Raw genomic sequence first — 140,604 nt, 5'->3', positions numbered from 1 at the left:
GACTGGTGCAAAAGTAATTGAGGTTTTTGCCATTACTTTTGATGGCAAAAACCACAATAGCTTTTGCATCAACCTAATAACAAGCTCCCAGGTGATGCTGGCGCAGCTGGTCTGCGGACCGCACTTTGAATGGCCAAGTTCTGTGGCCTCTTGTCCTTCCCTGCTAGCTGGAAATTCACCTTATAACAAATTCTAACCCACTTTGGTCCTTTGGGCTAAAACTGATCCAAACTTTAAGATGTTCAAATTGGAGTGGTTAACTGATCCCATTACATGTTCTGCCATGCAAGTTAGAATGCAGACTTAAATGAAAAATTAAACTATAGTCAAGTATAGATTTAAAAAAAAAATTGAGGCTGGGCATAATGGCTCACGCTTATAATCCCAGCACTTTGGGAAGCGAAGGCGAGTGGATCACCTGAGGTCAGGAGTTCAAGACCAGCCTGGCCAACATGGTGAAACCCGTCTCTACTAAAAATACAAAAATTAGCCGGGCATGGTGGCAGGCGCCTGTAATCCCAGCTACTTGGGAGGCTGAGGCAGGAGAATTGCTTGAATATGGGAGGTAGAGGTTGCAGTGAGCTGAGATCACGCCACTGCACTCTAGCCTAGGAGACAAGAGCGAAACTCTGTCTCAAAAAAAAAAAAAAAAATTGAAAATGTGACCCACACTCTCCATATTCATTCAAACTCTCTATGTCCTTTGATTTAAGCAGTATTCTTGTCATACCTTAATCTCTTCTTAATGAATAAGATTTAAAAAGATATATTGATGGAAATGACGTGTTAAACAACTTATCTGTTGACATAGCAAATAAGTAGAATTCTTTTAGAAAGCTATATAGTAATCTGTATCAAGACATTGTTTTTTACACCAGAATTGTTTTAATGTTTGTTTTACCCCATATTCTCATTGTTGTAATGTTTGCTTTACCCCATATTCTCATTCTCATTCTTATGTTTTAATGTTTGTTTTACCTCATATTCTCATTATTATACAAGATTATAATATTTGCTGAGCATTGCCATATGCTCTTCACTGTAATGGATTGTAGATCAACTTGCAGTAAGGAGAAAAGCACTTTCCAGAAAGATATTTATTTCAGTATGAGCTAAAATGAAAAACATAGGAAACTAAATCTTCAACAATTGGGTAAATTGTTGTATAACAACTCAAAGGAATAATTCAAGACATTAAAAATGTGTAAATTATAAAACTGTGTGTTAAATGAACACGAATAAAAAACTGTAGAAGCAAAAAAATGAAATAAAAGTTAAAGAGGTAGAATTTTAAATAAAATATTGCCTTAAAAGTTATTTGAGGCTGGGCACAGTGCTCACACCTGTAATCCCAACACTTTGGGAGGCTGAGGCGGGTGGATCACGAGGTCAGGAGTTTGAGACCAGCCTGGCTAACACGGTGAAACCCTGTCTCTACTAAAAATACAAAAATTAGCCGTGCGTGGTGGTAGGCGGCTGTAATCCCAGCTACTCAGAGTTTGAGGCAGGAGAATAGCTTGAAACTGGAAGGCAGAGGTTGCAGTGAGCTGCGATCACACCATTGCACTCCAGCCTGGGCGACAAGAGAGAGATTCCATCTCAAAACAAAAAAACAAAAAAACAAAAAAAAAAGTTACTTGAAACACTATACACACACACACGTGTAGAAGGATCAGATAATGCAAGACTTCATCTCATTTCTTTGGCTATTGAGGCAACTTTAAAAAAGCCTTCTCTTCCACCAACAAAAATATTCTTGCCCTTTCCTGCTTTCATAACCTACCTCTTCCCGTCTGTGAATACAGGTAGGAGATGTTGGAGTGGCAATCTGGGGCTCTCCTGTGGTTTACAGTGAAGAAAATAACTCAGTTTCATAAAGAGGCTGGCAAGCGTTTTGCAGATATTTTACAATTGCATCAACCATAACAATGCCATAGATTCTACAACGCTAAAAATCAGGCAGCAAGGCATTTGTGTTTCAGCTATTTTTGCTTAGAAGTTATTGGTGTTTGGTCTTATTTTTCTTATATTGTAAACTTTTTGGATATTGGATATTTAGTTATAAATGTCAGGTTGTTTATATTTGAGCTTACTCAACATTGGAATCCCTAAGGAATTCTTGAAGTTTGGTAAATTCCCAGATACAAAGGCACAATTTAGGGAGAGGGGTTTAGTACTCTTAAAAATTGGGGGGCAGGGGGAAGCACAGTGGCTCACACCTGTAATCCCAGCACTTTGGGAGGCCAAGGCAGGTGGATCACGAGGTCAGGAGATCGAGACCGTCCTGGCTAATATGGTGAAACCCCATCTCTACTAAAAACACAAAAAAATTAGCCAGGTGTGGTGGCAGGCGCCTGTAGTCCCACTACTTGGGAGGCTGAGGCAGGAGAATGGTGTGAATCTGGGAGGCAGAGCTTGCAGTGAGTTAAGATTGTGCCACTGCACTCCAGCCTGGGCAACACAGCGAGACTCTGTCTCAAAAAAAAAAAAAAAAGTTGTCGGGGGGACAGGAGACTACAGTAGCTGATGGGTGGCAAATGGTCTCAGGGTGGGAGTGGAGAATGGAGAAGGAGAAGAGGAGGCTCTGGGGCATAAAATGATGGGCCCTATATAGCACCTCATTTTTGCTTTTAGAGGGGAGCGAAAGACTTTTCCTCTACACTCTTAGGTTTAAAATTTGAGTCTGTGAAACAAACTGACAATACGCAGATTAACAGGAGAAAAGGTATACAAACTTACTGCATGGATGGGGCATCACAAGAAAAAAAAATGAATACCCAAAAAAGTGGTGAGATTTGGGAGCTTATGCCGTCTTCCTAGGGGAAAGAAGAAGAGGGATATGGATGACTTAGGGGAGAGTAAATAATTTGGGGGAAAGAATGAGCCCTTAGGGAGATGGAATCGTCTGTAGCAAACTATTACATTCTGTTACAGATGTAATAGAAGTGGTATCCCTTTCTAGTCTTCGGTCCTGTTGTAATAGTCAATCTTCCCTGGCTGATTAACCTACTAGGGAGGGGAATTTACGACAACTGAGTTCCTTTTGGAGGATCTGTCTTTAGGCAGGTAAGAGAGAGTTCAGAGAAAGCCTCTCCCTGCATTTGCTGTCTTTCAAGTGTCTTCAGCTTAAAATAATTAGTATACCAAAGTAGCATATTTTGGGGTGGCATGTCCTAAATGCCTTTGCTTTCGTTTTTGCGGAAATCCGGAACAAGGCTCAGGAATGCTGTCCTGAAAATGATCAGTTTTTATTCTCCTGAAATCCTTTCACCTGCTTAAGTCTTGCTAGGGGCGTGGAGAATACATAAAGATACACAGAACTAGAAGGATGGAGGAAATAATGAGCCTGTCATGGGAGATTTCCTAAAGGTTACTATGAATTAGCTAATTTGTGATACCTTGTTGCTAATTGCTGAAGAGAGGCTGCTCTTGTATTCAGAGTTATGGCTATGCCAGTTCCTTCTGGGCACCATTCATATGGATGAATTTGCCTCTTGTTCTACGTCAGTACCTCCTGGTTTGCCCTCCTCTTTACACTCTTGATACGCAGAGGTGAATGCAAGTGGGGTTGTGCTTTCGTTAATTTTGTATGGGAGGAAGTGGTTGTTCAGTGACCTTGGAAAAGCCCAATGCTGATGTTTTACAGCAGGTGGCAGCCTTTCCCTGGGAGAGAAGACAGAGCTAGTCTGATCTAATGCAAAATTGTTTAGGGTTTTATTGCTTTTCCTTGATAGACGTTTCAAATGATTATCTGACCCCGAAGTTGAAATTGGCTTTATCACAGAGGGAAGAGAAGCAGAGACCCTAAACCCTGGAAAAGGGGGTGTAAACTCACTTCTGGGGCTCAATCCCACAGCTGCTCTCTCTGAGGAAACTGGTGGCTGCCCTCAGGGCGTCTGGTCAAGTTCAGACACCACATGGCACCTCTGAGCAAGGGCCCATAGGAAGACACGGGTTGGAGCAGATCAAGAATTACCCTGCTGTATTTTGTGAAGGACGGCATTTGATAGCAGAAGTACCCCCTTTCCATTCCAGATGTGTAAAGCAGCCTTTTAAACTAATCTGCCAAATGGTTTTCTTAAGGTTATTAAGTTATTTGCATTCAAATTTGCAAAGTGCTTAATAGAAGGAAAGGCAGACTTGGTAGAGAAGCTTGATGCTGGAAATATATCGTTTGTTTCTGAATTCTTTTTTGTCTTTATTTACTTTAAAAAAAATTTTTTGAGACAAGATCTCACTCTGTCACCCAGGCTGGAGTGAAGTGGCATGATCTCGGTTCATTGAAACCTCCACCTCCCAGGTTCAAGCAATTCTCATGCCTCAGCCTCCCAAGTAACTGGTACTACAGGGGCTCACCACCACATCCATGGGAGTTTTTTGTATTTTTATTAGAGATGGGGTTTCACCATGTTGGTCAGGCTGGTCTTGAACTCCTAACCTCAAGTGATCTACCTGCCTCGGCCTCCCAAAGTGCTGGGATTACAGGTATGAGTCACTGCACCAGGTCTGTTTTGGATTTCTTAATGGTAGGATTGTATGTATCATTTATCAACAAAGTGCTGTGTAGAAAACATTATTCAAAACTTAGTGTAAAAAAAAAAAAAAAACTTAGTGTAAATGAGTAGAGACTGACCAAAGTCCCTATAGATGAATCTACTTTATGCCAAGAGGAAATAGGGGTGTTTAGACAAGGATAGGAGCAGACAGAAATCAAGGAACTAAGTGGACTATTGAAATTAATTAAAATTGAAACTAAAAATTAAGTTCCTAAGTTGCGCTAGCCACATTTCAAGAGCTCAATAGCTACATGTGACTCGTGGCTACCATAGTGAACAGCACAGATAATTGACCATTTTTATCACAGAAACTTCTACCAGATAGCAGTGGACTAGAAGAAAAAAACAGGGAGTATGGCCAAGTGAAAAGGTGAGTAGTTAAGAACAAGCCCTCCCTGTAATGCTAATTATCGAAATACTAATTCCTAAGTGTAGCAGGAGTTTCAAATACAGTATCTCATATAATCCTTATACTAATCCACAATCACAATAACGCTGCTGACATTTGTTGAAACCTTTTTACTACTGCAGGCCAGGCACTAAAAACTCTTTTGTAATAACGTTGGGGCTCAGAAAACAATACCCTAAAACAAAGGCCTCAGAAAGCAACCTCAGAAACAGAAGTTTTTCTTTGACCTTCTCCTGCCTTCCTGTCTTTCAATCCATTCTCCACTGAGGCCAGCCGCAGAAATTAGAATCCCTCTTCCCCAAGGTAGGTCATAGAATCTAGTCATAAAATCTACAAAGCTAGTCATAAAATCTACAATTTTACTCTAACTTTCCCTCCACCTTTCTGTATTAAAAACTGGCCATGAAGAAATGATCTGACCTCCCTTATTTGACTGCAGGACATAAGGCCCTGGTTCCAGAGAGGGTCCTGTCCCACACCCAGAAGGAAGGAATGCACACTTAGAGAAGCCAAGAAGAATCTAGACAGACAGGCCTTGCTGGGTTTCCCCACTCAGGCCATTAGCATTAGATCTTACCCTTTTTGTCCAGTCATATTCCTACACAGCTGGCCATACTTTGTTGAACCTAAGCATAAACATGACAATTTCCCCTGTGTGTTTGGGTCTTCATTCTGAAGGCTCCTGTGTATTCCCATTAAATAAATTTGAATATCTTTTCTCCAATTAATCCACCTTTTTTGAGTTGATTTTTCAGCAAACCTTCTGAGGGCCATGGGGAAAGCTCTCCCTTGGCCCCTGCGTAACTTGCTTGTCTTTTCAAGAACTCAGTCAGGTCGGGACTCTTATTGTTCCTATTTAACAAATGAGGAAACTGTAACAGAGAGGGAGTTTAGTAATGTATCTAAGGTTACCTGGCTTGTAAGGAATAACTGGGACTCAAACCCATGTCTTTCTGGGTTGTAATAGAGAGAAGGCAAGCAAGGAAAATACCTAGCACTCTCTATATGTGAGTCAAATTTGCTTTTAAACCACTTTGCCCTAAGGCAGGCCCACCTCTTAGATTTTCTGTCACATAATTGTCTTTCTGGCTGAAGAAGAAGAAGGCATTATGCCAATTCTGAGAGAGTAACAATGACCCCCTGTTAGTCAGGATGTGAGCCACTTCCTTCCCCCCTAGAGCAGTCTGCTGCTGCACAAGGGAAATTGGTTTCTCAGAAGCTCACCTTTGTAGACACAAGTGTGTTTGGGTGACATTTTTGAAGTAAAATATTCTTGTTTAAGATGAAAATGAAGACTAGAAGTGTACATGGGAGATGCTGTTTTCTCTAGGTGGTGAGATTAAGAAAAACTGTTTTTCTGTTCATCTGTATTCTGTAACTTTTCTACACGAATACATCTAAAAAATTAAAAAAAAAAAAAATCAAAGCCAGAGACTGCATGGGAAAAATTGTGCCTTGGCTTTTGTTAATAGGCTTTTGATAAGATAGTAACTACTTTAGTACTAGTAGCCAATAAAAATACATTTGGTTGAGTGCTAAATACTTTAAACAATAGCTGGGGGATTGTGGAATTTAATTATAAGGTTAAAAAGGACACTAAACAATGTCCAGGTACTCAGTGCTTCTCTGCAGATGGGGACACAGTTGTTTTGTGTTCATGGCCCTTTTAATTTTTTTTTTATTTTTATTTTTTTTTTTGAGATGGAGTCTCGCTCTGTTGCCCAGGCTGGCGTGCAATGGCTCAATCTCGGCTCACTGCAACCTCCGCTTCCTGGGTTCAAGCGATTCTCCTGCCTCAGCCTCCTGAGTAGATGGAATTACAGGTGCCCACCACCACGCCTGGCTGATTTTGTATTTTTAGTAGAGATGGGGTTTCTCCATGTTGGTCAGGTTGGTCTTGAACTCCCTACCTCAGGTGATCTGCCTGCCTTGGCCTCCCGAAGTGCTGGGATTATAGGCGTGAGCCACCGTGCCCAGCCATGGTCCTGTCTTATGTCACAAAGTTCAAAGTGAGGCACAGGCTGGTAGATAAAAAACAGGGTAAGTCTGTGAATCACAATATTACTTTTATCATCAATTAGCAACAAATGGTCTCTGAAAACTAATAAACTTGGCATGGGGAGAGAGGTGATCTTTCCAAGCTACAGTACATGTTTGTTCTTCCCAGGTGAGACTCATTAAGTAGAAGCCATGTTACTGAGAATTTGCAAATGTAAACAGTATGGAGGCAGAGAAAAAAAAAAAGAGGCTGAGAACTGGTCAGTGCTTGCTAAGGTTCTTTTCTCCTACAAAATTCTAAGATTTTGTGATTGTTTTAGTTTAGTAGTATGTCTTTATATACTTTTAAAGTTATGTACTCTTAAGTTTCTATACATTTTAAAGCTGGCTTTCCCTAAACTGATGTGCTGCTAAAGGGTATCTTAGACATTTAGTTAAAGCTGTAGGTGAGTCCCATATAAAATGCTAGCCAAATGAAATGGTAGCCAAAATAATTTTCAAATACCTAAGTATCCAGAGAGAGTACAGTTTATAGGTTCATTTACTTTAATGGCCAAATAAAGGAATTTTAAGTACAAAAGATAACTCAGAGGAAGAATCAGTGATAATACAGCACCAAGGAATCAAGAAGTCACCCCCCACCTTCCTCACTTCCCCATCTCTCAGGGTTCCATTTAAAACCAATTCCTGCTTATCTTGGAGTGTAATTTAAGTGGGGTGGCTATAATATTGAAGCTAAGGAGAACGAAAAACATGTGAATTCCCGGCAGTCATCTGTCTAGGCAGACAGTTGGAGACAAGAAAGAACAAACTGCAAAAGGGCAACAGACTCATGCCACAGGTGGTGCATGCAGCTGCAAGGACTTGGGTCAGACAAGCCCTTCTCAGAAACACAGAGAAATATTCAGCCTTGTTCACTCTCATTCCCTGCAAAAGGACAGACCTAGCAGCCTTAAAAAGGAGTTCTGGAATCAAACCAGGCTCTTTTGTGTTTCCTGTTTGGCTGAAACCAATGTGAAGCGAACAAAATCCTAAGATCAACTCACTTTAAAAATTGTATATATACATGCACATATATACATTTTATATTGCCTGATTATGCCAAATAATCTGCCTTTACCACCTACATTGTCTTTACAGATGACGCGGAGCTACCTGTTTGTTTTCTCTTTTCTGTGCTTCATTGTTAGATAACTCCCTGCTTCGTTTGATGGAAATAACCACGCTAGGGTCACTGATCTGACACCGCAATCTCTTTATTCTTGGTCTTACACTGCACTTCTAGTTTCATAAATAAGGCCGTGTTTAGTCTTTGGTTTATGGAATTGAGTTTACAAGGGTATCCTTCACTCTGTTTTATTTCTACCCTCTGGCTTCTCATGGATGTGTGCTTTGCTCAAGTGTCCCCAGAGACCGGGAAGAACCAGCTAGATGGATGGTCCTTGAGTTGCTAGTTGCACAGATGTTTACATGAATTATCTCAAAAATCAGATGTCGCATCCATTTATGGGATGAAAAAGCTTCAAGAAAGGAAGATGGGATTTAGATCTTTCCTTTTTTCTTCTTTTGGACTTAAAGCACAAAGATCTGCGTTAATTGCCCTCCTCAGATCACTGTATGTGATCATCCATGAGAGGCCTTTTCTTGTTTTATTTTACTTCATTGTTTTCCTCCTTGATTGCCAGCATTGGCGGTCACTCTGATGTATTTAATAAGTGTTTGGATATGAGTGTATCCCCAGGTTGTTTTTTCTATAATGCTGCTTTATGAATATATGTGTTAAATCTGTAATGTTCAATGGCTCTCATTCTGTTTCTTTCTTTTTGATGCAATACTGTTTTACAGCTCTATTCATGTTGCTTTATGCACAGCTAGTGCATTTCTTCTAACTGCTGCATAAGGTTCCATATTATGTGTCATGATCATGTCATGATCATCTGATCCTCTTAAAATACCCGTGGCGCTAGTGATGGACTCCCAGACTGCCCCGAACTCTCTTGTACCACAAACAATCCTGTGACAGACATCTTTGTGTGTATTTCTTCATGAACCTGTGTGGAGAGGGATTCCTGGATCGTAGGTTGTCAATGAGCATGCATGTGTGTGCATGCACGCGTGTGAACACACACACACACACACACATACAATGAGATACTGCCACAGTGCACTCTAGGATACCTACATCTGTGTACACTCCCGGCAGCAGCACATGAGGGTTTCTGTTTCCCACACCTTTGCCAAGATTACCAAGATTTCCCAACTTTCTAATTTTTATAAATCTATCGGGTGTAATGTAAGGTGGTATCTCAAATAGTTTTAACTTCCATTCTTCTGTTAACTAGTGACACTGAACTTCTCTTCAATCCTTCTTAGGCATTTGGGTTTCCACTTCTGAGAGTTGGCTATTCATACTTTTTGTCAATGTCTCTCTTGGGTACTTTATCTGATTTATAGGAGTTCTTTATACAGTCGTCCCCACTTATCTGAGGTTTTGCTTTCTGAGTGTTGTTACCCACCGTCTTTAGTCCAAAAATATTAAGTGGAAAATTCCAGAAATAAACAATTCATAAGTTTTAAACTGCATGCCATTTTGACTAGTGTGATAAAAACTTGTGTCATCTCGCTCCATCCTGCCCAAGGCCTGTATCATTCCTTTGTGCAGCACGTATCCACCCGCTGCCCACCCCTTAGTCACTTAGTAGACCTCCTGGTTCTCAGAATAATTGTGGTATCTCCATGCTGTGTTCAAGTCACTCTTATTTTATTTAATAATGACCACAAACTGCAAGAGCAGTAATGCTATTATATTATTATAATTGTTGTAATATATTATTAGTTATTGTTGTTAATCTCTTACTGTGCTTAATTTATAAATTAAACTTTATCATAGGTATGTATGTAAAAGAAAGAAACATGGTATATATAAGGTTTGGTGCTATCCAGTTTCAGGCATATACTTGGCGAGGTTTGGAATGTATCCCCTGCAGATAAGGAGGACTATTGTATATTCTGGGTTTGAATTCCTTGTTGGTGTGAAATATCTTCCAAATGTTTTCTGTCTGTATATCCTCTGTCTGTGTAAGTTTGTTTATGATGGGCTTCACTGAACAGAAATCTGTAATTTTAGTGCAGTCAAAATTTCATGTCTTGTGCTTTTTGTGTCTGATTTACAAAATCCTTTCCCATTCCAAAGTCTCAGATATATTCTATATATTCTTCTATTAGCTTTATCATTTTATAGCTGTATAACAGGTCATAAGGTACTCATAAATATATGATTATTGTTGGCTACCCCTAACATTGTGTAACACAGTACTGGCCATATTGTAGGAACTTAACAAATAAATTATGTTTCTTTCTCTAGCCCTGTTTCTCTGGTAAGTGGATTGAATGACCCCTCTGCTGCGGACTGTTTTGTAGCTAAAGAGGGTGGAGAGCTCTTTCTGCTCTGGGCCTTACTAAGCCAACAGCATGCTATCTCCGTGCTATCACCCTAGTCCAAGCCACTGTCATCTCATGCCTGGACTTTTATAGCAACCTAGCAACCTCCTAACTGGCTTCCTGGCTTATATTTTCAGCTTTTTCCTATTCATTTGCAGCCCTGTTACCAGAGTGATAGAGCTTAGATTAGTGCTGGCACATAGTAAGTGCCCAATAAATGTTAGTTATGTGATGATGATGATAATTATTATTATTGTTATTATGCAGCTTGGCATTTATAAGCACTTAATAAAATAGTTATAAATGAAAAATGTGTTCCGTATCTATATAGAATGCATTGTACTAGTGAAAAGCTAGTACAGACTAGCAACCTATCTTTGGCCATCCATCATCTGTCATGGTCCCAGTGTCATCATTCCAAACATATACTCCCACTGTGCAAGATGTAAGTAGCTGGGGATGTAAGTAGCTGGGGATTCAGCTCTACAGGTTATAGAAAATGTCCTAGAGGGCTAGGCACGGTGGCTCACACCTGTAATCCTAGCACTTTGGGAGGCTGAGGTGGGCAGATCACGAGGTCAAGAGATCGAGACCATCCTGGTCAACATGGTGAAACCCTGTCTCTACTATAAAAATACAAAAATAGCTGGGTGTGGTGGCAAGTCCCTGTAGTCCCAGCTACTCGGGAGGCTGAGGCAGGAGAATTGCTTGAACCCAGGAGGCGGAGGTTGCAGTGAGCCGAGATCACGCCACTGCACTCCAGCCTGGGCAGCAGAGCGAGACTCCATCTCAAAAAAGAAAAAAAAAGACAATGTCCTAGAATTTTAAAAACTCAAGCCTTTGATTTTAGCATATTTTCAATTATTATTTGCCTTTTTTCCATAAAAGTCAAGTGCACTGTATCAGTCAAGGTCCAGCCAGAAGACAATCACACAATAAGTCCAATAGAGGAAATTTAAAGTATATTAACTAGAAATGGGATTAACTACTAAGGGGTAAACATAACTCTTAAGAATGCAAGAGGCCGGGCGCAGTGGCTCACGTCTGAAATCCCAGCACTTTGGGAGGCCGAGGCGGGTGGATCACGAGTCAGGAGATCGAGACCATCCTGGCTAACATGGTGAAACCCCGTCTCTACTAAAAATACAAAAAGTTAGCCGGGCATGGTGGTGGGCGCCTGTAGTCCCAGCTACTCGGGAGGCTGAGGCAGGAGAATGGCGTGAACCTGGGAGGCAGAGCTTGCAGTGAGCTGAGATCGCATCACTGCACTCCAGCCTGGGCGACAGAGCGAGACTCCGTCTCAAAAAAAAAAAAAAAAGAATGCAAGAATGGTGGATATAAAGAGCCGCTGCTACTTTCTAGACCAGAGTTTCTCAACTTATATAAAAAAAATTTGTCCCTGTAAGGAGACATTTTTAGATTTTTTTTGCCCCTTATCACCACCTGTCCACCCATCCCCATGAAACCTTAATTCTATAGGTATACTGTATATCTGTGTGTATACTGTGGCTCTTTGGAGGAATAACCTAAGATTATTTCACATATACTCCCCACCCCCACAAAGAACCAATTTTCACCCCCACCGAGAATGCTTGCCCCAGGGCTAATGCTGAGTACCCAAGGAAGGAACAAATTTGGAACAGTCCTCTCTCCAAGGCTGACTTCACTGGAGTCACTTCACTCGGATGTAGCTATCACCTCCTGGATGGTAAAGAAGTTCACCAAGGTTCTGCAAGTCAGCGTCAGGAAGCAAGAAACCACCTTCTGGGTTGCCTGTGAGACTCCCTGGGCAATTGAGCACTTTTGGGATTCCTACATCCACTGGCTGTCAAGTTACCCCAAGAGAAGGAAAATCACATGGGAACAAAGAAGAGAGAAGCACTTTCCTCCTGCAGTGGCCCTCCAGCCCTGCAGACACAGCTTAACATTCTGCCAGCTGCAAAGGAGAAATGTTTACAGGGTCTAGCTCCAGCATCACAGAGCAGAGCAGTGCAGGGTAGATTTGGAGCTGAGAGGAAAGAAGTTGATGCATCAGAAAAAATTCTTTTAAATAAAATGTTCTAATTAATTTCTGTCTAACCAAAGTTTTATGATGCTAAGGTTTTACCACACTATGGAGGATGCACATCAAAATACCAAGGAATTTGTAAAAATGCAGGGCATAGCTGGGCGCTGTGGCTCACGCCTGTAATCCCAGAACTTTGGGAGGCTGAGGCAGGCAGATCACCTGAGGTCGGGAGCTCAAAACAAGCCTGACTAACATGGAGAAGCCCCGTCTCTACTAAAAACACAAAATTAGCTGGGCATGGTGGCACATGCCTGCAGTCCCAGCTACTAAGGAGGCTGAGGCAGGAGAATCACTTGAACCTGGGAGGCTGAGAGAGGTGGATCATGAGGTCAGGAGAGCAAGACCATCCTGGCTAACACAGTGAAACCCCGTCTCTACTAAAAATACAAAAAAAATTAGCCGGGTGCGGTGGCAGGCGCCTGTAGTTCCAGCTACTCGGGAGGCTGAGGCAGGAGAATGGCGTGAACCCAGGAGGCGGAGCTTGCAGTGAGCCGAGATTGTGCCACTGCACTCCAGTCTGGGCGACAGAGCGAGACTCCGTCTCAAAAAAAAAAAAAACAAAAACAAAAACAAAAAAACCCGGACATATGCTTAGTAAATTGTTATTATATGTTGTCATTTATGTGTGAAGTTTATGCCTTTGACCCACTGACAGTGGGATTTACACTTGGAGTTATTTTCTTGAGAATGAAAATGAATGTCTGATTTATCTATATTCTCCCTCCAAACAATTCAGCCAGAGAATATGCTGACTAGCTGATACCAGTCTTATTTCTTTGACAGTAACATTTCTCAGCATAATTGAATGCACATTTTTATTTACCAGTAACTCTGTTTGTGAGGTTGACAAGTACATCAATTCATCGGAACCTGATTATTCTTGGGTGAAAAAATGAAATTGAATTTTTGAATCACAGAACTAAGGTCTAAACCTCAGAGGAGAGGTATAAGTCACTGTAACAAGCCTAGCTTGGCCATTGAGACTTCTCCAACTACCTGATACCACACCACCTAAGGGTAATATCTGCTGCCAAGCGATACATCAAAGATAGCTCAAAGACCTTGTTTAAAATTTTGCCTTAGACCTTGTTTGAAATTTGCAACAGTGCTAACTTCTTTTGTAAGCCCACAGGGGCATGTCCTGTAAATGCCTCAATTTATGCTTCTGGTTTGGATTTTGGTGTGAAGTGGCTTGCTGAGATGGGGTATGTGAATCAAGCTCTCTCGGATTCAGTTTCATTGTCTGTAAAGTGAGAAATTGGAAAACATTATGTTGAATAAGCACAATTCTCTGATGCAATAAAAAAGCAACTTTAGGCTGGGCACAGTGGTTCACACCTGTAATTGTAGCACTTCGGGAGGCCAAAGCGGGTGGATCACTTGAGCCTAGGAGTTTGAGACAGGCCTGGGTAACATGGTGAAACCTTGTCTCTATAAAAAAAATGCAAAACTTAGCAGGTGTGGTGGCATATGCCCATAGTCCCATCTACTCGGGAGGCGGAGGTGGGAGGATCACTTGAGCCCAGAGGTCAAGGCTGTGAGTCAAGTGAGCTGAGATCATGCCACTGTACTCCAGCCTGGGTGACAGAGCAAAACCCTGTCTCAATTTAAAAAGAAAAAAAAGCAACTTTATTTTTGTCCCTATTGTCCCTTTACATATATAAAGTCTATCCATCTATCTATCTAGATGTCTACATATCTATTTATCTATAGATATGTTCTAGTATGAAAATTCTGGCAAGTCCTTAAATTTTCTGGCTTATAATGATCGCTATCACTATAGATTATCACTTTCAGTTACAAACACAGTCTTGATGCAGAGATTAGGATGTCCAGTGTAAGATATTAATCAGGCCGGGTGTGGTGGCTCATGCGTGTAATCCCATCACTTTGGGAGGCCAAGGTGGGTGGATCACAAGGTCAGGAGTTTGAGACCAACCTGACCAACATGGTGAAACCCCGTCTCTACTAAAAATACAAGAATTAGCCGGGCGTGGAGGCACATGCCTGTAATCCCAGCTACTCAGGAGGCTGAGGCAGGAGAATTGCTTGAACCTAGGAGGTGGAGGTTGCAGTAAGCCAAGATCACACCACTGCACCCCAGCCTGGGCAACAGAGTAAGACTCCAACTCAAAAAAAAAAAATCTATATCTATATCTATATCTATATCTATATATATCTACACACACAAACACTCCAAATCTGGTAAGATATTAATCAACACTCCAAATCTGATTTTAAGGACACATCCTCTCCACTCTTCCAGCCCAAGACTGCTTTACTCTGAAAGCTTGAAAGCTTGCAGTGGGAAAGGAAGAGATGTGGATGGCTCTTCCTCAGTGCTTCTTGTGGAGTGAATGGGGGTGTCATTATGCTCCTCCAGATTCCTCTCCACCCTATTCTACCTCCCCCTCTGCCTGACCCATGTGTATATGCTCCATTTCCCTTTGGCTTCCAGGTGGTTTTGGCTAATGGGGAGCTCTGGCAGAAAAGGAAGAAGTGCAAGATCAAAGTTTTTATTCCCTTGGCTTTTTCCTAGAGAGGTTGACTCTGGCTGTATGTGTCCCTTGAGTAAAGGTCACTGCTCCTCTCAAGGTGGTCTCCTCCAAATGCTACTCCTTTTCCAGGTTCTGATCATCACTCCTTTAGGGCCTAAGGGCATAAGCCATTCTGAGGCTTCTAACCACTGGTTTCTAGACTAGCCTTATGTTTCCATTACACCCCACCAGCTCTCCTGTAAATAGTCCCTTTAAATATAAACTCTCCCCCACTGCACTCCAGCCTGGGTGACCGGGCAAGACTCTGTCTCGAAAAAAAATTAAAAATAATAATAATAATAAACTCTCCTCAAATTATCCTAATTCAAGTGTGTCATCTGTTGCCTGTTGGGACCTTCACTAGAAAAAAATCCATCCAAATTTATATTGCATAGCAACATTTGAACTTGAAAAAATCCATTTTCTTTTTTTTTTTTAGACAGAGTCGTGTTCTTTTAGCCAGGCTGGAGTGCAGTGTTGTGATCGCGGCTCACTGCAACCTCAGCCTCCTGAGTAGCTGGGACTACAGGCGTGTGCCACCACACCCGGCTAATATATATATATAGTATTTTTAGTAGAGACAAGATTTCACCATGTTAGCCAGGCTGGTCTTGAACTCCTGACCTCGTAATCCACCCGCCTTGGCCTCCCAAAGTGCTGGGATTACAGGCATGAGCCACTGCACCCAGCCAAAAAATCTATTTTCTTAGATTAAGTAACTTACATCGCAAAACTTATAATTTGCTTCACAATATCCTTATTCAAAGGCTCAACAACTACTGTACTATACTGTACTGTACTGGATCCATTCTAGGTTCAGCAAAGTCAGAGTTGGTACATCTACCCTCCCTTGATGCATCTCTTTCTTCCTCTTTCAGGGCTCATAGGGAGGAACATGGATCTAAGTGGTTTCAGTGTCTTCATGAATTGGTCTAACATATTGCCAGGAATAGACGCATTTTAAAAAAGGACTCTAGGATAAAAATATAGAGCTCTAACGGTAGAAATTATGGACACTATGAACCAGGGATGGAGAAGGATGTTTGATCTTGTTTATTCTGATCAAGATGAGGCTTAATTTTTCTGCACCTTTATTCAAAACATGTAACTCAGAGCAGATTTTTTTTTTTTTTTTTTTTGAGACAGGGCCTCACTCTGTCACCTAGGCTGGAATACAGTGATGCTATGATCACAGTTCACTGCAGCCTCAACTTCCTGGGCTCAAGCAATCCTCCCACCTCAGCCTCCCAGAGAGCTGGGACTACAAATGTGCGCCACCACACCTAGCTAATTTTTTTGTAGAGATGGGGTTTTGCCATGTTGCTCAGGTTGGTCTTGAACTCCTGGGCTTAAGCAATCTTCCTGTCTTGCCTTCCAAAAGTGCTGGGATTACAGGTGTAAGCCACCACGCCCAGTACCCAGGGCAGAATGTTAAAGTCCTTGCTTCAGTGTTTATACACCTGTTCAGGACTTTCCAGAGTATCAGTCATTCAAAATTTTAAAGCACCTATCAAAGAGAGCTTAGTTTTCAGTCTTGAAAGTCCAAGAAATACTTAAAGATTGTTGGTGGTTATTTTATAGCACACCCAAAAAGATCTTTCACATTGTTTCTCTTTCTACCACTTGCCTCTGATCAGGGCTGCCTCCTCAGCCACACTTCAAATGAAAGAAATCAAGTAAACAACTTTTAGCAATCAGGAACCCTAAAATAGCAGGCGATCTGCCGCGGGTTAAGCACACACCAACACACGTGCAAACCAGTCAAATTTTGTACCCGGCAAATAAGGCTAACAATTGATATTTTGACCGACTTGATTATTTGAAAAAACTGCTTTTCTGTGACATAAATATAGATGTTAGTTCTGTTTTGCAGCTAAGTATCTCACGAGAAAGCCACATTAATCTGAATGATTTCCTGACCTAGAAATTAATATTCCCTAGCAAAGAAATAAAATGGTATCCACTGGTGCTTGTGGAGTTAAAAAAAATACTGTCTTCCTCCTTCCCTCCCTTGGTTGACATTAGTTGGTTTCAGTCCACAAATATTTACTGAGTGTTTACGATGTGCCAGGCAACTGTTTAATGCTAGAAACACAGTGCTGAAAAAGACAAAGCAAGTCCCTGTTTAAGGCAGTTGCATTCTAAGGGAAGGGGGATATGCAATAAACATGTAAACAAACAAATAAATAATACAATTTCAGGAACTAAGGACTATGAAGAAAATAAAGCGGAGTACTATGGTAGATGGTACCTGGGGTGTGGTGTGGCTGCTCCGTGACATCTGAGTTGAGACCTGAAGGCTGGGAAGGGGGCAGCAGTGTGAGAATCTGGGGAAGAACTCTGCTAGCAAAGAAACAGTAGGTGCAAAGGACCTGGGGTAGAAACGAGCCTTGTGTACTCTGTGCTTGAGGGCAACAAGATGGGCAGTGTGGCTAGAGGCAAGTAGTTAGAGGGAAAGCTTGGAAGGAGATAAGGCTGAACAAGAGCCAGGATGAAAGAAGCAGAGCCGGATCAGAGTGATGACAAGCTGGAGGAGGATTTAAAGCAAGGAAGCTGGGAAGGGGTGTGATCTCATTTGTATTTAATCTGGCTGCTTTGTGGAGAATGGATTATAGGAGGTCAAACACAGAAGTGGGGAGACCTGGGAGGAGCCTATGGCAGAAGTCCGGGTGACAGACACTGGCAGCTTGGCCTAGGGTTTCAGCAACAGATCACTACCGGCTCATACGGTGCCTTTGTGGAAATCAGAAAAAGGCTCCTCTTTCCCATTAGATGCCCTGATTGCAGATGGATTAAACATGAAGTGTGAAGAAAAGAGAGGAATCCAGAATGACTCAAGTTTGCACCTCAATAATTGGCTGGAGAGTTATGGAATCAATAGTTCAATTTTGATCAGGTTCACTTTCAGGACCGTGAAATTTTCCCCATGCAGCAGGTGCACCCCTGTTACAATGTGAAAACTCAGTAGCATTTGCCACACTGACGCTGGTTTCCTTTCAGCTGGCTCTGGGAAGCTTATGCTGATGTAATGGAGATAACCTTTGTGAGACGTTAAATCAGTGTATTTGCCTGCCCAGTAAGTCTTTGTCTCCGTGGCTTCCCCTGCCCTTAGTCAATGGCATGCATTGAGTCACAGGGAGAAAAAAAACCCAGCCGAGATCCGATAAGTCATCCCTTAGCTTAGAATTTCAAAATAGGATTAATTCATAGGAAGACAATAGTTTGAAATCAAGTGCTTTTGAGTGGCAAAACCCAGACTTTGTTGGAAGAAAAAAATGTATTTGTATACACTAGTGAGGCAGAACTTGGAAAAGTGCCCCTGAACAGATCATAGATACAGCCGAGAAGAACACAGGATATGATGTCAGAGCCACTTTCTCATGACTGGAAGGGAAGATAAAAGCAGCAGGCAGAGGCTGGGCGCAGTGGGTGGCTCATGCCTGTAATCCCAGCACTTGGGGAGGCCGAGGCAGGCGGATCATGAGGTCAGGAGATCGAGACCATCCTGGCTAACATGGTGAAACCCCATCTGTACTAAAAATACAAAAAATTAGCTGGGCGTGGTAGCGGGCACCTGTAATCACAGCTACTCGGGAGGCTGAGGCAGGAGAATCGCTTGAATCTGGGTGGCAGAGGTTGTAGTGAGCCGAAATCGCATCACTGCACTCCAGCCTGGACAACAAGCGAGACTCTGTCTCAAAAAAAAAAGAAAAAAAAAAACAGCAAGCAGGAAGTTGGAACATCCAGAGAGTATGAGCACAGGGTTGCCCCACGTGAGTGGAGGGTGCACTAAAGCAGAGGAGGCATGTACCCTGCTTTCTGTTTGGAACCAGGGTAACTACAGAGAAGTGGAAATGCTATGATTAGGCACAACAGGCTTGAGATAGTGATTTCTGTTCTTTGGGGTCGTGCATGATCTTTAGGAGATCCAGTGGCAGAACGACAAAGGCTAAAACGGGATGAATGGGCTGGAAGAGGCCTGGCCCTTGGGCCAAGAAGGTGTGAGGCTTATGGTCCTTGCCACTGGGAGCCATGGCTGGGGCCATGGTTGTCAGCAGTGGAAATGGTTCTAGGCCCAAAAGCCGGAGATAATTTCCTCATCAAGGGAGGCCAGGAGAGCCTGGAGGATGGCCGATAGACTTGCTCCGCCAGTTTTTCAAGACCCGAATGACATCTTAAGAAACAGAAGTGGGAGAGGAGAACTGTTGGATCAGGGAGAAACCTTGAAAGATTGAGTGATTTTCCAAGGGAAACTGTTTTAAACCTAAAGAGACTGCGTTACCTTTAATTGGCAAGACCAAGTGTTCCCACCTACGCCAGGAATGGGGGGTTTCCAGCAAGAAATCGTTATTGACAATGAAGTTACTTTTTTTTGTAAATCTGTTTTTTAGTGAGTACATTTAAACCCTGCTGCATTAGGAAGGTCTGTATTGTTATCAAATAAAGAGAACTCAGCTTGACATACCCCTGCCTCTAATGGAGAGAGGGGGAGGAAGGAGAGGGAGGGGGAAGATGGAGTCAGTGAACAGTGGTTACCTCCAGGGAAGATAACCGAGGGATAGAGAAGGAAGAAACACCTATTTCCCATGGAACGTTTTCTGTACCTTTTGCATTTTTTCCATATGTGTGCATTAACTATTCAAAAATAAATTAAAATGGGAAAAATAATTTTCTGAAATGAGAAAAATGCAGATGCACAGAATGTGATATTCAGTGTTTGGCAATTAACCTTAAATAGTTTTCATCTCACCAGAATCTCTGAGCCACTTCTCCTCATTGGACCTTGTGGTTATTCTCTTCGTTTGTGTAGGTGCTGGGTAAGCTGTCTGTCTTGCCTCTCCAGCGAGCCCATGGCCCATTTGCGATTGGTACTCCAAACACTGCACCACCGACCCTACTGGTGGCCCGCCCCATTCACAGGGGAAAACAATCCCGCTGACCCATTTGGTCTTGCCTTTCATCCTGGATTGAGGTGTGGGAAGGATAAATAAGGGTTTTTTGTTCTCACTCTGGTTATTTCCACCCCATTGGCATCGCATAGCAATGGGGAAGCAGTGGAAAGAACTTAGGTGCTGGAATCAAATTTGCTAGGGATTACCTCTGCCAGCTACTAGCTTTAGGTACCTGGGTGGGTCTCAAGTTTCTTCTTCTATACATTGGAGTAATACAAACCTCACTGGGTTAGCACGACACAATGCTAGAACTGTTCTGATTACCCCAACCCCCAGTCTAAGAGACCAGACTAATTTTTGTAAAATCTTGCATCCGGCCAAACTCAGCATACCTATTGTCCCTGTATTCCTCAGTTTCTACCCAAGACATAAGCCTCTTCATTCATCTGTTGTATCTCTTACTGTCATTTATATCATTCCCTGTATTTCACTCCCTTGACTCAACCTCCCTCTGCTTCCCTCTTTTAAGTAGTATGTTTTCATTTGCAGGCTACAGGAAACTCAAGTCTAACTGGTTTAAACATTAACGGGATTTACTGACTCAAGTAACTGAAAATTCAGCAGAGGCAAAGGCCTTGGGTTAGCTGCCAGACAGACACACCAAGGGCCTTGTTTCTTCTCTTTCTCCACTCTACTACCCTCAACGTGAGCTTCATTCTGGGAGTGGCTCCCCTCATGGTTATAGAGGCTGAGGTCAGTAGCCGCTGAGCCTGCATGCTTCTGCATTAAGTCCAGACAAACTGAGGAGTGAGTCTTTAACCATCAAATAAAAATCCTGGCCTTTCATTAATTACAACGACCTGAACCAATCATGGTGACTAGGGGAATGCCATGTGCTGATTTGCTTAGCTCTGAACTAAGTTATCCATTTTTGAGCCAATTACAGTGACAAGGGAGTTGATATCATGATGATTAATTTAGATCAGAGGTTCTTGACTGGGAGCAGCACTGCCTCCTTCAGAGTATTTGGAAATGTTGCTATGACTGGCAGTGCCACTGGCATTTACTGGAGGAGGGATGGGGGAGGGGGAGACTAGGAGCCTCAAAGTTCCTGGAATGCACAGGACAGTTATGTGCAATGAAAAACTAGCCTGCCCAAAATGCCAGTAGTGCCCCTATGAAGAAACACTGACTTAAACCATCAGGGCACACTTCTGAAACAGGAGGTTGTTTTCTGTTAGGTACATAAGCCATACTGGGGCATGAGGGACACCTAAACAAAAATGACTAGACTACTCAGGCTCCTTCCTAATCTTTGTTGACTCCCTTCTATCTTTACTTAGATTCCTACTCAGGCTATTATGTATTACTTTTAACTAACCTCTTGACAATGTCATTTATTTCCTAGCCCCATTCTGTTTTACCTACCCAGATAAATCCTATAGTGGCACTGACTTAAGAAAGAAGACACTTTTAAACCTTTTAAAAATCAAAGCGATAGGCCAGGCGTGGTGGCTTATGACTATAATCCCAATACTTTGGGAGGCTGAGGAGGGTGGGGGCAGATCACCTGAGGTCAGGAGTTCGAGACCAGCCTGGTCAACATTGTGAAACCTTGTCTCTACTAAAAGTACAAAAATAAGCTGGGTGTCATGTTGTGTGCCTATAATCCCAGCTACTCAGGAGGCAGAGGCAGGAGAATTGCTTGAACTCGGGAAGTGGAGGTTGCAGTGAGCCAAGATCGCGCCACTGCACTCCAGCCTAGGCGACAAGAGCAAGATTCCATCTCAAAAAAAAAAAAAAGTCTGGGTGCAGTGGCTCACGCCTGTAATTTCAGCACTTTGGGAGGCCGAGGTGGGCGGATCATAAGGTCAGGAGATCGAGAGCATCCTGGCCAACGTGGTGAAACCCCATCTCTACTAAAAATACAAAAATTAGCCAGGTTTTGTGGCGCACGCCTGTAGTCCCAGCTACTCGGGAGGCTGAGGCAGGAGAATTGCTTGAACCTGGGAGGCAGAGCTTGCAGTGAGCTGAGATCTCACCACTGCACTCCAGCCTGGTGACAGAGCGAGACTCCATTAAAAAAAAAAAAAAAAATCAAATATATATAAAGTTTTTTTAACTTTTTTGTTTTGTTTTTTGAGATAGAGTCTCGCTCTGTTGCCCAGGCTGGAGTACAGTGGAGCAATCTCGGCTCACTGCAAGCTCCGCCTCCCGGGTTCACACCATTCTCTCCTGCCTCAGCCTCCCAAGTAGCTGGGACTACAGGTGCCTGCTACCACGCCTGGCTAATTTTTTGTGTTTTTAGTAGAGACGGGGTTTCACCGTGTCAGCCAGTATGGTCTTGATCTCCTGATCTCGTGATCCACCCGCCTTGGCCTCCCAAAGTGCTGGGATTACAGGCGTGAGCCACCACGCCTGACCTTTTTAAATTTTTTATACAGAGTCCTTCTCTGTCACCCAGGCTAAAGTGCAGTGGTGAGATCTCAGCTCACTGTAACCTTCATCTCCTGGGCTCAAGTGGTCCTCCCACCTTGGCCTCCCAAAGTTCTGGGACTGGAGATGTGAGCCACTGCATCTGGCCCTTTGTCTGTATTTCATGTATACCTGTGCACATCCATGTGTTTGTATATTGTCTCCATGATACCAAATGCACTTATACATAAATGGGCACTCATAAATTAGCCCAAATAAATGCTTTCCAAAGTTCACATTGACTTGTGAATATTGACTTTTGGTAAATAAGGTTAGTTTAACAGTGTTGGTTTAATAAAAACAACTATGTCTTCTGAGTTATCAACAAAATAGATGCGTATTTAACTTTAAGATTCTTGCCCAATCATAAAAATGGTGAATAGAAAATTTAACTTGAGATGATGGATAGATTCGTCCAGTGTCTTGTAAAAATTTTCCAAACATTATTGTTAAAAATAAATAAATAAAATAGATGTAAATGAGGTAGAAATTTATAAATGAACTTTTAATAATTATTATGTTTTATAAAATGTTTACTTAAAGGGGTTTTCAAATCTTTTTGGGCTATAGCCTTAGAATTTTTCTAAACTAGGCCAGGCGTGGTGGCTCATGCCTGTAATCCCAGCACTTCGGGAGGCTGTGGTGGGCAGACCACGAGGTCAGGGGTTCGAGACCAGCATGGCCAACATGGTGAAACCCCATCTCTACTAAAAATACAAAAATTAGCTGGGTGTGGTGGTGTGCACCTGTAATCTCAGCTACTCAGGAGGCTGAGGCAGGAGAATTGCTTGGACTGGGGAGGCAGAGGTTGCAGTGAGCTGAGGCTGCTCCATTGCACTCCAGCCTGGGCAAGAGAGTGAGACTCCATCTTAAAAAAAAAAAAAAAGATTTTGCTAAACTAAATGATAGATATTAATTGCAGATGATAATCTAAATCATCTGCAAATAAGATATAATGCTAAGATTTTAATTACTAATCATGAGTTTAAGCTTACATGCTTTTAACTTACTTCAGAAAACAAAAGGTATTTAGATATACTAAAAATGTTCTGTTCCACATTAAAAAATTGTTCGATTAGAAAGCCTATGTTTCAGGCTTGGCGGGATGGCTCACGCCTGTAATCCTAGCACTTTGTGAGGCTGAGGCAGGTGGATTGCCTGAGCTCAGGAGTTTGAGACCACCCTTGGCAACACAGTGAAACCCCGTCTCTACTAAAATACAAAAAATTAGCCAGGCATGGTGGCAGGCACCTGCAGTCCCAGCTACTCGGGAGGCTGAGGCAGGAGAATTGCTTGAACCCGGCAGGCAGAGGTTGCAGTGAGCTGAAATTGCACCCCTGCACTCCAGCCTGGGCGACACAGCCAAATATTCATAAATTCAAGTTGGTGCTTGACTGACAGTTAAAAATTGCTTACTTTTTAGATTTTCACCATAAATACAAAGAGTTAAAATGTTGACTAACATATGGTAACTAAAACTAAAGGAAAACAATTCTACGTACAGAATATAGCAGAAAAGTAAGAGGTGTTTTTAATAAGGAAGATTATAAGAAAGACATGAGACTGGGAGCGGTGGCTCACACCTGTAATCCCAGCACTTTGGGAGGCTGAGGCAGGCAGATCACCTGAGGTCAGGAGTTCGAGACCAGCCTGGCCAACATGGTGAAACCCCATCTCTACTAAAAATACAAAAATTAGCTGGGTGTGATGGTAGGGACCTGTAATCCCAGCTACTCAGGAGACTGAGGCAGGAGAATTGCTTGAACCTGGGAGGCTAAGGTTGCAGTGAGCTGAGATAGTGCCATCGCACTCCAGCCTGGGGGGCAAGAGTGAGACTTTGTCTCAAAAAAAAAAAAAAAAAAGAAAAAGAAAAACACATGAGGATATAGTTTTTGTTAAGGAAAAGTGATTTTGCCTAGTTAAGAGGTTACTTATATGTTGTATTAAATTGGAGGAATAAAAGAAGGAAAGAATGAGATAGATAAACTGAATAGATATAGAAAATTGCGAAAAGAAAGAGAATGGAAAAGTTGAAGGGGTTGTAAAAGTTTTATGGGGATATTATTATCTTGTATGATCAAAGCTGATTGAGATTGGATGGATCTGTTTACAACGTTGGTTTGTTTGTTTTGGAGACAGGGTCTCTGTTGCCTGCTGGAGTGCAGTGGTGCGACCATGGCTCACTACAGCCTCAACCTCAATGGGCTCAGGTAATCCTATCACCTCAGCCTCTTGAGTAGCTGGGATCCCAGGTGTGCACCACCACACCCAGTTAATTTTTCCATATTTTGCAGAGATGGGGTTTCACCATGTTTCCCAGGCTGGTCTCAAACACCTGGGCTCAAGTGATCCACCCACCTCAGCCTCCTAAAATGTGAGCATTAGGTGGGGCTGGGTAGGGGGCAGGCACCGTCTCCAGCTTGTTTACAAGATTTTATTAAAATTAGCTTCAACTTTAATACGTTGATGCAAAGGTAGAATTTAGTTTTCTCTTTTAAACTAGATTTTACATAGTATTAATAACAGATGGTAAAAGATTTTTTGTTTGCCTTTTAAGTAAACTACAAAAAAAAAAAGGAGTTGGAAAGAGGGAGAGAGACAAATTCTGTTTGTCTCATGCTGTCTTTAGTAGGTCTTTTGATCATTTGAAAAACTAAGTCTCCTTTTCTATCAAAGAATAGAGGTCGTTGTTTTTTGAAATCTTTGAATTATCACTTTGGCTAAATGAATGACTTGTACAGTGACCTGTGATCCTATTTTGATCAAGTATTTTAAACCTTTCTTATTTTCATAACTGTTTTAAACCTTTGATATTTGACATACTTCCCAAAATCAAAGTTCAAATTCTAAATTAAGTATTTTTGGCTTCCAACTAACTTTTGGACACTGAACAAAGGACCCTTGGAAGTCCAAGAGAAACATACTAAGCTTATTTGGTATGTTAAAATCATATGGGAAGCACTGTCAAACAAGAAATAGTATTTTTTTTTCTTTGAGATGGAGTTTCACTCTTGTTGCCCAGGCTGGAGTACAGTGGGGCGATCTCAGCTCACTGCAATCTCCGCCTTCTGGTTTCAAGTGATTCTCCTGCCTCAGCCTCCCGAGTAGCTGGGATTACAGGCACCCACCACCATGCCTGGCTAATTTTTGTATTTTTAGTAGAGATGGAGTTTCACCATGTTGGCCAGGCTGGTCTCGAACTTCTGACCTCATGATTTGCCTTCCTTGGCCTCCCACAGTGCTTGGATTACAGGCATGAGCCACTGTGCCCAGCCAATAGAATTTAATTTTCTTTGAATTATATTTATGTAAATGTATTATTAATAAGTGTTCCAAAATTGTATGAAATTTCCCCCCCAAAAAAATGTATTGGTATATTTTATCAGTCATAATTCTGAATATTATGTTAATTGTATGCCACAGAAATAACCAAATTTCTTGTCAACTTTGGCTTTAACTGTGGTTATTTTAAGTCTTGCCATTCACGGGCAGTTATTGGTTTACTTTAATTCTTCTCAAAAGCATTTTACAAGCAGCAACAGTCAAAAATTTGCTGCTTCCTTAAGGAAATTCATGGAAAGGACCATGACAAGTACTCTTAAATACAGGTATCTGATAATTTTGGAAGTCATACCATTGGACTAAGTAAAAACTTCCAGAACTCACCGGATGCGGTGGCTCACGCCTGTTATCCAACACTTTAGGAGGCCGAGGAGGGTGGATCACCGGAGGTCAGGAGTTCCAGACCAGCCTGGCCAATATGGTGAAACCCCCGTCTCTACTAAAAATACAAAAACTAGCTGGGCGTGGTGGCAGGCACCTGTAATCTCAGCTACTTGGTAAGCTGAGGCAGGAGAATCGCTTGAACCCGGGAGGCGGAGGTTGCAGTGAGCCGAGATCATGCCATTGCACTCCAGCCTGGGCGACAATAGCGAGACTCCATCTCAAAAAAAAAAAAAAAAAAACTTCCAGAACTCTAAACCTGACAGGTTCATGAAGATTGCTAGCCTAACGTTAAGCAGAACAAGACTTAATTTCATGGGACTGAATTGATGGAGTAGTGAAATTATTTTCATGTCTTTTTGTGTAAAACATTGCCGATTATGTCTGGACACGGTGGCTATTGCCTGTAATCCCAGCACTTTGGGAGGCCGAGGCAGGGGGATCACCTGAGGTCAGTAGTTTGAAACTAGCCTGGCCAACATGGTAAAACTCTGTCTCTATGAAAAATACAAAAATTATCTGAGCATGGCGGCAGGCGCCTGAAATCCCAGCTACTGGGGAGGCTGAGGCAAGGAGAATCGCCTGAAACTGGGAGGCAGAGGTTGCAGTGAGCCGAGATCGAGCCACTGCACTCCATCCTGGACGACAAGAATAAAACTCCGTCTCAAAAAAAAAAAAAAAAAAAAAAAAAGGCCAGGCGAGGTGGGAGGTTGAGGCGGGTGGATCACAAGGCCAGGAGATTTAGACCATCCTGGCTAACATGGTGAAACTCTGTCTCTACTAAAAATACAAAAAATTAAACGGGCGTGGTGGCACGCTCCAGTAATCTCAGCTACTCGGGAGGCTGAGACAGGAGAATCGCTTGAACTCAGGAGGCGGAGTTTGCAGTGAGCCAAGATCATGCCACTGCACTCCAGCCTGGGAGAAACAGCGAGACTCCATGTCAAAAAAAAATTGCTGATTCTTTTTATGTTTTGTTTTCCAGAGTCAAGATATAACAGCTTTTGAGTTATTTATGGCCAACAGCAATTGGGTAAAGTATACTTTTTTTTTTTTTTGAGATGGGGTCTTGCCGTATCACCCAGGCTGGAGTGCAGTGGCACAATCTTGGCTCACTGAAACCTCTGCCTTCCAGGTTCAAGCAAATTCTCCTGCCTCAGCCTCCCGAGTAGCTGGCATTGGCTCACCACAAAGCCTGGCTAATATTTGTATTTTTAGTAGAAATGGGGTTTCAGCATGTGTTCCGGCTGGTCTCGAACTCCTGACCTCAGGTGGTCCGCTGGCTTTGGCCTCCCAAAGTGCTGGGATTACAGGTGTGAGTCGCCATGCCCAGCCAGGTAAAGTATACTTTTATGAACAAATTGAGACATTTACCTTTCTCTCTACCTGTCTTCTCCAGAATTCAGAAACTATTCATGAGTAATGAGTATCCTTGTTTTCTAGCAATATAGTAATTTGCATAAGTTCAATAAGAATTTGTAACAGGACACAGTTGGAGACACTGGTAATTTTACCAAGGCGTTGGCCGGAATAATGTATTTTAGATTATTACCAGTCTTTGAGGGATTGAAATTGATGTTAGAAAGCCAACAGACTTAGAAAAAGACTGACTTGGTACCATGTCTATGCAGTTTTCTTACAAGATTCCTGACCTTGTGATGAGTAAAGAATGTCAGTTTCTGACAGGCCCAGAAACTTCAAGATATTTGGAGACCTTGAGAAGAGAGGAACTCACCTGATTTCTTGGCTTGGCTTCGTAGCCTCAAGAGGCTTTTAAAAGTGTAATCTGAAATTCTTTATGAAAATGTTCCAGCAAAACTAATTTAAAAGGAGACTATATGGCCAATCAGTATTCTTGTTGCACTTTATGTAAATAATCAGGCAAAGTATAGTAAGACTAAAACTTATTTTACAAGTAAATTGGTCTTACTATGATTTATCTTTGATACAATGGGGGAAGTGGAGAGAGAAAAATGGTATTTTAGTAGTATGCCTACTGTCAGATTTTAGCCCTGACCACTGTTTTTGACTTTTTATTGTTTACCTAATATTTGGATTGAATTTGGAATTATTTTCTGGCTACAACAAGACTTTTTTTTTTTTAAAAAAACACCTGGATTTAATTTTCTTCTTGATGTTTTTAGTTGGCTCCCTAATGGAATAGTTTATTTTTGTTATTGTTCTGTCATCCAAATTCTGTTTTTGATTATAATCCTTCTGTGCATTATATTTCTAGTATTCAAATTATTAATACTATATATCTCTCATTGTTTTACTTCTGAGAAAATTAAAATCATGGCATTCCAAAGACTAAAGATCATCCGACAAGTGATAACAGCTATATAAATCAGTGATTTGACTGAGGTCTCTTGCCAGTCTGTGATTCCATCATAATTCAGCTTTTGGGTGCTCTTAAGATTTCTTCCCTGAGATGTGTCCTCCTTACCTCTGATTAAGACAGGACTATATGGGAATGAGTCTTCCCAGTGATGAGGAACACTTTGACACTCAGACTTTGATCATCAATGCTTTCAAGAAGAAAGATTTTTGATCAAAAGGGGGAAATGATAAAGAAAAGAAACTTAATCTGAGGAATGCAAGTCTCCTTTAAATGATCAGGACCAGAGAGGCACTGAAATATGATGACAGTCACATCCCATCTCCCCCCTCCACTGTGCCCTTGAGTTTAGTAATCATTTCAGAGTTGCCTGCTGTATGGGCTCTAGATGGAGTGTTTCCAGCAATAGCTATAAATTAATCTTGTAATGCCATATACTGGACACCATAACTCATACCCTGTTGTACAACAGTGTATAGCCAATCACATATCAGTGTTATTTCTGTAAACCAATGAGAATTCCTGACCAAAAACTTTTGTAATTGCCCCCTCTCCTGATTCATCCTTTTTTCTTTAAGTCCTTGAGCCTCTCCTTTTCCTCTGGAACACTTCCTAGTGTTTCCCAGGCTGCAGTCCTCAACTTTGGGCCAAACAAACTCTCAGCCTATATTAATTTTGCCTCAGTTTCTTTCTTTAGGTTGACAGACTCTTAGTGTCTCCCAGGGGCTCTCCTTCTCTTGCCCTTGAAAAATAGGACCTCATAAATTTAACTGGGCACATGGTCATTCATGATAAAGACTATATTTATCAGCTTCCCTTGTGGCTAGATGTGCCATGGGACTAAGCTATAGTCAATGGATTTAAGTAGAAGTGGCATATGTAACCACCTGATAGATTCATCTTGCACACTGCCCAGATAGAGCCAATTATAAGACAGGGGAATTGCAATAGAGAAAGAGTTTAATTCACAGTGGTGGCTGAACAGGAGACCAGAGTTTTATTATTATTCAAATCAGCCTCCCTGAAAATTCCAAGGCTAGAATTTTTCAAGGATACTTTGGAGGGCCAGAGAATGGGTGCTGCTGATTAGATGGGGGTGCAATCATAGGGATGTGGAAAATAGTTTGCTTTCAGGTGAGATCACAAGACTGCTTGATGGGTCTGCATGGAGCCATTGTGGTCAGAAATGCAAACCTGAAAAGACATCTCAAAAGGCCAATCTTAGGTTCTACAATAATGATGTTTTCTGCAGGAATAATTGAGGAAGTTGTAAATCTTGTGACCTCCGGAATAATGGCTGGAAATTGTTTACATAGACAGCTTAGCAGAATTGATGCTCCTCTTATCCTCCTAACCTGGTGGTCTTTTATTAGCTCACAGTTTAGATTTGGGGAGGGGCTATTATCATTTAAGCTATAAACTAAATGTCTCCCAAAATTAGGTTGGCCCAAACCCAGGAATGATTAAGAGCAGTTTGCAGATTAAAGGAAAAATGGGGATTGGTTAGATTAGATCTCTTTTACTGTCGTTAATTTTTTCACTGTTATAATTTTTGCAAAGATGGTTTCATTATCTTTATTTCAAAGTTAAACTATAAACTAAATTTCTCCCAAAGTTAGTTTGGCCTGTGCCCAGGAATGAACAAGGGCAGCTTGGAGGTTAAAGGCAAGATGGAGTTGGGTTAAGTCAGATCTCTCTCACTGTCATATTTTCTCACTGTTATAATTTTTGCAAAGGCAGTTTCAGATATGCCCCTCTTCTGATACTTCCTCCTGTTGGCTGAATGCAAACAAAATGAATAGAGCTGGAGAAATTGTATTGAACCACGACATGGAAGCCAAACACCAAGGATGGCAAAGAAAGGAGCTAGAAAGAATCTGGATTCCTGACATCATAGACCTCCATTCTAGCCTTATTCATCTACCTGGAAGTTTATATAAGAGAGCAACTAACCTCTTTCCTGTTCAAGCAATTCTTTTTTTTTTTTTTTTTTTTTTTTTTTTTTTTTGAGACGGAGTCTCGCTCTGTCGCCCGGGCTGGAGTGCAGTGGCGGGATCTCAGCTCACTGCAAGCTCCGCCTCCCGGGTTTACGCCATTCTCCTGCCTCAGCCTCCCGAGTAGCTGGGACTACAGGCGCCCGCCATCTCGCCCGGCTAGTTTTTTGTATTTTTTAGTAGAGACGGGGTTTCACTGTGTTCGCCAGGATGGTCTCGATCTCCTGACCTCGTGATCCGCCCGTCTCGGCCTCCCAAAGTGCTGGGATTACAGGCTTGAGCCACCGCGCCCGGCCTCAAGCAATTCTTACTTGGACTTTTCTGTCATTTGTAGCCAAACACAACTAATATGATAATATTGGGCCAATCTAACTGTCTCACACCCCAATATAGGGAGTTCTAAACGCTGATGATCAAATCATATGACTAAGCAGATCAATTCCAATATCAGGTATGTTCACCAACCTCAACTGGGCCTTCAGTGCTGCATAGCAGTCTCTCCAATTCTCTCTGGTAGCCACTTCAGGCATTTATGTTCCTCAAACTTTTCACTCCTCCTTCTCCCACTTCTCAGCAGTTGACCTCTGCTTATTTCAGAGGGAAGATATAAGAAGCCATTAGATAAGAACTTACCCTTTCAGGCCGGGTGCAGTGGCTCACGGCTGTAATCCCAGCTTTTTGGGACGCTGAGGCAGGCGGATCACGAGGTCAGGAGATCAAGACCATCCTGGCTAACATGGTGAAAACCCGTCTCTACTAAAAAATACAAAAAATTAGCTGGGCGTGGTAGCACCCGCCTGTAGTCCCAGCTACTTGGGGGAAAATCATTTGAACCCAGGAAGTGGGAGCTGCACTGAGCCCTCTGTCTCTCCTTTTCTTCCGACCATAGTCAAACTACTTGACTTTTCTGGGTCCACTTCTTCATCCTTAAGGATCTTCTCAAAACCTCTGAAGTATGGCTTCAGCTTCCGCCACTCCATGAAAATGCTGTCAAAGTTGCCAACTTCCCTTGTAGCTAAATCTACTGTACATTTTTCAGTCCTCAGTTTACTTTGCTCCTCAGTAATGTGACATTGCAAACCATCTCTCCTTAAATGATTCTTGTCTCTTGGCTTCTGCGTCATTGATCTCTTCTGGTTTTCTATCTCTTTTTTTTCTGACAGCTCTTACCCTTGGTCTTTGTTATGGGTTTCTTTTCTTTCATCCTACCCCTTAAATGTTAATCTCAGTCTAATCCTAATCACCCCACCCTAATCCTCTTATTATGCAAACGAATTTTCTACTTGGCTGGCGCCATGTTGTCTGCTCCTTACTGTACATGTGGTCGGCAGGGAAAAGGGAAGATGGAGCCACCATGTTGAACATGCCAACCCACAGGTAGCCTTTCCCTACTGGCACAGGTGCCGGCATTCACCCGTGCAAGCTTCCAGTTTGTCTTTGTATGTCTGCAGCTTTATTTCACAGGCTGCACTCTGTTAGAAAAGAAAACAATGTGGGGGCTGCTTTTCATTAAAAGGAAAACCTTATCAAGGACTTTCTTACCCTCACTATCTGCCTAAATAATTTCTTTTTAACTTCTATATCAAAACTACCATCCATCTAAATGCCCAAGCCACTCATGGCTCCACTTTCATCTAATCAATCATAAAGCCCTGCCAAGTTTATTTTTACATATGTTATATACGTTTCAGACCCATTCATCTCTCTCCATTCCTACTGCTACTTCCCTTATTCCAGTTCCCCATCATCTCTCACTTGGGCTATTCTGTAACTTTCTCTCTCTCTGCCTCCAGTCTTCCATACCCAGTCTCCACAGTACAGCCACAGTGATCTTTCAAATGTGGAAATTTATTTATTTGAGACAGCTTCGCTTTTGTCACCCAGGCTGGAGTGCAGTGTCATGATCTCCGCTCACTGCAACCTCCATCTCCCAGGTTCAAGTGATTCTCCTACCTCAGACTCCTGAGTAGCTGGGATTACAGGTGCCCACCACCACGCCTGGATAATTTTTGTATTTTTAGTGGAGACAGGGTTTCACCATCTTGGCCAGACTGGTCTTGAACTCCTGACCTTAGGTGATCCACCCACCTTGGCTTCCCAAAGTGCTGGGATTACAGATGTGAGCCATTGCGCCTGCCTGAAGCACTGAGATTTAATCACACCATTCTCTGATTCCTTATGGCCCATAGGATAAAGCTCAACATCTAGACTTGGCTTACAAAGGCCTGTTGATGTGTCTTCTGCCTGTGTCTTTGGCCTCTTCTTGCCACTCACCTCCTTTTACTCTCCATTTACCCACATTCAATTCCATTTTCTCAAGTATGCACTACTCTCTATTGGTGCTGAGTCACTGCAAAAACTGAGCCATTCCTTCTGCTGGGAATCCTCTTCCCACTTTCCCCACCTGCTACTCTGCCCCCGTCTTTAGCTATCTCCCTTTTCCTTCAAGTCCCTGATTCCTATCATTTCCTTCTACAGCATCTTCTCTGATTTCCAGAGTCTGGTTCAGCACCCCTTCTATGTGCTCCCAAAGGTCTTCTTCCTCTTTTTTAAAATTAATTTTTAATTTTTGTGGATACACAAAAGGTGTATGGATTTATGGGGTACATGATATACTTTGATACAGGCATGTTAATACGTTATAATCGCATCAGGGTAAATGGAGTATCCATCATCTCAAGCATTTATTCTTTGTGTTACAATCCAATTTTGCTCTTTTAGTTATTTTTAAATGTACAATTATTTTTTACTATAGTCACCATGTTGTGCTAGCAAATACTAGGTCTTATTCATTCTTTCTATTTTTTGTACACATTAACCATCCTCCTCACTTCTCCCCCATATCCCCATTATCCTTCCCAGCCTCTGGTAACCATGCTTCTACTATTTCCATGAGTTCAGCTGTTTTAATTTTTAGCTCCCACAAGTAAGTGAGAACATGTAAACTTTGTCTTTCTGTGCCTGGCTTATTTCACTTAACATAATGACTCCAGTTCCATCCATGTTGTTGCAAATGAAAGGAGCTCATTCTTTTTTTGTGGCAGATTAGTAGTCCATTGTGTATGGGTACCACATTTTTATCCATTAATCTGTTGGTGGACATGTAGATTGTTTCCAGATCTTGGATATTGTGAACAGTGCTGCAATAAACATGGGAGTGCAGATATCCCTTCAATATACTGATTTCCTTTCTTTGGGTATATACCCAGCAGTGGGATTACTGGATTGTCTGGTTGTTCTATTTTTAGTTTTTTGAGGAACTTCCAAATTGTTCTCCAAAGATCTTTCCTTCTGCTATAGCACTTACACCATATTGTAATTGCTTATTTACCTTCTGCAAGACTGCAGCATTGTAAGGGTAGGGACCATGTCTATTTTATTCATCTTTGTATTTCCAGAGCCTCTCAGCTCAACGTATTTTTACTGAATAAATGAACCCAAAGTAGGTATTCAGTTTTTAATACGTGCTTCACTTTCCTAGTAGATAAACTTGTCTGTGTAGTCAGTCAATTAAGAGAGATTCTGTGTAACAACCCCTCTCATGGTGAGTTGAAAGAAAGAATTCCCCTCTAGACATCTTTAATGTTCTTTAAAAAAATCACTAATTTTGACAGAGCATTGTAAATTGTGATACTCAAGCAGAAAAAAAGATCAAATTAAAATCAGCTCTTGTTTTCCAATTTAAGTTGTCAATAGGCCTCCATGTTTGAGGTTTCCCCAGGAGTCCCACAGGACAAGGAGAGAGAAAAAGGCTTATCACAACTGCAAGTCCAGACTCTTCCTACTTTCCTTCTCCACTCAAGAGTGGAGTTCCTCTCCTATCCAGTGATCTTAAGGTTGCTAGAAAATTAAAAATAGTTCTTCAACACATGCAGGATGAAGGCTCCAGTTCTAATCTGCTCAAATATTCAATGAATATTTAACTGCAGGCTGACTGTATGCAAGACATCTTATTTTTCATAATCTCCTCAGGTCTCCTGTAAGTATTTTATTCTCTTGGAAAGACCTACATTTAAGAGAAGGAGACCCTTACTTTATTGACAAAGCCCCCCTAGCCTTTAGGAAGTAGAATAACATCTGATAGTTTAACTTCCAATCATACAAGTACCAATCACACTACTAATTTAAAATACCAAAAAAGAGATTTTGGTAACAGCTAATGGAAAGGTGTCTTGGGTCAGCATAAAATTAAATTCCAATACAAATACAAAAAAAAAAAAAAAAAAAAAAAAAAAAAAAAAATTCTGGTATCTTAAATTATCAGATAATTTTGCTCTGAGCTGTTTTTCTAATCAGATTGATTATGATGTATTGCATTATTCATACTCTTTTATCCATTCATTCCTGTATATATTAGTCCCAATATATGTTTGCAAGATTGCTGGTCATAGGATAGTTTTTCTTCAGGAGAAAATAATTGGTCAACAAAGAGGATCACATTTTAGATTTATTAACATAGTAACTACCTCAAACCCCACTTCAAAAAGAACTGATGATCTGGCATTCCATTAAAAACACAGCATTATCTTCTTGGCACCCATATTAGTTTGCTTAGACACAACACCAGAAAACAAAAAGCAAATGCTGGCATTTCAGAAATGCTGTGTTAGCTGGAAATGAACCATGCAAACAGAAGCACATAAAGAACCCCAAGAGTCAATGTGTTTTTTCCAGCCAGGAAAATAGTGTCACTACCTAAGATTCCCTTTTGTTTAATTATACCTAGTACTCTAAATAAAGCCTTTCTACCTTTCTACATAAAGGGAAACTTTAAAGAAACAAAGTAACAAAATAGATGTTTTTGAAGTATTTTCACTCAATGAGATATGAGCTTCTTGTTGCAGACCCTCGGTCCTGTGGTTACAGATGTACTTACAAATCAGGCCAAGGATATCTGGAAATCCAGGTTAATCAGTAGTCCAAAATGTCAGTCATAACAACAATAATGACAAAGTCAAATTAATGTAATATTCTCAGAGTAAAAGTATGTATTTCTCCTTGTTATGTCAATTATTTTGCTCATGTTCCTTCCATTTTGTAGGACATTTCATTGGTCAGCAGGCTTAACTCATCATAATGAAGGAATGAATTAAAAGGTGAAGATCAGCTTTCTATTTTAATTCCCATTATGACAAAACATTTTTGCAGATCAAAAAGATGTTTGAACTAGTGTCACAGATCAACACAGAATTACATTCCAATACAAGCTAATAGGAACAAATTCCTTGGAATTCGTTGTTAGAGAATTTGATATGTTGGATCATTGCTCTGTACTCTGTCCTCCAAACTATATAACCTTTCAAAAGTGTTTCAGCTACAAATAATTTGGATAATCCTTTCCATTAGCCATTGAATGATTAAAAAGCTCCTTAGACTGAAGATAACTTTAGGATTCATTTAAGATGCTCCACCTGGGTGCAATGGCTCATGTCTGTAATCCCAGTACTTTGGGAGGCCAAGGCAGGTGGATCACCTGAGGTCAGGAGTTGGAGACCAGCCTGACCAACATGGAGAATCCCTGGCTCTACTAAAAATACAAAATTAGCCGGGCATGGTGGTGCATCCCTGTAATCCCAGCTACTTGGGAGGCTGAGGCAGGAGAATTGTTTGAACCTGGGAGGTGGAGATTGTGGTGAGCTGAGATTGTGCCACTGCACTCCAGCCCAGGCAACAAGAGCAAAACTTCGTCTCAAAAAAAAAAAAAAAAAAAAAGCTCCAATTTTGTTTTATTTCAAAGAGCCTACTGAGCTCCCAAAATAAACAGGCTGTAAATTTGTTAGTCTGAGACCATCTGCTGTTACAAGTCTAATTCCATACATAGGGCCAGCACCAAAGACCCAAGGAACTAAAATAGGGTAGAAGTATTAATTCAGGATGCCAAAGGGTTGAATTACTTTGCTCCCATAGAATGGCCAGGTAATGAGATTCATGACCACAGAGCCAAGGAGTTAAAAATAAAAGTATGTTACAAAAAAATAGGAAATGCTGGCTTCAGTATAACCGAATCCTCTCCGAAGGACAAACTGCTTCTCTTGATATTTTCTAACTCCCCTCACTCAGTCCCTAGTTTATTTACAATGAATAACTGCCCATTGTTACCTACTTTGATAAAGGAACATTTAAGGACTGGTATCTGAGGCTAGACTGGATTAAGGCTTGGACCCATGCCTTATCTGAAGAATTCCTTGTATTTGTGAAATTCCACCCAGACAACATTTTCAATGGTCCTTTTGTATTTAAAGAAGAATTAAAACACTTTGGTAAATAAATATGGCTATATTTGAAGTCAGTAGCAATAATGAAACCATAAAAGCAGCTGCAAAGAAACTCTTGATTGTTAACTCTCAAACTTTAAAAATCCTATAGCATATACCAAAGCAGAAAAACATTCTTTTAATGCTTCTCTGCAAAAGGTTACATCCCAAGAGTCATATCTTTGACTTTAATTTCATCATGACAAGTATCACTTCACAGTTATATTAGCGCTGCAACAAGATACCAACTTTGCATAGTATACTTGATTCAGGGATTCCTGTCACAGTTGAGTTCTTTGAATAAAATCAATGAAAAATAGAATCAACATTTGCATTCATGCAGTATGACTAATATAGAAATGACACTAAGAAACATGTTAGAATTCACACACTCAAGTGAACACTGTTTCTTTCAATCTGGTCACCTTGAGAAGCTATACTTATTCCAAAATTTGGAGGGTTTTTTGGTGGGTGTGTTTATGAGAGAGGAGAGGGAGACAGAGAAAAAGAGGGAGATGGGGCTTGGGGAGAGAGACCAATCTCCAAAAAACTGCTTGTTCTCTCTTCCCCAACCCCTATGCAAAACAACTTTGGAAGACTCACAGTGGGGGATTCCTCCCACTACCCCTCCGCAGCTACCACCTGAGCCCATACTACTTTGGGAGCTCCTAGCTGTAGATATCAAACAGCCTGTGTGAACCTGTCATTCTCTTGTCCCTATATACCTGGTCCAATTCACCTCCTGCCCCTCACGATTCCAGATTTTGACAACTTTTTTTGTTTTTTTGTTTTGAGACGGAGTTGCTCTCTTCACCTAGGCTGGAGTGCAGTGGCGCGATCTTGGCTCACTGCAACCTCCGCCTCCCCGGTTCAAGCGACTCTCCTGCCTCAGCCTCCCAAGTAGCTGGGATTGCAGGCGCCCGCCACCATGCCTCACTAATTTTCGTATTTTTTTGAGATGGTTTCACCATGTTGGCCAGGCTGGTCTTGAACTCCTGAACTTAGGTGATCCCCCCACCCCCGTCTTGGCCTCCAAAAGTGCTGGGATTACAGGTGTGAGTCACTGCACCAGGCCCCAAATTTAGACAACTTTATGGTCACTACGGTTCAGGTTACTATTGTTCAACTACTTTGTGAATTGAGAAAGATTTTTTGAATTGCTTGATAGTATAGTAATTTTAACATTTTAATGAGACGTTACCATCTCCATTTCAAATTACTAATTTCCCAAAGGTCATTTGACAAATAAGTCAATTGAAAGTGAACAGTATCTGAATGCATTGCATTACTGCAGAGGTATGGTATGTAAAACAACTGTCCTAACTCCATAACAAATAGAAGAGTAAAGTAAGATCCTTGTCCCTGAATGAGCACTCATATATTAGCTGAATGATTTATAATGATTTATATAGCGTACCAAAGGACTGTGAGTCTACTGGACAACTCTTGATTCTCTTTCCCTGCTTTTGTCTTTCATTTCCAAACTAGGCAGCCTTTAGTTAAATGAAATCTGAAGCAGATCATTCCTTACCTTTGGGGGAATCATTGTTTACATGACAATAAGAGTTGATAGTTTTACTCTGCAGACACTTATAATTTAAAAACAAAAACTTAAAATGCAATGTTCTTACCTCTGCTTCAACAAACAAAACATGGAAATATAACTGAGTCTTGGTGACTCAAGTTTATGCTAATCAAAGTATGAGGATAGACATAGGCATGGAAGTTCTAATACCAGATCTGTCAATCAGTAATCAGTTCATCTTGGCCTTCATTTCCTCATCTGTAACTTGATATCCAATATCCTCTCTAGTTTATATTTTATAATTTTTAATAGTTATGCAGTAATACGATATAATACAACTCTAGGAAATCTTAATTTTCCCTTTAAATATTGGCTGCTTGTTGTGCCTTTCCTCATCAAAATAGGTTCTTAAAAATTTGAATTCTGGATGACATCCTTTTTGGCTATCATTGATATTTCTTTTTTTTCCAGGGTAATCCTTTTGTTCTATCCTGGCACCATCGATTTTCTTCTTGTTGCCTTGTCAACTTTCCAGTTAGTGCCACTTTTTCTAGTATCTTCGCCTTTTTCCTTCCTATTTTCCAGCCGATGAAAGCATATTTTCTGATCAAATAAAGAGCTTATACGTAACCTTTATTCTTCTATTTTTGTTAATGCTTCTACTCAGTATTAAGTAGCTTAAAGGACCAGAGTTCTCAGTTTTCTCCAATCATCCAATAAATAGTTTTTGAACATGTATCATGTGCCAGAAATCATACTTATTTACCAACTCGCAAAAGAATTCCTTCAATGTGTTCCATCATTGAAATGGGGAAGCAGCAAAATGTGGCGGTTATGTACACACAAATTGGGTGAGACTTCCAAAGTTCAAATTCCAAGTTCCCCATTTAAAAGACACGTGAATCTTGGGCAAGTTACTTTGCTATGGCTGGTTTCCATTGTAAAATGGATGTAACAGTTCCTTCCTCACAGGGATGTTTTGATTTTTAAAATATCAGTAATATTCCTAGGAGGGCACATTTAGAATAGTGCTTGACACACAGCAAACACGCACATGTTAGCTGTGAGGAATGCTTGTATGCTGTGGCTTAATATTCACACACAGAGCTGAGTTGACAATTTAATGTCAACCTAAAAAACCCAGCATTCCTATTGCATCATCTAACACAATGTATGGACATGGTATTTTATGGTGATTATTAGGAAAACTTTGGATCTTATTACTGTTTTTTTGTTGATAATTATCAAATACAGGCCTATTTCCTTCAGGGAAACTGGACACTAAAATCTGGACTTACAGGTTTAAGAATTCTGTTTTCCATAAGCACTCAAATGTTTTTTCAAAAATTTATTTATTTATTTATTTATTTATTTTGAGACGGAGTCTCGCTCTGTCGCCCAGGCTGGAGTGCAGTGGCCGGATCTCAGCTCACTGCAAGCTCCGCCTCCCGGGTTCCCGCCATTCTCCTGCCTCAGCCTCCCGAGTAACTGGGACTACAGGCGCCCGCCACCTCGCCCGGCTAGTTTTTTGTATTTTTTAGTAGACACGGGGTTTCACTGTGTTAGCCAGGATGGTCTCGATCTCCTGACCTTGTGATCCACCCGTCTCGGCCTCCCAAAGTGCTGGGATTACAGGCTTGAGCCACCGCGCCCGGCCCTTTTTTCAAAAATTTTAAAATCAAAGCACAACCTATGCTCTGCCACTGCCAAAAAGGATTTGAAGCAGCAAAATATTAAGATTCAAGAAAACTGAAATTTTTTTTTTTTTTTTAAAGGCAAGAACCAAGGAAAAAGGTATATATGGTGAGGAGGAAGAAAAACTTTATCAGAATACTTTGGCTAAATGAAAGGATTATAGTTGAAAACAAAACTTCATTTCCTTAGAAGGAAGCCAAAGCAAAGAGAGAAACATGAGAGGTGTCCCAACTCTCTTCAATGAAAGGAAATTCAGCATTAATCAGTTTCTAAGCTAGCGTGGGGTATATAGAGAACACTGATCATAATGGTTGAGAACTTTGATAGTAGTTAAAAGTGGAGATGTCCTTCCTTTGCAAATGTCTTGTCTAACAGCTGACTCAGTCTAATACTCAGGACTGAGTTCCTGATTCCTCCACCAGTGCGCCTCATCCCCTAAACGGTTCTTCCTATAATCTCTACTTCAACAAATGGCAGTTCCATCCCTCTAGTTGCTGAGGCTGATTGAGTGGAGTCATCCTTGATCCCTCTTTTGTCTTTCAAACCCTGTAGCTGATCTGCTAGCAAATGCTGTCAGGTCTGCCTTTAAAACACATTCAGAATCTGATCACTTTTCAAACCACCTCCACTGCCACCACCTTATCCAAACCATGGTTTATCTCCAGGATTACTGCAATGCTTTCCCTGATCCCACCTTCAGTGTACTTAGATCCTATTAAAATATGTCACATCAAGTCACTCACCTGCTCAAAACCCTCGTGTCCCAATCTCATTCAGAATTAAAGCCATAAATCCCAGGGGGCTCTCCAAAATCTATTGTCATCCCTATCTCTCACTTAAATTCTGTCATTTTACTTCAACCTTACCTGCTATTCTTCCTTGATTCATACCACTTGGCATCACATACTTCTTTGCTATTGTAGAAATATCCCAGACATGCTATTTCAGGGCCCTTTTAAGGGCCTTGTAGAGCTGTCTGCCTAAATGCCCCTCTAAGTGGCCACTCCCTTCTCTCTTCAGCTCTTTTAGAGTTTTATTCAAATACCACCATCCCAGTGGGGCTTTCCCTGGCCTTCCTGTTTGATATTACAAACACTACTCCTCCTGCCCCAGCATATGACATTTTGCATCTGCATCTCCTCTACTTTATTTGCCCCCTCAGCACAGTTCACTATCATATTGTACATATATACATATTTACTTTTACATATATACATATTTACTTTTTCTTGCTCATTTCTATCTTGTCCACTAAAATACAAACACGATGAAGGCAGGGATCTTTTTTTTTCCTGCTGTATCACCTAGTTTAGGACAGGGCTTCGTGCACAGTGGGTATACAAAACTCTGTTTTAAGAAAGGAGAGGCAAGGCGCAGTGGCTCACGCTTGTAATTCCAGCACTTTAGGAGGCTGAGGTGGGCGGATCACTTGAGTCCAGGAGTTCGAGACCAGCCTGACCAACATGGCAAAACCCCATCTCTACTAAAAATACAAAAATTAGCCAGGTGTGGTGGTGGTCACCTGTAATCCCAGCTACTTGGGGAGGCTGAGGCAGGAAGAACTGCTTGAACCCAGGAGGTGGAGGTTGCAGTGAGCCGAGATGACACCACTGCACTCCAGCCTGGGCGACAGAATGAAATTCCGTCTCAAAAAAAATAAAAAAAATAAAAAAGAGTAGAAAAAATTTGAGGACAAAACATTAAAGAATACTTATACAAGAGTAATTCTGAAAGTGGGGGTGACATAGAGTAACGGAGTTCAGTGATGTAGAGTTTTGCTGTTCTGATTTGCTATAGGTGCTTAGAGAAAAAAAGAGAATGGAATGGAGCATAGGTTTATTAACCAGTGGTCTCTAAAGTGCAGTAGCACAGCAGGGTGTGGTGGCTCACACCTGTAATCCCAGCACTTTGGGAGGCTGAGGCAGGAGGATTGCTTAAGAGCAGGAGTTTGAGACCAGCCTGGGAAATCTAGTGAGACTGCATCTCTACTGAAGATGAAAAAAATTAGCCAGGAATGGTGGTGTGTATCTGTAGTCCCAGCTACTCAGGAGGTAGAGGTGGAAAAATGGCTTGAGCCTGGGAGGTTGAGGCTATGGTGAGCTGTGATCACACCACTGCAGTCCAGCCTGGGCAAGAGAACAAGACCCTGTCTTAAACAACAACAAAAAAAAGTGGTAGCACAAGACGATCCACTGCAATGAAGGGCCAAAGTATTAGAATTATGTTGATCTTATAACCTTAGAGACATAACAAGTGGACTTTCACCGGTGCCCTCAGTCTGGGTCAGAAGGGAAGAGTGAAGTGGGACACTCAAATGTTAGAAGTAATCCCAGCACTTTGGGAGACCAAGGTGGGTGGATCAGAAGGTCAGGAAATTGAGAGCATCCTGGACAACATGGTGAATCCTCGTCTGTAGTAAAAATACAAAAATTAGCTGAGCATGGTGGCGCCTGTAGTCCCAGCTACTTGGGAGGCTCAGGCAGGAGAATGGCTTGAACCCGGGAGGCAGAGGTTGCAGTGAGCCGAGATGGCGCCACCACACTCCAGCCTGGCGACATAGTGAGACTCCGTCTCAAAAAAAAAAAAAAAAAAAAAAGAAGTAATTACATACTTTATTTATTCCTACCCTGCTTTACGTGTACTGGAAGACTTTTACATGAGGGAAGTGAGCGAAGAAGGCTGCAAGAGGATAAGCTAGCAAAAGAACTCCGATGTCCGAATGGCTGCCCTTCATGTCTTGCTTCATTACCCTACCATGTTAGATAAAGGGAAATTTAATTCCTTGAACAAATTAAGTAGCATTTAAATATGAAGATTACTTTGATAAAAGAGTTAAGCCATAAAGATTATCTTTCTTGAGAGTGATTTATTGGGGAGACCTAAATACAACTTTTTCTCCTCCTTGGCCAGAACACTGACATTCCCTTAATACAACTGAGTACTTACAAGTAAAAGTGTGCTATTAGGCCATGGCAAAATAACAGATCCAGTATTCAAAATGCTTAAACAGCAAACACCCAACCGATCATTTAAATTGCCTGAGTTTTCAAAACTTGAATGTGATAGAAAATGAGCCAGGTTTTTTCCTGTTAGAAGAAATTGTCTTTACCTGTTAGAAGAAAATGCAGGCAACTTTAGGAAGGGCGTGAAACTTTTACGGTTATGAAGGCACTATTTAAATAGTCTAACATGCAACTTACAGGTGCCAACTCCCTAGCAAGGCTTAACTTAGACAAGTCCTCAATTATTCAACCACTAACAAAGTTTCTTTATTAATAAGAGATGCTTTTCAAAAAGAACCAGAGACTTTAAAGTGTTACATTAAATGCAAACTCTTCATCTGTTTCAACTGAGTATTTTTGGAGTGTGGAACAGAGTTGTCCACAGTTTTCACTTCTCGTTAATCATTCTCGTTTATGCAACAATGAACTCACAGAGACAAATTCAAATATCTATTTTGAAAAGTATTTACTTAGTTTAAATAAATTAATGGCAAATAAAAATTAAGCTACAATATATAGCCTGAATAGAAATGACTAGAACAAATACAACACAAGACTTGCTTTCTTGCATTAGTCACAAAGCATGTGACAATCTAGAAAACTTCAAAATCAATTATATTTCTTTGAAAAAGGGGTAACAGCAGTTACTGATACATCACAACTAATAAACTTATAATACAAGTTCCTGACATGCATTTCCTGAGTGAACCCAAATGATCATTTTTAAAAACAAGGAAGTTTTGACAGTTGAAGTAAAATAAAATAGTTCATGGCTTCTAAGCAACAAGTTTTGTTTTTTAAAAACCAAAAGAAAATTCAGAACAGTTTTATAAGAGGATAAATTAAAGCTACGCTAACATATATAAAACTTTGCTACAGTCAATTAAGTATTATACAACTTCTCAAACTAAAGGAAAACAAATCAAAATATTAAAAAAAGATACTGTCTAATCTAAAAGTGTACTGGTTTCTACAAGTGTCAAAAACAGATTTGATGTAGTGCAACTGTCTATACTTGTGGTGCCTTTGAAAAAAGTGTGGGAAGGAGGGGAGAGAAGAAACTTGTTCTTGCTTTTGGAAGCAAAAGACATATTGGAATTAGAGAATAAACAGACCATGCAGTGCGTCACTCCACGCTGCAGTCATTGGTGCTCATCTGCCAAGCAAACATTTACTTAAGTCTCACTGTGGCAATCTCCTTAGGATTCAAACCCAGAGTTAAGGCTGGTCTGCTAGAAAGGGGGGCACTATTGTCATTCAACCCTTTAGATCTCTAGATTTCCTTATGCCTGAATAAGGCCAAATACAGAATAATTAATTAAGCATTTCTTTTTCCAAAAGCAAATCAAGTCACTCTCCTTTCTTGCTAATTTATACTTTTTCTTATGGGAATGATTTTTTTCTAGGAACAGTGAACAGATGAACCACAGTTTATATCCAAAAAAATAAACTTGCCAAATGCTGCTGATACTAAAAACAGATTAGTTATCATGGGAGAAAAATAGATAATCTAGATTAAATTGCATATTCAAAGGAGCATATAAAATGTTTCTTAGCATTAAGTTTTTGTTATAGTACTACGCTCGAGAGAAACATTAAGAAAAAATCTTTCCTGATTATCTTTAATGTGGTTAAAAACAAACACCTTTCACACAATGGTAATTAATATGAAATTGGTCTTACAAATTACAAAGTATTCTAATTTACCAAATTCCATATTTAGACTGGGGTGGGGAGAGAGGTTCTCTTGTCCTTCTTCCTAACTTTGCAAATCCTTGAGCTAGGTGTGCTCACTAAGCTACCATTCACACCAAGGGTGTGACACCATCGTTACCATGCTACTCTATCAAGAACATTCTAACGTAAAATAGAAAAAAGTTAATATACATGTTGCTATATTTTACAATGTTTGCAACAAACTGTAAACTAACATAGTTTGAACCAACAGTACCCTCAGTTATACAAAACAATTTCAGCACTGAGGATGGGTGATTCAAAAACACTAAAAGGAAGGCATCAAATTAGACTATGTCTTTTTCTCCTCAAAATATATTTTCAAAACTCAGAATTCAGAATACTGATACTTTCAGTAATTCCTTTGCTTGAGTTTCCCAGATTTTTGCTCAGAAATTGCTATTTATTATAAATGTTTTAAAAAATTCTTCATCTTAATGCAAATGACCAGAGCAGAAAAACTGTGACGTGGACAACAGGTTCGAAAACCCAACTCACTTAGCTTATAAATTTATAATGTAGTCCTGGAGGACAACGGTCTGTTAGTCTAGAGGTCCTTGAAAAATAAGTCTGATGTAGCCTTGTTCACCAGCCAACTGATGTGCACAAAAGGGACAGGCTGCATGAAAAGTATGAGTACCATGAGGAAGCGGGATCTGGGACCAATAGGCAGTTGTCTTTTCTGAACACACATGCCCACAAGGGCTAAACGCATGGGTTGGAGGGCCGGCGTCCACATAAAATCCAGCTTCACATCCAAGCCACAGAGGAACATAGGGACCGACAGACCTACACATAGGACATTCACGATCTTTTCCATCACGTTCTTCTTTGTTTCCCCAGTTATGATAGCCATGTACATGGCCGCAGTTTAGATATACCCATGGTTGTTTTTCATCTACAACATCTTTCCTCTTCATACTAGGAAATGCTAGTGTGTTGAACCCTACAGGGCACTGAGGTCGTGCTGCATTGATTTCCTGTCTTAAAGCCTCCAAATGCTTCACGGTAGGAGTGTGGGAAAGGCCTTCTGCAGTACGCCATAGCAATGTTGCACCACAGAGGTCAATTAACGAGCCATCTTGTAACTGATTGCTTTCAATTTCCACCTAGAGAAGACAAGAGTTGAAAAACATATTCACCACTCTGTTTTGGATTTTTACATAAGCCTTTTGGTTTTAAGTACTCCTTACTCAAGAAATGAGATTTCCTAGGATTTTCACTAAATATTCAAGAAACGGACAGTAGTTATCAAAAAGGTAAGTTTGAAAATCAAGGATAAAATATCAAACATTAACATATTTCTTTTTAGCCTTATGGTAAAGACAACTTATGATTAAAACACCTGGCTAATCAATAAGTCTAATATTTTTAATGAGGTAAATATGGTTAAAGATATACAGACGGCTGAAAAGATCAGAGTGCTGTTTAGTTTAAGAAAGCTTAGGTTTTAAAATATATTAACATGATATGACAGAAGAATAAACTTTCAGAGTTTACCAATTTTTTTTTTTTTTTTTTTGAGACAGAGTTTTGCTCTTATTGCCAGGCTGGAGTGCAATGGCGCGATCTCAGCTCACCACAACCTCCACCTCCCAGGTTCAAGTGATTCTCCTGCCTCAGCCTCCCGAGTAGCTGGGATTACAGGCATGCGCCACCATGCCCAGCTTATTTTGCATTTTCAGTAGAGACAGGGTTTCTCCATGTGGGTCACGCTGGTCTCAAACTCCTGACCTCAGGTGATCTGTCCGCCTCGGCCTCCCAAAGTGCTGGGATTACAGGTGTGAGCGACCGTGCCTGGCTACTAAATGAAATATTAACATACTGACCTCTAGTATAGAATCTGGTAGTCAGTGTTTGATAGCCTTAGTATTCTGTGTTGGCAATAGATTTAAGAGTTTTCTGGAATGTACGTAATGCATTCAGTTCAACTCATCCTATGTGTTTATTGTAGCTAATTAAGAAAATACCATTCAGTATTTACCATTTTTCCTCTCTGCTGCGCTGATCTGGTTTCACGCAGGCTAAATACGTTTCCACACACCGATATTTCTCTCCATATTCCAGGCTTGGAGTCTTCTGTGAATCCATTGCGTGGATGCATCACAAGAACACCATTAGTGGTCAAACCATCCATCTGCCCATCTGATGTCTTCCATTTGGCAGCCTTCTCCTAGTAGAAATAATAGAAGTGAGCTTCCAATTACTTGTAATTTGGAATGAAAGCTAGTATAAAAGAAAGCATCATTTAGAAAAAAAGCTTTTTACCCCAAGAAAGATGTTTTTTGATGAGTCAAATCCTGCGGCATAAATCCGTGCTGTAAAGGGAGGATTCCGTTCACATATGATTCTACAGGCAAATCTTGATATAGTACTTTGTACTGACTGTGTATCAGAATTACTTTGACTTCCAGGAACTGTGTCAGTTACTACAAAATCAATGGGGCTTTCAGTCGACCGGCCAATCTGAGGGAAAAAAAATATCTATAAACCCATTCAAAGAACACAGTGGAAAATCCATTCAAGAAAGGCACAATAAGGAGAAAACATTAGGCCTTTGAAATTTCTAAAGTTGAAGCTTACCATACTTAACGTTGGGGGCATCTATACTCTTGAAAACTAATCAGACTGTCTCTGATGAAGTAATCACTTAGAGCATGGAATTAAATGAGAACTTACAATAATATACGAAACCCTCAGGAAATGAAGAGTTCAGGAACGGCTGAAATTTCTAGATGGCTGCAGATTTTAATTTTAACCCTTTTGGATGGAAATATGTGTATCATGTAGATTTCTTCTCTTTAGAGATATTTAAAGAGATATTCTACCTTATTTAACAGAATATAGTGAACATATATAAGTAAATATTTTAGGATGACTGCAGAACATTACACTATAAATACCATTTACATTAAGCTGAAATGCAGTGATGTCTTCAGGTGCTATAAGAGGTATACAAGACTGCTGATCCTTATGTCAAGGGCTTACATAGCCTTGCTTTGAGGTCTTATGTATACTTCATATATTTTCCTGTTTCTTTTCTGCCAGGTTGTCAGCTATCACTCCTTGTTTTTGGTCAAGCCTGTATCCAGAAACAAGCCCCTCTTTCAACTGGCTACTCTTACTCTGTTATGGTTTGAGAAATCAAATAACCTACTTCAGAGAAAAGTATTTCAAAAGGTTCTGGTGAGAGCCTAAGGGATTCTCTAGGGAGCACAGAAAAGGAATTTCACTGCATCAACTTTGTGGCATTTATTTTATATATATACTCTTCCTGGTTCTTGGGGATATTTCAGAGAGACAAGGCTCCCAGATAAGAGTTCTGGATGGGTGAGGTGTCAGAGATTTCAAAACATCTTCAGAGGTACTAGCTAGTAAATAAGTTAATTGCATTTTGAAAGTTGAAAAGAAAAAAGGAAATCAATGGGTAGATGACAACAGTCACAAGTGTCACAGGACTTTAAAGCAAACATTTGGAAATTATCAGTTCATGAATGTATTTGTTATAAAGTAGTATCATAAAATTGAAGAATGTGGGTACTGAGAAAAAATACTGACCCTCTACAAAGATAAAGACTCTTACTCTTTACATATTTTAGCCTCAAGTTCCCTGTATCAGCACACTTTCAGATAAACTTCTTTAGTGTTTTTGTCCACTTGTCAAGTATAAAGTCTTTATATTTAGATTGGATAGTTTTAGAGGGAAACTAGTTAACAAATACAAGGTTGGATATTCCTTTTCTTTATTCTTAAAAATAAACATATCTTAAATGGCCTCAGATCTCTGAAACTAAAAATATTTCCCCAAACACAAAGGCTCTTTAAAGGCTAAAAGATACAGGCCAAGGATTGAACTAATATTCAGAATCAACAGAAGTAGCACTTATTTGGAAAGAGACTGTTCCAGAGAGCTAACATTTCAACTTGGTCTTGGAAGAGACTAGTTAAGACACTGAAGCAATATTTGTATGACAATGAGAAGGAAGAAACTTAAGTATCTATAAAGGGAAAAAAAACCACCATGAATGTGATCATATGCCAAAATCTGATTGTTACTAATTCTACCCCTTTCTAACTGCTATTATTAGCATTAAAAATACAGCTCTTTTGTTACTCTCCCTCACCCTCACGAGAAAACTCAATGGTTCCTTATAGCTTATCCAAAATTTGTAGTTTATTATTTCTAATAATAGTTAGAAACTGACTCAAGATTTGCCTCCCATCTACCAATCCAGCCAAATTTCCTGCTATTTATGTATATTAGCTACAAGTAGCTTATTCATCAATCTTTTACCACACTGTGTACTACTTCTTTGCCATCTCTTTTGCTAGAATGCTTTTCTACTGGTTGCTGGCAAAAATCCTACTTAACCTGATAAAAAGATCTACATGAAAAGACACCAGTATAAAGTCTCTTCTCCATCTTTCCTCAACACAATCAATGTGCTTAAAATTTAGAGGGTCAGTACAGCACCTAGGCATGTAATCAGCTTGTAATGTCTCCCTTACTTCGTAGTGCCAAACAATGCATAGAGTTGGAGTTGGAACATCTGATGACTTGAACAACAAATGTTCTTGTTCAGTTTACAGGGTAGACAATCCTAGAATGTTTCTAATACAATTCCTCAAAGACTGCCTAGTTTATCAAGGTAGTTTCTGATACATCACAGTCTTTTTGATGCTGAAATGTTTGGATTTTCCAAAGGTATAATACCTGTAGAAAGGACATAATCAGTTTATGATACTGGGAAAAATTCTCTACTTTATGAAAAAGACAAAACTCAAAATGTTAAAACTTATTTAAGGGCCTTCATTAGATGGTGAAGACATTGTTTCAGAATTCAGGATGCCTAGTTTAATTTCAGTTTTGCCCCCAAGTAACTCTATCATCGTTAACTCACAAGATTTCAGTTAACTTAATCTACCAAAGATAAGGGGTAAACAAATAAATATAAGGCACTTTCTGAAGCTAAAATTCTAGCCTGTGACCAAATATCTTGGAGATACACACACACACACACACACACACACACACACACACACACACACATTTATCTACATTTTATTAAAGAGATGAAGTCTCACTATGGTGCCCAGGCTGGCCTCACGCTATTCTCCCACCTCAGCCTCCTGAGTAACTGAGACTACAGGCCTAGTAGCACCTTGATTTTAAAAAAAAGCTAAGCTCATTCATTTTCACTGCTTGTCAGTGAAACAAAATGTGAAAAACCATCCTAAAGCTTTGTGTTAGGTTTTTCTTGGATCTAAACATTAATCTTCATTAAAGATGTAATTTATTTTTGGTAAAAGAGAGGAAAACACAAATGCCCACATTCTAATATTAACTAGAGAAAAGAAATTCAGTATCTCATCTCATTAAAAGGGTTGAGCAGAGGGAGTGAATTCAAAGAAATATTTCACTATTGACTGAAATTAAATATATTTCCAGGCCTTTTCACTTTTATTTGCCTTGTAAAATAAAGAAAAATGGAAAAGTCCATGTGACAATAATTATAAAAGCAACATTATCAGATAATTTATGTTCTACTTAAGTTTGTTTATAAAAGGCTAAGCTTTGGAGAGCTCAATATTAAGGGAGAAGATCAAAGATTCTATTTACATCTTTGGAATTGACTGTCCTAAAATCTACCAGTTTACAAAAATATCAGCACTGGACTGGTACAAAAAGTAAGAGAAAAATACTTTTATTGCATGAGTAGCACTGACCAAATATGTGCTGAGAAAAAGGTTTGATTTCAAATAGATAATAAAATAGTTAGCAAGTGCCTGGATTGTTTATTGCCTAGAGAGGAAGGTGGGAGGTAGTGGTAGAAAAAGTCATAAATGTGTGCAGAATATTTATTGTTTTCTTTTTTGGATAATAGCTACTATTCACTAAGTGTTTTTACTAAGTACCTGGCACAGCGCTGAGTACTCTACGTGTACTAGATCATTTAAGCCTCTTAACAGTCATAGGGGAGAGTCTATTATCTGCACTTTACAGAGAAGGAAACTGAGGCATATAATGGCTATGTAATATTTACCAGTAATTCTTATTCCGGAGCCTATCTCAACTGTGCTAGACTGACTTCTATTTATGAGGGTTAGCAATCAATCCATATTTTAATAAAATACAATATAAATATATGATAATCCTTTATCTGATCTCAGCAAAACTTACCAATAGATTTTTAACTTTTTTGTTTTTAAGAAAAAAAATTTTAGATGTTATAATACCTGAAACATATCGGTGTTGCTGTCATGAGTATATTCAACCACCACAGTCTGGGCCCGAGATAAAGTATATGATATGCTATGCTGGTCCTTGTTGCTTATTGCCTAAGAATGAAAAAGTTAATAGCAAAAATTAGTAGGCAGGTCAATCCAAACAGATAATCTTTTCATTAAAAAAAGGGAAAACTATTTATCAAATACATGACATACTTATATATTTTCCCCCTGAAATTTAGAGAGGTTAATAACTCCTGTCAGTTGTGACAGTAGTTTCTTAGGTTGAATGGGGCATCGAAGAATATTTAGAAGCAGTTACAGAGTAAAAACATAATTTTATTTTATTTTTTTCCCCCAAAGATGGAGTCTTGTTCTGTCGCCTAGGCTGGAGTGCAGTGGTGCGATCTCGGTTCACTGCAACCTCCGCCTGCCGGGTTCAAGCGATTCTCCTGCCTCAGCCTCCCAAGCAGCTGGGACTACAGGTGCATACTGCCATGCATGGCTAATATTTTTGTATTTTTAGTAGAGACAGCATTTCACCATGTTGCCCAGGCTGGTCTTGAACTCCTGAGCTAAGGCAATCGGCCCGCCTCAGCCTCCCAAAGTGCTAGGATTACAGGCGTGAACCACTGCGCCTGGCCCATAATATTCTTTTATCAAACCACTACACTCCCTTATAAAGTATTTTAAATTATAAAATAATCAAAACCAAATCCCACATAAAAACAGAAAACAGTACTCTGATAAGAAGAAAATGCAAAATCTTGCAAAATAAGAAGAATCTTATTTTTGAAGTAATTCAGAGAGCTATAAAGTTCACTCACAAGCCAAGTTAACTGGTTTTCTAACCATTTTGTGACTCTACAGATGACAAATGTTTGCCATATGCTGGGTGAGATACAGAAAAATGCATTTGGGATTTGGTCCCAGGAGATAAAAGAAAAAAATTCTTTAAAAAACAAAAGAAACATTCATAGAATGATTAAACATTACCAAAGGAAAGGGATGTAATGCTTATGACTGTATTTCTGACTTATCTCAAACTAAAAACATTGCTAAAAAGAACTTTTCAGTTTTGTTTTCAAGTGTTTTCTATGTATATGAGTTGAAGATAATATCAAAGAAGGGGAAAAATCGAGTCATCACACAAAGGAAGTAGAAATGGGCTGCATAAAAAGAAAACAGACACAAAGACAGAAGAGAATAATTATATACAGCAAAGAAGCTGAATGAAAAAATCCTTCTTAATTAGAAGTTTGGCATCATAAGCTTTAACTTGGTTTCAATTTGCAGCTAATCTGTAATAGATAAAGCCTTAAAACAACAGCTTTAAGACTGTCAAATTTCCAAATATCTACAAACAGAATACAGAAATACACTATTTCCAAAAATACAGAGACCATACTAACGACTCAGCTTTATCAAAGCTTAATACTGCCACTTTTGCTTCTGATTTTTTTTTTTTTTTTTTTTTTCTGCGACAGAGTCTCGCTCTGTTGCCTAGGCTGGAGTGCAGTGGCGCTAACTCACTGAAACCTCCGCCTCCCAGGTTCAAGTGATTCTCCTGCCTCAGCCTCCTGAGTAGCTGGGATTAAAGGTGCATGCCACCATGCCCGGCTAATTTTTGTATTTTTAGTAGAGATGGAGTTTTGCCATGTTGGCCATGCTGGTCTCAAACTCCTGACCTCATGATCCGCCCGCCTCAGCCTCCCAAAGTGCTGGGACTACAGGCATGAGCCACTGTGCCTGGCCTGCTTCTGATTTTTTTAAGGAATTAAACTACAGATACGATCGAGGCTGCCTACATGTCCCTCCCAATTCCCTTTTCTCCACAGAGGTATCCAACCTCAAGAATGCAGTGTAGATCATTTACATGCATGTTTTACATATTTCTTTCTACACATTTAGGTATTCATAAATACTATATAATTGTTTTACAGGTTTTAAACACACATACACACACACACACACACACACACACACACACACACGTTTTAAGAGACCAGGTTTTGCTATGTTGCAGAGGCTGAAGTGCAGTGGCTATTTATAGGCAGGAAAACGGCACACTACAGCTTTACCCTGTGCTCAAGTGATCTTCCTGCCTCTGCCTCCCAAGGAGCTGGGACTAACAGGCATGTGCCACTGGTTAAACAGCTGACTTTTCAATAAAATAATTACTTAGTATTTTAAAATTAATTCTTAGTGGCTAAAGAGATTTTAAAACATTGGTTTTTTTGTGCTTTGAGATTGTAATCTTTGTTTGTTAGTTATTAAACCTACTGTTAGACTGAGAATAAAAACTATGTCAAGTTAAGTTTGGTTCTCACTGGTTTAGAACGCAGGGTTTTACCTACTCATCCCAGATGACTACCAGACTAAATGCTTAATTTTCGTCATGACCTCACAAATACATTCCTCCAAAATTTAAAGAGGAAAGAGTCAATCTTTTTTCTTTTTTCTTTTTTTTAATTGAGACAGGGTCCCACTCTGTCACTCAGGCTACAGTGCAATGGCATGATCTCAGCTCACTGCAGCCTCTGCCTCCCCGGCTCAAGTGATCCTCCCACTTCAGCCTGCCAAGGAGCTGGGACTTCGGGGCATGCCACCACACTTGGCTAATTTTTTGTGTGTTTGGTGAAGATAGAGTTTCACCATGTTGCCCAGGCCGGTCTCAAACTCCTGAGCTCCAGTGATCCGCCCACCTTGGTCTCTCAAGTGCTGGGATTACAGGTGTGAGCTACCACATCCAGCCAAGGGTCAATCTGATCCCTAAGATTCTTATTGCCTAGTAAAGATGAAAGATGAAAAGGAGATAACAATGAAAACATGAGGACACGGCAGAGTAAAATAGGAAGAAAAGTACAGAATATGGTATTATAGAGGTAGGGATTAGAAATATTTTCCCTTATAGTGGTTTTCAACCAGAGGTAGTATTAGCTGTCTAAGGGGCATCTGAAAATATTTTGTGCATTTTTTGGCTGTTATGAGGATTTGCAGGCTCAAATGGCATTTTGTGGGTGAAGGACCCCTAAATGTCCTGTAGTATGTGGGAAAGTCCTGAACAATGAAAAAGTGGCACACCCAAAATATCAAGAGCACTCCTGGGGGAGATACTGTAAGAAGCTCCTCAGATTGAATCAATCTGAGGTTTACTTCCACCACCTGCTTAGCATATTCCTTCTCTCCAAAGGAGCAAAAAGAAACTGTCCCCTTTCTGCACTAACTGGTTCCCAAATAGTAACGGAGGAGTCCTAGTCAAGGCCTAAGGATTCTTTCACAAATCAAACTGGATATAAAACAAAGCTGAGAAGCCAATTACCTTCAGACACTGAAGCTGTGACCTAAAACCACATCATATGCCAATTTTTCTGTCTCTTGTTTATTTAACTTATAAAGATATGCTTCAGATGGCATAATATTAATGTACATTCTAGGGCTACTTAGCTAAAGATACAGGTACTTCCAGGACTCAAAGAACTCTTTGTAATTTTTCTTATTTGCTCATTACAATATCAAATTCTTTATAACATAAAGTCTGTGTTATAAAATTGGAAGCAGACAAATTCACAGAAAATACAAAGATGTGAAATTCCCCCTCCTTGTCTGTCGCTCTAGGAAAAGCCCAAGTATCCTGAAATGGTGGTCCAGCTTCTGGAAATTTTGTTAGAAGACGACGACAGGGCTAGAAGCATGAAATAGGCTGGGGGTTGAGAAGTTATACTGTAGATGCAGTTGGATATTGCTTTCATAACTTTGATTCAATTTAATAATTATTGAGGTCTACTTTGTGCAAGGTACTATGCTAAAATATATGAAGTTATAAACCAAAAATGAATACAACCAATACACAGAATCTTAGGTAAAGACTCTTAGTTTAAAAATTACCTCACCCAAATATGCTTCTAATACCTGAATACACATATTATACATCACATTCTTCATCCAGCCCAGGGAGGCTCCTCTAGTAACAGAGTGGGAACTTTCCACTTCTCAGGGCAGACAGCTGCATAATTCTAGGTACTAGATAAAGCCCTGTCCCCCACCCCACCTCTTTTAATAAGGAAAGAGAATATTTCCTTCTAATTTCCACCCACTGATCCTGGTTTGTCTTTTTTTTTTTTTTTTTTTTAAGTCCAATTCCCCTTCCATATGGCAGCTTTTCAAATACCATGTCTCCAAAGTCTCTTCTCCAATCCAAACAAAAGGAAATTTCTGAAATAGAAATGTGAGGGGAATGCTAGAGAATATAAACAACACATAAAAGTCTTTCAATTTCTCCAAGTTAATTTATGTAGCTTTTTTTTTTTTTTTTTTTTTTTTTTTTACCTTTGCAGCCTGAGGAGTACAAGCAATATGCACAGTGCTGGGCTTCACCCCATTTGCCTTAGGTCTTTTAAACAAAGCAAATCTACTTTTCCTCCTTCCTCTATCGCCATTTGGGAGAGACCCATTATACCTGATGGGGGGAAAAAAAGTATAGGTGATCTCTTGCAAGAACTGCACAATTATAAAACAAATGTTTGACTATGCCTTGCAGAATCAATTCCCAATTAATTATCTATTAACACATTATAATTATTTAAAATTCCTTTGAGCAACTGTTGATCTCCATACCAGGTGCCAGTGTGTGAAACAAAATGAGATTCTTTTTCTGGCTTCATTCCAAGTCACAGAGAACCTTTTGGATTATACAAAGATTCAAGTTATCTCTATTTTTCTCCTTCCCTCTTTTACTGAAGATAATTAAGAGCTGATTAATGGCATGTCTGACTCCTTATGACTCATTCTGTTTTTTTTAAGGTGAATTGTTTGCATGTGCTAATACAACCTTTAAAAAGTATAGTATGTATTTTTTTTTTTTTTTTTTTTTTTTTGAGACGGAGTCTCGCTCTGTCGCCGGGGCTGGAGCGCAGTGGCCGGATCTCAGCTCACTGCAAGCTCCGCCTCCTGGGTTTACGCCATTCTCCTGCCTCAGCCTCCTGTGTAGCTGGGACTACAGGCGCCCGCCACCTCGCCCGGCTAGTTTTTTTGTATTTTTTTAGTAGAGACGGGGTTTCACCATGTTAGCCAGGATGGTCTCGATCTCCTGACCTCGTGATCCGCCCGTCTCGGCCTCCCAAAGTGCTGGGATTACAGGCTTGAGCCACCGCGCCCGGCCAGTATGTATTGTTTAAAACACAATCTCCTTTATTTGTGAACCAAACACTTTAAACAGCTGAACTTTTGAAGTAAGGAATTTTTAGACTTGTTAAGTCTTAGCTACCTGAATGTACAAATGCACTCTCATTATATTAGCAGAACTTGTCCAACAGACATGTTTGCTAAGTAGTAAACATACTTTTGTTTTTCAGATCTTATGAACATTTCTCTATAACATGTACACATACACACACACACACACACAAACACACACACACGTACATCCTAAAGGTAAGCAAGTACTAAACCAATGGAAAAAAGTTAAAAACAAAATAAAAATATTTGGGTGTTTACTATACACCAGGCACTACTGAATGTTATCCCATGCACATTACCTCACTAAATCTACCCTTGCAAAAATTCTACCAGATTGAAATCACTGTCCCCATTTTTACACGTTAGGAAACAGACTCAGAAGAATTATATTCTGAAGTGACACAGGCAAAGCCAGAATTTGAATTTAAGTATGTTTGTCATGTGGTTATGTCATTCTTTACTGCTTCACTGAGGCATGAGCAGTAGCTTAATAATAATCTTTCCTCATTCACTGTCCACCTCCCCTGCCCCCACCCCCTGATAAATCTTTGGTTTGATGATCTACCATATGTCAATCTAGGGGGAAATGAAGCAGGGAATAGGGACAGTTTTGAGGTTGGAGGAAGAGTGATTATAAAATGGCCTGTAATTGTGGCTGGCAAGGAAGAATGTCTTAAAGCTGAGAAGCGAGTTTACTCAATGACTGCCATATATAGAAACTACACTGACCCTTTACAAAAAAATAAAACACTTTGTATTGGAGAAAGCCCTTGGTAATGTTGCTAGCCTTGCTGTAAGTCCAAAGTACAGCCCCTTAGCTAATAATTATTTTAGCTATTCTAGGCTTTGTGTTGCCACCAGCCCCACTGTCAATTCCTCACTGTCCCTTAACTACTGTCCCCTGAGTTGCATGACTCATCCCACTTCTGGATCTCACTCTTTAGCCCCACATTGCGTTCCTGTAGTTCAAAGCTCTTTTCTAAGTAGCAATAGCATGAAACCTTGTCTAGCTTCACTTCTAGAGGGTTGAGAAGAAAAAGTATTTGCATTTTAGGACACCAAGTACCAGACAGAGACAATTACTGTAGCTAATGATTAACTGAGGAACCTATAGGCTAAGACTGGCAGTTTAAAACCATAAGCTAAATTTTAAACTATTCTTCAAATGACTCTCAAATTTCCTGCTAGAAGACTTTAATCTGGAAAAGTTTTTGGTAGTTAAGAGCTGTTTGTCACTGATACCATTAAAATCTATGTGATTTGAAGTTCTAATACTGAAGTTACTATGCTAAATTTATCATCTTTTAAAGTTTTGTTTCTGAGAAAAGAATTTTAAGTCTCAAAGGGCCTTAGAAGATCTTGTCTAATTGTCATTTTTATAGAGGAGGAAACTAAAGCCCAGGATGGTTCAGTGACTTGCCCAAGGTCACACAGCTAGCAGTGCTGGAACAAGCACTGGATTCTAAGATTCCTAACATCTAGTCAAGCTCAGTAACTCCATATGATTTCCCCAGTTTCTCTAACTCTCTCATCTGAAACAACACATTCTCACTTTAACCTGACTCTCAAACATACTGCAATATCTTGAGTTGCTTTTTAGGCAAAAGCAGAGCAACAGCAGGGGGAAAATACAATTAGCAATTTTCTTTTTTCTTATTTTTTTCGAGACAGAGTCTCGCTCTGTTGCCCAGGTTGGAGTGCTCGGCTCACTGCAACCTCCTCTTCCTGGGTTCAAGTGATTTTCCTGCCTCAGCCTCCCAAGTAGCTGGGATTACAGACATGCACTACCACGCCCAGTTAATTGTTGTATTTTTAGTAAAGATGGGGCTTCACCATGTTGGCCAGGCTGGTCTCGAACTCCTGACATCAGGTGATCCACCCACCTTGGCCTCCCAAAGTGCTGGGATTACAGGTGTGAACCATTGCACGCAGCCTAAAATGAGCAATTTTCTAGTTTCTGAGATCTCTAGTTAAGAAAGGCTAATACTGTGTCTCCACTTTGATAGTTATGACAAGTTTAAGTGGAACAAATTGAAATAATTTGGAATAACAGAATCATCTATTCCTCAATCTTCAGGTTCTATTTCTGTGAGTTACATGGATGAAATTACTTTAGGAGCTAAGACATAGCTAGGTCCTGGGCTTCAGAGGCATTATGCTGTCACCATATATATATACAACTCCTTTAACCAAAATGTACAGCACAAAGCAATAACTACCTTAGATAGGCAAAAGAATAAATGAAGACTAACCTACATGAAATGACTTAAAGCAGGCAAGGGAAAGGGAATTTTTGGTAAAATCAGCTGAGACAAAACATGGGACAGGGAAGACAAATGGAATGACTATGACAGTGGACAAATACACTTTTCATTTCATTTCATTTTTATCTTTTTTTTTTTTTTCGTGAGACAGAATCTCACTCTGTTGCCCAGGCTGGAGTACAGTGTCGCAATCTCAGCTCACTGCAACCTCTGCCTCCAGGGTTCAAGCAATTCCCCTGCCTCAGCCTCCCAAGTAGCTGGGATTACAGGCACGTGCCACCACACCCGGATAATTTTTGTGTTTTGCGTAGAGACAGGGTTTCACCATGTTGGCCAGGCTGGTCTTGAATTCCTGGCCTCAGGTAATCTGCCTGCCTTGGCCTCCCAAAGTGCTGGGATTACAGGCGTGAGCCACCACGCCCGAACCTTCCATTTCATCTTTAAGAAACTTTGCCCTTTCTGCGGGTAAGGGTGAGACAAAGTTTATGTCATATTTGAGTGCTTTTAAACAATAGCATGAATATGAGAATTAAAAGAGTTTCTTGATTTGGTAACATTACCAATTCCAAAAAAAAGTACTTATAGCCTAGATGCCAAAGTTAGCATATATTATTAAACTGTGTGTCTTATCAAATGGAGAAACCTTACCCTAAGACAATGAGTTCACCATATTTTACTGGTGCTTTAGATGGATGATTTTCTTGATCAGGAGAAAACATGAGCTTGGCTGTCTTTCTCAAATCTTTGTTCACTGGTCAGGAGCCTTGGGACACCTTTTGCATTATTTCCTAGAGGGGAAAAGTTTTCATTAATAATGTGAACAATTCGTTTCAGTTTAAATAAAGATGTTATTTTCCAGCAGTCCTCTTGAACACAATATTATGCAAAGCATCACATGGTATATACATTTTATGGGACATTTTGCCCAATAATGATTATACATTTTACAAAACTGTTTAAATGAGTCAAAAAGGCAAATTTGAAGACTTCCACTTACAGAAGCATACAGCAGATAATACTTTTCCCTTTCATTTCTGCTAAGGATAACTAAAGACCCTGGACCTTATATACAGAACATGAGAAGACTGTGAAAAGTGGAGAGAAGGCAAACTAAGTAAGGGACCTCAGGACCCACGGAATGACACGGTGGTGTAAATTCTCTGGGTTTTCTTTTTGCCTAATATATCCCAGACTTGGAGCTAAAGAAGGCAGCAACCTGGAAATGCCAACTGGCACAGACAAAGCCAGAACAAAAGCTTGCTCTCCCTAGCCAAAGAAACAAGAAAGGGACAGCCTGGCAAGACGGAAAACTTTTGACAGTAACTGCTCCACTCTAGCCAAACCCAGTAAACAGTTTTGCCCCACCACCACCCACACCAACGAAAGCTAAGTGAGAAGCCTTGACTTCCAGCTCATAAACCATAGTGAGGAGCTCCAATGCCCTACTGGGGCAATGTCAAAGTCGGCCAAGTAGGGAGCCAGGATTTTCACCCTGATGGCCGGGCATGCCCCAACACCTATCCCAGTGGTGTCAGCTAGACTTCTACCCCCACTCACCAAAAACAAGAAGGATCCTCTTCCTGAGGCGTCAGTAGAGGCTGAGTAGGGACCACTGACTTCTACATCCGCCTGGAAGTAATGAGGCACCCCCTATGACCTTGCCAAAGCAATGTCAATAAAAGCCAGTGGAAACAAAAGGTTTAGATAATATCCAGAGTTTAGGAACATAATATGAAAATATCTAGTTTTAACAGAAAATCACTCATCCTAGCAAGAACAATATTTAAAACAATACAAAACATAGGCTGGGTGCAGTGGTTCACGCCTGTAATCCCAGCACTTTGGGAGGTCGAGGCAGACGGATCACTTGAGGTTGGGAGTTTGAGACCAGCCTGACCAACATGTAGAAACCCTGTCTCTACTAAAAATACAAAATTGGGGGGGCGCGCCCAAGATGGCCAAATAGGAACAGCTCCAGCCTCCAGATCCCAGCGTGAGCGACACAGAAGATGGGTGATTTCTACATTTTCAACTGAGGTACCGGGTTCATCTCACTGGGGTGTGTCGGACACTTGGCGCTGGTCCGCGGGTGCAGCCTGACCAGCAAGAGCTGAAGCAGGGCGAGGCATTGCCTCACCTGGGAAGCGCAAGGGGGAAGGGAATTCCTTTTCCTAGCCAAGGGAAATTGAGACACATAACACCTGGAAAATCGGGTAACTCCCACCCTAATACTGCGATTTACCAAGGGTCTTAGGAAACGGCACACCAGGAGATTATATCCCACACCTGGCCCACAGGGTCCCACGCCCAGGGAGCCTCCCTCATTGCTAGCACAGCAGTCTGAGATCTAACTGCAAGGCGGCAGCGAGGCTGGGGGAGGGGCGCCGCCATTGCTGAGGTTTAAGTAGGTAATCAAAGCTGCTGGGAAGTTCGAATTGGGTGGAGTCCATCACAGCTCAAGGAGGCCGGCCTGTCTCTGTAGACTCCTCCTCTGGGGACAGGGCATAGCTAAACAAAAAGCAGCAGAAACCTCGGCAGAGGTAAATGCCCCTGTCTGACAACTTTGAAGAGAGCAGTGGATCTCCCAGCATGGAGGTTGAGATCTGAGAAGGGACAGACTGCCTGCTCAAGTGGGTCCCTGACCCCTGAGTAGCCAAACTGGGAGACATCCCCCACTAGGTGCAGACCGACACCTCACACCTCACAAGGCGGGATATACCCCTAAGACAAAGCTTCCAGAGCAAGAATCAGACAGCAACACTCGCGGTTCAGCAATATTCTATCTTCTGCAGCCTCCGCTGCTGATACCCAGGCAAACAGGGTCTGGAGTGGACCTCAAGCAAACTCCAACAGACCTACAGCTGAGGGTCCTGACTGTTAGAAGGAAAACCAACAAACAGAAAGGACACCTACACCAAAACCCCATCAGTACATCACCATCATCAAAGACCAAAGGCAGATAAAACCACAAAGATGGGGAAAAAGCTGTGCAGAAAAGCTGGAAATTCAAAAAATCAGAGTACATCTCCCACTCCAAAGGAACGCAGCCCATCGCCAGCAACAGAACAAAGCTGGATGGAGAATGACTTTGACGAGTTGAGAGAAGAAGGCTTCAGTCGATCAAACTTCTCAGAGCTAAAGGAGGAACTATGTAACCAGTGCAAAGAAACTAAAAACCTTGAAAAAAGAATGGATGAATGGATAACTAGAATAATCAATGCAGAGAAGACCTTAAAAGAACTGATAGAGATGAAAACCATAACACGAGAACTACGTGACAAACGCACAAGCTTCAGTAACCGACTTGATCAACTGGAAGAAAGAGTATCAGTGATTCAAGATCAAATGAATGAAATGAAGTGAGAAGAGAAGTGTAGAGAAAAAAAGAGTAAAAAGAAATGAACAGTGCCTCCAAGAAGTATGGGATTATGTGAAAAGACCAAATCTACATCGGATTGGAGTGCCTGAAAGTGACAGGGAAAATGGAACCAAGTTGGAAAACACTCTGCAGAATATCATCCAGGAGAACTTCCCCAATCTAGTAAGGCAGGCCAACATTCAAATTCAGGAAATAAAGAGTATGTCACAAAGATACTCCTCAAGAAGAGCAACTCCAAGACACGTAATTGTCAGATTCACCAAAGTTGAAACGAAGGAAAAAATGTTAAGGGCAGCCAGAGAGAAAGGTTGGGTTACACACAAAGGGAAGCCCATCAGACTAACAGCAGATCTCTCGGCAGAAACTCTCCAAGCCAGAAGAGAGTGGGGGCCAATATTCAACATTCTTAAAGAAAAGAATTTTCTTTTTTTTTTTTTTTTTTTTTTTGAGACGGAGTCTCGCTCTGTCACCCAGGCTGGAGTGCAGTGGCCAGATCTCAGCTCACTGCAAGCTCCGCCTCCCGGGTTCACACCATTCTCCTGCCTCAGCCTCCCGAGTAGCTGGGACTACAGGCGCCTGCCACCTCGCCCGGCTAAGTTTTTGTATTTTTAGTAGAGACGGGGTTTCACTGTGTTACCCAGGATGGTCTCGATCTCCTGACCTTGTGATCCGCCCGTCTCGGCCTCCCAAAGTGCTGGGATTACAGGCTTGAGCCACCGCGCCCGGCCAAGAAAAGAATTTTCAACCCAGAATTTCATATCCAGACAAACTAAGTTTCATAAGTGAAGGAGAAATAAAATCCTTTACAGACAAGCAAATGCTGAGAGATTTTGTCACCACCAGGCCTGCCCTACAAGAGATCCTGAAGGAAGCACTAAACATGGAAAGGAACAACAGGTACCAGCCACTGCAAAAACATGTCAAAATGTAAAGTCCATCAATGCTAGGAAGAAACTGCATCAACTAGCGAGCAAAATAACCAGCTAATATCATAATGATAGGATCAAGTTCATACATAACAATATTAACCTTAAATGTAAATGGACTAAATGGTCCAATTCAAAGACATAGACTGGCAAATTGGACAGTCAAGACCCATCAGTTTGCTGTATTGAGGAGACCCATTTCACATGCAGAGACACACACAGGCTCAAAATAAAGGGATGGAGGAAGATCTACCAAGCAAATGGAAAACAAAAAAAGCAGGGGTTGCAATCCTAGTCTCTGATAAAACAGACTTTAAACTATCAAAGATCAAAAGAGACAAAGAAGGCCATTACATAATAGTAAAGGGATCAATTCATCAGGAAGAACTAACTATCCTAAACATATATGCACCCAATACAGGAGCACCCAGATTCATAAAGAAAGTCCTTAGAGACAAAGAGACTTAGACTCCCATACAATAATAATGGGAGACTTTAACACCCCACTGTCAACATTAGACAGATCAACGAGACAGAAAGTTAACAAGAATATCCAGGAATTGAACTCATCTCTGCACCAAGTGGACCTAATAGACATCTACAGAACTCTCCACCCCAAATCAACAGAATATACATTCTTCTCAGCACCACATCGCACTTATTCCAAAATTGACCACATAGTTGGAAGTAAAGCACTCCTCAGCAAATGAAAAAGAACAGAAATTATAATAAACTGTCCCTCAGACCGCAGTGCAATCAAACTAGAACTCAGGATTAAGAAACTCAATCAAAACCGCTCAACTACATGGAAACTGAACAACCTGCTCCTGAATGACTACTGGGTACGTAACGAAATGAAGGCAGAAATAAAGATGTTCTTTGAAACCAATGAGAACAAAGATACAACATACCAGAATCTCTGGGACACATTTAAAACAGTGAGTAGAGGGAAATTTATAGCACTAAAGGCCCACAAGAGAAATCAGGAAAGATCTGAAATTGACACCCTAACATCACAATTAAAAGAACTAGAGAAGCAAGAGCAAACACATTCAAAAGCTAGCAGAGGGCAAGAAATAACTAAGATCAGAGCAGAACTGAAGGAGATAGACACAAAAAACCCTCCAAAAAAAATCAATGAATCCAGGAGCTGGTTTTTGGAAAAGATCAACAAAATTGATAGACTGCTAGCAAGACTAATAAAGAAGAAAAGAGAGAATAATCAAATAGACGCAATAAAAAAAATGATAAACGGGATATCACCACAGACCCCACAGAAATACAAACTACCATCAGAGAATACTATAAACACCTCTACGCAAATAAACTAGAAAACCTAGAAGAAATGGATAATTTCCTGGACACTTACACTCTCCCAAGACTAAACCAGGAAGAAGCTGAATCCCTGAATAGACCAACAGCAGGCTCTGAAATTGAGGCAATAATTAATAGCCTACAACGAAAAAAAGTCCAGGACCAGATGGATTCACAGCCGAATCCTACCAGAGGTACCAGAAGGAGTTGTTACCATTCCTTTTGAAACTATTCCAATCAATAGAAAAAGAGAGAATCCTCTCTAACTCATTTTACAAGGCCAACATCATCCTGATACCAAAGCCTGGCAGAGACACAACAAAAAAAGAGAATTTTAGACCAATATCCCTGATGAACATCGATGCAAAAATCCTCAATAAAATACTGGCAAACCGAAGCCAGCAGCACATCAAAAAGCTTATCCACCATGATCAAGTGGGCTTCATCCCTGGGATGCAAGGCTCGTTCAACATATGCAAATCAATAAACGTAATCCACCACATAAACAGAACCAAAGACAAAAACCACATGATTATCTCAATAGATGTAGAAAAGGCCTTTGACAAAATTCAACAGCCTTTCATGCTAAAAACTCTCAATAAATTCGGTATTGATGGAATGTATCTCAAAATAATAAGAGCTATTTATGACAAACCCACAGTCAATATCATACTGAATGGGCAAAAAACTGGAAGCATTCCCTTTGAAAACTGGCACAAGACAGGGATGCCCTCTCTCACCACTCTTATTCAACATAGTGTTGGAAGTTCTGGCTAGGGCAATCAGGCAAGAGAAAGAAATAAAAAGGGTATTCAGTTAGGAAAAGAAGAAGTCAAATTGTCCCTGTTTGCAGATGACATGATTGTATATTTACAAAACCCCATCGTCTCAGCCCCAAATCTCCTTAAGCTGATAAGCAACTTCAGCAAAGTCTCAGGATACAAAATCAATGTGCAAAAATCACAAGCATTCTTATACACCAATAACAAACAGAGAGCCAAATCATGAATGAACTCCCATTCACAATAGCTTCAAAGAGAATAAAATACCTAGGAATCCAACTTACAAGGGATGTAAAGGACCTCTTCAAAGAGAACTACAAACCACTGCTCAGTGAAATAAAAGAGGACACAAACAAATGGAAGAACTTACCATGCTCATGGATAGGAAGAATCAATATCGTGAAAATGGCCATACTGCCCAAGGTAATTTATAGATTCAATGCCATCCCCATTAAGCTACCAATGACTTTCTTCACAGAATTAGAAAGAAGTGCTTTAAAGTTCATATGGAACCAAAAAAGACCCCGCATTGCCAAGACAATCCTAAGCCAAAAGAACAAAGCTGGAGGCATCACGCTACCTGACTTCAAACTATACTACAAGGCTACAGTAACCAAAACAGCATGGTACTGGGACCAAAACAGAGATATAGACCAATGGAACAGAACAGAGCCCTCAGAAATGATACTACATATCTACAGCCATCTGATCTTTGACAAACCTGACAAAAACAAGAAATGGGGAAAGGATTCCCTATTTAATAAATGGTGCTGGGAAAATTGGCTAGCCATAAGTAGAAAGCTGAAACTGGATCCTTTCCTTACTCCTTATACAAAAATTAATTCACGATGGATTAGAGACTTAAATATTAGACCTAAAACCATAAAAACCCTAGAAGAAAACCTAGGTAATACCATTCAGGACATAGGCATGGGCAAGGACTTCATGTCTAAAACACCAAAAGCAATGGCAACAAAAGCCAAAATTGACAAATGGGATCTAATTAAACTAAAGAGCTTCTGCATAGCAAAAGAATCTACCATCAGAGTGAACAGGCAACCTACAGAATGGGAGAAAATTTTTGCTATCTACTCATCTGACAAAGGGCTAATATCCAGAACCTATAAAGAATTCAATCAAATTTACAAGAAAAAAACAACCCCATCAAAAAGTGGGCAAAGGATATGAACAGACACTTCTCAAAAGAATACATGCATACAGGCAACAGACACATGAAAAAATGCTCATCATCACTGGCCAGCAGAGAAATGCAAATCAAAACCACAATGAGATACCATCTCACATCAGTTAGAATGGCAATCATTAAAAAATCAGGAAACAACAGGTGCTGGAGAGGATGTGGAGAAATAGGAACACTTTTACACTGTTGGTGGGGCTGTAAACTAGTTCAACCATTGTGGAAAACAGTGTGGCGATTCCTCAAGGATCCAGAACTAGAAATACCATTTGACCCAGTCATCCCATTACTGGGGATATACCCAAAGGATTGTAAGTCATGCTGCTATAAAGACACATGCACACGTATGTTTATTGCAGCACTATTCACAATAGCAAAGACTTGGAATCAACCCAAATGTCCATCAGTGACAGACTGGATTAAGAAAATGTGGCACATATACACCATGGAATAGTATGCAGCCATAAAAAAGGATGAGTTCGTGTCCTTTGTAGGGACATGGATGAAGCTGGAAACGATCATTCTCAGCAAACTATCGCAAGAACAGAAAACCAAATACCGCATGTTCTCACTCATAGGTGGGAACTGAACAATGAGATCACTTGGACACAGGAAGGGGATCATCACACACCGGGTCCTATTGTGGTGGTGGCGGGGGAGGGATAGCATTAGGAGATATACCTAATGTAAAGGATGAGTTAATGGGTGCAGCACACCAACATGGCACATGTATACATATGTAACAAATCTGTGTACAACAAATACATATGTTGTACACAGGTACCCTAGAACTTAAAGTATAAAAAAAAAAAGTGGACATTCTGATTTTATCAACATAGTGATTTTGTTGAAATGAAGACAATAAAAATAAATTTTATGAAACAAAAAAAAATAAAATATAAATAAAATATAAAAATACAAAATTAGCCCGGCGTGGTGGCACATGCCTGTAATCCCAGCTACTCGGGAGGCTGAGGCAGGAGAATCACTTGAACCCGGGAGGCGGAGGTTGCAGTGAACCGAGATCATGCCACTGCACTCCAGCCTGGGCAATAGAGCGAGACTCCGTTTCAAAACAAAAACAGAAACAAAAACAAAAATAATGCAAAAGATAATCAACAGGTGCCAAAACTTAGATGACAGCATTACCTGACAAAGATTTAAAAGCAACTATGATAAAACTCAACAGTGGAAATTACTTGATCTGAACAATAGAGAGAAAATAGGAAAAACAAAATGAAACAAAAAACAAAGCCTTACGGACCTGTGAGACTATAGCAAAATCTAACCTGTGTGTCACTGGACACACATGTCAAAAAGAGAGAAGAAAGAGTCAAGCTGAAAAAGCACTCAAAGAGGTTGGGCGCAGTGGCTCACGCCTGTAATTCCAGCACTCTGGGAGCCTGAGGCGGGTGGATCACTTGAGGTCAGGAGTTCGAGACCAGCCTGGGCAACATGGTGAAACCCCGTCTCTACTAAAAATACAAAAATGAGCCAGGCGTCGTGGTGTGCCTTCTAGTCCCAGCTACTTGGAAGGTTAAAGGGGGAGTAATTGCTTGAACCTGGGAGAAGGAGGTTGCAGTGAGCCAAAACTGCGCCACTGTACTCCAGCCTGGGCGACAGAGTGAGACTCCGTCTCAAGAAAAAAAAAAAAAGAAAAGAAAATATCCTGGAAGCAGAGAGAGAGAACACTGCATTTATAGGAGAAAAACAATTAGACTGACAGTGGAGTTCTCACCAGAAACCAGAGAACCCAGAAGATAGTGGCGTAATATTTTTCAGGTGCTCACAAAAATGGAAGGGAAGTCAAGACATTCTCTGAAGAGGAAAAACTGAGAGAATTTGTTACCAGCAGACCCACTACAAAGAATGGCTAGAGGAAATTAACTAAACAGAAACTAAATAAAAGAACCTTAAAATATCAGAGAAGATGTAAAAACATGGTAGCAAAAATATGAGTAAATACAATAAACTTTCCTTGTCTTGAATTTTCTAAATTTTGTCTGATGGTGAAAGTGAAAACTATAATACAGTTAGATGTGGTTCTAAATGTATGTAAAGGAAATAGTACAGAAAGGCTAAGGTGGGAAGAGCACTAGAGGTCAGGAGTTGAAGACCAGCCTGACCAACATGGTGAAACCCCATCTCCACTAAGAAGACAAAAATTAACAGGGCGTGGTGGTGTGTGCCTGTAGTCCCAGCTACTCGGGAGGCTGAGGCAGGAGGATCACTTGAACCTGGGAGGCAGAGGCTTCAGTGAGCCCAGATCACACCACTGCACTCCAGCCTGGGTGACAGAACAAGACTCCATCTCAAAAAAAAAAAAAAAAAAAAAAAAAAAAATATATATATATATATATATATATATATATATATATATATATATATATATAAATTTGACACAAGTATGACAAACAAAAAACTAACACTTCTCATAAGCCAGAAAAATCACTACAATAAATAATCCCCAAAATATTATTATGTCTATTTCATCCTCATTTGAATGGGATTAAGTATTTCCTGTATTTATTTCTCTCCCTAGTTCCTGATAGACCTGTTACAAAGGTTTCACAGCAAAACTCCTACTAGCTAGCCCATAAAAGTCTCCTCATTTTATACCTCCACCAACAGGTTTCATAGGAATCTCAGGAATGAAAAAGGTCTACTTGTCTTTTTCTACAGTACAGTGAAATACAGCCTGTGCAGTGCTACTTCTGGTGAGAAGGCAACAGGGAATGTATGTAGCCCAATGAATAAGAGTATGTCAAAGGAAAAGTCAATGAATAAAACAAATCATTCTGACCCTTACTAATCCCTTGGAAATGACATACACATTTAGACCAGTCATCCACACTAACACACAACTTCTGTCATCAATAAATTCAAAAAATTAATTATTTTTTAAAAATGCTTCAGAAATATTTTAAGAACATTTCCATCATTCGAATACACTAAAAACACCTCTCGTCTCCCTAGATATCTTTGCTTTTGCTGAAGAGATTTTAATTCATCACAGTATTTAAAAGGTTACAGAAACCAGTATATTGCTATTTCACCATAACTGTGATACATTTGAGTTGTGAGGCAATCAAATTCCTTATTTAGAAAGATAAACTTATGCTAACTAAAACCTTCAATGTAAAAACTGAAGTTTCAAGAACAATTACATCAAGCAAAGAATAATTTTGGTCCATATAATAAGATCTTCCGACATACATGAAATCATACTTTAGTATATAAACATGTATTCATGCCCTCCCATTTCCCCTCTAAGAAGCATTTCATTTTAAAAAGTTATACAGAAGCTTAACTAGAGGCATTAGCTGTGCTTTTTCTGTTTAGACAATTAAGGAACTGCCATCAAACATGAAACCAATGCTTTGACACATTTCTGACCAAGAACAGCAATAATTAAAAATTTAATAACCATTAAATTTAAATTAATTTTAAATTTAATTTTAAATTAAATTTTAATAACGTTGCTTTGTTTTGATTTGAATTCCTATTTAGAGTTACTATTTAAAGGATATGATGGTTTTCTATTTATAGTAGCAAAAATTTCCTTTAAAATAAGCTTACTTATTTAAAGGAGTCAATTTAAATTGTATTAAATAGAATTAGTTAAGTGCACAGATACGGCAAACATCTGAAAGTGTAAATGCCTGTATTTGGCTGACATTAGTATATCGCATGGCTAGCAAGTATTAGCCTGTGTTCTAGTTCTTGCTGTCTTTGAACAAAGCAATCTGTTTCCTCATCTCTGAAAACGAAGGGACTAAAGTAGAATAAAGGGAATTTGGGAGCTGGAAAAAATATAAGCAACCATCTGGTCCTGACATAAGAATTTACAAGTAACGTGCATAACACTATAGATTTAGTTCTATTGCCTCTATAGCAAAAGGAACAATTTTTTTTGCTTAGACAAGAAACTAAAAAACAAGAGGAGGGCTGGCATGGCACCCTCCATATACTTTCTAGAGCCCTTGGTCAAATTAGCCAAGAAAAGCAATGTATTTCCAATCAGACACATTCTTACTCTGCTTAGATCCGTTAGAAGGTCTTATCTGGGGTTATTTTCTCAGTGACATCGAAGTTTCAATCACAGGAACACATTCAATCTTGGCTTCTACTTCTGTATTTGATAATCTGAAACCCAAAATAAAACACTTTTGTAGTACCAGTTATTTATATACATAAATGACCCAAGATAAAGTTTTTAAAATTTAAAAATGGCATATAATCAATCAATATACAACTGGCATTATTAAACTGCAAATAAAATGTGCTATGACAGCTATTCCTCCTGGAACCCTTTTTTTTACGTGTTCTCTGAAGAAAGATTCATGATCTTCCCAAAGGTTTATAGTCTTCAACAAAGTCCAGTACACCTAGACAGTGCTTTCCTACTCACTCTCTTTATATATTCTCTCTATATTTTAAAATCTGAATAAAAGAATTCTTAAAAATGAATTCCTAGGCTAGGCATGGTGGCTCATGCCCGTAATCCCAGCACTTTAGGAGGCCAAGGTGAGAGGATCACTTGAAGCCAGGAGTTCGAGACCGGCCTGCACAACATAGTAAGACTCCCGTCTCTACAAAAGAAAAAAAAAAAGTCAAAACAGAAAAAATTAGCCAAATGTAATGGCATGCACCTATAGCCCCAGCTACTCAGAAAGCTGAAGTGGGAGGATCACTTGTGCCCAGGAGTTTGAGGCTGCGGCGAGCTCTGATCCTACAGCCTGGGTGATGGAAAGAAACTCTGTCTCAAAAAAAAAAAAAAAAAAAAAAAAATCCTGAAGTCATGTACTTGAGAACTTTAAATGAGTATGTAGATTAAAAACATCCGAATGTTTCAATTACTGGCTCCATTTGTTGGTCTTCAATTAAGTTAGTTTGACCTCATGTATTCAGCCCTATTCCAATGTTATCTAGCACCAAGAACATGAAATAGCACCATTAATTCTACTCAAGACTAGAAGAAATGCTAGAGAAAATCTTCCTAATAAAACTGTCTTCTATTTTGTCTATTACTTTAAAACTCTGCTTGATACTTGAAAGCATGTTGCTCTCACTAGCAGAAACTAAACTTCCAGAGTTAAAAAATTTTTTTAAATAAATATATTCTGGAATAGTGTTATTTTCTTTGTGGGTGGGGAGAACATGAAAAATAAGTCATAAAATATATATTTATTAGGAATAGTATTATTAATTTGACTGTTAAACATTCTACTCATTTCTTCTTTAAGGGCCAGTGAAATACAATTATTTTCATATCAAGTTTTCCCAAAGGAAAGACTTTCTATAATATCTTGCACTTTCACCCATAAGAAGAAAAACTGAGAAATCAATCTTTGTCCCTCAACATAACAAATGTTTTCTTTCATTATTTACATCACACACAGCCTTCTGCTTACTACCTACTGAACACAAGTACAAAATTCCTGCCCTAAAAAAAAAAAAAAAGCAAAACAAATACTAAGCAAGGGACAAAACAAATCTTATGCAGATTGTTTACACAATCTTCTGAGCACTTCTATTTTGGTGGGCAAGTGGGTAGGCATAATGGGGTACTGAGAAAAAAAGGAAAGGAAAATGTTTTAAAACATGAAAATGTTATAACATTTCTTTATGATGAAAAACAATGTAGACTGCATATATTATCTCAGATAAAACAGATTTCCATCTATACTAGAGTTTCCTTGTGGCTGATTTCAAAAACATGACTCAAACAGAAAGAACTGCTTTAGTATGTTTGCGGTGGAACCATTTTATGAAACCAATTCAGCTGATGACTGGAGTTTAATTCACAGCAGTTTCTTGATAAGAGTGAAAATTTAATCACCTTCTTCCTTCTTTTGCAACCAGCAGGAGTAACACACAGCATTTTTACATAAAAGGAAAAATAATGGTGTGCAGTAGTAGTTGGAGGTTACTACTTTCTGCTAGTGTCTTTTAGCTTCTCAACACAGCGGTGGAGGAAGTGAAGTCTATGTTCCCCTTCCCAAGATACAGGACACCACCTGTGCAAATTCCCAGCCTCCTCTCTTAGAGAAGCCAAATAACATGCTGATAGTCTATCACCTACAGGGATAACTTATTTTCATCCGGATGGAAAAGCAATTAACATCTTTCCTAGGGACAGTATGTGTTCCTTTAAACTGGGGTTTCTCAACTTAGGCTTTACTGACATTTTTATATTGTGGGGTACTGGCCTGTGCACTGTAGGGGGTTCAGCAGTATCTCTGGCCTTTCTGTTCTACCTAGACGCCGGCAGAATATTCTAGTTGTGACTTTAAAAATGCCTCAACTTCCTATCTCCCCACTACTCACTCCTCCACCTTATGAGAACCACTGCTCCAATCTTGAAGACAACATACTTTGTTCTTGGGATAGAAATTTCCCCTTTTTCTGGCATACTCCTTGGCACATAGTAAGGTACTTAATGTTTGCTTACTAACATTATACTGATACTGATAATAAAAGGTTATTTATACTAAGACTTGTGTTAGTAAAGGCCATGGCTTTGAAGGTGGGTGTAGTTTCAGTATTTTACTAGAATTTATAAGGGGCTGAGAGTGAGAATGAGAATCTTGCCTTGATGGCAATTAATTATTAATGTTTCCATGCATTTAAAATATTTTAATACTGTGGCTACCTCTCTCAAATGGTTGAAGAAAGCGACTAGAGCTGGAGTGGCCAAGGAAGTAGCTATAAGGCTAGTGCTGGGTAGCCTGCTGTTTAGAGAAAGGCAAATATTTGGAGGCTAGATAAGTAACTTCTGGACTAAGGGACTCATATTTAGAAAAATTAAAAGCAGGTTTTGGAAAGCATGGGAGAATTCTTTTAGGTCAAAAGAGGGTGTCAATTTGAATCAACCCTGGGGTAAGGTCTATCTTGCACTTGCATAGAATGGTAATTAGCAAAATGCTTTCACAAAATATTATTTTATTTGACCCTCATAATAACCCTGTGAATTGGGTAGGAAAGCCTTAACTCTATTTTCCAGATAAGGGAACTGAGTAAGTCAGAAAAGCCAAGTGACTGTTTGAAGGTCAAAGAATTCTGGCAGAGCTAGGACTGAGATCCACATGTTAACTCAACATACATTAACCCATTTAATTTCTATTACAACTATAAAGTACAATCATTTGTCCCCATTTTATAAATGGAGAAACTGAAGCTACCAGAGATAAAGTGGTCCAGGTTTTCTGATGTCATTACTCCACACCCCAGACAAGGTAGAATGGGGCTAATTCCTAAACAGACTAAAAGACCCTATTATAGAACCATTTAGAGGACTTGAACATATTCACGTGTAAAGTAAACCCTAAAAAAGTTATACTTCAGCATAGATTAGTAACAACTATTCAACTATGACTAGTGCTTTTTGAGACTATTTGAACCTTTGTCACTTCCTCAATGTTCACTGTACTTGTCAACCATTTCCTGGTAGTGGCCAACAACAAATATTTCAGTAAATAAAGTGGACTTTGTGTGCTTATTTTAAAAATGAGGACAGAAAGGAACCACCCAAGGGGGGAAAATCAGGGTATTTCACAAACGTAAATTCCTGGTACCACCAGGAAGAAAAACATACACATTAGAAGTGAGTCCAGACAGCTTAGGAACAGACAGGGTCAAGTGCTCCCTGATTGTGGAAGGAGAGCTGTTTACATCGACTTGCAACCTTACCCACAAATAATCACTTAATTCCCCACACCTAGAAAATATATTTTTAAAGACACAACTAAGAACCCAAACAGTTTTATTGTCTCTGCCCATTCTTAGCTTGTATTCAACAATTTTAGATTACCAAAGTTCCTAAAATGATAAAATGCTCCTCAGAAAGCAAGATTAGAAAGTCCTCTAGGTTTAACCATTAAAGTCGCAAATAAAATTCTGCAAAAAGCAGCAAATTCAGTGGGATTTGACAGTTATTTGGAACAAAAACATGGGATAAAAGGATATTCGGGGGAAATCCTATCATTTTCTAAAGTCAGCATCCCACACTGGTAGTCCCTTTTCATTAATGGCAAACACTGAATTCTGTCTCTGCGCCAAGCACTGTTCTAAGCACTTTACATGTATTAAGTGATTTAATCTCTGGGACAACCTTATGAGATAGGAACTATTATAACCCACATTTTACAGATAACAAAACTAAGGTTACAAATCAGCACTCTGGAATTGCTGAAACAATTGAGTTTTAAAGTACAGGCACATCTGGTTTTATCGCACTTTGCTTTATTTTATTGTGTTTCACAGATACTGTGTTTTTTACAAATTCAAAGTTTGTGGCAACCCTGCATGGGCAAGACTATTGGTGCAAATTTTCTGACAGCATGTGCTCACTTCATGTCTGTGTCACATTCTGGTAATTCTCACAGTATTTCAAACTTTTTTCATTATTATTATTATTATTATTGTATCTGTTATGGTGGTCTGTGATCAGTGATCTTTGATGTTACTGTTGTAACTGGGGGTGTCCTGAATTGTGTCCATATAAGGTGGTAAACTTAATTGATAAATGCTGAGTGGGTTCTGACTGCTCTTTCTCCCATCTTGCTCACTCTCCTTAAACCTCCCTATTTCCTGAGACACAATATTGAAATTATGCCAATTTAATAATCCTACAGTGGCCTCTAACTGTTTAAGTGAAAGGAAGAGTTGCAAGTCTCTCCCCTTAAATCAAAAGCTAGAAATGATGCTTACTGAGGAAGGCACATTGAAAGTTGAGACAGGCTGAAAGCTAGGCCTCTTCTGCCAGTTAGCCAAGCTGTGAATGCAAAGGAAAAGTTCTTGAAGGAAATTAAAAGTGCTACTTCAGTGAACACATGAACGATAAGAAAATGAAACAGCCTTATAACTGATATGGGGAAAGTCTGAGTGGTCTGGATAGAAGATCAAACCAGCCACAACATTCCCTTAAGCCAAAGCTTAATCCAGTGCAAGGCCCTAACTCTCTTCCATTCTATGAAGGCTGAGAGAGGTGAGAAAGCTGCAGAAGAAGAGATGAAGCTAGCAAAGGTTGGTTCATGAAGTTTAAGGAAAGAAGTCACATCTCCACAACACAAAAGTGCAAGGTGAAGGAGCAAGTGCTGATGGAGAAGCTGAAGCAAGTTATCCAGAAGATCTACTAGCTAAGGTCATTGATGAAGATGGCTACACTAAATAAGATATTTTCAATGTTGACAAAATAGCCTTCCTTCTATTGAAGAAGATGCCATCTAGGATGGCAGACAGCATTTCATAGCTAGAGAGAAGTCAATTCCTGGTTTCAAACTTCCAAAGGACAGGCTGACTCTCTTGTTATGAGTTAATGTAGCTGGTGACTTTAAGTTGAAGCCAATGCTTATTTACCATTCTGAAAGTCCTAGGTCCCTAAGAATGATGCTAAATCTACTCTGCCTGTCCTCTATAAAGGAAACAACAAAACCTGGAAGACAGCACATCTGTTTACAACATGGTTTACTAAATATTTTAAGCCCACTGTTGAGAACTACTGCTCAGGAGAACATTCCTTTTAAAATACTACTGCTCACTGACAATGCACCTAGTCATCCAAAAACTCTAATGGAAATGTACAAGGAGATGAATGCTTCCTTATATGGAATCTATTCCTGATGAAGATGCTGTGAACAATTTTGAAATGACAGCAAAGGATTTAGAATATTACATAAACTTAGTTGATAAAGCAGTAGCAGAGTTTGAGAGGATTGATTCCAATTTTGAAAGAAGTTCTACTGTGGGTAAAATGCTATGAAACAGCATTGCATGCTACAGAGAATCTTTTGTGAAAGGAAGAAATCAATGTGGGAAACTTCATTGTTGTCTTATTTTAAGAAACTGCCATGGGCATCCCAACTTTTGGCAACCACCACCCTGATCAGTTGGCAGCCAGCAAAGATCACAATTTGCTGAAAGCTCAGATGATTGTCAAGCTTTTTTTTTTTTTTTAAGCAATCAAGTATTTTTAATTAAGGTATGTACTTTTTTTTTTTTTTTTTTTGACACAGAATCTTGCTCTGTTGCCCAGGCTGGAGTGCAGTCAGCCTTCTTCCAACTTAAAGGTGTGAGAATTCCATGTTGTACTGGCCCTCCCAAGTCATAGTGCTTGCCAGGTCTCATGTCCTTTTTCTGATGTGAAACTGTCAGGGACAGTTGGTACTACACAAGTGTGACCACTCACTGGACTGAGTGATACCTAACCAAAGTGACCTAGCTACACACTGGCAAGAATTTGGCAGAACAATACTTTACGGTGTTTTCTTAAAAATAAAAACAAAAAACACTTGTGACATATAAATGGCAATTTTACTACTGAATGCTCCTGGTGGTTTTATTAGAAAACACTTTATATATGCAATCATATTACAGCTTCTGAGTTAATACTATATACCAAAATCTTTAAGGATATCTGAACTTATTTCAGTTCTGCCACCTACCCACATCAATCGTACTCTTAAGAGTTTATGAAGGGAAAAGGAATGAGGGCTTGGAGGAGGAAGAATAAAGAACAAGCAGCAGCCATAGGTAATTTTGACACATTTCATTTAAAAAGCTTTAAGAAAAATATAAATCTTGAAAAGCCAGAAAGTCATTTTATTGAATTATCACTAATTATTTCATTATGATTGTTTTCTTTAAACTAGAAGAGACACTCATGAAGGACTAAGCCATGACTGTACTTAGGGCCAACTGAGAACTTGGGTCCTTGACAGTCAGGAGGGTCCTTCACAAATTCTCAGATTTACAAACCAGCTCTGTAGCACATGATTTTCTCATCCTATAAAATGAGGACAACGCTTCCCAAACCTCATAGGATTTGTTGTGAGGACTGAATGAAATTCAGTTTGCTTCATTCACTAAATACACTCTTTTTTTTTCTCTTTTTTTATAAACCAACCTCACAGCACAGGACTCAACTTGTGCCTCAGCAAAATTTCAAATGACTACAAGTCAAAGACTTTTGGGTATCTTAAAGCTATTCTCAAAAAAAAAAAAAAAAAAAAAATCAAGCATTTATTAAATACCTACTACGTATTTAGTTGGGCATACGAAGTTGGTCTTAATAAATACTTGGTTGATTTATGGTGATGCTGCCCCATCACTTAATATTTAATTATTTTCTTAGAGATTCATATTTCTCAGTATCTTAAAAAAATGTTTATAATCTGTTCTTTGTAGATAACTTTTGATACCATGCAGAAAGTTCTATTTTTTTTTAACCACTCTTAATATATAATAGACCTGGAAATATAATCAAAGACCTCAAAAAACATTACACTTAGTTTCAAGGTTGAATGCTGTATGAACATTTGATTCTCCATGGGGGGGAACTACATCTAAATCAAACATCTAAATAGAGCATATATTCTCTGCTCTTTTAGAGAAGCTAACTTTAAGTCTTAGTTTCGAAATTCCATTATAAGCTTCATTCAAAAGGAATGAAAACAGAAAAATGTAGTTGAAAAATCAAATTACAAGTAAGTCTCTAATACTGTAGTAAAGTCGACTACTAAGAGAGGGAAATCGTTATTAAAAGATGACAATTATTACTACTCTAACGAACAAAAGTTTCATCTTACGAGAGTTCTAATTTTCTCTTTGGGTCATGAAAAGTTTTCAAAAGTAGCATCTAATCTTTCCTTAACCAAATCACAATGTTTTCCCAATAATTTTTTTTTGGGACGGAGTGTCGCTCTGTCGCCCAGGCTGGAGTGGAGTGGCATGATCTCGGCTCACTGCAACCTCTGCCTCCAGGGTTCAAGCAATTCTCCTGCCTCAGCCTCCTGAGTAGCTGGGTCTACAGGTGCGTGCCACCACGCCCAGCTAATTTTTTGTATTTTTAATACAGAAGGGGTTTCACTGTGTTAGCCAGGATGGTCTCGATCTCCTGACCTCGTGATCTGCCTACCTTGGCCTCCCAAAGTGCTGGGATTACAGGTATGAGCCACCGTGCCCAGCCCCTTTGTTTGTTTAAACAGAGTGAATATTTTAAATCACTCAACATGGTATTCCTATTTAGCCCTTTTCATTAGCAAAACAATAAATACATACAGCTGGGATATTTCTATGAATTCCCTCTTTATCCACTCTTGATTATTGTTATGCTAGCACATTAAAAATACCCCAATTAGGTAAATTATTATGATCAACTTTCTTTCCAAAATTACAACTTTTCTCTTGTCACTAACTTAACATCCATTTTATACCTACACAAGAGAATGAATACTGCCTTCTCACAAACAGATTAGAAAATTGGATCCAAAACAATCATGCATTACTGAGCAGCATGTCTGTATTCTAGAAATCAGATTAAGCTTTTCATGAATTTCCTATAGAAAGAAAAACATTTTCAATTACACTTTTTCTTCTGGTGAAAATAAAATGTTTCAAAAAAGAACACTGCTGGGAAACTAATTATTCACTTTTTAGCGGAAAGAGTCCCCCTCATCAATCATTAGACCTAAAATTATTAAATCCCTTCCAACCATATCAGAGGAAGAACAAACAGAATATTCAGGTAGAAACATTACTTAAAATCTCTATAAAGCATGACTGTCAATATTTTTAACAAATTCTTCATAATTTTTCCTTATAATATTTAAATATTAAATTGTAGTTGTCCCAAAGGTCCAGATCTCTTTTTTAGAAAATCTTGGGAAAAGATTTATGGCTGAAAAACTATGCTTCTGAATAAGTTGTCCACAGCTAATTAAAGTACAATGACAGCATCACCATTCTGGCTACAAAACAACATAATTCTCAAATTTGTAACAATGAACAACATTAAGTTCTAAAACATGTTTTGTTTTTTTTTTTTTTAACCCTAAGTACTGTAGCTTGGATTGCAAAAATATTAAAAACGAACAGCTTTCAGTTCTCTGTTGACCAATAATCAACAGGCAATAGACACCTGTAGTGATATTTCTTAAGCTTTCTTTAAGACTGATGAGAGATGAGATTCATAGTGTAAATATTCTCTAAGAACACAAAAGCCTTAGAGCTTGAGATTTACTTAACTCCTTCCCTAAGATGGAAGGAAATTTAATCCATACAACATACTTCCTAAAACTGAATATGAAAAAATAAATGTGAAAAGTTAAATAGAAAAGATCTGATGAATTATGCTTCAAATCATTCCTTTTGCAAGCTTACTTTTAACCTGAAGCATTGACAATGTGACACTTAAAATGAAGCCACAGAACACCTCTCTCTATTTCATCGTTATCACCACACGCTATAAAGACAACCTTCTCACGGAAAAATAAAATCCAGATAGCATTAAAGCATCTGCCAGTTACAGTTGGAACCACACACTGAATAGCTGGCTGTCTGCTCACGTTTTTTTCACTTAAGCACCTCATAATGTGTGTGGGTGGGCCTATGTTGCGCAAAATAGGTAAACACTACAAAATTCTAGATTCCACTGACCAAAGTGACAATTCACTTCTCCCTCACCTCCTCCCTAAGGAAGTCTGTGCCCTAAAAGGGAAGAAATGGAAGAGGAAGCACAGAGCAATTTTTAACACAGGCTTAATATCAAGTTATAGAGTAAGGTACTTCCAGAAAGAGTATTGATATTCCATTTCTTAAGAAGCAGCCTGAATTAACTATATATTCTATAAATGTCAGAAGTATAACTATAATATTGAAGCGCCTTTTCATATTAGTAAACCTATTTTTACAGATTTAGTATAGTACTCAATTCGTTAAGCGACACTACATTTAAAAAAACACAAAAATCAATACAATTCATATGTAAAGAAGGTAGCCCCTTTAGCACTATTAAGTGAAACTGATTTTTGTGGTCTGGTTATAAAATACTATATTATCTCAGGCATAAAAACAGGTGAACATTCAATCACATTTTCAATGGATCACACTTGTTTATTTCCAGCTTTATTCTTTACAACTTTAAAATAAATTAGATACATTTGATGCTTATGAATATGGAGAAACTACAGCAGTACCCAGAGGTAAGCTGGGATTGGACAAGCTTAATCAAATTGCTATGGAAAGCACCAACTTACTGACATGTGCTGTTCTCAGATTATCCCACTTGTAAATTCCATTCTAGAAAGTACTGCCTGCCACTCCAAATTTCCCCACATGCTGTCTCAGGAAAAGAACTGTGTTTTCTTATGGTGAATGGTTACACACAGAGCTTGTCTAATCCTCCAAATAGTCAAAGGCGAACCTGATTAATTACATTTAGGATTATTTAAAAGAATACTAAAATTAAGTCACAATAGTAAATGCTTTTCATACTTGTTCAATAATTTGCCCATGCAAATCACTGATAATCTCCACTCATTAAAGTTCAACTTGAGTCTAGATGCTTGACATTCTTTTATTAAAGTTCTTTAGCAGCCCTCAAGTGTTCAACCCTTTTGTAAAAAGTTACTAGTTATTACAGCAGAGCCCTAAAATTAGTATTGATACCCACAGTTCTGAGCCACCTAAGTAAATGGCTATCTAGACAATTTTAGCCTTAATTCAATTATGCTATACTGAATAATACATTGCTAATAAAACCTGACTGGAGACTCAGTAAGTGTCCTTGTTGACCTTAATTGGAATCATTCAAAGTCCCACCTATAAATACATTGATCTTTTTTTAAAAAAGTAGTATAAAAATACTTTTGGTGGCCCTAAGTTTATCTGCAAAGCCTTCTTACAATGTGTCCACAGGACAGCAGTTCTGTTTCACAGTAGGGCTATCATTTTTAAGAGAACATCACTATAACAGTATGTAGTAACTTAATGCCTTGGCACAAAATGAACCATCCTCTATCACACAGCAACAAGTTTACTTCTGTTGCTTCCCAGCATTCTGTAGCTGTCACATCCCCTGAAGCAGTTCTGTAAATCTGTTTAATGTTTCGTTTGCTCCTTGTGCTGGCAGCAGGCCCACTTAGGTTACAGCGAAATAAATCTGCACAGATAGGCTGCTTATATCCATTGTTGATACCTGTTCAGTCCAGGAAACTGCAAAAATGATCGGGGCATATTCTAGGGTTTGTTATTTGATGATCCTGCCTTGTCATGTGATTCTGGGCTGATGAGATTGCTCAAGAAGCCGGACATGACAAACTTTATACTCATACTAAATAGAATGTAGTTGCAGCTGACTCTCAATGCCTTATACTTGATTCCATAACAAAACCTGAGGTCCTGTCATTCTTTGAACCAACATACCAACTCTCTTAACTTTGGAAGCATATCTCCTTTTTAACCCTAGGGAAACCAAGATATCAATAGTTCCTATATCATCATTACTATCTTGATGATTAAAAACAGAGCACTGAGAGTATAAAAATTCCTTATGTCTTTAAAGATCTGTGTTTATATCAAATAATCTCTTGAGGAAATATATTTTTTTCTTAAAAAGTTCTAAGAAGACATTAAAGATAAAATCTCCATATTTTCTAAGTATCATAATGAGCTGGCCAGGTGCCGTGGCCCGCGCCTGTAATCCCAGCACTTTGGAAGGCCAAGGCGGGTGGATCACCTGAGGTCAGGAGTTCGAGACCAGCCTGGCCAACATGGAGAAACCCTGTCTCTACTAAAAATACAAAATTAGCTAGGCATGGTGGCGCATGCCTGTAATCCCAGCTACTCAGGAGGCTAAAGCAGAATAGCTTGAACCTGGGAGGCGGAGGTTGTGGTGAGCCGAGATCGCGCCATGGCACTCCAGCCTGGGCAATAAGAGCTAAACCGAAAATTTTCGGCAAAAGCCGAAAATTAGATACAAATTTAATGACAGGCATACCATGAAGATTTGTTTCTTTTTGCTCACCAGATAGAGCACTGCCTCCCTAAATTGGCTGTTCATATTCTGGCTTTGTGGGCTTTGTTTACCTGGCAGTCTCCTTAAACAAAACAAAACAAAAAAAGAGTATTATAATGAGCTACTTTTATAATGGAATAAATAATCAAAGAAAAAAGGGTTAGAATTTCCAAACTTTTCTTTTCAATATTACATTTTTTTAAAAGAGAACTTTCTTTTTACTTCTCATATACGCTTTATTTACAATGATGTTTAATTAATAACATCATGGGGACCAATTGATACAAAAACAAAACATAACCAAAACCTGAAGTAGTGTTCTTGGTTGGAATCAAAGTTACCAAACTTTGGCAAATGAACCTGAATCTCAATGACCTTTCCCCTACTCTTCCACATCCTGCTTGGCTTACAAAAGTTTTAAACTTCCTTATTTTCCTCTACAATGTCTGAACCTCTAGCAATTATCTCAGTTGAGCTCAGGAAAATGATAAACTTTGGTACTCTGAAACTTAAAAAAAAAATAACTCTAGAAAAAAAAACGAACAAAACAAAGTGTGCTTACCTCACAATTTCTAGGCCTTTTCAGAGGTTTCTTTTCTTACTAGGTTTGCTTCACCCGGAGATACAATGACCTCTGAGAACGTCCTTCTTCTTTAATGATCTCTCAATACTTCCAAGAAGGCAATCAAGGACTCATTCCTCACAGTCCCTTTACCTCTAGCCACACCCTCAGCAGGTGCATAAATTATTTCTTCCTTTAGTTCCACTCCACAGGTGACTCTTAGGTCACGTTCCTCCACCCCACAGTGCAAATTCACGCAGATGGCATTTGCTATTCTACAGTACATTTGTACTGAATATCGACACATGCCCAGTTTTTTACTTGTCAAATCCATCTAACTCCAATCCTTTCGCGAAAACGTACATTAGGCCTAAGATTTTTCAACAAGGTTTAAGAAGAAAAATAATCACGGTGTGACTGCATTATATAATTACATTTTAAAGCTGGAAAGAACCTTAAAGAATATACTGTGCAAGTTGTTCAGTTTTCCTTCCAATTTCATTTTATAATAGATGAGAAAAATCTGTATTCAGAGAGGGTAAGTTATTTAATGACAGTCATAGGGCTAAGTAGTGCAGCTAGCTAACTGATCTTGGGACTCCTATGTTAGAGTCTGTTTCATTAATTTTGGAGGCAATACCACAAGCACTAAAGAACAGAGCAGTCAGCCAATAAGTAACTCCTACCTTGTACTGTGTATTATTACAGGAGATGGCCAACTGTTCAACTTTAGCTCCACTCTTTTCTATATGTTGTTATAACTGTATACCACAAAGAAAAAGCCGAAAATTAGATAAAAATTTAATGACAGGCATACCATGAAGATTTGTTTCTTTTTGCTCACCAGATAGAGCACTGCCTCCCTAAATTGGCTGTTCATATTCTGGCTTTGTGGGCTTTGTTTACCTGGCAGTCTCCTTAAACAAACAAAAGAAAACTAGGTATCAAAAGTATTGCCATAGGTAACCCACATAATGAGAAAAATTATTTGCAAATCATGTATCTGATAAGGTACTTATATCTAGAATATCTAAAGAGGTCTCATAACTCAATAAAATATAAATGAAATTAAAAATTGGTAAAGGATCCACTTATTTCTCCAAAGATATACAAATAGCCAATATGTACATAAAAAGATGCTCATTAGCCATTAGGGAAATACAAATCAAACCCACAATGATCACTTCAAACCCATGGCTATTATCAAAAGGTCAGATAATGACAAATATTGGTAAGGATGTGGAAAAGCTGGAGTCCTCAATCATGGCTAGTGGGAAAGTAAAATGGTGTAGTTACTTTGGAAAACAGTCTGGCAGTTCCTCTAGATTAAACATTAAGTTATCATGTGACTCAGGAATTCAATTTCTAGGTATATACCCAGGAGAAATGAAGACCTATGGCCACACACAGACTGTGCATGAATGTTCATAGCAGCATTAATAGCCCCAAAGTAGAAACAACCCAAATGTCCATCAATGGTTGGATAAACAAAATATAGTATATCCATACAATGGAATATTATTTTGCAATAAAAGGGAATGAACTACTGATATATACTACAATATGGATGAATCTGGAAAACATTCTGCTAAGTCAAAGAAGTCAGTCACAAAGGATCACATATTGTATAATTCCATTTATATGAAATGTGCAGAACAGGCAAATCCAGAGACAGAAAGAAAGTAGATTAGTGGTTGCCTGGGAGGGGAAAGGAAGGGGACAGAATAGGAAATTGGGGAATGATAGCTAAAGATTATGAGATTTGTTTTTCGGATGATGAAAAATGTTCTAAAATTAATTGTGCTGCACAACTCTAAGACTATACTAAAAACCACTAAAGTGTACCCTTTAAGTGTTTACATAAATGGTATGAAAATTATACCTCAATAAAGTGGTTACAAGAAATAAGCAAATAAAGCTCTAGCACATTAAAAACAAAACCCTGCTATAGACTCAAGGTTCACTGGATGCTAGCACATACCTCTGAAATTCAAATACATTCCTGATCTTATGCAACTTTATAACCTACATAAATTTTAAAAATTCTAAATACTGTTAACTCCTACTTCTTGGCCAGAGAAACTGAGGGAAACTAATCATTTGAACATTCTACAAGATAAGTTTTCACAAGCAAAACTGAAAACTTTCCCAAATGAACTGCTTTTTGTACCAGAAATTATGAAATTGACACTTAGGTTTGGAATTTTAAATCTCATAATTTGTTCCAGATTAGCTTTAATCATAAACATGTGCTTTTTTGTTTATGTTTTTGCTGATAATCTCGCATCATGTTCAATGAGTGTTCTCTCTGACATCAACCACCAACTCTCCAATTCTGACACCGACTGGGCATCCAACAAATCAACTCAATTCTGACATTATTATCTACCTGGAGTTAGCATCAGATCTCACAAGTTAAAGGGCTCATGCCACAAGACTCCCCTAAGTTCAGATGGCAATCAAAAGTCCCAAAAACCTGACTTCTAACCAACTAGCTGTAAATTGAGGGTTCCCACAACCCCCTCCTCAGGTTCCATAATTTACTGGTACAGCTCACAGAAAGAACAAGAAAACACTTCTTTTATGTTTACTGGTTTATTACAAAGAATGCAACCCAGGAACAGCCAAATGGAAGAGATGCACAGGGCAAGGGCAACGTACGTGGGGGGGAGGGTGGGTAGGGTAGGGAAGTGAAGCTTCCATGCCCTCTCCAGGAATGCCACCCTCCCAGCAACTTGATGTGTTCACCAATCAAAAAACTCAATCTCCAGGCCTCTGTCCCTTTCCCAGAGGTCACTGGGTGAGGACAAAAGTCCCAACCCTCTTAATTTCTTGGTCCTTCTGGTGACCAGCCCCATCCTGAGGCCATCTTAGGGCCCCATCCTAAGTTACCTTTCTATTATGATCAGAAAGGGGGTTGTTATGAATAATAAAAGACATCCTATCACTCAAAAAATTCTAAGCGTTATAGGAACTCTGTGCCAGGAACACCACGTGGTAGAAAGACCAAACAGATTTTTGTATCATACCACAGCAACAGCATCAAAGAAAGTTGAATATTCAAACGCATTGCTCAATATAATCCCATGACCAATATAGTTTCACTTGATTCCTCTGAGGACAAAGACATTACCAAACCAACAGATCTGGTATTTAATCCAATGACTGGCATTTAATGTAAATACCTAATGTTTTAATTAATTACCTAGCCTGTCCCTCTAGCTAGCTAACAGTCCTATTTGGTTAAATAGCTAAAAGTCAAAATTTTCTAATAACTAATTATGTCTAGGTTACCAGACGATGATATCCCTCCACCATAGAAGTACCTAGGTTAGTACAGGTTGATCAACCCTAATCTGAAACTGCAAAATGCTCCAAAATCTGAAATTTTTGAGCAACACATGACATCATAAGTGGAAAATTCCACATGTAAGTACTTAACACAAACTTTCACGTACAAAATTAGTAAAAATATTGTATAAAACTGTCTTCAAGCTATTTATATAAGGTATATATGAAACATAAATGAATTTTATGGGTCTCATCCCCAAGATATCTCATAATATATATGCAAATATTCCAAAATCCAAAACACTTCTGGTCCCAAGGATCTGGTTAAGGGATATTAAACCTATACTCTCCATAAAATGCTCATTAATGATTTCTTCTATTAATAACCATTGTGAGCTTTCTTTGCAGTTTAATTAGCTTTGATGTTGGAGCAGTTTTTAAACCAAGGGCTGTGGTCTCCCTTTTTTTTTTTTTTTTTTGGAGATGGAGTCTTGCTCTGTTGCCAGGCTGGAGTGCAGTTGTGCAATCTCGGATCCCTGCAACCCCCATCTCCCAGGTTCAAGTGATTCTCCTGCCTCAGCCTCCCAAGTAGCTGGGACTACAGGCATGCGCCACCACGTCCAGCTAATTTTTTATGTTTAGTAGAGACGGGGTTTCACCATGTTGGCCAGGATGGTCACAATCTCTTGACCTCGTGATCTGCCTGTCTTGGCCTCCCAAAGTGCTGGAATTACAGGTGTGAGCCACTGCGCCCAGCGGGTCTCCCTACTTTTAATTTAGTGCATCTAGAGTCACCAACAATACAATTACTAAGCCAACAAATATTACTGAGCATTCAGTATAAGGTCAGAAGTTATGGGAGTATTCAAACTAATGCAAAAGGTATGGCTCCCTATACCAAACATTTGTTTACTTCTGTTTACTAAAAAAGGGTGTAAATCAAATCAGTATAGAACAGATACCATATTAACGCAAAAGACCATAAATACTGTAAGACTTCAAAGAAAAGTGTTACTACTTAGGAGGAAGAAGAACAAGAGGAAGCTTCATAAAACGAGAGGTATTTGATTTGGACCTTGAGAGACAGACCAGACTTTGATAAGTGGAAAGAAAACCAGTTTAGGTGGAAGAAACAATCGCATGAAGATAAAAAAGACAAGGGGGAAAAAGTATATTGTGTTCTCAGGAAAGAGTAAGTCAGGTTCAATGGAGTTTGCTTAGGAAACAAACGAAAAGTAAGTCTGTAGAAATCATGAACCATGGCTTTGTAAGCTCAGTGATTGTCAGGAAGTGCTGAATCAATGTTTAATAGCTGAGTGAGACGCATCTGGAAAGGTAAAGAAGTGCCTGTAATAGTGGGCCTTAAGAATCAGGATAAAGACTGAACTTTATCCTAGAGTTAATGAAAACCCTTTAAACTTAGGTTTCAGAAAGGGAAAGAAAACACCCATGTATATAGTAGGTACTAGGAACTGTCACATGTTAATCTTTACAATTTTCCTATGACAAATGAGGAAATTAGACTAAATAATTTGTTCAAGGTCATTTAGAAACTAAGTGGCTAGAGCTGAGATCTACATTGAAGCATGTGTTCTTTCTACCATTCCATACTGCATGAATAAATAAATCAACCAACCAACCAGTGGCAGAAGTCTGGAAACAATGTTTAGGACAAAAAAAATGTACTATGACAAATTTAAATTTTTAGTCTGTTTATTATTACATTATAGTAACTTACTTTTTTTTTGACAAATTTGAGTGGAATATTGAAATAGTGTGACCCAAAACATAGGCTGTGTAACCCACATAAAATTCACTTTTGCAACTCTTGGGAAGTCATCTCAAATAGAGTTACCTTTCAGAACAGATTAACTGATAGATGAGAGGTCAATCTAAAGGTGGAGAGAGAAAGATGTGCCATATATATTAAGACAAGACAGATGAGGAAAGCTATAAATTGGAAGCCACAAAAGACACCCACAGCCTGGTTGTCTTTCTAGTTACTGATTCTCATTTGTCTTTGTAATTTTTTATTGTTTATTTGTGAAAATCTACGTTGATGAATACAGGAGGCTCATGTGGCCTCCCTCAGTATTTGCATATATTATGGTTTAATTTCTCCCAGGAGAAAGGCTCTTTCCCTAAGGAAGGCAGGAGATCCTTGGAATCACCACACAGAGATGAGTTTGCATCTGTCCTTTTTCTCTGGGTAAATGGATCAAGAACAGATCAGTAATGTGGCTCTCTCCTCAAGTAAAATGGGTTGCATGAAAATGTCTAGAATGCAATTATGTTAAAGAAGAAGCTGTATATAAAGCTGGAGGATGCTTATTAAACTATGTAAAACTAGCCCGGACAAAATTAATCAGAAGGAGTCTCTATAGATGTTAGATATGGTCTTCCTATTTTTAGATATTGAGAACAAGGACAAATTAGATCAAGTATGAGTTTACTTAGAGATGGGGGGGAGAAGGGGAAGGTGGATTGGAACAAACCCAAAAAAATTATTCAATTATGATTTTTAATATCTGTGTAACAAAATATAAAATCTTACTTGAAAAAATTCAGTTTGGTGTAAACGAAAAGTATGACAATTATTAACTCCTCTTTACATCTGCAAAGAAAAATCTTTTTTTTTTTTTTTTTTTTTGAGATGGAGTCTTGCTCTGTCCCCCAGGCTGGAGTGCAGTGGCGCGATCTCGGCTCACTGCAAGCTCCCCCTCCTGGGTTTACGCCATTCTTCTGCCTCAGCCTCCCCAGTAGCTGGGACTACAGGCGCCCGCCACCTCGCCTGGCTAGTTTTTTTTTTGTATTTTTTTAGTAGAGACGGGGTTTCACCGTGTTAGCCAGGATGGTCTCGATCTCCTGACCTCGTGATCCGCCCGTCTCGGCCTCCCAAAGTGCTGGGATTACAGGCTTGAGCTACCGCGCCCGGCGAAAAATCTCTTTATACTCTTAGAAAGACAGATAGACTACCAAGACCAGAAAAAACATTCCCTTAACACATATTAATTTGCAAAAGTCCAGGTTGTTATATAACACTTTTGCTGATATTTATTAAACAACAATAAAATAAACGAGAATGAAGGCACAAGACCTATTAAATTCCAAGCCATTAAAAGTTTATTTGAGGCCGAGCAAGGTGGCTCACACCTGTAATCCCAGCACTTTGGGAGGCCTAGGCAGGAGGATTGCTTGAGCACAGGAGTTTGAAGCCAGCCTGGCCAACAGAGTGAGTCCTTGTCTCTACAAAAAATTTAAAATTTCGCCGGGCGCGGTGGCTCACGCCTGTAATCCCAGCACTTTGGGAGGCCGAGGCAGGCGGATCACGAGGTCAGGAGATCAAGACCATCCTGGCAAACATGGTGAAACCCCGTCTCTACTAAAAAATACAAAAAATTAGCCGGGTGCGGTGGCCGGCGCCTGTAGTCCCAGGTGCTCAGGAGGCTGAGGCAGGAGAATGGCATGAACCCGGGAGGCGGAGCTTGCAGTAAGCCAAGATCACACCACTGCACTCCAGTCTGGACCACAGAGCCAGACTCCGTCTCAAAAAAAAAAAAAAAAATTTAAAATTTCAGACAGGCATGATTCTGTATGAAACGTGTTGGGCTACCATGCTTTAGTAGATCATAACATCACAGTTACATGTTGAGTGAGGTTTTCTTATTTTTTAAGTTTATTTTATTTTTCCTCACACTATCAGGGAGAAGAGTAAGAAGAGTAAAGTTTTTAACATTGATGAATATGGCTTGAATTTGAAGTGGGTATCTTCTGGGAACTTTTGTTATGTTAAAAATATATTCATTTAATGCTGTTTTACCTTTTCCCCGGCCCTCTATTAGCAACAAAGACCTTGACTGTGATAACTGCAATTTTGCTAACTATAGTTCTTTTCTTTGTTGTCAAAGGATTACTGTACTTGAAATTGGAACTAACTTGGAAAATCTAGGTGGTTGTCTCAACTGACCCCTGAAAGTTGAAATTTAGCTCCCCTTTAACCACACTGTTAGGACTGACCACTAGACAGGACTATCTTTTCCTTTTTTCAAATCAGCTCTCCACCTTAGTTATCTACTCTTTTTCCAATCAGCCATCTCAGATGAAAACAGACTCCCTCCCATTCATAATTTAGTCTAAGTCCTTCTTTCTGAAAAGAAGGAATTCTCCTAAATCAAGTTCCCTTTCAGGCAATTTCAGCTCAGGCCAACATTTAGTAGATTAAAAAATATATCAACTAGTATTCTTCACACCCAAAACTGAGAACCTATTTGTATCAAAACTGAGATTCAAAGGTGTGTACAAGGGGAAGGAGGAGTGGTACAGTTTTAAAGCCTGGAAAAATAATTCTGCTTTACACCCTGATATTTCTAAAATTCAGGTTAGTTCAGTAAACATTTATGGAGTGCCTATTATGGTTCAGATTCTGTGCTAAGAGACTAATAAGAAATGTTCCTATCTCGAAAGGAGCTAATGGAGTTAGAAATAACACTTTTACCTTCTAGAATTTTCTAATATTTTCTATTTTTAATCATGTAATAATAATAGTATTAAAAGTGAATAACATTACACATGATATAATTCTCTGCTTTTGAACTAAGTGATTAGAATTGCAAATGTACTTCTTAAATATACTATATACATTCTAATTGCCAGAAATATTTTTCTCCCCACATCCCACCCCAAAGTAGATTCTTTTCTTTCTTACAGTACCTTGAAAATCCCTAAAATTTTACATCTCTGACCAGAGTTACAGACTGAGTCAGACTAATGTGACATCCACTAGGTTTTTAACAAATTCTTATTTTGCTTCTACTGTTATCTTTGTCCTAATTATGCCACCTGCCTTTACTTGAGTTTACTGTGGAGTATATGACACTAAGTTTAAATTTCTAGACATATCTATGAATTTCATGCAGCTTTAAATTCTCAGCAAGGATCTCCTCTATTAATATTTTCACATAGTAATATTTGTCAAAACTCTTGGGTTTTACGTAAGTTAACATGATTATTTTTTCACAACAGAAATTCAAATGAGATCCTAATCAACATATTGCTTCTTCTTTAAAGACCTTGACATAGACATAAAATTGCTGACATTTGGACCTATTAAGTTTGGTGGGTTTTTTGTTGCTGTTTTGTTTTACCTTTCACCGTGGAAAATTTGGTCTATCACCATCACAATGTTTACTGAGCCAACTATCTATAAGGACAAATAGCAAAGCTTCTTATTCATTCCAGCTAAATCAATTAGGCTATTCATACACTATTGAACATTTGCCAAAGTGCCACCCTTTTTTAGTATCAATAAAAAGCAATCTTGTAATAAAGGTTTATTTTGTTTTGAAAAAAAGCCAGGGTTCTCAAATTCACTGTATTACTGTGCAACTCTTGCTTCCCTTGCCTTCAACATTGTGTGGGCGGAGGAAAGAAACCAAGATATTCAGAACAAAATGTGAAGTCAAGAGAAATTTTTAGACAGCAATAAGTTGTGAAAATAACTTAAACTTACTGTCAGAACAATCTTTTGTACAGAAACATAAATGGAGGCATTTTAATATACCCCTGGCATTCAATAAAAAAAATATGAGGCTCAGAATACCATAAACCCAGATATTCTATTTGTTTAAACTAATTGGGCTCTTTTATATATAACTCAAACTGCAATTACAACCATATTCAAACAAGTTTTGTCTAATTCCTCTTAATACCTTTTCAAAAAGAGGACTTTATTTAAAGACAAATTCTTAATAATTCATGAAATATATTATTCCTTTTCTGTGATTATGAAATGTTCTTCAGTACATATTTAGACTATTAAGTTTTCTAAGACCATTCATTTAAAGTTACACTGTATCTTCAAAAGCCCACTTTAAACAAACCATCCTATTATTTATAAAACACACTAAGACTTATGTAAACACCAAACAAATACATACACTGCTGATTCTAGAATATGTATAATAGAATATAGTCTACAATTGCTTGTATTGCTGATCCACATAAAGTCACAGGAATTTCTTAAATGATAGAAGATTAAAGTAACACTTTTTAAGGCAATGCATGTACTATTAAGTTTTCACGCAAATCACTGATTACCTCTCCAGAGACACAACATAATTTTTGTTAGAAATGATTCTCAACTCTAGTATATACTACAAAAAATTATTGTGGTGGCTGCAGTAGAAAGCTTCTCACTTGATGTGTCCCAATAAGCTACGTGACTTTTGATTTTGAAATTTCTAATCCTGTGTCTTTTGAATTCACCATAATTCCAGATTCTTCCCAACTTCCCCCCCGCAATTTAAAGTGACACGGTTATTGCTCTCTCTATCACATACATCAAAAAAAGAATTTCTTTTGAGATAGGGTCTGCCTATATTGCCCGGGCGAGTCTGAAACTCCTGGGTTACTCCCATTTTTGCCACTCGAGTAGCTGGGACTACAGGCACATGCCACTATGCTACGCTCATAATCAGACATTTTTGACAAAAATGAAACTAAATATGTAATAAATACTCAGTAAACAAGTGTTGTTAACGTTATCACTATTCACTTGTAAAAACTTCTAATAATATTTCAAGGCCCATTTGATGTTCTTTTCCCAGTCTGAAAGTTTTTCCTTATACCCTAAACTGGGTATAATCTTATTTGAGCTCCCATAGTTTATCTGCAATTCCTTTATGGGCCTTACCCAGTTTTCTACTATAGTTACATATGACCTTGTGCTATCTTCTATTAAAGCTGAACACTCCTCCAAGGGAGAAACTGTCTTGCTCATTTTGCAGCACTTAATATTGAAGAAATAAAGGAAAAGACATTAAAAATAGTTTGCTAAATTAGATCTTATGAAGTCTTCATTTTAATTTGGTGCATAAAAAGGCATAAATATTTCTATAAAATTTATTCAAGAAATTTAGAAGAAAAAAATAAAATTTCCTAGAGACTATAGAATGTTACAGCCTTTGGGGAATAGATGTGCTTATTCCTATACACAGTAATATAACAGAGGAAACAGAAGAAGCTATATAAATGATATTAGAGGCCATAATATATTATTTTTTATTTCATTTAATACTTTGGGTATTAAAAAGGAAGACTAAAACACAATGGGCAACTTATATTCCTTTTTGGTAAGAACTGGGTTTTCATTTTCAGACTAAAATCAGTTCTAGAAATCAACATGTAAAGACCCTGTTAGTGTCCTTCACAACCCTTTACTCCTCTCTCTCCTTGAGGCCCTGAGTATCTAGGAGAGAATCTTCGTTTTCATGGTTCTTTATGAATTTCTTGGCCCAAAAGCACGGTCTGCTTAAGACATTAACAAACTAGCTATCAACAAATTTCATTACTAAAGCTAACAGGAAAATCAATAATAAGATGTTATATTAAACTTGTTAAAGTAGTGCCAAATTTTAAAATTCTGATACATTCTTAAAGCTCTCAGGGTCAAAAAGTTCTAGTAATTCATATATATATAGATATAGATATATATAGCTTTAAAACAGCAATGTAGAAGGAAATTCATATAAATCCCAAATTAGTACTAAATACTAAATAAGAAGAAAAAAAAAAAGAGAGAAAAACATGAACGTGTCTTTCCTAGTTGAGTGCTACCCCTTAAAATAGAAAAGGCACTATCAAGCATTATGGGCATCTGTTTCCTGCTGCCCAATAAATATTCCTCCTTTCTCTCATATAATGGTATCTTCATTTCCTTTTTGGAGGAAACCCCTCTTTTATTCTCAGTTTATATATATCTGGAGTTGACTATACCCTCAAACTTGATGGTTGGACATATGGCTCAGTCTCAAAAATCAGAGCTTCACAGTCTCCTGGCCACAAGGGAGTGGGCCATTCAGAGCCAATGAAATGCACTGAGACTTTTGCTGGGACTTTTAAGAAAGATGGTCACTCTTTCCAGCTACACGACACTGGGTGGATTTAGGTGCTAAGGGAACTGAAGCTATCTTACGCTCATGTACAGATGGATCAGAAAGCCAACACCAAGAAAGCAGCACTAAGAAATGTACAGAAATTAAGTCTTGATGACATCATGAGAGCCTTGGATGGACCCATTCTTTAAGCCACACCTATCCTGAACCAATGTACACAAATCAATACATTTCCCTTTTCCCTTTCAAGTCTGTTTGAGTTGTTTCTGTCACAATAGAGTGTCTTAACTGACACAACAACTATTTCAAGTATGTTTGTTTCCCCAAAAGTAAATACACTGGGTCACAGAATCCAGTTTCAAAACCAAGGTAAAAACAGACTTTTCTTCATAGATGATTCTGGTTTTTCAAATCTGCCCTCTTCTCAAAGACTATTAGATATTTGTATCTTTTGTCTTTATACTGTCTTAATACAAAGGACATTCTTTTGCCACAAACGAATAAAACATTAACAATGGAAAAAAGAAATTAGTAAGTAATGGGGAATGAGGTGGGGGAGAGAACAAATCATCTATAGAAACTTTAAATAGTAATCAGACGTGCTTTTTATTTTTACTAAAGGCCTAAATGAGTGTCACAGTCTAAAGCTTGTGAAATTAAGCAGATTCAACTATATACAGCATCTAATACAAAGACATCAAAATACTAAAATCAAAGTTTCTATTCAAAAAGCAGCTGATAAAAATTAAAATTCACAGAAAAACTAAAAACAGACAAATCACTACACAATTTCAAAAGAGGTACCAGTTAATCATATTCATAAAAATTGATTTTAAGCACACTATGTAGTTACAACATGATAATGAGCGCCAGTCATTCTGAAAATGTTTAGCAAAAGAAGATTTAACAGACTAAGTAAATCACGACAACTAAAGTCACTATATAGTAATGTAAAATTAGTACTTCCACTTTCTAGGGATTTTGGTGACTGTTAACAAGAAATGGAGAAAAGCAAACATGAAATAAAATAGAATTAAATATATATTCTTATATTTCTCAGATCGTATTAAAGTGAGCTTTTACCTGCATATTTTAGAAATTCTACATTTTAAGTACCACACGTGACTGCTAGAATGAATTTTATTACTCCTATGATCACAATGAGACCATTAATATGGAGGCTGTAAGCAAGAGGATAAGATAAATTATTATTACTTGAGATGAAGTAAAATAGAATGGTTAAGGGAGTTCTGGAGTCAGACTGCCTATGTCCAACTCCTGGCACTATCTTTTAATAGCTGTGAAACTTGGACCAATTTCACTGAGTCTCAGTTTCCTAACCTGTAAGACTAAGATAATAAATAACAGTAACTAACACATATGCAGTGCTTATTATAATAAATGACAGGCATTTCTCAAAGAGCTTTTTAAAAATTATTTAATTCCTAAAAATGTTCTTAGGAGATAAGTTATATTATCATCTATTTCATATAGGAGGAAACTGAGGCTCAGACCAGTTCAGTAAATTGACCATGGTCAAACAACTAGTAAGGGCTGACATCTGGGATTGAAACCTCAGAAATTTTGGTTAATACTTGCAATCATTATACCCTATTACCTTTTAATATAATATTACCTACCTCAAAGGATTGTTATGGGACATTAAACAAATGTCTAGTACACTGTAGTAGGTCAATAAAGGTTTCCTGTTAGAGTTTTTCTGACAGTAAATTCCTACTGAATTACCTGACTATTTCTATTATCAATTATTTAGAAATGATTACTTCAGTACAGAAACTATTTTCTGCTAAAGAGAATTTTTTTGGGAAAGGGACAATGATGGAAATTAATTTCTATTAAGGGTAATAAATCACTTTGAAGACTTGTATAGTGTGGTATTCTTGAGGCTCCCATAGGTTTGATCCGGGGCATGGAAATGGGAGGTACTTTTGAGGCATCCATGGGGAGAGTTAGAAACAAATATAAAGTTATCCCTTGGTATCTGCAGACTTTTCTCCAATACCCAAATCTGCAGATTTCCAAGACTTTTCTCCAATACCCAAATCTGCAGATGCTCAAATCCCTTATATAAAATGGCATAGTATTTGCATACATCCTCTGGTATACTTTAAATTATATCTGGATTACTTATAACAGCAGTCCCAATCTTTATGGCACCAGGGACCAGTTTCATGGAAGACAATTTTTCCACCGATGGGGGTTAGGAGTGAGTGGTTGTGGGGGAATGGTTTCAGGATGAAACTGTTCCACCTTAGATCATCAGGCATTAGTTAGATTCTCATAAGGAGCGCCCAACCTAGATCCCTCGCACTTCCCAACAGGGTTCACGCTCCTGTGAGATCTAATGCCCTGCTGATCTAACAGGAGGTGGAGCTCAGGCAGTAATGCTTGCTCATCCACCACTCGACTCCTCTGTGCAGCCTGGTTCCTAATACGCCACAGACAGGTACAGGTCAATGCCCTGGGGATGGGGACCCCTGACTTATAATATCTAATAAAATGTAAGTGCTATGAAAATAGTTGTTATACTGTACTTTTTATTTGTATTATTTTATTGTTATATTGGTATTTTTTATTGTATTTGTTTTCCAAATATTTTTGACCCATGGTTGGTTCAATCCTCAGATGCAGATCCCATGGATATGGAAGGCCAAAGGCAGAAAAGACAGGATCCTAATCGGCATGTAGTGATTGAAACTGTAATCTCTCTCCTTTTTGCTTTTTTTTTTTTACATTGAGACGGAGTCTCACTCCATTACCCAGACTGGAGTGCAGTGGTACCATCTCGGCTCACTGCAACCTCCACCTCCTGGGTTCAAGTAATTCTCTTGCCTCAGCCTCCCGAGTAGCTGGGATTACAGGAACACACCATCATGCTCAACTAATGTTTGTATTTTTAGTAGAGACGGGGTTTCACCCATGTTGGCCAGGCTGGTCTCAAACTTCTGACCTCAAATAATCCACCCACCTCGGCCTCCCAAAGTGCTGGGATTACAGGCGTGAGCCACTGTGCCCAGGCAGAAACAGTAATCTCTACCAGTATTGAAGGAGGCAGAACAGATATGGAAAGAAAACAGAGGTCTTTTTCACTATGGCAAGTTTGAAGAATTTTAGTTAATATGTCTAATAAGCAGTTGAAAATTTAAGTTGGCACACAGAGAAAGGTCCTGAATTGGCGACAGATCTTTCCCACTCTTTTTTGTCTTTCTACTAGAACAAGTCAGGATGCCAGTAGGAATAAAAAAAAAATAGCTTCCAATTCTTGAGTACCTACTTTATGCTTGACATTGTGCTGATAACTTTATATATTATCTCTATTCCTTTCAACAACCTTACCAGGAAGACACAGGTTGAGCATCCCTAATCTAAAAATCTGAAATCCAAAATGCTACAACACCTGAAACAATTTTTAAGTGCTAACACGATTCTCAAAGGAAATGCTCTTCCAAGTATAATGCAAATATTCCATAATCTGAAAAAATCTGAAATCCAAAACACTTTTTTGCCCCAAGCATTTTGGATAAGGAATTTAGTAAGTCCTGGTGAGGCTTATACTCAGAACTTTGAGATTAAGTAAACTGAGTCAACTGTCCAAAGCAACAGAGCTACCAATTAGTGGGGGAGGCATCTGAATAAAGTTTTCTTCTTATTAAAGCCTCTTTCTATTATACTACCTTAGCTTTAACTTGAATGACCACCTACGTCAAGTTCATTCTGGAAAGGGAAAAACAACAAAACTAATGGAGCTCTCAGACTGAGAAAATAGGGAATGAGTCTAGGAATATGTGGCTTCAAAAAGTACAAGTTTAATAGTGATACAAAAGAGCTGGAGAAAAAGAAGTGGACTTATAATTTAAAGACCCTTTAAACCCGAAGGAGCCTTGGAAATGGCCTAGTACTTTTATAAGTGTGGTCCATGGCCTATAGCAGTAGCACACCCAGAAGCCTGCTAAAAATGAAGAATCTCAAGCCCCAGTCATACTTACTGAATTAGCATATGCATTATAATATGATCCTTAGGTAATTTATACAATATATTAATGAAAAACACTGGCCTGATACCATTACAATAGATGAAGACACTAACCAGGTTAAAAAAACAGTTTGCAAAGCTAGAACTCAGGCCTCTTTATTTCTCAGTCTAGGATTCCTATGTCTTCATTATGTGCCCTCCAGACAAATACATCACTTCAAATTTCACTAACCTGAGGTCTGTGCCACAAACATTTAGAACTTAAAATGAGTTTCCATCAAATTAGCACTAAAAATTTTTATTTGTTACCATTTCATTTGGAATTTTAAGTACCCTCATGAGTTTTCTTCAATCATTTGTTTTTAACATCACTAAATGAAACATAAACATGCTATCCCTGACTACAAAGAATTCTTAAGCTCAAACAGTAAGTTTCACTTCACTGAACACTCAATGTGAAAAGAGAGTATAGAAGACAGAGACTTTCCATAGGCAAATTATTTAAAGTCATGGAATCCTGGAGCTGGAAGAGACCCGATACAACTGAGATGATAAAGAGATTTCATCAGAATGGCAATTATATATATAGTTTCTGACAGTGCTGTATCAAAAAGTTATCTGAAGCTGGTTTGGGATACAGATACAGATACAGCTAGCAGCTGTATCTGCCATGGGTTGGTTCCAAAGAGGGTGTGAGTTCTGGAGTTACTGACCTTGTAAAGATAAGGAAACTCAGGCTCAAAGAGGTTAAATGAAATATATAAAGTCACATATTGAGAAGATGAACCAGAACTCCAGGTCCCCTAACTTCCGATACAGCGGTTTTTATCCTGTATCATATTGCCTGTCCTATTTATTCAATAAAGAATATAAAATCCTTTTCATGTAATAGATAATAAAAACCAAACCAATTAGAAATGAACAGGGAATAAACACCTCAGATGGTTTTATAGGCATTATAGGATTTACAATCCTATAATAAGGACATACATGGAAGTACATTAAAAGATTGAAAATGAAGCCCACAACCTATAGATTGTATCATTGTGATCAATGAATGATCTCTGACTCAGACTGCTGACATTCTCCCTTCATGGAGAGTTTTTCCATATGACAATTCTTCTTTAGAGTTTATCCATGATGACTCAGGGTACCTAGATGGTACGAAGGAGCCTTCAATTTAAGGAGTAGGAGGAAAATGAGGGGGCCTACTGAATCATTAGCAGCCTACTCAGTTCTGAAACTCAGCAAATCCTTTTGGAAGCCATTTTAAAGTCAGCTTTAGGAGACAAATTCTGGCTAAAGCCTTAAAAGACTAGTCCTTAAGAGCTGAACTATATGCAAATAAATAACGTTATTTCTAAAAGAGACACAACCAAAACGCTTTAGCAAAATCTGATCTTCTTTTTGTTGAATAAATGTCAGTGATGAATTTTTTAAAATGTCTGCTCTCAATGAAGTTACAGATCTGCTCAATGTTAGACAGTTTAAGAGCCCCTGCTCAAAATTCATCCTAGTTCCTTTGAGGAACAGACAGGGCTAGTTCAGAGACTGAATCATCCTATTTTAAATGAAAATAACAGTAAAGCGGTAAGTATATTTAAAAAGCTTTTTGATACATAAGGTATGTCTATAGGACTAGTTTCTAATTAGAAGCAGCCACTACTTTACAAAAGATACATATTTAACACATTTTCTCATGAATGATGAACTTAACTAGTTTTGTAATTTGGATGTTTTGATCCTTTAATGGTGAATTTAAAGAATGACAGTGAGAAACAATTCAAAGAAAAATCCATCATGTTAATTGTAGTCTAAAATTAAAGCCAATCAGCTTTTAGTGCTTCCAGTACATGCAGTTCATTAAATCTGAAATAAACCCAGAGGAACATGAAGTACTATGGATAGTATCTGCCAAGAACCAGAAATTCAACATTAAGGTTTTGAAGAATCAACAAAGCACTTTCAATTGTTTTCACTTATTGTTAAAAAATAAAATTAAACTGTGCCTTCTAAAGACTAAGCCAAATGATATGTTGAACACTACAATGAGTTACTAGAAAAATATCAGGGCCAGTCACTTCATTCTTGTGGAAGGAAGAAGTTATAACCTTCTTTACCACATTACTTATCTTTTTATCTTTTCCTCTTGACTGTCAAATAGAAGCTCAACAGAAGTACAGTCTCCCTCTAAGGTCATATATGATTATTATTACAGTAATGATGAAGTCCCCAATTGTTTGACATTTTTGGAAAAGACAACAAACATCAAGAGCTGAAAATAGCTTTTGAAATTCCACTATTACTATCAAACTTTGCTAATTTAGGTATGTAGGTTCTGGATGGATGCAGGATTAACTCAATGAGTATGAGTTTAAACTCACTGTTTCCTACTGTTTCCTACATTACTGAGTTTAAAAAGTATTGCATCCTACAGTTCACGTAGTTATCTCTTAGTGTCTGATGAGAGATCTTCACAACGGCACACAACAGAAATAGACAAGGAAAGTTTAAAAAGATTAAATATGGCACAAATAGGAAAAGTATTGTACTTGCCATCCACAGGTTTCTACTTTATACCCCTAATTCATTCCAAGTCTACTTTGTAAGTATAAAAATGGTAGACAAACATCGAAAACGCTGTTGAAGAGCAATAGGCATGACTAAAGCTGGCAAAGGATGATAAAGAGAGCTATTGGCAGAGTAATGAATAGATGAAAGTGAGACAGGCAGGAAATGAGAAGTATCTTGCAATGCACAAGCTGAGAATAACAACCTTGAACCTGTTGCTGTAAAAATCTACAAAGCTTAAATAATAGACTGAATTTTCAAATAATTTCTCAATTATTATTACTCATTACTATTTCCAAAATTAAGTATAGATTTTATCATGGTCATAAGGTTTAAGTCAACATGAAATGTAAGATGTCCTTTAGCAAAGCAACTTCTCTTCAAATGAAAGTTGTATTATTACTTCTATTCTCTACTTAATTTACACATTTGAGCCTTAGCTCATTAGGTCACAGACACTTAAGCACATCCAACTTAAGAGAATTATCCATAGTCATATTTACTGTTTTGTGAGATCCAATTTTTTCCTTTCCTTCCTTCTCTTCCTGACTTCCCTCTCTTTCTCTTCCATCATAAGTTACTCATTTATTCCACAAAAATGGAAATGAAAAACAGATTGATGATCCTACCAGTAAATCAACAGCCTGAATGAAAGCTATTTCTAAAATAAGTCACACTTCAGTATGGTCATCATCACAGAACTTCAAAGATTGTTATGAAAAACCACTCCCACTTGTTTTTTTTTTTTTTAGATTAATCAAAGGTTTTAAAGGACTTTCAGAGTTAATGGAAAGCCCAGGAATTAAATATGGGCTCAGTTGTTCCATGTTAACAGACTAGTGTTTAAAATACATTAAATAATCTAGTCCAGCAGCTCAGTCCTGATAGTATGTGCAGTATACAGTAAGAGAGTCTGGCTGTCTATCTATACATACACATGCATATATACATCTACATACACTACAGGGACAAAAACTCTGAGTGAATTAAAGAACTAGATTCCTAACAATTTACTGAAAAATGTTTAAAATAGGCAGTTTTGTTAAAGTATTCCTTACACAGTTATATACTTATATTCTTAGTGGTCACTATGTAATTTACTACATGGTAAAAGTTCATAAATTCTACTTCATGGCATTAAATTTTAAATATAATTGGTTAAAAATACAAATGAGGCTGGGCGCAGTGGCTCACGCCTGTAATTCCAGCACTCTGGGAGGCCGAGGCGGTGGATCACGAGGTCAGGAGATCGAGCCCAACCTGGCCAACATGGTGAAACCCCGTCTCTACTAAAATACAAAAAATTAGCTGGGCGTAGTGGTACGCGCCTATAATTCCAGCTACTTGGGAGGCTGAGGCAGGGGAATCACTTGAACTCAGGAGGTGGAGGTTGCAGTGAGCCGAGATTGCGCCACTGCACTCTAGCCTGGTGACAGAGCAAGACTCTGTCTCAAAAACAAAACAAAACAAAACAAATGAAAACGTTGTGCTCCCCCACCACTGGACATAAATAACAAGAAAAAGAATGGCTTTCTTGACTCAGTATTATCAGGAGAGTAAAAATCACTGAAATGTTTAGTTTCTCAGGTTGGAAAAACTGTACCTCTAAAGAATGAACTAGTATGGTAATTGTTCAAAGTAGTAATCCTACATGTATATTGTCCTGAGAGTAGATTTTTACAATCCATATTTATTGAGGTTTTTGGGGGCATTTAAACATTTAAATGAGATCCAATTTTTTCTATGCCTTTATTAATAAAGATTAAAAACAGTTCTTTAAGGTAAATCAGAATGTTTTCAAAACAACTACTAATCTGAGAAATGAAGCATGAATATAAGAAGACTTAAGAGCCAGATTCATCTCTTAACACTAACATGTGTTAGTCTTTTAGTTTCCCAAGTATATGCCATAGCGACAAGAGTTAAACAGTTTCACTGCGTTTTAAATACCATCCCTTTAGTCTTGAATGCAGAAATGAAACTTACCTGAAATGACTGTTTTGAATACTTAGTATTAAGAATGGTATATGATCTTGTATGTGTGTATATGTGTGTGTGTGTGTGTGCATTTTGTGAGACCTTAAATATCCAAATGAGTATGGTGCCTTCCATACTAGTCATTCTCAGAAGTTATATACCCTTATTCTAAATGATGCTACAATTGTCCACAACATTATTAAAATTCCTTTTTGGTCTACGGGTGATTCTGACTTTTACAAACAATAACTGCCTTCTCAGATTGGATCTGATTTTTAGAAAGAGCCTCAAGTTACTTTCCATTTTCTTTCTGTCAAGATCCTCTGTGAGTCATTATCTGATAAATAACATGAAATATCACATGGCCAATCACCCCATTTTTCCTTAAAAACAAGGAGCAAATACAAAGTAATGAGCTATTTTCACGTGTGGCTCTTAAGCTGGCTTAGAAAACAACAACAAAAATTTCTAAAAGTCTTGAGTAATGCTAGTATTGTTAAGTGTACGGCTTCCACAGTGACTATTCTAAAGTAGAAGACTTATTTTAGATAAGTATATAAAATATTTTTACTTTAAAGCAAGATGGACAACCAGCCCTACACAATGTAAGTCTTCTCTACCCTTCCTTTCCCATGCTGATGCTGATTTTATGTATTCATGCTCACCCTGATCTAGTGATCTAGTTACACTAGTTTTTTGTTGTTGTTGTTGTTGTTGTTTGAGACGGAGTCTCGCTCATCGCCCAGGCTGGAGTGCAGTGGTGCGATCTCAGCTCACTGCAAGCTCTGCCTCCCGGGTTCATGCCATTCTCCTGCCTCAGCCTCCAGAGTAGCTGGGACTACAGGTGCCCGCCACCACGCCCAGCTAATTTTTTGTATTTTTGGTAGAGATGGGGTTTCACTGTGTTAGCCAGGATGGTCTGGATCTCCTAACCTCGTGATCCGCCTGCCTCGGCCTCCCAAAGTGCTGGGATTACAGGCATGAGCCACTGCGCCCGGCCGTTTTTTTTAAGACAGGATCTGGTTATGTTGCTCAGGCTGGTCTGAAACTCCTGGGCTCAAGTGATCCTCCCACCTCAGCCTCTAGAGTAGCTGGGACTACAGGTGCAAGTCACTATGCCTGGCTCACCCTTGTCTTCTTGTAGTTTCTTGCAGTTGTAGGCATGCTGCCATCTCAGGGCTACTGTACTTACTATTCCCTCTGTGTATAATGTCTTGCTCCAAAAAGTGACGTGCAAGGCTTGCTCTGCTACCTCCTTCAGGTCATTATTCACTTTCTCAACTATTTATCATCTTCTCAATGAAGTCTTTTCTGACTACCCTTTAAAACTGCATCTTGGCCGGGCATGGTGGCTCACGCCTGTAATCCCAGCACTTTGGGAGGCCGAGGTGGGTGATCAGCTGAGGTCAGGAGTTTGAGACCAGTCTGGTCAACATGGTGAAACCCTGTCTCTACTAAAAATACGAAACTCTGCTGGGTGTGGTGGCGTACGCCTGTAATCCCAGCTACTCAGGAGGCTGAGGTAGGAGAATCACTTGAACCCAGGAAACGGAGGTAGAAGTGAGCTGTAATCACACCACTGCACTCCAGCCTGGGTGACAAGAGCAAAACTCCCATCTCAGAAACAAAAAACAAAAAACTGCATCCCCCTCCCAACCACATACTCAAATCCCATTTATTCTCCCTTCCCCTTCCCTGCTTTATTTTCCTGTTTGTGTGTAAAACTGTTTATTAGGGGAAATTTCAAACATACACAAAACTAAAGAGGAAGTAAGAAACCTCATGTATCCATAGAGCATCTACCTTCAGCAATTTTCAATATATGGCCAATCTTGTTTCATCTACGTTCCTCTCCCTTTCAATATTTTGAAGTAAAAACCCACACATCACATTTTAAGTTGTAAACACTTTATTATATATCTCTAAAACAACACTTAAAAAAAATACATTCTCACACCTGAAAAAATGGACAAATCCTTTTCATTAAATATCCAGAGTCTAAATCTCCCCAATTTTGAATAAACGTCTTTTTACAGTTAGTTTGCTCAAAGCGGGATATAACTAAGGTTCATACATTGCATTTGGTGGATAAGCCTCTTAAGTCTCTTTTAATCTTATAGTTCTCCCTCCCTCTCTTATTTCTTGCTATTAACTTTTTGAAGAAACCAGATCATTTTTCTTTTATTTTTTTAATTTTTATTTTTTTGAGGCAGGGTCTCGCTCTGTTGCCTAGGCTGGAGTGCAGTGGTGCAATCATGGTTCAAGGCAGCCTCAACCTCCCAGGTTTAAGTGATCTTCCCACCTCAGCTTCCTGAGTAGTTGGGACAGTGTACAGTTCATTTTTAAAAAAATTTCTTTGTAGAGACAGGGTCTCACCATGTTGCCCAGGCTGATCTTGAACTCCTGGACAAGAGGCATCTTCCCACCTCAGCCTCTCAAAGTGCTAGGATTACAGGTGTGACCCACTGCGTCCAGCCATTTTTCTTAAAACGCAATGTATTTTACTTATTTTATGGTTTGTGTCTTGTTATTAGAATGTAAACACCATGAAGGCAGAGATTTTAGTCTGTGAGGTATCAGCATCTAGACCTGTGACATGTAAAAGGCATCAATAAATATGAATGTATTTGGCATCCATGCCAAAAGTCCACTGCTCACCAACAGCAGAAATTGCTAATCACAGTAGTCTTTTCTCTTAAGTTTGAATAAGGACTCCCAGTTTTCTAAACATGGCACTCTAGGCAGCCACCACTAAACAATCAGATTTGGTACCCCAAATGAAATTTATTTGCTGTACCTGCTTTACCCTCTTCAAAAGTGTACTGTCTCTAAAACAGATTTCATTGCACCTTATATGTTGAAATTTTAGCATGATAAATTACTGTGTTTCTTGTCAACTACATTTAAACATTTCTTAGCTTATTTTAGACAGTTTAGGGGAAAAAGAAAACTGCAGCCAAAAAAAAATAGAAAAAGAAACTGTAGAAGATGTGGGAAACCGGGGTTATTACATATTTTTAGAATTAGCAACATCCCAAGAGACTCATAAAATAAGAATTAGCAACAAATTTTCTGAAAAGGAAGTAAATTACATGTGTGTTGAATTAATTTTTAAAAAAACTACATGAACAGTCAAGATTAACTGGAGGATGAAGACAGATGTCAGGATTTTCCCATTTACAGGCATCAGCAACACATTCTATTTTTCTGCAACTGGTATTTTGAGGTGTAAACGTATTACAGGGGTGATACTAGAGTACTATGTAGAACCTCAATTCTCTGAAGTGGAGTTTATGTGGCAAAAAGAATCTAAAACATCTGGTACAACATTCTGAAAAAATTGTCAATTCTTTATAGAGTCATTTACAATTCATTTCTGTTAAACTACCAGATGAAGCTCTTTCTCTAGGCTTATTTCTGAAGGTAACTATGCTAATTGAAAGACTCCAATCAGATGTTTATGTTTTGATTACTTTTTTCTATCAAAAAAGAAAAAAATTAGAAATTCCCTGACATCCATTCAAGAAACACTGTGCTTTCTCTTTATTACCTGTAAATTCATTAAACAACAAAAAGTATTTAGGACCTACTAAACATAGTATGTTAGGCAGTTATTTTCAACCTTTGAAGGAAAAATAGAAGTGATCTATTCAAGACAATTTGGAAAAAAAAAAAAAAAAAAAGCTAGTGGCAGAACTTGAAATCATATCCAGATATTTCAATGACCAATATTTCTTGTCTTGAGGTTCCCACACATTAGTCTAGGGGAATATTCTATGGCACAGGTCACACTTAAACTAAGAAAATATAATAAGCACTCCCCTCCCCCACTACCACAAGTGTAAAAAAAACTCCAAGAACCCAAATCCCTTGAAAGAATGACTTCTATTTACTTTGCTTGTGTAATATATTCAGAGGGAATCTGGAAAAGATGGCTAGAAATCTATAAACAGAAAGTGCTAAGTGGAATTCACTGTTTATAGACTTCAACTAGAATTTTGTCCCTTATATATGAATGCTGCCAGGAAACTTTATATTGTATTATTTAAAAACATCTTCATCAGGTTTTCTTCACTTTGTTGATTTTCTTCCTTTTTCCACTGGCTTTTAAATCTGCTTTACTCTCCTCAAAGACATAAATGTAACTTTTAGAATAACAGGACTTTTTTTCCCCCAAAAGGAGCACCTAAAGCCACCTCAGTGCCATCATATATTAGTCATTATGAAATTTTAATATATACAGTTAAATATATTTGTATAATAAAATCATCCATAAAAGCCTTTCTAATCTAATAAATACTAGGATAGGTCTACATTGGTGTATTATGGTAAAATGTACACGTATATGTTAGTTTTCAATTCTAAGTCTTTGGCTTAAAATCTTTATCAGCTGTAGAAGCTTCTGCCTAAAAATATTAGTTGTCCACGAAGCATAATGACTATCTATAGTCGTTATCACCTGACCTACTAGAAAACCATAACGAATCATATTCTGAAATGATAGAACTCTTAAAATACAAAAGTGACATTCTGACAACCCAGAAGAGTCTGAAGCTAAATCAAACGGAAACATCCTTTGGCTTCCTCTTTGAAACTTGCCTCAATGGCATTTGGCAGTACTAGACTAGCTTCCTACCCCGTACTTTTCAGTCATTTCCTTTAAGGGGTCTCAAAGAAATTATAAAACCTGCAAAGCCAGACTTCGCCAGTCAACACTAACTTCTGCCTGCGGACTCCAGTGACTGAGCCAAGACAGTGTTAGTAGCTTCCTTAAAGTACAAATGTCCCCGGTAAATCTGGCTTGAAAATACCACAGAAAAAGTTCAACATAACCAACTGCAAGAACATTTAAATGTCAATCTTAAGGAAAGGATGGATTCTCTCCCCCTACAAACTCCACTGAGGCAAATTTCCAGCTTGCTTTTTAGAAGTAAATAAATACCACTACTACTACATTACAGCACTTCTACCATGCCAATAAAAAGCTAGGTGATAGTTTCCTCTTTAAAACCTGTAAATTCACTAGATTAGACATTATAACCACTTCACTACATGCAACTTTCCATACATATAATTGTTCTACTTTCCAATTATTTATGTTAAACTCAAGATCTCTTTTAACATACTATAGAAAGGGAACAGGTTAGAAGGCTCTGGAAAAATAAAATAAAATAACGAACATCTCACTTTCATTTTCTGATGCAACCACCAAAATCTAAAATGTAAGGACAACCACACAATACAAAATTAAATGTAAGAGAATTTAGAGTAAGTGAAACTATTCACTGTTACTACAGTTCTGATCATTATTTACCTGAGGAAAGAGCTAGTAGAAGTGATGCTTGATTTAAATTTTTGGTACTTTCCAGTTTGGTACCAAAGAAATAAAAACTCACAAAATAAATAAGGTCCTCAGAGTTAAAGATTTTTATCCAGAACAGGTTGTTGATATAAATAAAGGAATTCATATGCTGTATTTGTACAGTAAGAACAATGTTTTAAGACATGTAAATCTGATCACTCAGAAAATATTTTCTGTTGGCTATAAAGAAGATGCATCGTAAACTGAAACAGAACTGAACAAAGTGAACCTTTTCCACAACTAAAAAATTTTAAATTCACCCTATTAAGCAAACTGAATAAAAAATTCATTTCTCCTTAAGTGTGAGAGTAATACATATTCAACACAGTAAAGGACAATGCGATTTCTGAAACAAAAGATTATGTGCAAAGAAAACAAAGTAACATTTTGCAGAGTAAGAAAAAGTAGAGCCTGTGAACCGAAACAGATGACCTTTTCTTATCTATAAAGTATAAAGCTTCAGTTTTTAGCACAACCAGCATCTTACGAATAAAGTTCTCAATAATATTTGTTGATATACTGTTTGATGACTTAACGACAGGAATATTGTTGGTGCTGTTAAAACCAAAGCACATTTCCTTCTGTGTAGTGATTAAAATCTGTTAAATGTACATTTTTAAAAAACCTATGCCCTCTGTCCCATTCTTGCTCTCTTGCCTCTAAGAGACCTACACATACAAAAATAAAAGTAGATGGTGACGTGACTTTATGATTTACATTAATTTCCCTACTCGAAGCATTTCTCAGTAACTCTTTAAAGGTTTTAAGATTCAAACACTATGTAAGAAGAATTATGGTTTGAACTACGTAACAATTACCTAGACATCTTTTGGACTTCAGCTAACCTGTAAGTAAAATGAGCATCTTTAACTTTTCCACGGGGCATTTGAGAACGGGTTCTTCCTCATAAACTCTTTCATATCCTCAGATACCAGGCGCGGTAAAAGATCAAGCGTATCCATCAGGGAGCTTTTCACGACCTCAGTTTACCCACTTAGGGAAACGGGCGTATTGTTTCCTAGGGGACCCAGGGGTGAAATTAATTAGCGTGTTTAAAATGCTCTGAGATCCGAAGATGAAAGGAAATGTGAAAGACGCGCGGAGATGATGACAACAATCATAACAATAAAAAGAATGACTAACTTGGAAGTCTGCGTTATGTAAGGGAGGAAAAGAAGTTATCAGATCCGCACAAACAAAAGGGAAACCCACCGCCCCTTTTGTTTCTCCCATTTCCCTCTCCTACCCGCCACCCGCAGAGCACCCCTCTCGCAGCCTGAGCGCGCGGCCAGCCAGGCGCGGGGCTCGGAGTTGGCCGCCGCGCGCCCGGCTCCCGGGCGGAGGGGGAGGCCGCACAGGGCCGGTTCTGACAAAGGCGCTTCCTCCTGCCAGGGCGCGGGATGGAGGCGCCGCAAACTCCGCTCCCCGCCGCCGCGGGGGCGCGCAGCGGGCGGGGAGAGCTGGCTGGCTGGCCGCCGGAGAAGCCGCCGAGGAAGTTGCGCGCCCGCCCTCCCCGCGCCCCTCGGCGGCCCCGCCGCCATCCATCCAGCGGCGCCCCGCGGCCACACTTACCGGACAATTGCTGGTGGCCGGGATCCCAGCGCGGCCCCTGAGACCCGAGGCGAGAGGGTGAAGTGTTGTGCGCGGGGAGCACGAGCAGACAGCCCGCCGTTCCGCCGCTGCCCTCCGCGCCAGCCAGCCGAGCCCAGCGAGGGGAAGTTGACCACGAAGTCGAGCGCTGAGGAGCCGCGGAAGCAGGGAGAGGCGTTGGGGCTGCTTTGTGGTGCACTCCCGGAGGGCTGGGGACCAATTCGACCGCGCCGCGGGGCTGGCGCTGCTGCTGCTACTGCTGCTGCTGGTGGAGGCGGCGGCGGCGCCCCCCGACGGTCCCTCCACCTCACACCGCCTCTGGTTCACTGACATACACTCCCAGGGAGGGGAGGGGTCTAACCGGAGGGCGGGGCCTGAGGGTGGGGACGAGGCAGGGCCACAGCGGAAGGCGGTGTCGTCGCGCCGAGAACGCTCTTGGGAATTGTAGTTCTCTGGCTGAAGAAAAAAGGGATTCATTGTTGTCCAGCACTCGACCAGGCTCGCTCTGCACTGAGCATGCTCGAGGGCGAGGTTTGGGCCGCCCCCTCCCACCGTTACCATGGTCACCGACACACTTAGCGAACGTGTTCAGTGCAGATGTTGGCCGAACAAGGGCGGTCTTGTATTCTGGTGTTGTTGGGGATCCACCCCTTAGCCGGTCCTTCCTACTTCGCTCCACCCCGAACTCCTAGCCTCACCAGTCATAAGTGTCCAGTGAGATCTGACTTCCTCCCGATATTTCAGTCTTCCCTGCTGCCTAATTTATCTTCCACAAACCCTAAATCACGAATACCACTGTCCCTCATTTCCCTCAATTGAATCTTCTCTGTCTAAATTCAATTTTCTTTACCTAAGGCTTGTCGAAATGTAGTTGTTTCCAGTAATTGAACAATTAGGTTATAAAACTTACGAATATCACCACTATCAAAATCCCGTAATTAATTACTTTGCTCAGTTAATCACATCTAACTTTAAGATTAGCAAAGTACAGGATTAAGATCCCTATATTTTACTTGATTACTATACAAGAATCCAGGTTCGTTCATTTTAAGGCCTACAATTTTTAAGACATACAGATTTCATAAAGTATACGTTCAAAAGACAAGTTGAAAATTGTTTATGTGTATTGGCCAACTTTAGTTTGGTAATAAGAGAAGTCTGAACCAAGGTATGAGTATGTTGTTGGGCTGGTCAGCTAAGTCTACACCCATCTTGGGCACCCAGGTGTGGATAGGTGGTAGGGAGGAGGGTGGAGAAAGGCAGGACACATTACTGGCTCTCCAGAGAGCTAAAGGCAACGCGTCCTGAGCTCTTTTGTTTTCCTTCTCCGCCTAGCTAGAACCCCACACCCTGGAAGAAAAAGATGAATGCTTAGGAATCAGACGAACTTTTGGAGCAGGTTTTCAAACAGAGAGTCTCAAGATCAGAAATCCTTATATCTACAGACTACATAATTATACACTCATTCAAAAAATGCTTCTTGAGTGTCTACTTGTGCTAGGCACTGTTTTGAGCCCCAGAAATAGAGATTCAAAAATGTAAAAGAAACATTCTTATTTTCAAAGTGCTTACTATGCAAAGGAGGAGACAGGTAAATAGACTTAATATGAGAAATACTACAATAGGAAAGTGCACGGCTACCCCTGGATGTGGGCAAAATCAGGAAATGCTTCAAAGATCACTTGAGATAACTAGGAATTAGCATGTTTGTGTATTTTGGTAGGGGAGGAGGAAAAGAGAGGTGGGTGAGAGCATTGGGGGTGGTGTTTGGAAGAGCAGCAAGTGCAAAGACCTAGAGGTGTGAGACCCAAATGTATTTTGGTTCAGCAAATAGTTGCATTGCTGGCAGTAGAATGGAGTTGGAGTGGCAAGAGGAGACACTGAAAAAGGTAAGGGAGACGGCTTAGGTAATGAAGAATCTTGTGCAATATGCTAAGAAACATGGACCTTTTCGTGGAAACAATGGAAAGCCACACAAGGATTATAAGCAGACGAAATTTTGATAAGATATGCATTTTAGATCATTCTACGGAGTGTGGCATGTATGGGACCTGTTACAGTATTACAGGAGAAAAAAACCATGAGAGACTGAGCTAAGGCAAGGCAGTGGCAGAAGAGAAAACTGAGGGTAATCACACACTATTCAGGGGATAGAATATAGAACATAGTGACTAATTGCCTATGTGTGGGGTGAAGGGAAAAGGAAAGTTATGAATTATCATGCTTGTGGTTGAAAGCAGCAGAAACCCCAGCTCTAACTGGCTTAACCAATAAAGGAGATTCAGTGAACCATCTAGCTAGAAAGTTCAGGAAAAAGGCAGGCTGTAGGGATGACTGATTCAACAACTCAGAGATGTCATTAAAGGCACTTTTTTGCCTCATTTTAATTGTTTTTTCTTCTTTAGTATTAGCTTTATTGTCAAATGACGGTTGCCAACAACTCATATAGTTTTAAGTTTTGCTATTTAGGTCCAAGAAGAAATAAGAAAAAGAATCACTTTTGGAAGCTCATTTGTAAAGGGAAGAAAACTACTTTCCCAGAAGCCTCAATGATTTAGTCACATGTACCTACATAAACCGAAAATGGCTGCCAGGAGATGGCACAAGGATAATGATCTTAGAATGAAGACAAGTACGTACCCGTAGAGCCACAGAAGTCAGCTTCTACCAAAGCTGTGGTGACAAGGTGCAAATATCCCAGTGAAAATTGAGCTGATTACCCAGAAAAAGAAGCATGGAGCCTAAGAAGCGGACCACAGTGTCTACAAGGAAGAAGCCAGGGATGGATCCCAGATTTTTGGATTGTGTGCTTATGGGCTAGTGGTCAGTTATGTACATGACTCTTGTGCCCTGGAGACAGATATGGGCAGCAGAAGATATACTTGGAATATACCATCATATAAATGGCTGTTGAAATTATGGCAACGGATGAGATCACCCATGGAGAGTATGCACAGCAGAAAAAAAGGAGTCAATAATAGAGAACAGTGCTTAGAGAACATCAGCACTTAAGGTGTAGGCAGGAAGATCATGAAAATGCCTGGGAAGTAGCAAGACAACTAGGACATACAAAGAAACAGGAAAGTAATCTACCACCAGGAGGAGAGTCAGTCAACATAAAGCCACAAATGACAGAGATGATAGAATTAGCAGTCAACAATGTTAAAACAGTTATGATAAGTATGCTCTGTATGCTGAAAGAGAGAAATCAAAGATATAAAAAATGGAATTTCTAGAAATTAAAATGACAACTTCTGAAATAATTTCACTGGATGGGATTAACACTCAGAGGCAGATTAGGCACAGAGCAAATTAGACACTCAAAAGAAAAGATTAGTGTACTTGAAGACACAGCAGTAGAATCTAGCCAAAAGAAAGCACACAAAGAAAAAAAAATGAAAAAATAACCCCCAAAACAAAGTCTCAGTGAGCTATGGGATAATACCAAGTGCTCTAATATTTGTGTAATTGGAGTTCCAGATGAGAGATGGGTCAGAGGGGTGACAGAAAAATTATTTGAAGTAATATAGCTGAAAATATTTTCACGTTTGATGAAAATTATAAACCCACAGATTCAAGAAGCTCAATGACCCCTAAGCAGAGTAAACACACACTCCCAAAAACCACTGTAAAAGACTTCACTGTTAAATTGTTGAAAACCAACAATAAGAAAATATTAAAAGCAGCCAGAGAAAAAAGGCAGATTCTGTATAAAGGAATAAACACAAAACATCAGCAGACTTCTAATCAGAAGCTGTGCAAGTCAGAAGACCATGAAAAGGCATTTCCAAAGTGCTGAAAAAAAAACCTGCCTGGCATGGTGGCTCATGCCTATCATCCCTGAACTTTGGGAGGCCGAGGCGGGTGAATCCCTTGAGCTTAGGAGTTCGAGACCAGCCTGGCCAACGTGGCAAAACTCCGTCTCTACGAAAAAATACAAAAATTAGCAGGGCATGGTGGCGTACGCCAGTAGTCCCAGCTACTCCAGAGGCTGAAGTGGGAGGATTGCTTGAGCCCAGAAGGTCGAGGCTGCAGTGAGCTGTGAACGCGCCACTGCACTCCAGCCTAGGTGACAGAGCAAGCCCTTGTCTCAAAACAAACAAACAAAACACCATGACACATAGAATCCTATAGTTAGAGAAAATAATCTTTCAAAAATGAAGTTTAAGACAACAAAAGCCGTGAGGATGTCACCAGTAGAACTGCACTGCAAGAAATGTTAAAGCTGCTTCTTGGTAACTTGGATTTATATTAAAGAATGAAGAGTGCCAGAAATGGTAAATATATGAGTAATTACGAAAAACTTCTCCCCCTGACTTAAATTTTTGTAAAAAAGATAACTGACTGTAAAATGAAAATGACAAGACTGTATTATCAGGTTCATAATTAAAGATTTCTGTCAGTATTTATATATAAGGGACAAAATTCTAGCTGAAGTCTTTAAACCTGTAAAGTTTGATAATAATAGCTTAAAGGATGGAAGGAGGAAGTGGAATTGTACAAAGAGGTCTTATATTACACACGAAGTATTATATTATTATTTGAAGGTAAATTGTGATGAGTTAAAAATGCATAATCTAAACCTTAGAGCAGTCATCAAAAATGCAAAAGAACAGATATGGCTAGTAAATGAATAGTGAAGATAACATGAAATCTTAAAAATAAAAAGCTTGAATGGAGAAGCAGAAATATGGAAGAAATCTGTGTCCCTAATGACCATGGAGCTGACATATCAGCTCTGGACTCTACCTCCTGACTTCTTTTAAGTGAGAAACAAACTTGTTTTATTTTTAAATTTTTTTTATATTAAAAAAATAGAGACAGGGTCTTGCTATATTGCCCAGGCCGGTCTTGAACTCCTGGGCCCAAGCAATCCCCCCACTTTAGCCTCCCAAAGTCCTGGGATTACAGGTGTGAGCCACCATACCCAGCCAAGAAACAAACTTCTATCTTGTATAAAGACATTGCTATTTTGTACTGTGTTATGTATAGCTGAACCTGATCCAATTCACAAGCCTATAGAAGTTTCATGAAATAGAGCATATTTCTCAGAATCAGGTAATCCACGTGTGGCCAGCAATTTCAACATAGTTCTGAGGTTCCTATATTTGTCACTAAAATTCCAGGCATACAGCATCTTTCGTATGGATATCATTTACTATTAGTTTAATTAGTTTTTCTTGAAGGAGAAAACACATGTAAAGTGCTTAGCCCAGCCTTGGAATGCAGCAGATTCTCAGTCAATATGTAGTACTTTGAAACCAAACCACGATAATAAGGTAGATGGCCCACAGGTTAGACATATGTTCGGGTTTGTTCTCCAAAGTCAGGTGTAGAAAAGCATGGTGACATTCACATATATCAAAATCTGTAGATTCCTTTGTGAAATTGTGACTTTACCTCCACCATACATTCTGTACATTTCTTCAGAATCTACAGTCTTTTGAATTCAGGACAGTTCAGTCATGGAAAATGAGTGCACCTACAATTACCATATGCTCAGTCTACATATCTAGTTAAACACCTAAATTTCTTTCACCAAAGGGGCTATCCTTTTGTTGCTTATCTGCAGTTTCCAATTTGGTATATTCAGATATCTAGTCATTTCAGTAAGAAAGTGAATCCTGGGAGACTAAGGTTTTTTGGATCTCTTAAATTCTAAAAAGTTTTTGATCTGTGGACATTGCTCAGTAAACTTCAAGTTTCCTGTACCATCTGACTATATCAAAATCAACTAAAACTGTGTTTCTACTCTTTCCTCAAACAAACATGAAAACAGTGTTTGGGACATGAACATAAGGAAAAATCACAATATTGATGTCATTTCTAAAACAACATGAAATAAATATAATTTGCTAGTAAATGAGGAAGAGGAAATTAGATACACGTCTTTTCTTATAACTTGAAGAAACTGCTGCAAACTTATTTTTCTCCTTTCACTGCAAATATTTCATCCACTTCAAATGAACATATCTTCCCATGTTTAGTCCAAATTTCTCATAGTTTATACTAACCCTAGACTGCCTATTGGACTCTTACTGACATTCTTGGGATTTGAGAGTGATAACGTTGTGTGTGTGCATGTGTGTGTGTGTGTGTAATATTCAGATTATAAGTAGGCTATCTCTCAGAATTCTTACCTCCAATATTTCTCCCAAAAATAAAATTATTCTCTTCTAATGTCCTCAAAGTCTCCAAATAGCTCATAGTCAACATAGAACATGTTCCTATTTTAAACCTGTGAATGGCACATAATTTGAAGGCCTGGGCTTTCACTCAAAAGATTTGTAGGCCCCAAATACTGGCTCTGACATTTTAGATATATTTGGAAAATGTCAAAGACAAGCCAGTTAAAATTTCAATGTTTTAAAGGAGTCTGCTTGTACACCAAAGAATGCAGCCTATAAATTCTCAGTATTAGTACAATCAACATATACACAAGCAGTTATTTCGGAATTTTAAATAATACTGTGAATTGAGAGAAGTGGAAAACCCATAAGAGAAGATTTAGATTGTATTTGCATCCCTAAAATAGATATATTTGCTGATACACTACTTAAATTTTTGTATCTCAAATTTCATGTATTCTTTCATGGAATACTTACTGAGCACAGACTATGGTGCCAGACTATGGATACAAACATTAATCAGTCTTGGTCCTAAGCTTTTTTTTTTATTTTTTATTTTTCTCCTGAGATGGAGTCTTGCTCTGTCACCCAGGCTGGAGTGCAGTGGCGCAATCTCACTCACTGCAAACTCCTCCTCCCGGGTTCAAGCAATTCTCCTGCCTCAGCCTCCCAAGTAGCTGGAATTACAGGCGCCCGCCACTGCACCCAGCTAATTTTTGTATTTTTGGTAGAGATGGAGTTTCACCATGTTGGCCGGTCTGGTCTCGAACTCCTGACCTCGTGATCCACCTGCCTCAGCCTCCCAAAGTGCTGGGATTACAGGCGTGAGCCACCACGCCCAGCTGGTCCTAAGCTTTTTGATGTTTGGGAAAGGGGAAATGCAGAGAAGGGAATAATCAATTTTACATGAGAATAAAGTCAGAAAAACATTTCACAGAGGAGGTGGCAACTGAGCTGAATCCTAAAAAATGAGTAGGTGCTCACAAGCTGAACAAAGACATTTCAGCAGCGCTTGCGATGTTAAAAAAGACATGGGAAGAGCGAAGTAACAGCCCATTTAAAGAACTACAAGCAGTTCAGTATGGCCAGATCATAGGGTGTGACATGGGCCAGGTCAGGAAGTTTCTGAGACCAGATCATAAAAGTCTTATATGCCATATCATGACAAAGAGTTTGGCAATGAAAAACTGTTGAAAGATTTTAAGCAGAGGAGAGATATAAAATCATACTAGTATTTGACAGAGTGACTAGCTAAGAGAATATGCAGTAATGCAGGTGAGAGATGATGGACAAACCAAGTAAGTGTGGGAAATCAAAAGAAGGGGGAGATACCAATGATGTTTCAAGAGACAAAATGAATAGTGCTTGATATGTTGATTGGGTGTAAGAGGTGAAAGAAAGAGAAAGGAAGGATCATGTGGAGGTTTCTGGTCATGTAGCTGGGCATTATATATTATAGTTATTCATTAGTATAGAGTAGAAGCAACTTTTTATTGCTTTTTACAGTCAATACTTATTTATATTCATGCATTTACAGTCTTACCAATATTTTATTTTCTGTTGGCTTCGTTTTAGTAAGTATGCAGTGTGTCATTTTAGTTTTATTTATTTATTTATTTATTGGAAACAGGGTTCTGCTGTGTGCCCAGGCTATAGTGAAGTGTCTTCCCAAGCTCAAGTAATCCTCTCACTTCAGCCTCCTGAGTAGCTGGGACCACAGGCTTGTGCTACTATGCATAGACAAGATTTTTTAATTTTTTGTAGAGACAGGGTCTCCCTATGTTGCCCAGCCTGGTCTCAAACTCCTGGGCTCAACCGATCCTCCCACCTTGGCCTCCCAAAGTGTTGGGATGAGCTACTGTGCCCATCCCCAACATTGTAGTTTTAATTTACATTTCCTTGATGGTGCATGCAACTGAGTAAATTTTTATAAGAATATTGGCCATTTGCAAATCCTGTCTTCGAAGAGGCTGTTTAAGTTAAATTTTGCCCATTTTAAAATTATATAGTCTTTCTTTTTTTTCTTATTGATTTACAGGTGTTCTGTATATATACTAGTTACCAGTCATCATTCATCAAATATGTGTATGTGTATGCGTGTGTGTGTGTCTCTGTGTGTGTGTGTGTATATATATATGTAATATTTTCTCCTACCTGGACTAGTTTTTATGTAATCTCAACTTGGGATTCTCTTACCACAAAGGCAATGGGAATTTAGACCCTACACTCATCAGTTATGCAACTTTGGGTTTAGATTTCTCCCAGGAGAATATTTTTTCTTCTAGAGCTCAGGGCAGACAACAAACTGCTTGGTACTTGTCCAGTCTGATAGACTAAATTTTCTGGCTCCTTTTCACCGACCATATAACTTTGATAGGACTTTATGTCCTGGAATTAGCAGAAATCCCAGTGGTAGCCCCTGCACTGCAGATGCAAGAGCACATGTCTTGTCCCTATGTGGGCATTAAAACCCTGGCTACTAGCTGCCAGGGCATATATTCAGCCTTCTGACTTTGAGTCTCTCCCTACCCCCCACTATACCATCCCCAGCTTTTTTTTTTTTTTTTTTTTTTCTTACAACAGGAATTTTTCTTTCTCTCAAGCTTGGTTATGTATTTCACTGTTGTTTTAGTGGTTATATTTACCCAACATTTCTACATATTCGTATCAGAAAAGGTGGCTTCCATTAGCTCAGTCTGCCACGATGTAGGAACCTATTTTCCATTCATTTTTGAAAATTATTTCAGACACTTTGCCATAACTACCTACATTACTCTTTTTCTAAAAGTATTTCAGGGATACTTGTAAGAACACATCTGACTTTCTAAAATTCTACTTTATTCATGTTTAAGTAGAAAAGAAACATACTGTTGGTTAGGCATCCCCCTCTCCAGATTTGTAATGTAGAATCTTATTACATTGTTAGAGAATCCTGGAGATCTGGAACAGGGTCAGGAGATAGCTTAGGGTAACAGCTATATTTAAATTTGGTAAATTAAAAGAATAATAAACTCATTAAAAGAATATAAACTCATAAAGCTCAGTTTAATTCTCCCTATTTCATCCCTCCAGCTGGGTGCCCACATAACCCAATCCTTTCTTGTAAGTTTCCTGTAGTTCTCCAAGTTACTTTAGAAACTAAAGTAGCAAGTTATGCCCTAAATGCCTCAGTTTTTGTTTTAAATCTCTTTATAGACCTGAGTACAGGAATCCTGGATTTTGCTAATTAAACTTTCCTATTTGAGTTCTGCCTTTTTGGAGACTGATTCCTCAGAACTAGCTTTCCCGAGTGGTACTGCTTTTAATATTTTGTCACATAATCCCCCCGAAGCAGTTTCATGCTTTGCCTTAATTATCCTTTGTCTCCTCCTGCTCCTCCAGCCTCCATAGTTACCTCTCAGGGATATTTCTTCACGACTCCACCCCACTGCATCAACATACAAAGCACCCAGGCTCCAGCCTCCCGTCCTGAGTCACCCCATGCCCCCTTCTAGTGTTACCAGCTCAGGCTCCTGCCCTGCGTCTTGTCTCTTCTCAGATAAAATCAGTATCATGTAGTATTAGCATAAGTGCAGTTCCATCCATTTGGCTAGACTTAGCCAGCCTGGAGATTTTCAGTTGATGGGAGGTTTTTTTTTTAAATGCACAATTTAAAAATCTTTTTGTTATAGCAACTTCCAAAACACACAGAAGGAGAAAGAATAATCTAATGAACCCCATGTACCCATCATCCAACTGCAATAGTTTCAATTCTTTGTCAATCTTGTTTTATCTCTACCTCCACCACACCCACTGGTTTATTTTGATACAAATCCCAGATGCCCTAAAATTTATTTTGTATTTCCATATGTGATTCTAAAAAGGGGGATATCTTTTTTTAAAAGCATAAGCACAATAACTCCATCACACCTAAAAGTAAAAACCCCAAATATTTTCTCAATATTCTCAAATATCCAGTTTTTAAAAATTGAGATCCAAATAAAGAATATGCATGACATTGGTTGATGTATCTCTTATGTCTCTCTTTTTTAAAAAACCTTTGCATTATGGAAAGTTTCAAACATATACAAGGCAAACAGAGTAATATATGTACTCTATATCTAGCTTCAACAATAATCAATTGTCTATAACTCTTATGTCATCTATACCTTCACCTACTCCCCAACTCAATTGTTATTTTTAACAGTTCTTTTGAGGTACCATGTATTAGTTGTACAGCTTTGACAAATGAATATACCAGTGTAACCCACAACGCTATCATGAACACAGGACATTTTCATCTCTCCAGAAGGTTGTCTTGTGTCTCTTACTCTTTCAGAGGCAACCAGTGTTTTGATTTTGTTTAACCTTAGATTAGTGACTGTTCCACAACTTTATACTCTTTTACATCCAGCTTCTTCTCACTATAATATCTGTGAGATTTATTCATGTTGTTGTATTAGTTTGTTTCTTTTCATTGCTATCACTACTAAAATATATTTATTCTGTTGAGCTTATTTACACATGTATTTTCTCTATAAGGCACATTGCAGCCTTTTTGGGATTAGGGACCTTAGGCAGCACTTTATCACTATGCTTGAGGGTCATTTTAAACAGTGAAATCACCAAGAAAAAGCAAAAAATATGGCACTAAATAGACTGCAAAAAATATGTTTATTTATAGTATGAGAGCTGAAACAAGTGGGTAGTGAGCACGACCTCATCTGAGAACATATGCATCAGGTGATTCACTATTTGGCCACTCTGTGAGTGTTCATGAAAGACCACACCAGTATTGATTTTGAGGTTATGAATACCTTTTAGCGATCAGGAAAATTCACGAATACTGAATTCATTAATGATGAGTAGCAACTGTGCATATGTGTATTGGCATATGTACAGATGGTCCCTGACTTATGATGGCTTAACACATGATTTTTTAACGTTATGGTGGTGTGAAAGCTATACACATTCAGTAGAGACCGTACTTTGAATTTAATGTCAACAAGTGTCTCTGCCCCAGTGCCTTCTACCAATGATTCTCCAGCCTCATTAGAAGAGAGAGAAATTGATGACCCTGTTGATGTAGCATCCTCATCATCCAGCAACTAATTTTAGTTCAATACTTCAAACATTCTTGAGGCCCAGTGTTCTTTCAGCTGTGTGTGTTAATGATGAGTACTCATACAACCATTGTTTTTTGCTTTCAGTATAGTATTCAATAAATCACATGAGATAGTCAACACTTCATTACAAAACAGACTTTGTGTTAGATGATTTTGCCCCACTGTAGGCTAATGTAAGTGTTCTGGGCACAATTAAAGTAGGCTAGGCTAAGCTATGATGTTTAGTACATTAGGTGTATTAAATGCATTTTTGACCTGCATTTTCAAATTACAATGGGTTTATCAGGACATAACCCCATTGTAAGTCAAGAAGCATCTGTACATATGTATAGTTATAAAACAAGGTTATCATCTATTTCTATTGTCTTGAACTTTGGAAACTAAAAAGAAGAATAAGCTTCCTACCTTCAGAAAACTTGATGGGACTATATTCCAGGAGACTTGAGCTTGATGGGGTATCCTGCCCCAAAATATGTGTGGATGTAAGGGTAACCATAACTCATTGTGAGATGAGAAAATATAAATAAATTGGGTTTTAGATATGCTAACATTTTTACTAACAAAGATTCCTGCCAAAGTGAGAAAAAAATAGAGATAGGAATGACATGTGTTCTAGAAAGAGAAATATAAAAGTGTTTAAAAACCTGATTTGAAAGAAAGAGGAGACTGATAGTTGCATACTCAATAAAGATAAAGGATGCAGTTCTAAGGTATTTCAATGAATGGAAAATGAGAGACATGCCTAATGCAGATGTCAGGTGACTGCAAGAATCAGTTTTACCTGGGAGCTGAGAGGTAGAGGTGGGGCACAAACAGAAATGACTTTGCCTCATCAATAAAAGGGAAAATAGTCCTGACCGGGACTTGAAGGTATATGCATGGGAAGCCCTAGTAAGAACAGACCAAGTAATTCCAGAATATGGGTAAAGGAAATTGTCTCAACCTGGTTGTGTACCTTACAGAACAATTTATTAAGAATCTGAAGAATTAATTTATCAACATCAAATTTGTATTAAAAAACCTAATTATCTGTGATTTACATTTGAAAATAGATTTTATGCCCCCCAAGATCTTTATAAATTGTAGTCATGTATTTTTGCTCTGTATTTGACTTACTAAGCAAGAGCTGGACTGAAGAACATTATCAGGGATACTACAAGAAACGCATAAGATGAAGGTCATGTTCTCCAAATATTAGCATCACAATTACCTTTTCCAATCTCTAACCTTTACTACTATTCTCTTTGACGATGACAACAGAAAATAAGTCATCTGACTTTTGTTCCACTCTCACGCTTAAAATTTCCCTGTAGCTCAGATATCCAACCTAAGATACTTCTTGGAGTCAAGTCATAGAGCTATTCTAGCACTATCTTAGGATCCTTGACCACAATACTTACATCTCTATGCTGACAGATTCCAGTCTCCTTCCCAACCTCAAACCATAATTCCTATAAAGCTCTCCTATCATCCCCACTCCTAAGACACTCTTACACTCCTAAGATGCTCTTATAACAGCATGCCCTAAGCCATAGCCTGGGTCTTCCTTTGTTTATTGAATATTTTGCTTGCACTCACTGGTTTCTATCTGGATATAAGAATTTCAAAGACTGTACAAAGACAGTTTAAAAAGTCCCTTGATATGGAGGGAGAAAAGGTATTAAAAAACCCACCAGTATATATTTTTAAAGAAAGCAATTTGGCTAATCAGATTATCATCACTATGATGTATACCTACATTTTAGTTTCTCACTGATCAGACTTAATATTTAGGAAATTTGTGAGAAGTAACTTGTTTATCTTAGAAGACTAGACATCCAAGAAAGCCCTGTCATTCAGAAGTAGTTTTACTGATTGATAAGAATAAAACAGAATTCAGTGAAAAACTTGTTTTGTTCATAAAAGTAGTAGGATTGATATAAAATAAGAAAAACTAAGCCCTTTCATAATTTCAGGTTTAGCTTGAAGTTTTGTTTATTCAATTTCTAAATTTCATTCTTCTATTACAATCATATATTACCATTTGTGACATTATTTTACTATCTTGAGCAATTTGTTGCTATTTATTCCTTAACCGTAACTACCTGCCCTCATCTTTTACTCTCCATTTCCGAATTCCTACAGATTATTCAACTGGAGTATTAGACTGGGCTAGGGGTCGCAGACCATTGTTAGTTGATACTTAATAATAAAATCAGAACGTGTCAAATTACTCTGAAGACAGGTCCCCATGTACAGCTTTGAGAGGTAACAGGGGCCAGATTAGTGATTGTGTGTAATGTTAAGATTTGGGAATGGTGTTTAGCTGGCAGTCATTATTGCATCTCACCTTTCCCCTTGGAAAAGTGTCTGCTATGTTGCAATCACTGAGCAAATGCCAAATGCCTTCTGGGAAGGTCTGATACTGCCAAGAATTCCCTCACCCCCAAGCTGTCTTCCATTGTGTGGGAAAGTTTTATAATTTCTAGTCTCTAGCATGCTACACCTAAATCCTGGCCAACCAGCCCTAACAAATGTGTGGTTCAAGCAGTCCCTTAGATTGCTTGGGTAACTAAAAATGTCCAGGGAACAGAAGAGAATGACAGCACAGATACATATGCTTATGTGTGACTTTTGACACAACAGAGCGAAAAAAATGCCATTAGAATTCCCTAACGTTGGAATCAGTAGTCATATTATGTCTTGATAAATAAGCATAAAAAGGAACTGTAGAAACCTTGTTCTATAGGTATAGAGCAGTGAAACTGATACAAAATAAGAAAATAAGCCCTTTTGTAATTTGAGGTTCAGTTAAAACATTTGTTTATTCAATTTCTAGATTTCATTGTTCAATTAGAACCATGAATATATAACATTTATGAAATAATTTTGCTATCCTAAACAAATTGTTGCTATTCATTACTCAACAATCGCTATTTACCCTCATCTTTTAGTCTCCATTTCCAAATTCCAACAGATTATTCAGCTACAGGATTAGACTGGGCTAGTAGTTTGAAGATAAATAGGTGATAATTGACACAAGGAAATGGAATACATAATGTAAATATTTGACATTTTATTGGATTATGAAATGAGTTAGGTGTTAAGATTTATAAATATCACGGCTTTACTGATAACATGGTGAACTGTGGACTTGGCTATTGATATGGTTGGCTATCTGTGAATAAAAGGCAAACATTTGTACATGGGAACACTGGCAAATTGGTTGGCTTAGAATGAAACTGGAAATCTATCTTTATAAGTGGAACAGAAAAAAATGGAGTCCAATCATATAGTAAGAAAAAAGGAAAAGCAGCCAGGAATGGTGGCTCACGCCTGTAATCCCAGCACTTTGGGAGGCCAAGGTGGAAGGATCGTTTGAGCCTAGGAGTTCCAGATCAGCCTGGGCAATGTGGTGAGACTCTGCCTCTAAAAAAAAGGAAAAAAAAATTAACTGGGTGTGGTGGCACATGCCCATAGTCCCAGCTAGTTGGGAGTCTGAGGTGGGGGGATTGCTGGAGCCTGGGAGGTCAAGGCTGCAGTGAGCCATGATCACGCCACTACACTCCCACTTGGGCAACAGAGGGAAACTGTCTCAAAACAAAACAAAACAAAAAGGAAAAGAAAGAAAAAAAGGCTATCTCGCAGTTCTATGTGGTAAAAATCCCAATTACCTTGAGATCTTTATCCAGCAATCACAATAGTACTCACTAATCCAGAAGTCAAAGTAAAACCTCTGAGCTGCTTTAAAAAAAAAAAAAAAAAAGGAAAGAAAAGGTTTAAAAAGCTATATACTGAAGCTCAGAAACGTGATTAATAGAAAAATTTATTATGTTTAAATTCATTTAAATAAACCTGATTATTTCATTCCTCAGGCCATAGAAGATTAGAAACAACAAAAATTTTCCATTCATTATAGATTCTAACATCTATTGTGTGTTAACTACGTGTGAGGGATAATTCCACAAGCAACTGATTTAATCGTCTGAGGTAAGTATTATGACTCCTCACATTTTACAAATGAGAAAACTGAGGTGGAGAGAGGTTGATTAATTTGGCCAAGATCATAGAGTAGAAAGTAGTAGAGTCAGGATTCAAACACAAGTTTTCTACTGGTGTCTACACTTTCAGGTACTACTGGCAAACAGCAGGGGCTACGGACACAACAATGAACAGAGCAGCGGAGGTTCCTGTTTTCACAGTCGAGAAGCAACAGGGAACAGTAAGAGAACCATGGCTGAGCGCAGTGGCTCACGCCTACAATCACAACACTTTGGGAGGCCAAGGCAGGTGGATCACAAGATCAGGAGTTCAAGACCAGCCTGGCCAGAATGGTGACGCCTGTAGTCCCAGCTACTCGGGAGGCTGAGGCAGGAGAATTGCTTGAACCTGGCAGGCAGTGAGCCGAGATTGCGCCACTGCACTCCAGCCTGGGCGACAGAGTGAGATATTGTCTCAAAAAAAAAAAAAAAAAAAAAAAAGAGAACCGTGAACTGGCAGGAGCAAGAACTGTGACAAGCAGAACAATAGGGATGGGAGCTGAAGATTAGGGAGCACTGGACTCTTTACTGTTACCTTATTTACTCTTTACAACCATTCTGCAAGTTACCATCATCATTGTTTAGATGAAGAAATTGAGGCTTTAAAAAGTCAAATACATTTCCCCAAATTGCACAATTAGTAAACAGTGGACGTGGAGTTTGAATCCAGGTCTGTTTGACACCAAAGCTTAATTTTTTCTCACTATACCTCACTGCTGTAACAAAAAACTACCTACACAGGCGCTTAAAAAACATTTCAGTCTGGGCCACTCTGTATAGAAGGAAACAGTCCTGAACATACTATGCTAGTCATTGAGGGTTTTATTGAATGCATAAATGGTTGAATATAAAAATGGCACTATAATGAATGTGTAAAATTAAGACTCTAGTAATTGTGAAACAACTGCATTCTGTTGATTAGTGTCTGTTTAAGAAAACAGAGTAATGTATGATATATTTTTAAAGTCTAAAAATAGATATGGTTAAAATAAAACTAATTTGTGGATTTAAAGGAATGAGTTTCAAGTACCTAGAAAATTCTTCTATGTGGAATATCTATTTTCTAATGATACCAGATAAAGTTTTCAACATAGGGAAATAGTACAAACAGACATATTAAATAAAGGTTTATGCTATTTTGTGTTAACCTTTATTTAATAAAATAAGTAAAGGGCCCACTGAAACGAAAGGGCCAAATAACCTTTATTTAATAAAATAAATAAGGGCACAATAAAAAATAGTCCCTCCTCGTTTCATGTTTTCCTAGAAAAAATAAAAAATAAAACAACGGTAGTCTCAACCCTTTAATACCAACTTAGATTATGTTAATGATGAATCATATAGTATTTTTAAATGTTTCTACAAATTATAAGAAATTATAATTTGTCAGGAATTCGAACTATTAGAATGGTGAAATAATTGGATTTTCCCCTGCAGTATACTTTGGTGAGAAAAAAAGGACATGAGATGTTCTTCAGAAAACCTCTAAACTTAAAATTCAGGTATTCAGCCAAGTAAACAAATCATTTACTTAAAAGAACAATGTATATTTTACATCTTTAATGCATGTTTAACTCCGTTTCCTACACTTTCCCCATCTATATTACTGTATTGATGATCGGTCCCATAATGATAATCATGATATACATTCTGTCCTCTAAGCTATAAAAGAACAAAAAGATAAACTACATTCATTGCAATTGGGGAATAACATATTTGATTTATATATATATATATACACACACACACATATATATATATTTTTTTTTTGAGATGGAGTCTCTGTCACCAGGCTCGAGTGCAGGGGCGCCATCTCCGCTCACTGCAACTTCCGACTCCCTGGTTCAAGCGATTCTGCTGCCTCAGCCTCCCGAGTAGCTGGCATACAGGCACGCGCCACCACACCCAGCTAATTTTTGTATTTTTCGTAGAGACGGGGTTTCACCATGTTGGCCAAAATGGTCTCGATCTCCTGACCTCGTGATCTGTCCACCTCAGCCTCCTAAAGTGCTGGGATTACTGGTGTGAGTCACAGCACTCGGCCTTGGTTTCTATATTTAAAAATTAGTCAATTATTGCTTATCTGGTAGCTTTCAGATAACTCAAATATTAATTATTAATTCTTTAGATTTTTTTTTTTTTTGAGTTGGAGTCTCGCTCTGTCACCCAGGCTGGAGTGCAGTGGTGCAATCTTGGCTCACTGCAACCTCTGCCTCCCAGGTTCAAGTGATTATCCTGCCTCAGCCTCCCGAGTACCTGGGATTATAGGCATGTGCCACCACTCCTGGCTAATTTTTAAAATATTTTTAGTAGAGATGGGGTCTCACCATGTTAGCCAGGATGGTCTTGATCTCCTGACCTTGTGATCCACCCACCTCGGCCTCCCAGAGTGCTGGAATTTAAAAAAATTTTTGGAAAGTTTTCCTAGAAATATAAGAAAATCATGTTTTCATTGATTGCACAGTTACTTGTATTGACTTCCATTGACTTTAAAGTACTATGTCCTGCTTAGGAATTTGACATATTTTTAATGAAAAAAAAATTTTTTTTTCTTTTTGAAACGGAGTCTCATTCTGTCACCACATTCTGCATTCTGGAGTGCAGTGGACTGATACTGGCTCACTGCAACCTCCACCTCCTCGGTTCAAGCAATCTCTCACCTCAGCCTCTCCAGTAGCTGGGGATACAGGCGGGAGCCATCACGCCTGGCTAATTTTTATATTTTTAGTAGAGATGGGATTTCACCACGTTGACCAAACTGGTCCTGAACTCCTGACCTCAGGTGATCCACCTGCCTCAGTATCCCAAAGTGTTGGGATTACAGGTATGAGCCACTGTGCATGGCCAAAAAGTTTTAACAATTTAAAAATAGTAAGAATTCTTCAATTGGTTAATGATCATAGACAGACAACATTCAAACAAACAAAATACCATTTGATACTGAATAGTTTTAACATTTTAATTGTATTGCAAGAAAACTTTGTGTTGGAGATAATTACTTAATTTAGATCCGAATGTATGTGCACTGGAAAGTGGCATTTTATGTTGATTGCAAAAATGTATTTAGGCAATAGGCTTAGTTTTGACCAAGCCTATTTGCTAATTTTGGGAAGTTTTTTTTTATAAAAAATCAAAGAAGTGAGTGTAGTTTAAAGTACAAGAGAAAGAAAAACATTATTTTCTTCCTAGGCACTTTTCTGGTGGATGGATGGAGGATACATAGCTACAACTTCTTCCAGATTTTTCAAGACAGTTCAAATTTTAATATTCCATTTTGAAACCATAGTAAACCATTCACTTTCATTTTTGTTTCAAAATGTTTGGACACCACAGGGGGTAACAGTCTGACAATTTTAGGAAAATCTTACTTTTACTTTGATTCCAAATGTATTATCAGAGAGTTTCCAAAGGTGGGTTCCAAAAAATTTACAATATTTAAGTAACAAAGAGTAATTGACTTTGGATAGGGCTTCTCATTGGCTTTAGAAATTTTATGAGATATGGTCTGGGTTTATAAAACCATAGAGAGACCTATTTTTGAAGCTTCATTGTGCCAGAACTACTTAGAAAATTCTTTCTTCCAACTTAAGACTTCATATAGCACATATATACTGATTAATTTGTAAATTAGAAAAAGTTTACCACCTATTACTAGGACAGTATTTCACAATGTAGTATATACTTCTCCTTTTAAAAACATTTACTGGCCGGGCGCGGTGGCTCAAGCCTGTAATCCCAGCACTTTGGGAGGCCGAGGCGGGCGGATCACGAGGTCAGGAGATCGAGACCATCCTGGCTAACACGGTGAAACCCCGTCTCTACTAAAAATACAAAAAAAACTAGCCGGGCGCGGTGGCGGGCGCCTGTAGTCCCAACTACTCGGGAGGCTGAGGCAGGAGAATGGCGTGAACCCGGGAGGCGGAGCTTGCAGTGAGCTGAGATCCGGCCCCTGCACTCCAGCCTGGGCGACAGAGCGAGACTCCGTCTCAAAAAAAAAAAAAAAAAAAAAATAAAAATAAAAAAAATAAAAAAAATAAAAACATTTACTATAATCCTTCCTCCCTCCCTCCCTCCCTCCTTTCTTTCTTTCTTTCTCTTTCTTTCTTTCTTTTTCTTTCTTTCTTTCTTTCTTTCTTTCTTTCTTTCTTTCTTTCTTTTCTTTCTTTCTTTCTCTTTCTTTCTTTCTTTCCTTCCTTCCTTCTTTCTCTTTCTTTCTTTCTCTTTCTTTCCTTTCTTTCTTTCTTTCTTTCTTTCTTTCTTTCTTTCTTTCTTTCTTTCTTTCTTTCTTTCTTTCTTTCTTTCTTTCTTTCTCTTTCTTTCTCTCTCTCTCTCTCTCCTTCCTTCCTTCCTTCCTTCCTTCCTTCCTTCCTTCCTTCCTTCCTTCCTTCCTTCCTTCCCTCTCTCTTTCTCTCTTTCTTTTTCTTTCTTTCTTTCAACAGTCTCACTCTGTCACCCAGTCTGGAGTGCATTGGCGCAATCTCGGCTCACTGCAACCTCTGCTTCCTGTGTTCAAGCTATTCTCCAGCCTCAGTCTCCTGAGTAGCTGGGATTACAAGAATGTGCCACCGCAACCAGCTAATTTTTGTATTTATAGTAGAGATGGGGTTTCACCATGTTGGCCAGGCTGATCTCGAACTACTAATCTCAGATGATTCACCCACCTCGGCCTCCCAAAGTGCTGAGATTGTAGGCGTAGGTCACTGCACACAGCCTATAATTATATTTTCTAAGAAATTATTTAGGCCAGGCATGGTGGCTCATACCTGTAACCCCAGCACTTTGGGAGGCTGAGGTGGGCAGAGTGGTTGAAACTAGGAGTTCGAGACCAGCCTGGGCAACTTGGCAAAACCCCATCTCTATAATAAATGAATAAATAAATAAATGAAACAAAAGTGAGCTTGGTGTGGTAGCATGTGCTTGTAGTCCTAGCTACTTGGGAGGCTACAGTGGGAGGATTGCTTGAGCCCAGGAGTTGAAGGATGGAGTGAGCTGAGATCATGCCACTGCACACCAGCCTGGGTGACAGAATGAGGTCCTGTCTCAAAAAAAAAAAAAAAAAAAAAAGAAAGGAAGAAAGAAAAAGAAAATAATTATTTAAATATTGAATCAGTATGACAGGGCTTGTCAAAGCAACAATTAAGTAATTGGCCTAGAATATTACTTTGCACATCTTGATGAAGTTCAGATAGTAGACTCATTAAAAGAACATAATGCTTTGCTTTCTACTCCTTTAAAGAAAAGGAAGCATTTTAGCAGTAATGGTGTAAATACAGGACATCCCTATTTCTTGCTTATTAAAGAAAATGTTGAAAGGAGACCTTATCTTCACTTGTTTGACATCCTTTTAGAAAAGATTAGTCTTTTAATTTCCTTTCTTTTTGTTCTTACAACTTTTAATTGGTTCATATGTTTTAGACCTCAGAGGACAATGCCATCTTTCATTTTTAATGTGGCATATTCCTAATATCCTAATGCCTATTCTTTGGGTACAATATAGGTAGCTCCTAAAACATACTTGCTTTTGTGTAATACTTGGGTTGCATACATTTTGTGGCGGTTGTGACATACTTCTTATATATAAAATCAGGATTTTAAAATTTGTTCTCTGGGATTAATGTATATAGTTGTGCAGATTATGTGTATATTAGTATCATTATTATGGACTCATATTATGACTCTGAAGGTTTCTTTTAATGATGAGATCATACATGTATCTGAGATGGGATTCTAAAGGTTGCCACAGAAAACCCAACACTCAATTCATGTAAGGGCTCTGAAATTGAGAGCATTTCTGTTTGTATCTGATTTCCTGGTCTTGTATCTTTATATAACTAAGAAATTATGCAAATTCATTTAACCATAACCAACAGCCAAATCTTCCACAGGCACTTTGAGTGTATGTGCATGTTCATGAATAGATATGTTAAGGATTCCTATATTTGTAATTTCTAAACTTTTATGTCTAGACAGAAGAAAATACAGTGCAGTATTTGAGCATTATTTTTCATATGTGTGATGATAATTTGCAGGGACCATTTAGACAGACCTAAAATATGTGAATTAGATGTGGTGCTTCTAAAGAAACTCCTTCCCACTTTTTCACTCTGGAAAAAATAATTTACTCTTTTGTTTAACTATTTTTTTCTTTGACTCAAAGGATTCCATGATTTGTATATATTTTTCTTGTAGGTATTTTAAATAATATACCATAAAAATAACACACAGCAAATTCAAATTTAATTAGAAAGATATTTAACTAAGAATGCCACGTTTTGGCCAGGTGCAGGGGCTCATGCCTGTAATCCCAGCACTTTGGGAGGCTGAGGTCGGCAGATCACGAGGTCAAGAGATCCACACCATCCTGGCCAACGTGGAGAAACCCCGTCTCTGCTAAAAATACAAAAATTAGCTGGGTGTGGTGGCAGGCGCCTGTAGTCCCAGTTACTCAGGAAGCTGAGGCAGGAGAATCGCTTGACCCTGGGAGGCGGAGGTTGCAGCGAGCTGAGATAGCACCATTGTACTCCAGCCTGGGAGACAGAGTGAGACTCCATTAAAAAAAAATGCCATGTTTACACAGTATTCTTCTCTTGAAATTTGATAGTGAGCTTCAAAATTCATAAATTTCTTTTCCTTTTCTTGAATAAAACATCATCTAACATGTAATTGGAAAATAAAAACTTACCTATTGCAATGGAAGCAATGATAACATTGTTCATTGTATTCATTGTACATGAAGCACTACATTATGTTATTGATCAATTTTATCTTTAAATGACTTGTGTGGGCCATTATCGGGGCTTAAAACAGTCACAATGAACTGGATATTGTTTTTAAACTTAAAGAGAGCATTCGGGGTTTCCTAAATATTCCCAATTTAAGTTCATCTAGGCAGAGCAAGACCTTTTGCCAGTGTTTACGATCATGCTTCTATTATGTCATCCTACCTCCCTCAGTGTTCACTAGAAAGAGATTCAGAGGCAGCTCTCAAGGCCCTGTTTCAACATCATTTTGTCTTGCTCAGCCCACAGTACTGCATCTCTCTTTGCTGTACCTTTAATATCTCCCTCTCCACTGGCTGTCTCCCAAAAATGCGCCCCTTGACCCTACCCCCTTCTCTAGCTATTAGTCTGTTTCTCCTTCTCTTCCTATTCAAGTTTCTTGAGAGGGGGCTACATTCAGTCCTTGCATTTTCTTATCTCTCTTTCATTTCTTTAGTATCTCTCTCTTATTGTACTAAAATATACTTAAAACTTTCCATCGTAACTGTTTTTAAGTGTACAGTTATGTGGTGTTAAGTACATACACACTGTTCTGCAACCATCACCACAATCCATTTCCAGAACTTTTTCATCTTCCCAAATGGAAACCCTCTACTCATTAAACAATAACTTTCTATTCTGCCTCTACCTAGCCTCTGGCAACCACCATTCTACTTTCTGTCTCTATGAGTTTGAAAAGTTTCAGTGCCTCTTGTAAGTGGAATCGTATAGTTTGTCGTTTTGTGACTGGCTTGTTTCACTTAGCAGAATGTCTTCAAGGTTCATCTGTGTTTTCTTTATTCTCTATTATGACCTGTCTTCTCCATGTCATTGAAACATTCCTTGCCAAGGTCACTCATGACCCTCTACTTCCTCAATATTCTGGAAAATTGTCTTCCTTTTTCTTTTAGTGGCATTTAACTGCACTTGGTACTTTTTGATACTCTCTCTTCTTTTCACTTCTTATTTTCCTCTTTTGATTTTCTACCTACATTTCTAGCAATTTTTTGTACATTTCTAGCACTTTTGTGGACTCCTCTCTACCTTAAACATTGTTTTTCTCCTATGTCTCTGTACACTCAAAAGTATATATTCCTTCAATGATCTCATGTATTCCCGTGGCTTCCACCTACCACTTATGTATTGACTCTGACTTTTCATCCAACTCTTATTTCTCTCCTGAGCTTTAGAAAAAGGGTGACTGGAGATCTTTACATGAAAGTTCCACAGACAAGGTGTTCAAAACTGAACTTACCGTCTTTCCCTCCAGATTTGTATCAACAAATAGTTGGAACCAACCTGAGTCATTCTTAAGTCTAAGTTTTCCTACCCATAACATGCAGTTGATTTCTTAAGTTTTCTTGGTTTTACCCACTTAATGTCCCTGGAATCTGTCCTCTTCTATCCATCCATTCTCACTATTACTGCTACTTGTCAGCTCAAGTATTATTCTTTTTTTCTGGGCTTACTGTCACAGCCTCCTAATGAGTCTGCTTCTCTTCCTTCAGTTTTATCCCCATCGAACGAAATCCCCACTTGCTACCAGAATGATCTTTCTACAAAGCAAATCCAATTGTGTCACTTTCTGAATAGTTTTTGAATGCCTCCCCCTTGCCGTCAGGAAAAAATCCAAATCTCTTAGCAGAACATGCCATGGTTCTGCAGGACCTGGCCTCCACTCACCTCTTCAACCTCAGCATTTGCTACTTTCCTTTATGCATTACGTGCTTCCACACACGTGATAAACCTCCCTGGACACACTCTCTTCAGACCCACCATATCTTTGTATGCGGCATTCTCCTGGACAACTCCTACCAGTTCTTTAGGACTCAGCTCCAAGGCCGTCTTCTCCAGGAAATATTCCCTGGAGGTGGGTATAGTGGATGCTATGGTGTGCTGCTTGCATTTCTCTATCTCCTCGGGACTGAAGTACAGATATCACTAACTGCTGGGAGTGTTGGTAATGGATAGATCTTGGCAACACTTAGTTCTAGAGATTGCCCTTGTTTGAAGAGAGCTTAAGATCATGCTTTCCTTCCTAGAGCCAGCCCAGGAAAGACTACAATGATTAGTTGATTCAGAAGTTTATACTTTTATAAGCCTGGTCCCATTGCTCCAGTGGAGACAACTCTGTAGGCCATTGTAGCTCCATAATTCTCCCATAGAAGGGCTGAGGACTTTGTGGCAACTACATCATAATCCCACTTCTCCTTTTGCCCAGTTCAGCTGTTTTCACTTCACCCTATAGGTGCTAATTCTGAAAGCAAGCCTCCTGCACACAAACATCCCTCTGAGTCTTTTTCCCAGGGAACTGAAGAGCAGCACTGGGTTAGGACTCTTAATACCACTTGCCTACTCTTATCACAGCTCTTAACCCCCACCCCTATCATAATTGTCTGTCTGTTTCTCTTCTCACAGCTCTTACCCCCGACCCGTATAATAATTGTCTGTCTGTTTACTTATTGGTCTATGCCTAACTATATTGAGCAAACTAGAGAACAGGGATTTCAATCTTGTCTTTTTATCTTTATTTCCTTTTTACCCTGACTCATTAAATCTGTTTGAATAAATAAAAGCATAAATGAATGCATGAGAGATTTCTATCTTCAAAAGCTTTGGGGGCTTTCCTAAAATCAGCTCAGCCCTTCCTGAACATTATTTCTTTTTGGAATAGCCCCAGAAAATCTGGGTCATCTCTCCTAGGGTGTATTTTAGGTTTGTTGCTTTTCATGCTTCATGAAATTATGAGAAGCATGGATTTGAAGGTCTGGATTTAGAAACCTGGGTTGAATTCTTGGAGCACCATGTACTAACTGTGTGATTTTGGCTAAATCATATAACTTCTTCATGTCTCAGTTTAATTACCTGAAAAACAGCACTATCTAGCCCACAGATACTGCTTGGTGGTAAATAAATGAGATAATATCTGTGTAAAGTGATGGCACATAGCAGATACTCAGTAAATTTTAGCTTCCTTCCTCTTTTTCTTCTTTTTAGATTGAATTTACCCAACTATAATAACTTGTAAAGAAATAAATTATAGTAGTTTGGTCCTACTGAGATGATCTCAATAGCTCTCATAATCTTTCTTTTCCCCCACATGGCAGAAATCCATCATTCTCTGCTACTATTCTTATTTTAGAAGGAAAAAAAAAAAAAAAAACCAGCTGAAATCATCTACTCAACAACGCAAGTCCCTGCTTGCTATAAATTTTATTTATCATGAGGCATCAAATTTGCTAGTGGCAAGAGGTGTGTGTCTAGGTGTGCCTCAGAGTGAATCAAAGGCAAATAAATCACATGAATGTAATACTACCTGATGGGTTTCACTGATGTGTAGGAGGAGCTAAAATGATTAACATAAGGTCACAATGAAGGATTAAAGGGATGGTAGCAAGTTATCCCACTGATTCACCCATATATCCAGTTTTCTTCTTCTCAGTACTTGGAAAATCACATTTCTTAGTTCCTTTGCAATTGGGTGAACCCTATGATGAGCTCCAGGCAATTGGTTGGGAGTAGAAGTAATATATCACATGTAGGAAGAAGTTTTTAAGAGCCAGTGATCAGTTCCCAGCTAGAAACGGTCTGTGATATTGAAGTATATAAACCCTACACACTGTCCCAGACTTGGGGCAGATTTTTCTGCAAAAAGGAAATAACCTTTTGTTGTGTTAAACTCTGAAATATTCATGTTACTTATTACCACCACAAAATTAGGCACTTCTAACTCATGCATTGGGTTCAGGAGAACTCAGGAAAATCTGAATAAATCATATATCTCAGGAAAAACAGGAAACACAGCCAGCTGTCTCAGAAAATAGAGCTGGAAGGTTATTTAGGATTATTGTTGATTTACTGCTCCACCACTAAAGTAACTTATCTTCTCCCTTTAGATCATCTCCTTTCTGTGTCTACTTCTGCTTCCACTTCCAATTGCCAGTTGTCTTTTTTTGCATCATTGTATTTTACATATCTTGCAAATAGATACAACCCAGTAAGTACAATTTGGATACTGAATCAGAAAGTGCTCTTGAATCAGACTACTTCATAGGCTACTGGGGAGCCTAAAATGCACTTTCAGGTACCTTCCTCTGGTCCAATTAGCAACAACATGGAGTTGGGTCCTGAAATACAAAACATGGCCATGTATCCTTGAGGAAATCTTGGGGCCTCTTCCTAACAGGAGCTGTGGCTTGGAGTCCTGTTAGACAGGAGCTGTCACTATGGTAGGCACCATATTGGCCTGTTCAGTAAACTGGGATACAGACTTTTCAGGTAAGCGAAAGAGAGGCTATTATTCTATTACTGTGACTGCTGGGCCTAGAACTGGTTATAAAAATGTCTCGGTATTGACCTGGAAATTGGCCAGTGGCTTCTGGGTTGGGACAAAATTTTTGTTGAACTGAGAAGTCTTCCTAGATGAGACAGGAACTGGACCCTAGGTCAAATGCAGATTTCTTGCCTTTTGGATACTTCTTGGTCATGAACTAAATAGTCAACTTTGAGAAATGTTTTTGGTTGATAATACGTACAACAGGCAATAGTTTTTTCTTAGGACAATGTAATAATCAGTGACTTAACATTGTTTTGATGTTAAAATATAATATATGGACTATTTCACTTTACCTTGGGCATTTGGTTAACTCATAAATGTGAAATTAGAGCTTCCCTGTGTTCTTAATGTCACCATCCTAGTGGCTATTGTCTCTTTATGAATACTTTTTTTTTTTTTTTTTAATGTAAGGTAGTCTGTGTTTGGTGTATGTTTATTTATTTACCTTCTTAAAATGCTTACTACCATTTTAAACTCCACTCCTCAACCTCATCCTTTCTTGTTTAACCTTCTTTTGAGGCACCTTTTATATTTTCCAAAGTACTCCATTGTCCTCTCAAATGGCTTCAGTGCCCCGATTGATCTGCATCTAATTCTCAGTCAAAACTATTGCTGCCTCTGAAGTTATCTCCATTAGGGGATTAACAGCAAATAAGCCAATTAAATGACTATACACTGAGCTACAGGTTTCGGAAGTTATATATATATTTATTTTTTTATTTTTATTTTTTTAAATCAGAGATATCTTCCTAACAGTCTTTAAATTATAACAGGTCATTCCTGATTCCTTTTAACAGTACAAACAGGATGGTGGTCTCCAACACTAACTCTTGGTTGGAGGTAGTGGTACAGAATAGGGATGGTGGACTTAATATGTTTTGGGAAACCATGACCATAATTCATATACTTTAAGAGACCATTATTTATAAAACTCATCTGTATTGCAGGGCTGCTAAGCTGTGAAAAATGTGTGTCAAAAATTCTACTGAAATATGATACAGTTATACACCACATAACAATATTTTGGTCAACAACAGGCTGCATATATGATGGTGGTCCCATAAGATTATAATGTCATATTTTTACTGTATCATTTCTATGTTTAGATACACAAATACTTACCATGGTATTACAATTGCCTCCAGTATTCAGTAGGCTGTAGCATGCTGTACAGGTTTGTAGCCTAGGAGCAATAGGCTATCCCATATGGCCGAGGTGCATAGTAAGCTATACCATCTAGTTTTGTGTAAGCACACTTTATGATGTTCACACAATGACAAAATTGCCTGACGATGTATTTCTCAGAAGGTATTCGGGTTGTTAAACAACATATGACTGTACATGGGTTGATGCACTATGGGGACGGAGCAGTGCAGGAGTAGAATGAGGGCTGAGCTTTCACTGAGACCAGGTTTGACTTCCAACCCTGCCCTTAATTAGCTGTGTAACCTTGGGCAAAGCATTTAACCTCTCTGAGCCCAAGGGTTTTCATCCGAAAAGTGGAGATAATAATGGCTATGAGCTTATTAGATGTTTCACCGAAGATATTGTACATGAAAAGCTCCTGACACACAGCAGGTGCCCAGTGGGTATTAGCTGAATTTGAATCTACCTCCTTTTAAGTACCCTTTACACTTCAGGAAAGAGACTCCTGTCCTATTAAGGAGATTGATAGAGGACTAGAAAGAACTGTGGTTGGGAGAGAAAAAATCTTAGCCTTGACTGCCCGACCTCCTTTATACTATTATTGCCTTGATAACAATTTGCTTGTTATTCCTTCCTCCCTTCACGAAATCATTAAATTCTGCGTTCCTACATTTTGTCAGGTACTAGGGATAAAAAGATGAATAAGATATACGGTCTCCATGGATCACAGAGTCAAGTAGGGAAAGAAAAAGCGTAAGAAAATAAGAAGTGTTAAACTATTACTCTGAAAAAATGTGCAAACCTTTTCATTAAACAATTTTTTAAAGGTAGATTCCCAATAGCAGCTATGATTTGTAAAATGTTGTAGAAACATGGACAATTTAAAGTAAACGCTATCACAAAGCAAACTGCCTTCAACTTTTCCCTCTTGTTAGAGTTAATTTTGACTTTGGCATGAGGACACATTTTGTTTTTCTTCTGCTCACACAGTGCATCTGTTACCTTCTCTGTCAGGCAAGTATAGAAAGTAAATCATCAGGCAAGAAACAGTAAGCACACATCTAAAATCTGAAGCAAAATTGGTAGGGATAATTTTAGCTCTACCTGCATATGGAATAATGTAACTATAGAACTTTTCGTTTTCTGGTGAGCATGGTACAGTAGGGAAAATACAGGCTGAGGAATCAGAATATAATCTAAATTTTGGCTTTACTAGTTTTGCGGGCAAATCACTTAACCTCACTGAGCCTCAGTTTTCTCATTTGTAAAAACGAGTGATAATACTTATGAGATCATGGTAACAATTATAATATGTCTATACATAATAGGCCTTTAATAAATATTATTATTCAAACCCTAGAACACAAAAGAAAATAATTTCTCAACCCTTAGGTAATTGTACAAAGTACTCAAATGCCTCATTATAAATTAAGTGTATATTGGAGGCAGAATTTGACCTGATCATTTTAAGCAGGAACTAAAATAGTCTTAACTTGGGATGCCTATGCCTACTGGGACAAAGTCATTACAAGCTATAAATGTCTAGCTGGAGTAGTAAACCCTGAAAACCAGGATGGGAACAGGTTGGAGCTTCATGGAATGTGGAATACCCAAACCTGGTCCGTAACACAAAATCGGAGTCTGCAGTCTTCTGGGGCTAAATATTGGGCCAAAATAGAATGTCTGAGTACAGGTGTATAATAGTTTTGTCTTTAGTGTTCAATGTTGAACCCCTTTCTTAATTGGTAGCTATAGGGTCCACTTTCCATCACTGAAGTGCAAGGCCAGTGACTCAATTTCCATATTCGTGGCAATAAGCACATGCCATGTGATCTAGACCACTAATAACTCTAGACTGGAGAAGCGAGGCCTAGAAATAACTCATTTTGGCAGAAGTGACAGTGGCAGCAGCATCCAGTGTCTAGTGACAACAGTGTCCACGGGGCTTCCAGTGTCATTTCTATGTCTTGTGGAGGTAGGGGAGAGGTTGTCAGTGGTAGCAGTCCAATGTACCCTGACTAGACGTGTAGATTTGACTGTTGTGATCTCTTAATCTCTCTTGGTTCTGGCTCATTTCTTGCAGCTGGTTCTTCAGGCTTCTCATCAATTCTAGGAGCTACCTATCAGTCTGCCAATAGATTGCTTATCTGCTTAAGATAAAGTCCATTTCAGTTGTCTGCATCCAAGAATCTTGACTACTGTAGGGCAAATGGAAGAATCACAGTGTGGGGCAAATCTGAGGTCAAAGCTGTCAGAGACTTGAAGAGGAGGTAAAGGAGGGGAGCTCAGTAAATATGTTGACAGTCCAGAAGAAAATGTGTAGATAATATCCATTTGAGATTGAGGCCTTGCCTTGACAAACCACTTCTTGTCTTGAAGACACACTCTTCAACCCAGCTTCTCACAGAAACCAAAATCTCAGCTGATGGCAGAAGGCTGGAACCAGAGTGAGAAGGTTGGTTGCAACAAAGGGTAAAATGCTTCCTTAGGGGATAACCCAAGGCAGCTAAAATACCCAGACCCATTGCTATGGTAATCTACCCGCATAATAATTACAGGTTATTTGCATATCTGGATTCCCTTTCATAGCCAGGGGATGGTGTGAAGTCAGTGCTAAAGCAGCAGCACGTGGCTGTCATGTGTCATCTCTGCCCCAAGTGGTTCTGAAATTGGTTTAAAGCTTGAGGAGCCTTCATTCTTTTTGGGATAGAGGATAAGAATCCTAACAGAACTCACCCCCAGCCATCACTAGTCAGAGAGTGAGCCTTCTGGCAGAGTAGGGTAGTGAAAGGCATGGGCTCCAGCAGCAGTAACCTGAGTCATGTCCGAGGTGACAGAGAAGAAAATAAACCAGAAAGCCAGAATCTGGGAGGACTGAGAACCGGTAGGAAAAGAGGGTGGGAAGGTGTTTATGAAGTAAGACAAAGGCTGAAAGTATTAGTGCTCTATGGGCACAGTTACATGTGATGATGGCTGAGGGAGTGGGCTTGAGGGTGATTCTCCAGGCCCAGCCCCAGACGTCTCAGGGAACTAACATTGCCTCTTCTGATTCACAGTGATAATAAATAATTAACAATTATTTGTTATAATTTATATAATATAATGATATGTTACATATATCACTTTATTATAAAAATATATTTATATGTTATAAAATATGTAGTTATAGATAATAGTATATATTACTATTATAGTTATAGATAGTAGCATATATTATCTATAACTATATATTTAGTTATATATGTTGCATATATAATATAATAATCAAAATTTGTCACTATATTATTTATAATAAAAATTTAAAAATCCAATTTTTGCCTTCTGATACCATTCTGAACCTGGAGTAGCCTCTTAAGGGGCAAAACTCACTGCCATTTAGTGAAGTAAATTTAGATGAGAGTCTTTTAAAATATATATTGAGCCAGGCCTGCCCTACCCAACCCTTTTAAGTAATATATTGAGCCAGGCCTGCCCTACCCGACCCCATCTTGGGACAGGAAGAAGGTAACCCACTGTAGGAGAAAGTTTGGTGTCCCCTTCTCCCTCTATAGCTTGATCCCTTGGTCAGGGACTGTGGCATCTTGGAGCTTCAAGGAGAGACAAGGCCTTAAGGAGAGAAGGGGCATTTTGGGACAAGATTGTCATATCTTCTATCACTGTCCTCTCATAAAACCTGCTCTAACATGCTCTTGCCAAAAGCAAACTGACCAGTGCTTAAAATGCAAGTCAGGAGCAGTGCATGAGCAGTCATGCAGGATGACAGTGGGTGAGATGATCTATCCTTAAATCAGGCATAAAGTCCTCTTGCCTCCATGCATATCAGGACATCTGAGGAGCACTTCCTGTACCCTGGGCAGGATATTTTAAAAGTTAGCTGCCTCAAAGTAGAAAATAAAACTCAACAAGATTTTATCTTGTTTTTAATTTCGATGTCTCCCTGGCAGCTGTAATATTATACATAGTAAATATCTAGGTTAAACCAAATAGTCACATGGGAAAATGATATTTCACACCTCTATTTTGGAATTATGTGCAAAATTTGCCACATCTCTCTTGTTGAATAATACAGAGTTAAATTGATAACTACCCCAGTTGAACATGATGATC

General features: G+C 38.9%; 1 protein-coding gene and 1 long non-coding RNA gene across 4 annotated transcripts; one reads left to right on the top strand and one right to left on the bottom strand.

Moving 5' to 3' along the window:
• Nucleotides 1-43,356: 43,356 nt before the first annotated feature.
• Nucleotides 43,357-109,024, bottom strand: PELI1 (pellino E3 ubiquitin protein ligase 1). Of its 3 annotated transcripts, XM_077958292.1 has the most exons (9): nucleotides 82,329-82,468; nucleotides 70,007-70,116; nucleotides 59,929-60,028; nucleotides 59,020-59,159; nucleotides 55,199-55,328; nucleotides 50,879-50,980; nucleotides 46,910-47,107; nucleotides 46,626-46,814; nucleotides 43,357-45,750 (listed from the first exon to the last, which is right to left on the bottom strand). In XM_077958292.1, exons 4-9 carry the CDS (start codon nucleotides 59,088-59,090, stop codon nucleotides 45,184-45,186), a joined length of 1,257 nt encoding a protein of 418 aa, XP_077814418.1. In that variant the 5' UTR covers nucleotides 59,091-59,159; nucleotides 59,929-60,028; nucleotides 70,007-70,116; nucleotides 82,329-82,468; the 3' UTR covers nucleotides 43,357-45,183. The 3 variants fall into 3 exon arrangements, with proteins under 3 accessions (XP_077814418.1, XP_077814417.1, NP_001247881.1); XM_077958291.1 differs by lacking the exon at nucleotides 59,929-60,028; NM_001260952.1 differs by lacking the exons at nucleotides 59,929-60,028; nucleotides 70,007-70,116; nucleotides 82,329-82,468 and adding an exon at nucleotides 108,988-109,024 and having other exon boundaries at nucleotides 44,838-45,750.
• A 14,384-nt stretch (nucleotides 109,025-123,408) lies between these two features.
• LOC144333955 (uncharacterized) lies at nucleotides 123,409-125,472 on the top strand. Its single transcript, XR_013403096.1, has 3 exons — nucleotides 123,409-123,632; nucleotides 124,093-124,207; nucleotides 124,349-125,472. It is a non-coding gene; the product is annotated as an uncharacterized LOC144333955 (long non-coding RNA).
• The last annotated feature ends 15,132 nt before the right edge of the window (nucleotides 125,473-140,604 follow it).

Source organism: Macaca mulatta, chromosome 13 (assembly GCF_049350105.2).
Source record: "Macaca mulatta isolate MMU2019108-1 chromosome 13, T2T-MMU8v2.0, whole genome shotgun sequence".
In the NCBI taxonomy this organism is placed as follows: domain Eukaryota; kingdom Metazoa; phylum Chordata; class Mammalia; order Primates; family Cercopithecidae; genus Macaca; species Macaca mulatta.
This window is presented reverse-complemented; position numbering and strand designations above follow the sequence as displayed.

What these genes read in the sequence shown, in the direction of transcription:
- PELI1 (NM_001260952.1), bottom strand. Translation starts at nt 59,090, where the DNA reads ATGTTTTCTCCTGATCAAGAAAATCATCCATCTAAAGCACCAGTAAAA. An exon ending in GTACTCCTCAGGCTGCAAAG is followed by an intron (nt 50,981 to 55,198) that starts GTAAAAAAAAAA and finishes TTTCATTCTTAG; the next exon opens with GCAATAAGCAACAAGGACCA. An exon ending in GCAACACCGATATGTTTCAG is followed by an intron (nt 47,108 to 50,878) that starts GTATTATAACAT and finishes TTTTTCCCTCAG; the next exon opens with ATTGGCCGGTCGACTGAAAG.